Here is a 128,435-nt window from a genome sequence, read left to right as displayed (position 1 = left end):
AAAGAAAAAAGAAAAAAGAAAAAGGAAAAAAAAGGCGGGGCGCACTGAGCTTTCTTTGCCTCGGGTACTTACAATCCACTGCTGATTACACATTCAGCTTCTCCGCCCAGAGCGAAGCGAAAGAGCCATCTGTAAGATTCTTGAGGTAAATGGACAGATCTTCTTCACCTTTTTATCCCTAGCACCTGGAATAAAGACTGGTATACAGTGCAAATTCAGATAACCTATTTACAATACTGGTAAATAAGCTTTTACACTATAAAAGACCATATATTAAGTGTGTTCAAAATTAAACGTTCTCATCTCCATGCTATATTTTCTGAATGTATATGTTTTCCTCTTTGCATATGGTATTGTCTGGTTATAAACTTATTCCCTGAAACCTATTTTAATATTAATGTAATTCTTTATTTGTCCATGTTGAATAAAAAAGAAACTGATCTAAGTAAGTAAATACCTCTACTTTATCTGCTATCAACATAGCTAGAACCTGTTAAAATTATTTTCTATTAATAACATGACAGTATCATCACTTAATGATTTATACACAAAATACAAGATTAGTTAATTTTCACTTCTGGTAGCTCATAAAGCATGTCACCATCATAGCATATCTTTGGGTCATAAAAAGGGAGAAGGCAGGAAGGAAGAAAAAAAAGAATGAAGCAAGGTGAAAATCTAATATCTTTTTTTTCTATCTCACCATGTACTGAGAGAGTGCTATGTTCAATTTTATAGACAAGATAACTGAGACTGGGAAAGATTAAGTAACTTGTTCAAGGTCACCTATCTGGTTGGTAGCAGAGCTTCTCAAGTAAGTCTGACATGAAAATCTTGTGAGCTTTCTACCAAACCATTTTATAGTACTCCAAATATATGACTACTTGGTACAAGATAATTTAAATTCTACTCAAAAGAAAATTTACTATAAGCCAAAAACATATATTCTCTTATAGCTATGCATCTTCACCATACATACTTGAGAAAACTATGTTGCAGAAAAACTCTTTCACTTTGCCTTGTGGTCAGCAGATCACACATATTCATTCTGTGAATATTAATGTCTTTATCTAACTTAAAGGACTTTGTTCTTTTGTTTTCTGTTCCATCCTCCTTTATTTCAATTAAAGAAGCAAACTGGTATTTGGTATCAAATTAAACTAATAATTTCAACCCCTAGAATTTTTAGCCCCAGTTTATGAGCCAGTGTGGGCTTTGCAGTCCACACATTTCTTAGAAAACTATATGAGAAGTCTATAGAATATTCTGTTTTTGTGATTTTTGTTACAAAATTAGAATAGTACTCTTCAAATCAGTTTCATTTTTCAAGAAAAATTTAAAGGCTGACAGGTATAGAGTCATGATTTTCCTTCTTTCACACCAAATAATTACACATTTTCTTATTATTCTTTTTGAAAGGTGGCATATTTTATTATTCCATCAACAGCAATTCCCTTATAAATGTTTGAAGAAATGTCTTTGGAAAATACTAATATTTGAGAAAGTGATTTCTGAAAAAAGTTTTTTCAAGCATGGCCATTTTTAATTAACAGAACTTATAAATCCCCCAGTTCCTCCTTTATTAAGGAACTTTTTAGAAACTTGGTATGTAGTATGACTCTCTGGGAGGAACATTATATGAAGCATAATTCCAAATGATGATGATGATGATGATTAGAAGTAGTAGCACCAGCACTAGTAGACATTGCTACTAACATCTTAAAAGCATAATTGCATAACTTGAGTGAGCAGCAGGTAAGTGCAGGAATTAATATTCTCTCTCTCTCTCTCTCTCTCTCCTCCTCCTCCTCCTCCTCCTCCTAAAAGCACTACCATCAACAAATAAAAGTACTCCCTTGTGAAATAATTAAACAATCTTAACGATAAAAGGCCAAAATAAAATTATAATTATGGCAGAATACTAATAAAAATGCACCACTCACTGAAAATCAGCTTTTATCAATCTTACCTAAAATGTATTATATGCTTTGGAAAACATAAAGAGTTCTAATAATTGGCATCTGACTTTAAGGAGCTTAGCCACAGGGAAAGGTAGCATATACACATTCATAAATACATCTTAGTGTTAAATAGGATAGGAGTCAGGGGATTGAGAAATTCTTGGGGACAAATATAGTCAGTAAAATTTTACAGAAATGTAAGGTTTAACTAGACTTTAAAGAATGTGTGGGAATTACATGGATGGAGAGGTGGTAGAATGTTCCAACTAGGGAGATGGCATATGTTAATGATGAAGTGATGACAATGTGAAATTCTGTTTTGGAGATGAATCTGAGTGGAGTAGAAACTATTTGTGAGAGTAGGAACAAGATGGGAAATAAAATGAGCACAGAAGTCAGAGCTAGGTCTTTAGACTTTACCTTATTGAAGAAATGTTTGCAAACAGTCTAAGGAAATTAGCCTAGGATGAGTATGCAGTGTTATTTGAAATGTGACAAGAATGAGGGAAGAAGAAACAAAAGAGAAGTAAGGTAAACAAGATCACTATGAGCACTTGTGCAGACTTCACACTGGACAGTTCTGGTGTTTCATTATATAACTACAAACTGTACGTCTGTGCACAGCAACTTTGATGAAGAGTGAATGGTAGCATAGTGGAGAACAGAGAGTGAAGCAAATTAGACAGGAAAAGATTTGAATTAATGCAGCCAATAAGAAATCTGCTCAGCAAGGTCAAATAATTTCTATCTCTCTGTCTCTCTCTCCCTCTCCCCTAGCCCCCACACAATCCATGCATGTTTGAAGTTCAAACAGAAGGCTATGGCAGAATGATTAAGGAGAAGATATACTTAAAAAGGTTTCTGAAAAGGTTGGTACAGAAGGCCCAGATTGAGATTATATTTTCCTTTGAGTCTCAAAGACAGTTATGATCATTCCATTATCATTTTCTTAGGGAACTACCTCAGACAGACAGGTTCCTAGCGAAACATGGAAAAAAATATAGATAAGTCAGGTGCTTCTGATATACCAATTCCTGTCTGGGAAGGTTGAAAAATGCTTTTCCTAGATCCTGAGTCTAAGAAGTTGTATCTGTTACAATATTGAATTTAAATATATGGTATTTTAGTATTTTAGAGCCAATAAAAATAACTTCCAATGAATCCTCTAGCATCTATTTTACTCAATAAAATACTCATAAAGTTGGTGATATCTTATTAGCCTTATGTTTTGGGTTGGTTAACTTTATGATATATTCAATTATATAACTTCTACATTACCAATTTAGGTTATATTTTAAAGAAATAAATATTTACATGACATTTTTATAACAATTACAATACTATGCTTGAATTTAAAGACTATATAGACTGGTAAGACTACATAGACTATACAATTGGAAAGAGAACACACAAATTTATTATGCAAAGCTAGTGTAAGCTACCAAGAATTATGGGATCTCAGAGTACAGAGTAAGTTACCAATGAGAGGCAAGTCTTTATAGAAAAATGTAGTGGTCCTGGACCCTGAAAGCCAAGCAGTGGTACCTATAAAACAGTTCAATTTAAATGTGTACCATAGTGTACAACCAAAAGCACCAAACAATTCATAGAATATTTTTAGTACAATTTATTTATGAGTTCTATTTAATTCCTAACCAAATTATCATTTTGGACTATCATATGCCTTAATGATAATTATCTAAACTTTTAAAGTAATGAATGCATAGTATGATAGGAATTCTGAAAAATACTAGGAAAGTATATAGACAAAATACTGAAGTACAGATAAAATATGATCTCACTGAAGATAAATATTAGTAGCAACTATCATGTGTCTTTCCTCTTATGAGTTCATGGCAAGTTTGAATATTTAACATAGTCTTTATATGAATCCATCTCATACTTCTTGATTAAGTTTTTAATTAGAATTCTGCTTCCTAGTTTCCATTACTGGAAATTTATTTATTTTTAATTTCTCCTTTGAGCACATCATAATTTATCCACACTCTCTACATACATGGCAAAAATAGATACGATTACCTGCTTTTTATAGTAGAATAGTAAATTCTTCTATTTTAAATAAAATTTCTGAAATTAAGAGTTTTTGGTACTTACAACTTGTTTTCAAACATAAACTGTGGAACACTCATACATGTCTTTTACTATTGGTAAAAAAACTTCTTAGGTATGAATTTTCCTCCTTTTTATAAGTTATGTTTAAAGATGAAGTAATTTTTCTTGATTGTAGGTACCCACCTGCCATACCAGGTAACATATGAGATGTTCTTTTCCAGATTATTATTTTCTTTTTAGGTTTTTGAGACAGCAATTCATCCTGCAATCATTTTATAGTCAGGAGTGGGATGTGATTCTGAGAAAATGCTGCCATGCAATTTCTATGTCAGGAATTTATTAACCATGTTAAGCATAGAATGATCTGTTCTGGAACAAATGTCTGCGACTTTTTTCCCACATTGTTGCTTCTCTGGAGCTCATGGGCAATGCTGGATTCTTTTAATCATGTAAAATAGTCACAAACAGGATTTTGAAAGAGTTAAACTTCCCAGTAATTGGACATTTTACTTTATTTGTGAGTCAATATATTTTTTTTAAGAATTAGAGAAAGGGACTAAAAAACAGAGGCATACCCCAGGAAACTTTTCCTAATGGCTCAGGCTTGTGGAAGCTTTCTATATCTATAATGCTGGTGGCTCAAATCTCCACAAAGAAGCACAAGGACTGGCAAGGACTGGATCATAACTATTCCTTTAAACTTTACCTTTTAAATTTGCTTATACATAAAATTTTTATTTGAAAACTAACGTGCATGTGATATAAATTCAACAAGTTTCATTGATCTTCTTTCTTGAGTCCATTATCAGTTTCCTGTGCATCCTTCTAGTAATATTATTTATACATAGAAATATATTTAGTCTGTTTCTTCATAAATAGAAATCTCATGTTTCCATTATTATGCAGATATTTTTTGTCTTCCACCTTTAAAATTTATCTTAATAGTATGTCTTGGAAATCATCTTATATCAGTGTGTGTATATATTTACATGTTGTTATATTTTATTACTATATGCATTTTCTTTATCTAGATATACTACAGGTTATGTATTTATTCCTTTGTAGACAAACATACAAGTTTTCTTGGTCTTTTAATATTCAAACAGTCTTCCAATGAATATCTTTTCAGATATATAAAATAATAGCTGTAAGATAATTTTTGCAAATGCTGTACCAAAGGAAGACTAAGACACAATTCACGACTGATTGATCTGATGCCAAGATGAAAAGTCTTTTGAGGTTTATCCCAGGACTACAGAAACTGAGTTTAGCAAAACTAGTAACATCATTTAAATGATCAGAAAATTTTGCTTGAAGCGAAAGAGCCAGCTGGATGCTTGGGTCTTTGGGTAAAAGAGAAAAAAGCCTTGGATGTAGTTCAAGTGCTATGTACCTTGGGAGCTATCCAGAGTGCTGAAGATCCACAGCACGAAGCAGTCTGTCCCAGTGGATCAGAAATCTAAATCGCCTGATTTTATGTCTCTTCTTCCTTGACTACTGCCCTTGAGATTTTTAGTACTACTAAAATTAGCTATTACCCATCAGCTTCTTTTTTTCCCCTGTCCTTAACTCACCTTATTTTTCAATTTGCCTCAACCCCAATCCATTATGCCTCTTTTCTCAACCAATTCCAGTTGTGAGCTGCTCTCACCATTATTAGTATTCCAAGAAAATTAATTTAAAAATTGCAGCAAACTTGAATTTGACTATTTCCTGAAAATGATCTCAGTTTACACATATGCATAAATATACCAATAATATATCAAATACTTTGTTTCATCTGAATGATTCAATATATCTGGCAGCTGAAACGTATATCAGAAGATAAAATACTTGAATACATGAAATTTTCTATTGCTTATTTTTGCTTTCCTTCATAATATAAAACCCCCTACTAGAGCTGAATGACTTTTCTATTCATATAAATCATAATTGTTTGCATATTTCTTCTAAAGCAGAGATGTCAATTTTTGTTCTACCTGTTGAAGGCATGATAATGAATAACCTAGAAAACCCAATGTATTCTGTTTAATTAGTTTTTATCTGTACAACTTGATACATTGAGGAGTTATGTGAGAATATTAGAATACCTAGAGTTTTCCACCTAGTAAAATGTCAGAGAAGACATTTTTTATATTTTAAATTATATACCTGGGAATCCTCTCAATAAAGTATTCTGGCTACAGAAGACAGGACAAGAGGAGGGTCTGATATATTTGTCTCATGTAGAGTGGAGGGCTTAGGTGGAGAGAAGGGTAGAGAGAAAGAGTGGTGGTGGAGACAGAGAGAGAAAGGAAATATGAGAATTGACTTAAATAAGAGGAAGTTATTGGCTCATATGCCTGAACAGTCTAAGGCAACTACATCCTCCCAATTTCAAATCCAACGAAATATTTTTCCTCAGTTATTCCAATTAAGATCTAAGAAAAACTCTAGTTCTGACTATCTTTACTTTATTAGTCACATTGTTTATCTTGAAATAATTAGGGTGCCCGAGACATTTGATTTGTTGACGGCTTTAGGCCTAGGTCATGCTCATACCTTAAAATTGGTGGGAAAGGTAGATTAATCCTCTTACAGAAATTTCAGGGGAGTCTTGTCAGATGACAGAGGATCAATAACAAAAACAAAAGGAAAAATAAAACAAAAAATCAAGTATACACAACAGAGTAGAAGGTAGGAAATACAAGGAGGAAAACCAAGGAAGGATATTTAACTATATTATTGACAATAAGAATTAATATTTATTAATGTTTTTATGTGCACTACATTAATTTGTCCTAGCAAGAACATTGCAATGTTATCACTTCATATAAATGAAAACATTATATATTTGGTTTTCAATTTTTCTTCCCATCTCTCAATTAAAAAAATTCACTCAAATGGGTAATAGTTGCTCTTCCTCTATTCATAGAAACTTATAAAGCTTTTGCTTGGGGATTAACATTATACTTACCTAAAATATATATGAATACATAGCTTATCCCAAACTTACCAAAGAAACTCTTTCAGGATGTAGAAAACATAAGTAGTGATACTTCTTCCCCACAGAGTGCCCCTTGACTGTTCTCCACAGATGAGATGGTGGGAGACTGGATAAGCAAAACTGGCACATTTTATCATTCACCTGAATCTATCTGTGTCTACTCTTGATCATTAATGACCAGAGTAACAATCTCTATTGAATTCACTTTCAGAATGTGCAACATTTTGTTTATATTGTTTCAAAGGCCTTTTCCCCTTCAGCTTGCTGTTGGAACACAGCAAGAGTCAGTCATTCTATTGGCTCTTTAGGCTGTCAGTGCAAACAGGAAGCCACTTCATATTCTTTGTTCTCTGTTCCCATTGATTTCTTTTCCTATAGCACTATTCTCATTTTGTTCTTGGCACTATTATCTTCTTACCTTAGTTTCATACTTCATCTAACAAACACTTAGGTATGATATTTCAGAAAATTCTTATTCTAGCTTCATATTACAGCAGTATATTTGTGAGGTTGCTGATGGCAATTTTTAAAATATAGGTTTTCCACTTTCTGGTATAATAATGCTTAGCATCTACATACACCAACATCTTATTTTGTATGGTGACTTTCAAGTAAGCAACATCCATAACAAAAATATCCAAAAAAACCCCTCAAACTATTGATTTTATCCACTTGATAAAAACGGAAAAAAATACCCATAAAACTTGTTGTTAGTAATTAGAATTCTTGTCTATTTTATTTGGAATGTATTCTTGTTTTTAAAGGTGGACACAATATCTTTATTTTACATTTATGTGGTGCTGAGAATCGAACCCAGTGCCTCACGCATGCTAGGCGAGCACACTCCCACTTGAGCCACATCCCCAGCCCTGGAATATATTCTTAAACAAACAGAATCCATATAAAAGATGGTCAGCACATGTATCTAGAACATGACAAGAATATCATGTTGAGATATGTTTTGTAGGTCATTGACAAACAAGGGAGATGCTACATGGCAATTAAAATTTTTTTTTTTTGTCTATAACTTAAACATAAATTAGAGAAGATTGTGGATTTTTCAGTAACTCACATTCAAAATGCTGGAAATATAAAATAGATGAGATGACTAATTTGTAGGATATAAGAAGTCTGGAAGAGAAGAAACTTCAAGAATTCTACTGAAGAGTAATGGAAAAGTTAAGAAGGTGTTTTAAAATACATCTTATTATATTTTAATTATTTCAATTGTGTTAATCCTAAATCCCCCACTATATTGTAATTTCTTTGCATGTCAGAACCATGGACTTTTTTTTTTAGCATGTGGTGGTTCTTGTAATTTGGAGATAAAATTTAATAAATTTTGAATACTAGGATACTGGAAAAATAATATAGACCCCCCACTAAACAAAACAAAACAAAAAAACAAAAGAAATGTAAAATATCCATACCTGTGTCCCACTGGAGAACCATATGACAGACTCATCTATAACTTCTCAAGTTATTTGTGTGATTATAACAGCATAATATTTATTAACAACCGTTCTTTATTGGAATCTCCAAAATTAATCTTGTATTTTCCATCTTCACCCAAATCCTGTCTCACACCATGGTAATACTATGTGTCAGAAGATAAATTGGTATAGATTCTGTGTTTAACTTTCAGATGAAATGACAGGAATAGGGAGGTAATAGATAGATTTTCTAAAAGCAAGGGCTATGGTGCTAGGTTCCCTGACTTAGGGTCTGGATCTATTAAATATTAGCTGTTTGAACATGAACAACTTAACTGCTCTGAGCCTTTACATGATATATCATAATGGGGCTTATTTTGAGAATAGAATGGGTCAAAACAGCAAAGTGAAGGTCTGGCATCTATTAAATATCAAATAATGGTAAACAATGATTATAGGTGAGGGGAAAGGGGAAAGCTTGAAATCAACAGAATTATCAAAATAAAAACTGGAGACCAAGGTAAAGAGGCAGAGGGAATAGGGATGAGGAAGACTGCAAAGATAAGGAATTTGATGAGATACTTTGTTGAATGGTGGAATCCATAGAATGTGGGGGTCTCCACACCGGAAAGGGGATAAAGGAGAGGAAAGGTGGATGCTTGTGAGCTATGTTCTCTTTATTTTGAGAGAGTGGGAGTGCATTATCATGCCTTTTTAAGACTTGGTAGTTCATTTCTTTTTAGCACTGAATAATGTTCTCTTGTCTGGATGTACCACAGATTCTCCTATGGACTGGAATTTTGGTTTCCTTGGGTTTTGATGATGGTGAATACAGCTGCTATTAACATTGGAGTTAAGGCCATATAAAAACCTATACATGGTTTTTATATGGCCTTAACTCTTTTGTGTAAATGTAATACTAATGTACTCTACATTTTAAAAGCAAAGTTATACTTTAAGGATACGAAATTTATTATAAAAGCTAGGACAATATGAATAGTGAAAGGGGTATTGTTAATGATTATGAAGAGCATTGCAATTTGGGAATATTCCATGCAAATAAAAAATGCATTATCACCCTACTTATAATTTACCTGGTACTCTATACAATTATTAGGACAACTGAATTTCAGTTTCTATGAGCATTCCAGACAATCAATAAATTTCAGAATTGATGAGGACCTTAGATTTTATCAAGTTGAATTAACAAAGTTTACAGGTAATTTACCTAAGCTTATAGAGAAATCTAGGCTCATGTAAGAATAATGACTTGCTCATAGTCACAAAATTCTTTATATAACTTAGGTGATTGACTCCAAGTATTTTTCTACTATAACAATTCTATAAATACTATGAAAGACTAGAATCTTCTCATTAAAAGTCAAAATTTCTTGCTTTTAGATAAGTGACATTCCCATATCATGGATAAAGTGTAATGTTTTTTTATAAGCAAGTCATAAAGATCACCCCAGAACAGAGTTTGATTGCATATTTCAGCATAAAAATAGGAAAGCTGGGTTGCTATGATAAGGATCCATTCATGGATTAATGAAGCTTACCTTGTGTCATTTGCACATGAAAATTACTCAGTGGTTCAAAAGTCCTATCTAAAAAGTGCAAATAACAGATTCATAGGTTTCCTATAGGGAAACATATATAAATGATATGATATTCTCAAAATATCATAAGCATTTACAAGCTAGGAGTCATTGAGACCTGGAATTCATTTGGAATCAAAGAAGGACATTGAAGCATGAGACACCTAGAGTATGATTGGGTCATTGTGGGCCCTGGTGGTTAGAGTAAGGAATCAAAAATTTTGGTGGGTCTGAATACTGCAATTTTAAGTGGATTAATTGGTGTAGGACTTTTAAAAGAGCATATAGTGGCAGTATAGGATAGAAGATATAAATTAGAGGAGAAGATGGAGAGTTCCAGAAATTCCCCAAGTCCTATCATTTGATTTTATGGGAAAAGGTGTGTGTTCTAGAACCATATTTCATGGATTAAAATATGAATCCATTGCTTATTGACTTCATAATGAAAAAGTTAGTTAGCCATCTTGTATCTTGTTGTCTTCATCATTAAAGTGGTGATAGTAATTGGATTTCCCCTTCAACTTTTTTGAATAAATGAGATAATGTTTGCAGCATGTTTGTATGCCTAAATTATAGTAACTATAATTGACATATTAGTAATAGTTCATAAATATTAGGTATCATTATTATTACTTTAATACCAGTCTCAGGGCAAGTAATGCACCAGGGACCAGAACTGCTTTCCCAATCTAATGGCCTTCAATGCCACATCATTTCCTTCAGTATTTTTAAAATAAGAACACTGTGCATAAATGAGTTCAAGGGCTGTTTTCCCTTCTCCTCCTCCTCCTCCTCCTTCCTCCTCCTTCNCTACCTTTCAAACTTCTATGTATTTCAAAGAAAAAGAAATAGGAACTGCTTTGTCTTGAACAACCTCAGTTGGAGAAATATCAGCATACTCGGTTTCCTCCATCTGCCCCTTGTTGACCTCAGGTGAATTACTGGACAAAAAATTACTTCATTCTCTGTGTCTTCCTTAAAGACACAGAATCCTTAAAGGGAATAAATGAAGATCGGCAAGGTATTTACAGGCCTTAGATGACTGTCTGCTCTTCTGTTGCTTTGAACAAGCCCGTGCTCCCCCTTCTTCATTTCCCCAGGTTGTGAAGATGAGTTCTGTTTGTTTTTGCTTTTGATTTGAAAGCGGGAACTCTTATAGGTATATCAGTAAAGCTCTATGAAGTTTTGGAATCTTGCTGGATGACGAAGTGACAAACTCTGCTCTTCAGATGAAGTGAACACATTACTCCTTCCATATAAATCCATATATGTATGGGAAAATAATCCTTTTATCCCAGCTCTTGAGAAAGGTAATGGGAAACGAATGCTTTTCCCCTAGTAAACCACAGAGACTGAACAGGAAAATGGTAACATGCCGTTCCATCCAAACTGTAAAATGAGGCCATGAAACTTTACCTAAAGTGGATGCAGCTGTTTCTTCCCTGTCCAACTAGTCTTTTTTTTTTTTTTTTCCTGTAGAAATTTTGCTTTCTTTACTTGAAGTTCCTTAAGACCTAACTGTAAAGGAAAACAAATCTTTGTCCAGATTTGTTTTTAAATGGGAATTTCAAGGGAATTATTTGAAGCCCAGATAAAATGTGAGAATCTCTGAAACTCAAAATTGGTACAGTGGTTAAAAATTCTGCCGCTGGAGTCAAACAGACCTATGTAATGTACAGATTAAATAAGTAGCTGTTTAGCTGACGGAGTGAACTTTTTCTCTAATCTCAGTTTTCTTGTAAGATAGAAATACTGAAAGAACCCACCTCCTGAGTACTAAAATGAGAATATGCATGGGCAACAGCACAGTGCCTGGTTCAAATAAGAACCAAGGATAGCCAGGACTACTCTCCAGTTGTAGCTCGTCATAAACATAATGAGCACATATCTTCGGGAGGCCAAAAGCTGGGAGCCTTGGAGTGGAAGAGTATGGTATCAGAAATAAACTAAGACTTTGAGAGACACCATTTGTAGATACCTACTCTGCTCTGAGGGGTCAGAACATAAATTTCCTTCCTAAATCCCCATAATCCCCACAATGCCTCAGCAATATCACTATTCAGTTCTGTCCTTACACTCTGCTTGTCTGCTGTGAGTTTGAGAATTAGTAAACTGCAGTAGTGACTTAGAGGTGCTGGAACCTTCAGAGTGCGCCCTCTAGAAGGAGATTCTAGAAAAAAAAGAAAAGAAAAGAAACCCAGAAACCAAGTAGGATCAGGCTTATTAAAAACTATAAACTGATCATGGAGGATTCATGAAAAAATCATGTAGGATTCATGAAAAAATCCTTTTTTAAAAAAACAAGTCTCATACAGCAGCTAGCTCTTTGCTTTGAACTTAAAAAGGTATCTGGTACTTGCTCAATGAATAAACTTTAAAAATAGATGAATGTGTTGTCATTATCCCCAACTAATTTTTGACTGTCTACTCAATGTTGAGTTACAAAAGTTTTTTAAGAGGAAAAAGGTAAATAAATAAAGAACCTCTGGGAAAGCTGACTGTGTAATTGGGGTGTGGGGAAAACTATACAGACACCTGGGCATAAATATGCCAGAGTTAGGCACAAGGTAGTATGGCCACTGCAGATTAAGGTAAGCTCTCCCGTGAGCAGGTGTGGTCAGCAAATGAATAGTGCCATATTAGTTTATGCTTAATTATCAAAGGGAATGCAATGCAGATGAAGTTCCCAGCTGTGATGAGGATCATTTATTTAATCCTTAGGCTTATTGTCGAAACTTCAACTCTAGCTTTTTAAGAGCTCATGAAGGCTTTACGTCTTAGTTTTTGGACTTAGACTTAGTACATTTATTCAATCCACCTGTGTGGATTCCCATGATGTACTTAGGTGACCATTAAAAATATTTGTGGGACTGAACATTTGAAGCGCTGGCTCGATAGTTATAAGCCCTCTGCACAGTCCTCCAGAGCTTGCATTCTGTGGTGCATCAGGTCAGTCATCAAGGAGGGAAAGCTCACGGAGCAGCCCTCCTACTTCATTCATGCATGCTGCTGCTGCTACTGGTGCTTCTTCTTCTTCTTCTTCCTCTTCTTCTTCTTCACTTTTCATGGGTTGCTAAATTGAGTAAGGAAAGACTTTTCTCTGTATTTGCCACGCATCAGCTAAGAGATGCACAAAGTGTAATATTTACTCATGCCTACGATATTCTTTGACAGCAACTAGTAGACAGGACAACTTCCTTGATGTCCAAATTCAAATACCTTGGTATCCATATCATACTGAGAATAATTCCTTCGACAAACTTATAGATTATCATATATAAATGTCAAATGATTAAACTATTGAACTCAAAAAGATGGGGGAAAACGTGGCATTAAAATAATAAAACTAAACAGGAGAAAAGGCTTGCAAAGCATGACATGGATTAATTTTTTAAATGCATTGAGATAAATGGAAATTATCAGCAAGAGAAAAGTGGAACCATCTGGAAATAAGGAACTGAGAGACATTAGCTCAGTACAAGAAGGATGCCTAGAGTGAAGAGGGAATGAAGCATGAATATAGAGAATCGGCAGAATAGGAAGAGACAAATTAGAGGAAGGTAAGATAGAAAACATGTATGAGAGCAGTCACAGAGTTTCATAGGAAGATTAAAGCAGTAGGTTGAAACAATTGAGCTTTGGCAACTGGAAAACAGTCTCTGATAATAACAGGCATGACAAGCATGAATCTGGAATGAATATCTGTTCACAGAGTATTTGTGACTCGTTGATGCAGCAATTTCACAAGAGATTTGAAAAACCATCTGAAAGGAAATTGGGGGTATTGTACACATAGGCTTTTTATGGCTTATCATGATTATTTACTTTTTCCTATAACATCTAAACGTATGCTAAACTATAGCCATGATCTTCCTTCAAAATTCTGTGTAAATTGTTTTATTCTATATAAAAATCACATCAGATCAGAAATGTGTGGAAGGGATGCTTCTCAGCATTCAGTTTTATGTCCCTGAAGCTAATTCCACTTCCATGCCAAGTAGATGTTGGAAATTTTCCGTTGACTATTACACAAATTTCAAAAAGCCAAACCATTGAGTCAGAGGATAGTTTATGGCCCATTAACAATACATTTGCTTCTCAGAACTGTAAACACGGCCTTATGGATCTTAATGTAATTGTTTAGGATGAGTGTGTTGGCAAGAACTGTTGGAGTCTGTTAACACAGTCTGGAAAGTAATGTGTTTTAAGCAAATCTGCAAAATGTTACCAACTCATTAAGCTAAGAGCTTTATGGCTCAGTGTTCTAAAGCAATTCTGCGAAACACTCTGAACAAGGCTGTATATCCATTTCTGATTCTGCCATAATTTATGTGTATATAAAAGGGGCTACTTTCCTTGTTGCATTATGCTGTTTTATCATATTGTTGACTTTTTCAAAACAGTCTTATTTCATTCGGTTACATAACTAAAAGAGTGCAGAAAAACATTTATATATACCCTATGGAACAGATCTGGCTGTATTTAAATGTAGTATAGAAAATGCAAAGGTTCTTTCAAAACTATGTTGCATAGACACAGTATTACTACCACTAGATTTCCACTCTACTGTTTCTCTAAAAAATCACTTGTGATTGAGAGGATTCTGGGTATGATATAGTATATCCTTGTGCTCACTGAAACAACACTTCTATAGCATCCCAATGGATAGACTAAAATTCTATATGCTTATGTGAGGTAGACTTGATTTCATTAAAATGTTTTCAGTGACAAAGGAAAGAAACACAATTCAAACAAAGGAACTAGATCTCAAGACTGAAATATTCAATGGTTTCTCATTTGTAGCTTCAGAGGTTCTAAGGTCTCAAGTTGTGTCACCGTCTCTCCTCCCCTTTGGGCTGTGTATGTGGTGTTTGGGATTGAACTCAGGCTTTCATGTCTCTACCACTGGGCCATAACCTCAGATTTCCCACCATCCCTCAATCCTGTCTTTTATTTTTTAATTTTCCAGGTGGCTTTGCTCTCAGTTTGCTTTTTCCTTGTAGTACTGCTCAGGCTCCAGGATCACCTCTTAACAGCTCCATAGCACAAAGAAAAATGGTGTTTCTAACAGTTCAAGCCAAAGTTATGGAAAAAAAGTATGTCAGACTGACTTGCAGCACGACTTTGCCTCTGCACCAAATACTGGGCCAGGAAAAGAAGAATACATGGAATGTTCAGGTCAGGTCATACACCCACCTAGTAGGGTCCACTAACTGGGATGATTTGATAATTTAACTGATATGGTCTAGATTATGTTCATTATTTTACCTCCCTTTATCTTCAACAACAGATTGACACATAATTATTTCTCCCACTTGTCTAGTCAATATTCTCCCTTACAACTTCACCAATACTGCTTTAATCCAAATTGTCTTTAATGCTTTTCCTGGGACAGTAGCTAGAGACATTTCATTGTTCAGTCTTTACCTATCTAAAATTTTGTATATTGTTGCCAATTAAATCAATTTTATATCCACATTTCATTCCTTACCACCCCATACTGACCTATTCTTACTCCTCTTTAAGATCTATGCATTCTTTTTTGTATCTCAAATTGTACCTTTTCCAATTTGAGATCAATATTGTTTTCATCCTATAATTTTCTCTACACTCATCATATAGTCAGTCTTTACATTAGTTCTTTGATGCCTGTGTCCTCTGCTAGATTGAATGGCAAGAACAATAACCTATTCATCTTTATATTTGCAAAAGTACTGAGCATAACATCTTGTCCCATATTAGCTTTCAATAAATGTTAGGCAAAAATAATTACTGAAATGCTGAATAATCCAATATAAACAGTAATTGATTTAAGAATGTAATCTTGGCCAAAGTACTCAAGGAAAGACAAACAGATCACTATATAAGATTTCATAACTCTAAGTAGGAGCCAGAGGTCAGCATCGGTATCTAGTCCACATTAGGAGACAACTCTTCATGGACATCTTGCATTTCTGGATATTTTATAAGTGTGACACTGCTTGTATTTATTCTGATCTATTTTTTGAAAGGTTGTTTCAATGAATATATAGTCTTATAAGACAGAAAAATGCTGCCCTCTTGAGCAAAATATATGAATCCTTATGGTATATTATAAATGGTTCCAGTTTCCTAAGCTTAGGGATTTTCTTCTGCACTGCATATCAGAGTATCAACTGACTTGATCCTCTTTACAATATCCTCAGGGACTTGGGACTTAAGCAACTAATATGAGGAAATGCTGACACTTTGGCTACTACTATTGTTGAGAGTAACAAAGCCTTTGTTTCTGACTCAGGTGTCTCTTATGCCTTCAGCTATTAATCATGAAACTGTGGAGGGTTAACTTATGAACCTAAAAGTATGGTAAAATTTCAGAATCTTCACAGATCTTAATAGTTTATGCCATAAATAGGCTTTAGAAGTATATATGTACTTACAGGGCTTTGGCTTTTACAGTGGTATATTTCATGTCAAGTTAAAACTGGTAAGATTCCAATCTTGGTCTTGTATGATCCTACCTGTTACTTTAGTTATCTAGGATTGATGTAATATTTTGCCTATAAAATCTGTATAGTAAGAATTAATAAATTGACCCAAAATAGCTACATTAATTGATTAATTATTATGTGATAAGTTCATTAAATGAATGTGTTCATTTTATCAGTAATTAACATCACCATGTACACTGTAATATAAAGAAAAAAACTCTGGGTCTGTTTCCTGAATTGTCATGCTTACGTTACTTCATACTTAATTGGGTTTTTATTTCTAGAAGTATGTTATCTTTTGATCCTTTATGCTTCCTTCTGTATCCACTGCTTTTACCATAATCTTCACCCCAATTAACGATATAATCTAAATCCTCTCCTTTCTTCCTGCTTTATGATATCGCCACCATTGGCTTTATGTACTGAACAAAGAGTGAGTTTTCAAAATGGAAATCTGAAGAAATAACTTTCTAAGAAAATATATCATTGACTCCCATTGGCCTCTCAATAAAGCCCATACTCCTAAACTACAGCTGCATTTAACAGAGACCCCAAATGACAATGGATTATATAAAACAGAATGGTATCACTTTCTTAGATACCATTTTGATAGACTATGAATATAGATATGGTGCTCTGCCCAGAAATGTTATTGAGAGAACTAGGTTCTTCATGCCTCATTGCTTCACCATCCCTAACACTTGTCTCTCATTGAAAATGTGCATGGGGCATTATACCATGATTGTATTACACAAAGCAGGATGGAGGAAAGAGATAAAGGGATGGATGTACCTTTCTTGTAAATGCATATCTAGAAAGTTTTCCAGATCTCTTCTGTTAATGTTCTATTGGTCATAAATTAATCATATGGTCACACTTAGCTGCAAAGGAGTCTTTGAAAAAAGACTTCTTTCTGGTATCCCATATGCCCAGCTGAAAACTGGAGTTTAATTCTTACAGAACAAAAGGAGAATGGGTGGTACGTAACAATAGCAGCATCAGCCACCCTTTACTAGCAGGGCCATTCATGAATTGGCTCCTGCTTTGTTCTCTAGCTCCATCAGATAATACCACCCCACTGTGGAAACATTATCAGAACACATCTTACATTGTAAGGTTGTTATTTTTTATTCATTAGTGTTTAAGTTTGACTTCTTCAACTAGATTGTGAGCTTCTTAATAATAATATTTTACTTAAACACTTAAATTCAATATCAAATAAAACGTTTGCATATAATAGTTGTAGAAAAGTTACTGAATGCTGGATGTGGTGACACATTCCTGTAATCCCAGCAGCTTGGGAGGCTGAGAAAGGAGTTCAAAGTCAGCCTGCCTCTAAATAAAATACAAGAAAGGACTGGGGATGTGGCTCAGTGGGTCAAGTGCCTCTGAGTTCAATCCCAGTACAGAAAAAAAAAGTTACTGAATGGAAATACTATATTTGTTAACATTAATATCCATCTTTTATGTATGAAATAGGTAATTTCAGAATTAGTTCAGTTGTATGTTTTCAGATCAGCTAGTTTTCCTTTGTCTTCCTATTCTCCATGAAAATAAAGTGTGGAAGGTTTTTGAGATCCCTTCTATTCCTGAATTTCTGAGATTGTATAAAATATAACCATGTGAAAATTTAGTTAGAAAAGCAATAATAGTTTTTATTACTGAGTTCTTCCCAAGGGGCTGGACACATCTGTTTCTCTGGCCTTTTAACCAGTTTTATTTTTTAATTAACAGTTTTATACTCTCCTTCAAACTTAATCCTCTTCACTTTATTTATGGAAGCAGGAAATATATTAATATAAAAAAGACTTTCATAGGGACCACTCTTAACTGGATGATGATACAAAGGGCTTTTTCTAATCTTTGCTGAGAAATTATGCTCTCAGAATTAATCCTTTAAATATTCTTACAAACAATCATTGAGTTATAACTATAAAAATGGCTATACAACTTTAAAAATAAATGCTTGAGTATAAGATCTCATTCAAAATGGTAGTGGTGCAGGGAGGGACCCTTAAACACAAGAGAAATTATAAATATTCCATTTTTATTCAAACATATTTTACTTGATATACTCACTGTTCATTTGTTTTCTTCCTCATCTTTGCAGAAATATCAAATCAAAAAAGTGAAATTCCTACCTCTAATTGAAACACACACACACATATATGTCCACACACAATTGGGTGTATGAAACTCAGAGATAAGAGGATAAATGAAATTTTATATCTTAGAAAACAAAGTTGGACCTTATTAAACTTTAAGGAAAACATCTTGTGTGAAAAAGAGTGCAGGTTTGTTTACATGGCCCTGAGGCTATGAAGAAAACTATCTTTTCCTTTTTATATAGGTTCTTGCAATTGTAAAAATCACCCATGGCATGTAATATATTGACTTTTGCAGCTTGCATACACCTAATCTTGCCAATACAGTTATTTGAAATCAAATTGATTTTCCTTGAAAAGCTTAATTGCAATCCTAAAACTGCTCAGCAGACTCACAGCCCAATTGATTCCTGTCTCCCAAAAGGCATCTTTTGGTCACAGACCTCCAGAATGTTAATTGTTTTGGTGGATAACCAAAGCTCTAAGGACCAAAAGGTTGTGGATTGACTTGATGCCTGACTCAGTTACTCATTTATAATATATTTACTTCATACATATTATACTCATTTATAATATATTTCTACCAAATGATATTATACAACAACCACAGATGCCCTGAGGTTCAATTCAGAATGTTTTCCTTAATTAATTAGCCTCAGTATTTATTTTAACATGAAATGACTTTTTTTTTTTTTTCCATCAAAGCTTTTGAAAGCTGAGAGCAGAGGTGAAAAAGGTGTTCAATAGTGATGATACATATCAAATGTAAGGCTCAGGAGCAAAACTGACAATAAAATTTTTGAGTGGAATTTGGGAGATGTTTGAAATTTTCTCACTTCTGGACATCCCTCTGAGGGGACTGGGAAAGAGCACAGCATAATCCCCAATCAGTTTAGAACATTGAAGTCATATTCTGATCTTTGCACAAATAATGTTGAGTTTTGTATCATTAAAAAAGGAAGTTGCCAAGATATTGTGTATTAAAATGAAGAATATAGTTTCTATGATACAGTTTTAAAAAAAGGAAAAGTATGATTCTCAATACCACCCCCACCATGAGACACACACACACACACACACACACAATAGAAAACAAACTGACAGTGGATTTTTAATTATGCCAATTAGAACTAAGATTCTCTCCCTCTCTCAAAGTTAAAAATATGAGAAAAAGGACATCTATTTTTATTTTTTATTTTTTTTACCATTTATGCCAACCTCAAAATAAATGGCAGCCAGTGAGTTGATTTATGAGATAAAGGTATGCTGGTTTATCATATTAAACACATAATCTGCATATATTTTACATTAATCTATTTTTGCTTATCAATCACAAATAGAAAAATGACTTCATTTCATTTTTCAATTAATCATAAAATGAAATTATCAAATAAAGTCCAAATACCTGAACAGTAAATCTAAGGCCCTTGTTTTCCTTCCAACTCTGCCCTTATTAACTACTTGTTTTGATAATGCTCTGCCAAATAGAAACCATTGACTCATCCATGGTTCTTTTGCTTGTTCACTTTTGTATCTTTTGATAATGTTGATCTGCTGTCCTGGAAAACATATTTTTCCCTCAATTTCAAGAGCCAAAGTTTAAGTATATTTCAAATTGTCTTCAAATGTCTCTTCCTTCTCTGTCACAAGTCCACATAGGGAAGGGAAATAACATCAGTTAAGTTTTGAAAAACATTATTCTTCCTATTGTGTGGAGGCCTTAAGCACAGAAACAAGAAAGTGATGAAGCTGTTGTATAGTCAAAGAGAAAATGGTGACTTGGATGAAGGAAAAATCAGTGGGCAAAGAAGAAAGCAGACTATATTCATACTGTGGAGTGAAATCCACTGATATTGTTCATAAATTCATGCAAGCACATGAATATAAGGGAGGAATAATGGATACTTAATTTTTAATAATGTAATTTGTGTTTGCCTGAGCCCCCCAAAAATGACTAGAAAAAAAGAACATATTTTCAGGTAAAATCAAGAAATAATTTTAGGCATATATTGTAATGTGTATTAGTGATCCAAGTTGATGGAACTCAAGATAGTAGGCTTAGTCTGGAGCTTAGAGCAGAGAGTCAAGGCCAGGATTATAAAGACAATAAGACAAGAATGCTTAAAAAAAAAAACAACACGTAAGAATAGAGGCAATCATCTATTGAGGTATGTAGAGAAGAGAGGACTTTGAAAGGACCAGTAAGGTAAAAAAGAAGAGTTTGTTTTGCTGAAGCAGGAGGAACTGCTGAATAGTGTCTAATGCTTTGGCAAAGCTATGAACATATGGAAAAGTATTTACGAATGTCGGTAACATGGAGCTGATCTGGATTTTTGATAAGGGAATTTTCAGGGAATGTTGGGAGTGAAAGCACGATTGTCATGGGTAGAAGTATGAATTAAAGATCAGGAAATGTAGGAACAGTTAAGAGGAATAACTACAGAAAAACATCAACAAATAGGGCAGAAATGAGTAGACTATGTCTATGGAAGACATTTCTTTTTTCAATTTGGAAGCACATGGTGTGCCTTAATGGAAATTATCCACTAAGGTGGGGAAAACCAACTATGCAAGAGGGAGGGAAAGACTCAAATTAGTGGAGGTTTCAGGAGGACTTTAAGAACCAAACCCAGAGAACAGTGAGAAGGGACTATCTTTGATAAGAGGGAGACAGATATTTTATTATGAAAAATACGACATATGGGGTGCAGGTAGAGTACAGATTCAGCACCAAAAATGTGTGAGACTGGAAATCTGATCCCTCTATCTTATCATTGAAATGGTAGTTAAAGTCCTCTAGTGTGGGAGTTGTAGGAAAGGGATCTGAAAAAAAAAAAAAAGAGAGAAATTTTGAAAGCTGACTCTCCATGTGGGAAAGTGAGCTCATTGCACAAACAGATGATTTCATGGAATACTATTCCATGCCCAATTGAGATTTGAAATAGAAAACTGTCAGTTTCACTCTGTGAATTTCTTCATTCTCATTCTCATTTGCCTTTATTTGAAAAGACACAAAAGAAGTCAGATTACTTTGAATTATAGTTAATTATGTACATATCTTATTTTTGTATATAACAAGGCAGAGGAAGCAATAAAGGAAACAATAAATATTCACATCTGAAATCCCCACAGCACCAAGCACATTGTAATCCCTAAATAAACTTATCCATTTTTCTTGTTACATTTGTAAATTGGTTAAGGTTATTTATTTAAGAAAGTAAAATGTCATTATTAATCATGATAAAATTAATATAAACAAGGGTACTGGGTTTTTATCAGACATGATAATGCACATTTTTTTGACATTCCTTTTCTAAGAAGCTTAGAGAATATGTCATACTTAGTGTTTCAAAATAACATCAAGGTATTGAATTTCAAGAGTGACTGTGAAGACAAACAAAGGGTGCTGAATATTTCAGCCAGGAATCCATTGGAATGTAACCGCTAAGGCACTAGGTAGTAAATGCTGAGTGGGGTGTTGAGTTTCTCATTGCAAATGTCAAACTGAATTTTAAAATAGCTGAAATGGTGATGCCTGCTTGAAAAACAAAGTGACTTGGTGCTAATCTTGACATAAAAATGTCTGTTTGCATATTAGCAGGAATCCTAACATTTAAAATCTTTACCATAAATTTTCAAGTTGCTATTCAAAATTAACTTTCAGCTAAAATATTGGCATAATTCAAAGTAAGCATAATGGGCTTTGGAAAACATGTTTTCCAGGTTTATTGATTTGAAACTAAAATATGTATGCTTCTCTCTTTACATCACAAAACAACACATAACTATGACCTGTCACTTTGGGAAACAAAGCCTGGCAGTTGTTACTGTTTTCCTTTTAATTGGCCTTAAAACAACCCAAATGAGCATCTTCTCAAAGACTCATTCACCTGACAGCTTGTCTTTATATGGAACAAAAAAGTTAAAATAAGAGTCAAAATGAATATGAACAGAAAAAAACTGCTGAGAAGTATTTGGGGATTTGACTTTCTTTTCCCCTCTTCATGCTCAGAGAGAAACAAGACACATTAATCAATTAACTTTGATCCTGTTAAAGAAAGCTTTAAAAAGAGAGTTCTAGGCTTATGAAAGTATATTATATTATTATTACAGCATTCTGCTTATGCACTTATCAATCACATTCTTATAATGGCATACAAACCAAAATACCATCATGTATTCAATTTGTATTTATTGGGTACATATTGTGTGACTGGAAAGATTTTAGGGACTGTAAACAAGAAGAACCAAAGGGTTCTATAAAGAGGATGACTGACAATGTTTAGACTGGTGGTCAGTGAAGGCCTTGCTGAAGAGATGATATATGAGCTACAATATGAACAATGAAAAGGAGCAGTCCATGCAGAGGCCCCCATGAGATTGTTCCAAGTAGAAGCAGTGGAGTTTGCCTTTTTATATATAGAAATTTTTCTACATATAGAGATTTCAGGGTTCCACTCTTTAGTTTGAGCACCATGAGAATTCCTAGAAGCTATCAGTTCATAACTAGCACAATCTTCTAATTAGACATATGTTATTTGGGTTGGATGATGAAAACGAATCAATGAACAATGTGATGATGTTGAAGCCATTATCCAAAATTACATGAATAAAAGTTCTTGCAAAGGCAAGTATGTAATAGATAACTGGAGTTTAGGAATAATGGTAAGAAACACACTTCTCTTTCAGTTGCATTTTCTTTTCACAACAGTGTGAAATACCATGGTGACCTTTATTATTTCTAATCCATTAAGAGTTAGGTTAATTGACTTGCTCAAATTTGAACAGATAAAATCGAAGAATCTGACCTAAAACTTATAACTTTCAGCTCCAAATTTAAATGGCTTAACTATTACAGGAATTTAAAATGACCATGTGCACACATAGGCACACACACAAAAATACTAACATAGGATTTAATTTATAAGTTAATTTACTGTATCTCCTAGGAACTTTATGCCTACAATACATATTGATACCACTAGATGACAGTTATATTTCAGAATGAAATATTGATCTAAAATAAGATATTTGGGGCAATTATAGAAACAATTTCAAGATATATTTCCTTTCTAGAAAAATGTAATATAGCAACATAGGATTGCAGCTGATTCTAGGTAATGAAATTGAAATGAAGGGACATCATGATGGATCTTAATCCCACTCTACAAGGAATCACAGTGTGCCTGCTCTATGATGAGCTCTTCTCTTCCCTAGACTTTCTAAAAAAAATAGAAAAAAAATTTAAATTAATTTTGGTAATTGAAGAGATATTAATCAGTTTCTCCTGTCAACAAATATTTTCTCATGGGATCACTAGCACCCATTTAAGGTTTAATTTTAGATATTGCTGTATTCTCTGATGTGTGGAAATTTGAAGAGCAGCCCTCAGTACCCTGAAGAGAACACTGTGTGCCAGGTACTAGAACATAGTATCATTGCAGAACAGTTCTAATCTTCTCTTTACTGAATACAACCTAAGGTGAACCATTTCCAGGAACTAACAAACAAGATGGGACGAGGGAAGATTTTAGTTCAAGGTATGTTTCATCTATAAAAGTACTGAATAGAGAATATTTTTTTCTTTTTTTTGATAGACTATTATTGGTTCTTTTTAGTTATATATGGCAGTAAAGTCTATTTTGACATAATTATATAAACATGGGCTATATCTTGTTCTAATTCAGACCCCAGTACTTTTCCTTTCCCTTCCCTCTCCCCACCCTCTGCTCCCTTCCCTCGATTAATCTTTCTGCCATTTACCCATAGTTATTTTTAAAATTAATTTCTTGTGGAGGGGGGTGGATAGAGAAGATTTTTAAGGAGTACTCCTGGGAAATAAATCTCTGTCAAGAAAGGACATATTTCTACCTATCAGAGAGAACATTCGGCCTTTAGTACAATATGTCAAAACACGCTGTACTGTCATGTATACCTAAAAAGAACAAATAAAAGAAAAAAAAAGAAAGTACATGTTTCATTTTGCCATTTCTCTCCTCAGATTTCAAATCAGACAATAGCTTTTAGTTTCTCTTTGCTCTAAGCTTGTACTTTGAGTTAAAGTAGTAGTCATTAAATTTACTAAAATTCATCTAGGTTTTCCTTTTTACAAACCACAGGTGATGATATCACCAGACGTTTCAAGTAAAGGGTGCTAATAAGATTTTTATTTGGAGACATTATGTCCTAGAGATGAGAATGGATTTGAATTAGCATGGTTAGTTTCCTTCTATCATAGAGGATGCTCTTTTATATATTCTCTTGCATAGATCTTTTTAAAAAATCTTCATCAGAATTCTTTATCCTTTCTTCAGTTTGAGGGCCATAATAGAAGTTGAGAGTCTTTTCCCTGATGTATAAAAAAGACCCTCAGGATAAAGTCAAACTGCTGTACCAAGTCACCTTGGCAGGCTCGCAAGAGCTTGCTTCAGAAGAGCAGAGTTTGTATTTTGTCCCCCATCAGGATACTACTAAAGGGAACTTTGTGTGTAAATCCACAAAGATGTTCATTGATAAACTGTTATTTCCATTTAGAAATCAAGTAAGACTACAAAACCTGTGTGACCTTTAATCCCTTCGGTGGCAACAGCAGGCTTTACAAAGAGCTTCTCTCCCTAAGGGAAGAAATGGTGTTCAGGGTGAGACTGTAGAGGTTTAATTGGCACTTTCTGTGGTAGCCACATCAATGTTTGAGGTTTTTGTTTTTGTTTTTTTTTGCAATGAAATTTACTTGTTACATGACATTTAACTCTGGACTTAATCAGCAACTAATTATTGATTTTATCAAGGAAATTTTCTATAAGATGGGAAAGAAGCTTTGGCTTTAATGTTATACTTTTCTTCTTGCAGAATCATCCTATTGATTGAAAACTGCCTGTGGGGAGATTGTTCACTCAGACAGTGATGTCAGTGAGGATGAGAGGTTGGGGCTGAACTTTAATTGAGAAACCTTATAAAAGTCACTAAACACCATCTCATCACAGATAGTGTGATTCATGTGAATACATATGTAAGTAGTGCATTGCTCTTTCTCTTATCAGACATGAACCATGGACTCTCCAGAGAAATGTTCTGTAAAGTCCTTAGTGGCCTAAGTTAGTGCTTCTCAAGCATTTCCTTCTTCAAAAGGTGTTGGTCCTGGAATTGAATTTAAAATGCTAATTAAGAGATAATAGCTTTCTTCCTAAGATTCAGTTATACCTTAATCCTAGGAGCAGACCAAGAACAAGGTTCCAATGCCCCCGGGCTCTATAACAAGACACCAGAGAGTGAATAGCTCATAAGCAACAGAAATTATTTCTCACAGTACTCAAAGTTGAGGAGTTCAAGATCAGTGCACCATCAAATTCATCATACATTGGGGCCCATCACCCTCCATGGATGATGATTCTTTCTTGTTATATTTACATGTGGTAGAAGGGATGAGCGAGACCCTCAGGCATGTTTTCTTGTACTGGGGATTGAATCCAAGGACAGTCTACCACTGAGTCTATTATTTTGAGACAGGGTCTTGCTAAGTTTCCCAGGCTACCCTGGAACTTGTAGTTTTTCTGCCTTGTCCTTTTGAGTTTCTGGGCTTGCAGGTATGTGGCACTACACCCAGTATGGGTCTTTTCTAAGAGATAATCCCCAATTATGAAAGCTTTATTCTTATGACATAATCACTTGCCAAAGATCCAGTCTCCTAATATCATTACCTAGGGGGTTAGGATTTCAACATATGAATATTGACGGGACAAAAACAGAACCATAGCTGGAATTTTCCCTCTCTTCCTATCTCTACTTACTAATTGGGAAATAATCAGGGAAATTCTCTCTGACTTTGGGTTTGCTTAGGGTGATAAAGAATGGAGCTTTCCATGAGTGACAAGGACAGTCTGTGTAATTCCTAGGCTCGATGCAGAGCAGTAATAGGATTTCATTAGTAAGGACATTTCTCAAGGAATATTCAGGTTGATGGAAAGACTTGTGTTGTGGATAGCTGGCTCAAACTTTATATTCACTTATTTAAGTGTCATTTTATTTAGAATACTTTTAGTGATTAAGCAGAGTTCATTTTAAACATTATTTTCACTAAAATAACTGTACAAAGTTGGAAACGTGCATGTCAGACTTCTAATATATCAATTCAATAATCTCTTTCTTCTAAACTTTCGTTAGACTTACTATTTATCTATACAGCAATTAAAACATAGAAATCTATGGTATTCTCCGATAATTTTACTTTTTCTCAAATGTTGGTGTCATAGATGATTTAAATCCAACAATGTTCAATATACTTTTGGGGATGTAGGAGGTGTTTATTTGTTGTAATGTACTGATTGATATACATATATTTTAAATTCCCATACCTACAATTCAAGTTTATATTAAAGTTATTTATTGTGTGCTTATACTGAGTTAATTGACAATGATGCAAAGAATTATTCTTAAGTTAGGATACTATAGATTAGACTGTGTAACACAAATGCCCTTGATCTCAGGAATTAGACAACAAATGATTAGTTGTTGCTCATGGTATCTATTACAACTTGGTTAGAAGCTCTGTTCCTACATCACATATCCTTACCTGAGGACAGACTAATGGATTACCCAAATATTAATATGACAGAAGGAAAAAGGACTCTGACCCAGAAGTATCAAGAGAAGTCTTTGTGAAATAGCAAAAAAAAAAAAAAAAAAAAAAAAAGCCTAACTTGAGAGGTAAGAGGTGAGAAAAGAAGGCAGGGATAGGATTTTGCTATGAAGTGGATAAAAATGGGGTATTAATTGGGGGGGGGGTAAAAATAGTGTTAAAAAATAAATAGTGGAGTGTAATTCAGGAGTGAGGGAGGAAAGAAGAGGAGAGAGAAGCAATAATCCATGTGCAGGAAAAAAAAAAGATAGAGAAGAAGAAGTTCAGAAATAAAGATCCTGAGAAGACGAGGGTGTCTGAAATCAGAAAATAAGTGGTTTGAGGGACAGTACATAATTATAAAAAGGAAGGGGAGCATCAGTGTAAATGGAGGCTTATCAAAAGGTTTGTGGAGAGGAGAGAATACTGGTTGCGATTGCTTTTTTTAAAAGTATGAAGTCAGATCATCAGCTGAGTGAAGGAGGAAAGGGGAAGTGGGTAGTTTTAGGAGAGAATTCAACACGTGAGATAGTCAATTTGAAACATGCTAAAACAAAAATAAGAAAATATGGAAAGACGACTACATTGTATTGCATGACCTCTTTGCATTTGTGACATTAGATTGGCCTGACTGATTTTAAATTACTCTCCAGGAAAATTCAGTTGTTTGGGTGCAGACATGAAATAGGATAATATGTAGATTTAACTAGAGTTGGGGCTTTGCCACAAAAGTAAGATGGGGTAAGGGATATGTTAAACAAACAACTGTAACAGTGATTATAATGACAGATAATGAGCCCTACATTGGGTACATAGAAAAGTGAGGATATGACAAGGCAGAGGATAGTACTTAACAGAGAAAATGCAGTAACTTGTGGCATTAAATATTTTACACTTGGGGGCAGACAGGGATATAAATAATTAATTCTAAAACACTGTTAACATATTCTATCCTTAGGCAAGTTTAGAGTCTCAAGGGAATAATTAATTCTCTCTGGGGGCAGGGGTTGGGGAATATATATAATATACTTACTGCTCTCTAAGAATTATGCCAAATCTTTAGAGCAGAGGTGGCCTTTTTACTACCGAGGCTGTAAATAACCTCTAGAATTTGGAGAGCCAGTCACAGTCTGTTGAGAGCACAATCATATTTTTCTACAATTCTCCTTTATTACTAGAAACAGATTATTGTAATCTGGGCACCTGTAGATGCACTTAAACCTCACCAAGCTCTCAAGTGACAATTGAGATGAAAAAATAAGGCCCTATTAAACTTGAGATCTAGGGGACAACAGAGAGAAAACATTAAGGATGGAATTTGGAATCCTTTAAGAAATAGAAATATCATGATGATTAAGAAAGAGTCTGGGAGGGGCTGGGTTGTGGCTAAGTGGAGGAGTGCTCAAATAGCACATGTGAGGCTCTGGGTTCGATCCTCAGTACCACATAAGAATAAATAAATAAATAAATAAATAAATAAATAAATAAATATATAAAGAGTCTGGGAGAAAAAATGGTTGTTACTGGAAATAAGAGATATGATGCAATAATGAAGCATGTTGTGGGATCAGGTCAGATGGAAATATGATTTGATATGCCAGGACTAGAACTAAAGACCAGGAGCCAGGAAAAGAGGAATAATAGCTGACACCATGCTCATTAAGATGTGTCTCTGACTAAGGACCTTAACGTTTGCCTGTGACACAGATGATAACACGCCCATAGTCTGCTTTAATGGAGGTATCTGACTTCTTCCCTCACCATTTTCCTAGTCAGCCCAGACTCCTCACCTTCCTGACATATTTGGGTCTATATCCACCCTCTGCTTTTGCTTACTGTTCTCTTCATCTGAAATATTCTCTTTTTCCTTGACATATATTCAAATCTTACCCATTTTACAAAGTAACTTTTCCATAAAACCCCATTGCAGACCAAATTGTTGAAATATGACATAACAAATTCTTCTTCCAAGTAAGGGAGGAATACTTGCCATTGTATTAGCCTTTAATTTCTCCTGTGGCTAGTTCGGTCTTCCCAGGTGGACTTCCTGGCAATAGCACCATCACAGAAAGAACATTGTACTTGGAATCTCAAATTCCAGCTTCTCCTTCTTAGCTTGTTATTATTCTTATCCAGCTACTTATTATTAGCTTCATAGTGAAGTACAAGACATTTTTATAATCTGTTTTTCTCATCAATGAAATAAGGGTTGCAGTCCTCAACCTCCAAATTTGTGAGGTGGATTATGTGATATGAGAGAGTTTTTAATGTGGAAAACAAAATCTAACTAGTTGTGATGGTTTACCTTACATTGCAAATTGGTTAGGGTGTGGTACCCAGATATTTGGTCAAACTTTATTCTTAATATATGTTTCAAAATGATATTAATATGTGAATAGGTGACTCTGAGTCAATGTGATTGCCTTTTGTAATGTTGAGTAGGCCTCATCCAATCAGTTGAAGTCCTGGATAGAAAGCCTGGTTTCCCAGAGAGGGAATTCTGCCAGAAGACTGCTTTTGGACTCAAACTGTAACTCTTCCCTTGGTCTCCTAAAACAAAACACCCTTTTAGTTCTGTTTCTCTGGAGAACCATGCTGATAAGCTAATCTAAGCAGAAAGTGATTTATTACAGTATATTAGATAGAATAAAGAAGGTCTAGGAAATCAGAGGATTTTATTTTGGAGGCTGCACAGCCAGGAACAATGAAGACTTAAGAAAATCCCAAGTATAACACAAATGCCTAACTGCCAAGCAACCTGAAAATGGCGTTTTTAGCTTTCTGGTTTTTTTTACAGGAAGGCATGTACAAAGAGGGTTCTCATGGGGCTGAAACAGCTGATCTGAGCTGTCTGCTCTAGGTGACATATGAAAGTTACTGGCATTGAGTCTGACAGGAGAAATATACCATGTGACTTCAGAATTGTGAACTTCTTGAGGACAGAGACACTTGTCCTTCTTTGCAACCTTCTGAAGTTCCAAACTTCCCATTTCCAGGTCACAGATTCTTTGGTAATCTATCTTTATTTCCATGTTCTTCCTATTTCCTTCAATACTCTCTACATATATAAAAACTTAATTTCTTCCAAATTTCTCATTTATTCTTGTACTTATATTTTAGCCACTGTTCAAGAAGTGGGCTCCACTGCATTGTTTTATAAAGATAATATTTTTATCAAATATTAGATCTACTTATTTTTAAATTTTGGGGTCCACTGATTTAAAGTGTGGAACAGACCGATAATGGTCGTTTTCACAGCATGCTATATCATAGAGACAAATATTGGTTATCTTGGTAATCAGAAAAGAATAAAAGAAAATAAATGTGTGTTTTGATTACTAAGTTAACTGAAATTCAAGACAGAGTTATGGCTATGTTTAACAGAGCTGTCCCCTCCACTGCATGCTGAACAGAAACTTAATATTTTATACATAAATTAATTTTTATTTTTATCATGGCTCCATTTAGGTAAATTCTTCCCACTTAACAGATGAGTGACTGAAGCACTTGTATGTTAAGTAATCTGCCCAAGGCCCTCCCAGGGACAGGCCAATAGTGGGATCTCTTAACTCTTGCGTTCTAACATTTACTCCTGACTGAACAGCATTGTTATTGGAGGATTTTTGTTTTTTGATTCCTATATATATGCCTTTGCTTTGATTGGCAAAATTAGAATTGGTAGAACATAACTTCTTAAAGATTCCTATTTATACAATCCATACATGAACAGTGTTCACTTGATCAGTTTCTTTTTTTTTTTTTTGCTATTCATCTTAATTTACTTTAGCTTTTTTTTTCCCCATGTCTATTCAAATTTGAACAAATAAACATGGTCCCGAATAAAGAGAGCCCTCTGACACCAATACCTCTGAGAATATTCATGTACATATCAGGTGAAATAAAGGTTGCGGGAAGAGCAATGTATCATCCAAATGTATATAGCAGAGTACACCTGTGAGACAATCATAGAAATTTCCTTTATGTTGGAAGAAGAATTTCATTTAAAACCATTTTGAACCAGTTGTTGTGGTGCACACCTATAATCTTAGCTACTGTAGAGGCTGAGGCAGGAGGATTGTAAATTTAGGGGATTTAGCAAGACCCTGTCTCAAAATGAGTAAATAAAAAGGGTTGGAGTTATGGCTCAGTGATAAAGCAATTGCCTAGCAGGTGCAAAGCTTGGCTTGAACCCCAGTACTGAAACCAATCAATCAATCAATATAAAATTAGTTTGATCTTGGGAGTGGGGATGTGTTTCAGGAAAATTAAAAGTATTCTTGGAATTACATAAGATTTTCTTAAGGAAAAATTTCATAATGAAACGTGTATGGATCTAAATATAGGTATTAAATACATGTCATATACCCAATCTCATATTTGGCACTATGCAATTTATAAAAGACCCAAAATCTCAATAATGATTATGAACTGGAACAAAATTACACCAATGAAGTGTAATATGATTTTTTTTTCTCTGAAACGGTGTTATATTTTTCAGGCTCGAATAGTACTGAACTTCAAAATGATAGCCCATATGGCTAAAAATGAGGAGAGACCATTTAAATTACTCTTCATTCTCTTTGTCTTAGGAGATTAATTTTCTGTCATTTTCTTTGAGAAGTTTACCTTCTCTAACATTTCTAACAGAAGGAGCTTAACAATGAGAAGGGCAAAAGCCTTCCAGGATGGCACTACAGAATTTCCATCTGTAAAGTATAGAGTTGTTTGAATTGGTTGGCCACTGTGCTTTATGAAAAGATGGATGAGAATGAGGAAGTACAGCAATTTGAAACTTTTGAGTCTATTGCTTCTGATATTGTATGTTACCTGGAAATGGAAGTTGTGGAAGTGCATTATCAAGAGAGAGACTTCAAAGTAGAATATGAAAGAGAAGAGTTAATTTCCAGAGGGAGTTCTAATCATTTATTAGGCCTGCCAGAGTGGACTTAGATAATATGCAGGTATGCTCAATAATATATTGGATGTTTGCCAATCCTTCAAGCTGAATTTTCTTATCTTTGGAAGAAAAAGTCTTTTGTGTATAAGGTACTGTTCTTTCTGGAATCTATAAACCCATTTTATCTATTATCTCTGCTGCATCAGCAAGAGACTATTAATTGTAGAATACAGATAATGATAATTCTAAGAGAGAAGATTTAAAAAAGGATAATTGAATGGAATTTTATTTTTTAACAAAAATAATGGGATATTTTGAAGTTCATTTATGGAGATTTCACATGTTCCATGCTATAATGTTGAACTTTTACATAGTTCTTTAAATGTATCAAATTTATACTCCTAGGAAAAACAGTAGGAAAAAAATCGATCTGCCCCATTTTTCCTGGGGTAAAGAGGTCAGGTGTCTTGCCCAAGAGCTAAATACAATAAATCCAAATAGTTTGGAACTTCTGGCTTACTGTTATTGATCCAAACACTTGTTTTCCTATTTGTGCATTGTTATACTTCAATTACAGTAGTTAGGGCTTCCTGGAAACCAGCCTAATGAATTTTATAGGTGTTGGCAATCTGAATAGTTATCCCTGAAAGAGCAAATACAAGGGACATCATGTGGGCATGGAAATAAATGAGTCAGATGTTCTTTTCAGGATTAAATCATGATACTTGGAGCATGAAAACTAAAAAGGAATTCCCATCTTGATTTCTATTTTTTCTCCACTCCCTTTTCCCCAATCTTCTGTAGACCCTTATGTTGGTACAATTTTATTCTGAAGAGTTTTTTCCTGAGCTAACTAAGATCACAAATTGGATCCAAATAATTTCCACATTCTGGTCTTTACCTAGTCTCTCCTTGAAACCAAACTTTCTTCAATCTATCCCCTCAGGATATTGCTGTGTAGCTGGTGGTCTAATTTGCTCAAAGTGGAAATGGGTTAAACCACTCGAGTCACATTGTTTTTCCTTGGACCTGTGTGTATATTAATTCTCTAGTTGCTGTACCTGTTACACATATCTGGACTGAAATGGGAATTTTACTTTTCATATTGTTTTCGCTGTACACAAATTAAAGAAAAAGACAGACTGCGAATCTGCATGTAGGTGGAACTGATGGGAAACTACTCATATCTTGAGAGTGATTCTCTCCCCAGTTACATTATATACTAGAAGTTAGAGTATACTCTTCATTCTGTTATGATTAATCTTATTATTTTTATGAACTAATACAATTTTACCAAAAATAAAATTATTAAATATTTAATTGAATGCTATTAAATTAACTTTATATTTTCATTTCACATATGTATTCAAACATATGTTCATATTTACATAATTTTAATTCATGATTTTTATTATTCTGAATGTTTTACTATCTATTACATTATTTCTGATATAAGTGAGCATGTTGTCAATGACACACATGTATGAGGAAATTGATATAAAGGATTTTTTTTGCATATTCAGGACTTTTAATGACATACACATAGCTAGTATTTAGTTAAAAATGTTTTTTAAAGTAAATGTTATTTTAGGATGAAAAATTAAATCTCCAGTTTAACAATGGGCCTTTGATTCCTTCTAGCATGACTATTGTTTGTATACACTGGCTAGAATTCATCTGTTGTAGTAGATGCAGAGTTACTGGGTTATATGGGGAGAAAGGAAAACAAGATAGGAATGTTTAGAAGCATGATGATGTACATTAGAAAATGTCAATCAGGCTACAACTGAGTTTAATGGGTGGAACAATCTCTAAACCAATGGATTTGAAAAGGTTTCACCCATATATAAATTTTAAAAATGTTGCTTGAATATATATTTCTCAATGAGTTCTTTTTCCTCCCTATCTTTCCAAGAATTGTTTCACAATAAGTCATGACCAATCATGTTGACATTTTATGTGTAAACAGATAGATAAATGGATACTTGGGAACAGCAGATATAAACTAGGACAGTCTTGCCAAAACTAAGGAACATGGTGATCCTTTTAGATGTGTGGAAATCTTTCCACATCCCAACAGAGGAAGAAAACACAACCAATCTCACCTTCAGCTTAATCTGAAATATGTTCTGCCCTCATAACACTTATGTTTAAACTGGCTCTATGTCAAAATATCTTTATGTCAATGCCCAACCCTGGTAAGTGAATATTTATTAAAATTTTCTGAGGAATACTGAAAAGTCCTGAGTGACACTGGTATACATATTAAGACAGTGGGTAAGAGAATGGGCTTTCATGTGGGATGTGTTTGAACATTCATTTCTCCCCTTACAATTAAGCAAATTTCTCATATTAAACTCTCTGAATGTCAGTTTTCTCATTTATATAATAGGGGTGGCAATAATGGTACCTGACTCAGAGTTGCTATGCTGATCAAATAAGGCAGGAAAGGACTTAGCAGAGTGTCTGGTGCATAATCAACATGTTCTTATTGAGATGGACAATGGCTGTGGGTCCCTGAGAGCCCCTCTTATTAAAGAATGTATTCAGAAGGCAAGACTCTTACTGTTCTTTACCTAGGACATTTCCCAGAGTTGCCTGTGCAGTGAATAACTAGAGGGGGAGTCAGGTCTCCTTTTGGAACATAGAGTATGCTTACTTTTTGCTTGTTCTAAAATGCAAGTTCCTTCAAGTGTTCCTTAGCTGCAATGAGCACCCATATCTTCAGCATTCATTTGGACCCTCTTCCTCACCACCATGGACCTTGGGGGCAAAGAGACCAACACAAATCTGCTGATACTCATGCTATGTGCACTGTGAATGATATTATTTTGTCTCTGGTCCATAAATTTTGAGTCTCCTGATAGTATTTCTGATGCAGCAATGGGCCAACTTATTAGTTTTAAAGTAGGTAAAATAAATTCCAAACTCAATAGTTTGGTGAAAAGACTAGGAAGCTGAAAGAGAGAGGGTTTTCTGTTAAAAAGGACAAGCACCCCATAGCTTTGGTTCAGGTATTAGAGGACTCCCTGGGACCTGGGATCCTCATGTAAGACATGCCCAAGGATGAGAGGGGCATAATAAGGATACTCCCCCCGCCCCAACTTTTTGGTATTTATTTCAAAGACATTACTGTTGGTATTCATAGAGAGATTTCTGTGTTTACAATAGGATATTTCTGTGTTTTACATAGAATATTCTCTGTGTTTTACAATTACAAATTTATTTTTAAATTCAGGAAACTTCATCAAGTTAATGATCAAATAAGCTCTGGTACACAAAGTAAAATTCTAAAAATAATATTTTTATGCTTGGAAATACCTTTTAAATAAAAGGTATTATAATTATATATCTTAATTTTTAAATTTTATTTATTCTAATTTGTTATATATAATAGCAGAATGCAATTAAATTAATATTACACAAATAGAGCACAATTTTTCATATCTCTGGTTGTATACAAAGTATATTCACATCATTTATGGTTTTGTACATGTGCTTAAAATAATGATGTCCATCTCATTCCATGGTCTCTCCTACCCCCATCCCTCTCTCTTCCTCTCCCTCCCCTTTGCCCTATCTAAAGTTCATATATTCTTCCCATGCTCTCCTCATCCCCATTATGAATCATCAACCTTATATCAGAGAAAACATTTACCATTTTTTGGAGGGGATTGGCTTCCTTCGCTTAGCACGATATTCTCCAACTCCATTCATTTACCTGGAAATGCCATTATTTTATTCTCGTTTAATGCTGAGTAATATTCCACTATGTATACATACCACATTTTCTTTATCCATTTATCTACTGAAGAGTTTCTAGGTTGGTTCCACAATTTAACTATTGTGAACTATGTTGCTATAAACATTAATGTGGCTGTGTCCCTGGAGTATGTTGTTTTTAAGTCCTTTGGGAATAAACCGAGGAATGGGATGGCTGGGTCAAATGGTGGTTCCATTCTCAGTTTTCCAAGGAATCTCCATACTCCTAACTATTGATGGGCCAGATGGTGAGAGGTAAGGATGCAACAAGCTGCTCAAATAGCATTTGGTTATTGTTCGCTCCCCTCCAGGCAAGAGGAGAAAGGATATTACCATAATTATGGGGCAATAAACCCTGGAGGCCAAACTGAAAGGCAATGTATCTGTGGTAATATTGGTTGGAATCCACACTGCTTAAAAAAAATGTGTCAACAGTTATGACCTTGCTATTTGACATAAACCATTGGATGGACTGAAATTTTTGGAAGTTTGTTTTATTCTGTTGCAAATGATCTACTGCATGAAACCTAAATTCCATGCAAACTCTTTCAGTGCTGACACAGCTGCAGTTTTGTACCTCATCCTCCTATGGTCCAAGTTGGCTGGGAGTGAAGACAGAGTGCTTGGCTCAGGGTGACCAAAGCAACTGAGAACTCTGAGGCAGATGTCACAGTGTGGTGTGCAGGTGTAAAACAGGGTCCCTCAGCCCAGGTTAACAGATGCTGGGAGATGTGCAGGGAAGGAAGCAGTGCTATACTCTACTGAAACAAATATCTGAGATAAGTCAATTTTAAAGAGAAAATATTTATTTTGGCTCACAGTTCTAGAGGTTTCAGAATAGAATTGGGCAGACCCATTACTTTTAGGTCTCTGGTGGTGGGAAGGGGGTTAGTATATCATAGTGAAAGTGTGTCCCATAGCAAGACCTTTCAATTTATGCCCAGGACATGAAAGATATACACATATCTTTCATAGATATAGATATATAGATATAGATATAGATGGATGTGGGGGAGGGAGAAAGAGAGAAAAAAAGAGATTGGTGTACCCCCCATTCTTATTTAGGGACATGCCCCCAAAGACCTAACACCTTCTAGTAGCTCCACTTAGAATTTCTGCCACCTCCCTTAGTGCAAAGCTGGGACAAAGGCTAAACTTTGGCTCTTGGAGGACATTTAATATCCAAACTGTAGCACGGACTGTGGAATGGAGATGAGGGAGGAAAGGAGCCTCCCCACTTACGTCTCCTGTGAAATAGTCTCCTCTGCTACCCTGCATACTATACACTCCTTGTAAGGAAGTAGAAGAGTCTCCTGGCACCTATTGCATAACCACTAACCATGTATTTGTTAAGTTCTTGTTATAGTTTGCATCAGGGAAAATGATGATCAAATTCATCAGATAAAGCTTTGGTTAGACTTACAGTTGCTAAAGGAAGTTAAAAGGATATTGCAAGTGGGGCCCTTTGGCCTAGTGTACTTTTTTTTTTCCTGTGGCTCCCATAACTGAACATATAAGGGAATGATGGGTTAGATGCCAGAACTTCTCTACTCTATGTGCCAGAAAGGTTCTCTTCCTCAGGGACTGTTTTATGTACTATCTCCTTCAGGGTCCCCTAAGAGAAAAAAGACAACAAACAAACAACAAAAAATTCTTGGAGGAGATAACAACAAAAGTCGGCTTTAAAGTCTCAATACTACCAAGGACTCCAAGAGGCCATTTTTTCCAGTAAAACAGTGCTAGGTGCCTGATACAGCTGCCATATTCACTCCTTTTGAAATGTAGCTATTGGCCTGGTGTTGAATGTGAATGCCTTACTCATGCAGGACTTGTACTTTCTGGATTTTCATCTCTACTTTAGGGCAGGTCCACTTGAAGGGTAACAATGGGGTTAGGAATCAATAGACCTCACTGGGTAAGTGGCAATGGATTATTCAATAGTAAGGCCAAGATGGCCAGAGTGTCATCTGTTTTCCCTCCCTCCACCACCTGAAGTAAAGCAACTCAAACAATGGGGACCTTGCACAGGTTCCTCTGAGTGATTTGACCTGGTGAACAAATACTTCATCTTTGACACATCATGGTACCCACTGGGACCTGCCACTGTTTATCCTAAGGCTAAAAACTAAAAGCAGACATGGTCAATCCTTTTTGTGGGCAAACACAAGATCATCTTTGTAGATCTCTGCTCAGTCCTCCCTTTGATGAATATTGATACATTTTCCATTGACTATTCTATTTCTGACTCTTTCCTAATTAGATCTTCCTGGTCAACAAATACAATGAGATAGTTTGATCACTGAATGTTACTGTCCTCAGAAATTGTTCATTTCTTTTTGGTTGCCTTCTGGGTAATGATTAGGAAGAAAAGATTATAGGCCTCAACATTAAAAAATTCAGGATTCTTCCTGTTCATTCAAGCTTCTCTCTTTCCTCTAGCTGCAGGCAAACCCATTGTGTGTTCTGCATCTCTCTGGCTTTCCACATTACCTCACAGGAACTGGAGCAAAATTAACAGATCATGCTGATACATATGTGGCTGGCTGTGCTCTGAGTAATAAAATCGTTTATCTCTGAGCTACAAGATTTGTGTATTCTATGAGAATCCACAATACAGTAACATTAATTTATTAGCTTGTTAGGGGGGTAAAAATCAAATCCCAGACATAGTGGTGATAATTATTTGCAACTCTATGTCTGAATCTTATTCTCAGGAAGTATTAAAGTTAATGAAAGCTGCTTTTATTTTGGAATCCTACTTTTTTTTCCAAAGGCAATAATTGAATGTTATGCATATTGAAAAGAGTCTTTCATGCAAGTTGGTTGTTATCTTTTCTAATTTACAAATTTTATGATTGTGAAAGTGAGATGTTGATGTTAGGGAAAACTATTCTATTACTATCTACTCAAAATTCATGAAAAAATATTCAGTCAAGTAGTACATTCACAATTGAGGATGCTTAAATTAAGACATGGAGATACTATAATAGAATGAAGATTTAGTAATATCTGGAATTTTGAGTAGACATATTTCTTAAGACTTCTTTCTAAAAGGAACTGCTCTTCTTACAGCTAATATTGAACAGTTACATATGTGCCTTTGAAAGAAAATAAATACTAGACAAGTTGAGGTCTTGAAAAATGTCTGAAGTGCTTCCTTATTGCTGTTCTGGCAGTGTGGTCTTACTGTCCTGCTGTTCACCACCCACTGGTCAATCAAATACAGGCAATCAGCAAAGAGGAGACTCAGTAACCAACAGGAGAGATGACATGCAGTTTAAACGGCCATCACATGAGCTGCCTAAGAAAGGCACAACTCTGAGAAAACACACATTTTATATTTGTATTCCTATCTGGACCCTGTGATTTATCGTCTTCATCAGAAAATATCACTTAAAGGGCAAGATTCAATTAGAGAGACAGATTTTGTTTTTTATTTGAAATACATACATAAAAATTATTTGATTAGGAATATGGTATAACTCTATCTCTACAATTTCCTGAGTATCTACAAACAAGTGATGCTAAAGATATGCCTTATGCCATGGAGGAATACAAATTTGTTGTTCTGATTCTGGGGTGAAGCCTTTGTTTTCTTATTGATACTGCTTTGCTCTCCTTGTAATTAGTGGACTATAAACCTGATTTAGTAACCCATACATGAAGTACAGAATAGAAAAGGGAACTTTGAGTTCTGAATCCAGTAATCACTTTGACCTACCAATGAATGATAGCCTTACACTTCTAGTTATAAACCTGATAGATTATATACATACATGCATGCATGAATTTACACACATAAACTCTCATATCACTTCTTTTATTTCCATGTTGTTTGATGAGCTTTTATTTGTACCTAATTTTTAATTTGTTATTCTTATATATCTGTTTTGAACTTCTGAAGGCATATATTTTAAAGGTTACTGCATTCTCTGACTTCTTAATTTTGTAATTTTTTTCTCTTGTGCAGTACCTATTAAGTGAAAACTACTATGAAGCTTTATGGGAAATAAAGAAAGGAATAATATAATCATTAGAATCCAGGATTTTATAATCAGAAAACAGAAATTAATACATGAACATTATGCCAGGTCTAAGATTATATATATATATATATATATATATATATATATANAATATACCCTGTTCATGGATAGGCAGAACTAACATCATCAAAATGGCGATATTACCAAAAGTTTTTTTTCTTTTGAGATATAATTTACATATTATAAAGCTCACTATTTAAAAATTTTTTTTAGTTGTAGTTGGATACAATACCATTATTTTATTTATTTATTTTTTATGTAGTGCTGACTATTGAACCCAACACTTCACATGTGCGAGGTGAACATTCTCCTACTGAGCCACAACCCCAGTCCCTAAAACTCACTGTTTTGAAGTTTATAATTCAGTTGTTTTATAGGACTGCGTGTATTTTGGTGTATGTAACTTCCTGTTTGTACTGAGAAACTCAGGGTTGGCCGAGAGTGAGATCTTAGGACCTTCTTGGGTCATTTGTAATCATGTGCACAGTTCCAGACACATGCACAGACTCCATCAACCCTCAAGCCCTAGCTTCAAACAACTTTCTTTACAAACCTTCACGTTTCTACTTCCATTTTCATACATAACTATTTTATGCATGTGGCATTTGAGAATCCTAGGGATGTACTAGAACTTTCCAAAGCCTCTTAGGACATCACATTCCCCAACATTTTAAGTTTATTTGTTAGCCTATTTTTTTGCCCCAGTTGTTATCTACTGCTTTAGGCATTCCTGATGTTTACCACTGACTGTAATTTTTTAAATTAATGTAACCAGAGAAAGATCTGTTTTCACTAAGCAAACTCCAATCAGGTCAAATAAATCCAGATTTGTGACTGGGTTTTTTCCAGGAAGTCATCAAAAAGGTCAAATAATTACAATTCCTTGGGAATGTGGTTAAAGCAGATATAATCTAAATCTTTCTGGGTTCCCTTGGAGGGTGTCTAGTCTTCTGAATCTCCTGCAAGTGCCACTTTTGCTTTTCAAGTCTATTGCAAAGGTGAGATGGATGGGTGAGAATAAGGCAAGTTAAAATGCTGCACAGCATACTGTTTTGTTTTGTTTTGTTTTTTAACCAAGATTCAGCCAGCTTCTCATTTGTTGGAAATCTTTGTTTAATTTCAGAGTCTTGAAAAATCTGGTTCTGATCATTTTGCTTTGTACTCATTGCTTCTGTGAAGAATAAAATTTTCAGATATCCTTACTCCACTATATTACTGACATCATGAACTTATACTTGCTATTTTATTTTTTTACACACTGTAATATTTTAAATTTCCTATTGAAACAATAGCAAAAACTGATTTCATGGTCTACTCAAGGGTTGCATTCTACATATTTAAAAGTCAAGGCACCTAGTTTACCTAAGGGTATTTACACAGTTTCAGTAACAAGCAGCATACACTTTTGTGGAGCACAAGCTTGAATGCAATAACTTTAGATGGGGCTTGAAAGTATTCAGTAGCATGCAGAGAAACAAAAATTGAGACTACGTTGGATGCTATAGGGTAATTTAGCCTCTCGCCTAGAATGTATACCTGGATTATTGTGAAGCAGGAAGCCAAAATAAATTTTGATTCAAATTGTCTATTTGAGCTACCTCACGTTTCTACTTCCATTTTCATACATAACTATTTTATGAGTTGAAGTGTGTGCTACTCCCAAATTCATATGTTGAAATCCCAACTACCAGTACTTCAGAATGTGAGAAGAGAGGGCCTTTTCAGAGGTAATTAAGGTAAAATGAGGTCCTATATGTGGGCCTCAATCTAGTATGATTAGAGTCCTTATAAGAAGAGAAAACCAGGACACAGCCAATACAGAGTTGAAAAACCACGTGGAGACAAAGGGACATGGTCATCTGCAGGCCAAGGAGAAAGGCCTCAAAAGAAACAAAACCTGTTGACACCTTCATCTTTGACCTCAACCCTCCAGAACTGTGGGAAAACAAATTTCTGTTGTTTAAGCCACCTAGTCTCTGATATTTTGCTACGGGATCCCTATTAGACAAATACAGCTATTGTAAGAGAGAGAGAGAGAGAGAGAGAGAGAGAGAGAGAGAGAGAGAGAGAGAGAACACACTTTGCTCAGGCCTCTTTTCCACTTGTTTTTTCCCATTTAATCAAAATGACATTGTTTTCAATTAAGCTTAACATATGAGAGACATAAAGCCCTAACTACCTCCCCACTCCCCTGCAGACATCAACAACATGTTGGTATACATTTTGGAAATAATGTGTTTTAAAATAAATTATTCTTTTATCTGCCAACTGGAGTTTTTGTATGAATTTTGAATAATTTTCAAATCCTGAGCAAAACATCAAGACTACAAGGTCTGTTGAGACAAATGTGTTTTCTTTGTTCGCCTTTCCCTATCCCATGAAACTCAGCATCCACCCTATTTTTGTGTTAGGTTAAGCTACAGACTTTACTCTGGAAGCAGATAGTTGTAGAATTGTGATTCCATTTTTTCTGCTTGATCAGTCCTTTTAAGTTGATGACCCTTAGCATCTTCAATTTTAAGTTGAATTAGGTGTACTTAGAGGGAATCATTTTCCTGGTTTGATCTGCTCAGGTGGTTTTAACCCTATTTGAGTGGTGAGGCTGTTCATTTGGGTCCAAATCATGTGCTCCACCAGATGAATGAAGGCTTACTCACTTTTACTTTGACTTGTAACCTGCTGGGTTACTCCAATTGAGTTCAGTATGAATGCTCAACATCTTCAAGGTTTCAAGGTCCATAAATCTCAACCACAGTACAAGGAACCACATCTTCTTCTATGTTCTCACCAGCCCGATAACCTCATGTGGAGACTGTTTTAAAAAAAATTATTTCAAAAAGGAAACATATAAACAATAATTATCTTTTAAAATAGTTTCGTTAGCTGTTTGTTTAGGTTATTTTGGTGGGAAGAACAAATTGTTTTCCTGTTACATTCAGATGCTTTTTTTCCCCCTTCTTCATGTCATTTTGATTTATGGGATTTTTTTTTTCATTCTTAATAGCTCAGACAAGTTACAAGCATGGATGTAAAAAGTTGGCAGTGTTTAGAGGGCATCGTTTTCACATGTGTTCAGATACTCTGCAAATGAACTACATCATGAAATTGGAGATAAGCATGTCAGAAATTACTAAGCTTTTCTTAAACACTCTAAAACTTTACATACTAATTTATAACATTTGTACTTAGCATGTGTGAGCTGTTGGTTTAGGAACTGACATTTACTGTTGTGGGTGACTATGACTCTTATGCCCCCCAAAAGATAAATGAACTTGGTTTGAAATATCTCCTGTAAAATAAATTTCAATTAAAAAAACAAGCTACAATTAAAATCAATAACAATAACATCTGGATATCTGAGATGTTATTGCTCTTTACTATCACAGCAACAATTACAGATAATATAGGTAGAATGGAGTTTAAATGGTTTTCTACTGATATTTTAAAAAATAGAAAGTGGTCTTAATGAATCATTAAGACTTAAAAAATAAAAAGGCATACGGAAGAGAACTTCCATAGAACAACTTCTATTATTTTGCTTATTTACTTTTTGATTTCACTTTGATCAGTTGTCCTAGAGGACTCCATTCTCTTTGAAAACCTCTAAGCAACAAGGACTTCATGGTGGTTCATTAGGATACATGTAAACTCCCTGGGTGGGATGGGGGTGTGGTAGGGGAAGAGGAGTGAGGCGCTGCCACACTGTTGAGCTTCACAGTGGCTGCACATCAAATTCTGAAGATTCACAGACAAATCAGCAAGGGAACTGGGCACATTTTTTAGGAGCTATGGTTCTCAAGGGTTTAGTGTCCTTTTTTTTTTTTTACCTAGAAGTTTGCAAAGCTAGAATAAATAATCTCAGATTTTGTTGTTCTACATTTTCTGGGCTTCCCATTCAAAACTTACATAAGCTTTCATGCTCCAACTAGCCTGGGTGCACCCCCATGGCCAACAGCTTTCATGGGGAGAACAGGAGGAATTTCTTTTATTCCCTTTGTAATAAGAAACCATTGCTATTTAAAAAAATTAAGTCCGTGCAATAACTTCCAATCTATATTACTAGCGAATGGCTTTTTTAGCTTTGGCTCAGACACATGCATCTGATGACCCAGTAGAAACTACTACTTAAAAAAAAGTCTTTAAAATACTGTGTCCAAAGCCAGGGTTCACTTCCTTATCACCCTTCAAAACTCACTCTCTCTCTTTCTTTCACTCTCACTCTTCCATCACCTGTGGCTATTTTAGTGAGTGGCATCTTAGTGTGGGCAGCATGCTTGATTGCCTCCTCCTTCCCCTATTCCACTAACTACATTCATTCAAATCACCAGGTCTAGGGATTCTTCCTAAGTATCTTTCTTGGTACACCACTGATAACAAAGTACCTAGGAAACTTTAATTGCCCTTTATCTGGGCACTCTGTCTTCTGTTTCTCCTTTCTGCAATTTGTTCTCTGAATTACAAAATCTGTTTTTATTTCGCTTCTACTTTAAATCATTACACTTTTTATTTCTCTAAGAACAAATTAAAACTTCTTTATCCAGTGCAGGAAACTTCTTCACTCATGCTGTTCTCCTTGACTTCTCTTTCTTGGGGCTACAAGACACTGACTTGCCTTGAAACCAACTCCTGCTAGTTTTCTACTGACCTATCTGGCTTCATCTCTCACCTCTGCTCTTTCCTATGATGTTGTTACCACTTTGAGTTGATGTGACATCACTGTTTCAAGGCTTTTGTACAAGTGTTTCATTTTGCCAAGCCATCATTTACCTTCCTATCACCTGGTTAATCTTCATTATTTTTCATCATTCACCTTAAAGTTTACTTCTTCCAATAACCCTTCCCTAACCACCTCCTCTCTTTCCCAGTAAGTTTAAGCTGGTGACTCTTTTTGATTTTCTCCTACCTGCTGGATTCTGCCAACAAAGCTCCCATCTCTGGAGCAGACTTGCCTGATAACTTGTGTGTCTCTCTTTTAATTTTCATCTCTTACAGATGCAAATCTATAAAACAGGATTTTTCTTTTTTTCTTTTTGCATGGTAGTTATAAAGATGAATTGCCTGATGTGGATAAAGATGAATTGCCTGATGCGGAATATGGAATATAGCAACAATTTAAAACATGGTAGATATAACTACTACCAATACTTCTGTGACATGCTGTTTCATTCAGAGTGGACATGGAGACTGCCTTTTCCATTAAATAATGCAAAAGGATTTGGAAACAGGGTAGAAAGTAGGAATAAAGAAATTAACTGAAATAAATTAAAAGGTTGGTCATGGCTTCTTAAATTGCTTCTTAGACACACTTCATTACCAGTTGCTAGAATTCAGTACAGCAAAAAATCTCCACTGGGATGCCTCATTTGGAGATGTGGGCTTCCCAGCCCGGCCTGATATGGTTGTCTGACTTTCATGTCAATGCCTGTCCCCACCCTGTTTGGAAACAAGTCACTGCACATTCTCTGGCTCCCTAACTCTGTCAGAGGGAATGACGGATGGGGTATTGGAGCAACCCACATACACTCACAAAGAGCAAGGCTGAGCAATACGACAGCAAGTAATTAAAAACAACCTCACTCCCTTGGAAACTGCCCCCACCTCCTGCCACCCTGGCCTCTACTATCTTGGCACTGTTGGTCTACAGTTTTCTGGCTGTGCTTTCTGCCAGCTCACTTTAGCTGGCATGGGCACACTACACATTTGGCAGTCTTTGTCCTCATTACTGAACTCCTCTGTGGAGCTGCCAGGCTTTGGTCAAAGGCTGCAGGGCCACTTTGAAGTCCTTCCAAACATTTGCGCCTATGGTTGGGAAGTTGGCTTGTTACAATGTGTATTTTCTCCACTTTTTTTTTTCCCTGACATGATATATGCTAGTTGATTTCTAATTTTATTTCAGAGTAGAGGTAAAGAAAATAGGAAACGTTTTGACCTGCCAGAGAAGGGATACTAACTCTCCATCTGTTCCTATATCACACATTCATGCATATTTCCCAAAGAAACAAGTTAGTTATCTATAAAACAGATATAATTTTATATAGAGTAACTTCCTGAAATATTTAGGTAGAGATGATTAAAACCAAACCAAAAAAAAAATACTGTTATACATGGAATTTCCTAGTTGCAAGTTGGTTTGCAAATGTTGTTTTCCATAGGATCTTAGTTAGTTGTTTGGAAAATAAAGCACCAACTATTCTGTTTAAATAACAAAATCTGCCTGATTCTCTACTGCTAGCTTAGTCCCATATATCAACCCTTTAGGACTGATGGGGATAGAACATCCTCTCATGGCATCGCTCTTGGAATTTGACAGACAGAAAATGAAGCAGTACTCTCCATGGCGTCTAGCTAACTGCTCTCCTTTTTTCCATTTCCTTTCTAGTTTAGGAACTCAGGACACAGCATGATTCTCTAAAAGCAGCAATGTTTAGAAAATACCTGACATCAACATTGTCAAGCCTCTCTCAGCCACACCCAACACCCAACCAATCACACAAAGTAACAGACCTGGGGCTTAGTATAATTCTCTCTCTCCACTCTTAGCAATTCCTTTTCTTCTCTGAAGGATGAAGACTGGGTTGTGTTTGCCAACCTAATCATCAATGAAGTGTCTCAAACTTCTTTACAGATATTATCAGGTCAATTCTGAAAAGATTTTAGATGGTCTTTTCTATGAACCAAAGCAATTTTGAGATATCCAATTTCCTTATGAATCATGGATCAAATTGAGGATAGATTTCTAGTCTATTCATTTTCACATTCACAGTTTGTACTTTAGGCCTGATTTTCACAGCATGGGGGAGGATTTGTACACAATTGAGGCATTTTGGAAGAGCTGCAATATAGTTGTTTTTTTTTTTAAGAAATAGTACCAATAAAAGAGGATACTTAGAAAATGACTTTATCAATATTATTCTCTCCTGTTACCACAGAACCCTGCATATTTCTCTGTTATTTTAAAAATAAATTTTGTTTTATAATTTTCTGGCATAAATAGAATTATGAACTCCTTAAGGATGCTACTTTTAAAATTTCTGTTTCTACAATGCACACAGTATGTACATAATAAATTATTATTTTAAAAAATGGCTGAACAGTACAATGGCACAGAGCTCCAAATAAGATCCAAATGACATGAAACTACAAACACTCCCAAATCAAATCAAAACAAAAACCATTCATGTTTTTCTTATGTACCTCATTCTGCAAATATTATTGTGGAGCATATTTGTTTTAAGAATGTTTACTAGAATTTCATTTCCTGTTTTCAATAGATCTTTCTCATTACTTACAAGAAGTAGCCCTTGACTTTCAGCACACTGAGTCCTCTTTGTTTAATCCTTTGGCATCTCCTTGAGAATCCCTCCTTTTAGGAATAATTGCTAAATCCCAAACTGTAGAGAAGATAAAAGAAAATACAAAAGATTGACTGGGGTATATAATAATTTATAGGATGACTATTTCTAAGATTGGTTGTGATAAAAAAAATGAATTTTGAGGAAACCAGCTTAATTATATTATTTTACAGATTTAGCAACTGACATCATTACAGCCTAGTATTGGCATTAAGCTCCATTCACCCTTTAGAGCTGGCTGCAAACAAGAAATGCACAGATGAGTTTATCCTAAGAACTGCATCTGGCCCTGGTAGAAATCTCTTTAACAGTAACTGGCATGTAGCTGGGGCTGGAACAGCAGATGTTGCTTTGCAGTTTGGGACTCTTCTCTAAAATCCACTGAAAACATGGACCTCGTAGCAATTTGGCCAACTCAAATAGAATCTGAAAGCTCTGGTTCTCTCGTAGGCCAGCCCTTGCATCTCTAACAAGACAGAAGTCTGTGGGAATGTGTTGGTCTTGGCCTTTGAGGTTTTCAAACAAAACAAAATTGACACACAAAGCTTATTTCTCTGCAAATGTAGGTAGTGGATGGAAACGTGGATAGACTGTCTCATCATCATCTCTGAATGTAAAAACTGAGTCAGAAAAAACTAATATTCAAATTTTCTGCACACCTTCTGTTTTCTTCTCAGGATATGAACCACCAGAGTAGCATTCTATTCACCGGGTTTACCTTTGCTTGTTAAGTAGTATATGTGGTTCTGAAGTGTTAACTTCACGGTGGGAGAGCTGTGAGATTAGTATTAAGGGAAAGAATGACAGGAGGCTTCCAGACAGCCCTGCCTACCAATGTGTCTGGCAAACTTCCACACACCTTTGCCGGTGGGCTCTTAGGGAGTTTATGTAGAGGAATAGGTATCAGGCTGCAAAGCACACCCCTAGCCCATCACTAGAGTGACATCACTAGGTTGTTCTCCTCAAATTTAATGTTTTATTTTGGCAAAGAAGACAAAACTAAATGAAAACAAATTGATAGATCTTGACTAGCATACACAACATCTCAAACTTACTCAGCCAACTCTTCAAAATACTCTTCCCACTTAAGTCCTCTGGAACTTTTGTCTAAAATATTTTCAAAGTATTTTAATATATATTATTACTTATCTTTTCAGAATTCCTTCAAATTATTATTACTCTCCTTTTATAAATAAGATCACTATTGATCAAAGACGTTAAGTAATTTTCTTAAGACCACAAAGAAACTAAGTATAGAATCAGAATAATAACTAGGTATAAAATCAGAATAATAATTAGGTATAGAATCAGAATATGACAATAATCTGTTGTTTGTGTAACTTCCTACTCTTCATTTTCCTCACTAAAAATAAATAACTTTCTTATATTACATGAAATATTACAGACATGTATGACAGATTTCTAATATTCTTTGAGATGACAGATTTTAACTTGTTAAAAGTAACTCAAAGATTTCTAGTTATATAAGTTATTTGTTTTACAACTTTTGCTATCTCTTCAGCCCAAGTTCTCTCTTTGCCTGTAAACTATTATGCATTTGTCAGTTCTTCCCATTCAACAATACCTTTTTCCTCCTAGGGGCAGATAAGAGTGGGATTTTTGCAATTAGCATGGATCACTGAATAATGAAAAGGGTGGCAAAGATCTCATTCATTTCAATAGGTTCCTCTCTTCTTATAGATGATAATCTCTGTTGTAGAGTCTGATAAGGCAGATGATGACAACACAGGTGGAAAAAATAATAACTCATAAATTTCAATGATGTATCGTGACATTCTGACTCTTTCCTCTGCCCACCCCACTAAATTAGAAGTTAGGATAGAATGGAACATGAAGGACCCCTGAACTAAGGATGACCAGGAACTGTTCAAGGATCAGGGATCCAGAAAAAATATTAATCAAGTATCAATTCTTACCCATGTAGGTAACTCAATGGTCTCTAAGTGCCAGAAAAGTTCCCTCTGACCAGTATTCATGTCTCCTCATAACTTCTTCATATTTCCATGTTAGTACCCCACCACCTTTTCTAAACATGACTTGGTCATCTCTTCAGGGCCTGATCACAAAGTTAAATCTCCTGAGTACTATTTATCCTACTAATTAACTCTACTTCTATGGAAGTGCAAAAGTAGAAGTTGCTCCTGAACACCTGAAAAACATAATATTCTTTCCATTTTGTTCCAGCTGTAAATGGAGCCCACCACATAAATGGATAGAATAGTGAACTGTGAACATAAATTATAACTCTCTACCTCACTTCTACTTAATGTCTGATTACTTATCAAAATCTGCTACTATCATTAAATTCTGTGGAGGTGGAGGCAATATTTCTCTTGCTTTCTTTTTTATCCCTGGTGCATAGCTCAATGCCCATCAGAGAGAATGAAAGAATAAATAAGTAAATAAATGACCAAGGAAAAAAAAACAAAAGTAATGTTCTCTGGGAGAATCCTTAGAGATTTTTCATTTATTAATTTATTCAAAACTATATATCTTTTTACTCAGAAAAATAATTTTTCTTTCTGTGAAGATCACAATTTTGTGACCAAGCATTGGCTTTCATAGTGTATATATAGAGGTTTCTTCCTCCAAAAGACCCAAGGCCAATCTTGCATAAACAACAATCTGTCAGCCTGCTGATGGCTTTTGATCAGTTCCAGCTACACCATTGGGCTTCTTATTTCAGTAAAATATGCCTTTACTAAATCATTGTGACAAGCCCACAGTGAGGGTGTTTGCTGCTAACAAAGGACCAGACTCCAAGACAAAGAGGGATTGTACAGAGCAGAGGAGAACATTTGCATCCCAGGATCAAAGCCAATAGACTGTAACCATGCAATCATCTAATCCACTGGGCAGGACAGAGGTCACCTCCAGAGAGGAAATTTTCCATCCCTGCCAACTACAGGATAGAGGAGTTGCTAAAGTACATGAGAACAAGATCCTAGGAGTAAAACCAATTTGGAAATTGGGCAATGGCTCTGGAATACTGATTACCACATACCAAATTGAGCTGACCAGAATTCATTTTCTTATTTATTTGTGCATGTTTTCTTTTTCCCGAAAATATCTAAGGTTAGTTTTCCAGAAAATATTTTTATCATGGGGGCAGTTAAGAAACACATAGGTTAGTTTAGGAAGACCAAAGCAAGGATCATTTGAAATGGGCATATTAGGTTCTTGATGTGTTTTTGCACTTTTGTTTGAATCTTAACATATTTTATATTTTAGGAATTCACAACACTTCAGAGTGAAGCCACACTGAAAACTTAATGCTGTCTTCTAACAAGAACTGGCTTTCATATGTTTCATATCTTTATACTTATGCCTAGTATTAGCCCAAGATTATATATGAGTTTCAATATTTCAGTGAAGGAGAAACTAATTTAGAGTTCTGATTTTAAAACTGCATGTTCTTCAAAATAATAAGGATAAGAAGACAATTATGTTTATTAAGGAAACTTTGGGAAATATTTTAAAACAGGCATTAAATTTATTGAATCAATATTGAATATATGGTGATGCTAACACAATATGGGAAGGGGAGGGAAGAATACAAGTTCACTGTATTAGACAAAGGGGAATGAAGGGAGGGATTGAGGATAGAAATAGGAAAGACAGTGGAATGAATCGGACATAACTTTCCTATGTTCATAGTGAAACTGTTTGATCAGTGAAACTCCACATTGTGTTCAACCACATGAATGGAATCCTAGTTAGAATAAGTTATACTCCATGTATGTATAATATGTCAAAATATGCTCTACTATAATGTATATTTTAAAAGAACAAATAAAAGTAAGTAAGTAAAAAGGAAAAATATTGAATAGTGTTTATTGTACTTCGAATCAATCTTTTATCTTTTATTAGCTTATTCAATTCACAAAGATGAAACACCTACTTTGTAGTATGTGTCAGACTATAGGACAGATTTTATGTGGGAAATTAGTGTCATATAATATCCACCAACATCTTCTGGATTACATGAAGCCTTAAAAATAAACCCAAATATTATGAAAAATTAAACATATAAATGTATAGAGAAAAATAAGCCAAATTCTCATAAACGTCAAATAGATGTTAACAGTTTTCAAGATTTCATCCTCTTTGTTTTATCTACTCTTCCTCCAATTTTTTGAAGTTTTTAAAGCAAATAACTACATCATATCATTTTACCACTACATACTTGACTACATACTTGTAGAAATATGTAAAATTTATTATGTAACTTAAAATCTATTTTTATGCTTAATAAACAATAAATCATTTGTTTCACCTTATAGTCTATTATTTAAGTTCCTCCACATATTTACTCTTGAATATTATATGAATTTGAAAATTTTGGGAAAAAGTAATTTAAAATAAAAGCAATGATGCTTTTACCAACATGAAATTACTAAACTTATTTTAAAAAGTTTTTGGTACTGGGGATTAAACCCAGGCCACTTAACCACTAAGTAACATCACTACCCCTTTTCTATATTTCTATTATTTAGAGACAGGGTCTCACTGAATGGCTTAGGGCCTTGCTAAGTTACTGAGGCTGGTTTTGAACTCATGATCCTCCTGCCTTAGCCTCCAAAGCTGCTGGGATTACAGGCATGTGTTGTTGCACCAGGCTAAATTTACATTTAAAAAGTCTTATTCACTTGAAAAAAACCTTAAATTTACTTTAAAAGCATTTTATAGTGTGTTATAGTACTCAGAATCAGGTGTCTTTTTTAAAAGTTTTAATATTTGGCTAATTAAATGCTATAATTATATCATTATCCAGAGTATTTCTCCTTTCTTTCTCTTCTTTGTCTCAAATAAAGCCACGTTTGATCGCATAAACCTTTGAATGTTCTCTACTGATGTCCTCTAGTGTTTAACTTTTGAGGGTGAAGTTTCTGGAAGACTCTTTCCACCCTATCTCCCTGTCCATTTATGCTTCTATTGGAATAATAGACCATGTCAACAAAACTTGGTTTGGGAATATTAAGGAATGCTAAGCCTGAGTCAAGAATCACTAAAACAACTTGCCTGGATATTTTTAGTGTCCTTTTTGTTAGGTACAAGCTTAAACGCAGGCTTTGTTTGCATCTCCTGACATTAGAGAAATTCTGTCCAAATTAACTGCTATTCTTCAAATCAATCTGAAATCTTTTGAAGAATAAACTAGCAACATCAAAATGTTTATTATTAATAGTTTATTACAAAACACAGTGTTTGCTTCTAAGAAGCTTAGAGTCATATGGAGATTTTTATACCTACTTCATTAAGATTCATGTAGCTTTGAAAAAAATCCTCTCTACCAAGGTTGGAAATCATTGGAAAAGGGTAATTTTGTTTTTTAGCTCTGCATTTCTGAACTTTGATAGGCTTTGAAGTGAAAGGAGGAAAATTAATCCTTATTAAAATTTAGACCACTTTTTGTAATAAAGAGATGTACACTTGTTTAGTATATTGATGCAGCTTATTTTTATGGTTTGTTAGGCCATATCAATAGTTGGCTCCTACCAAATTTATTACTCATTCATTCAATATTTATTGTTTCTATTTTGTCCAATAATATAAAGTGTATCAATGAGTAATCTAAATAAGTCAAAATGCTTGATCTCAAGTAGCTTATCATTAACTATGGAAAACAATGAGGTAATGACTATGAAAGAACAGAAGCAGGCTAACCTGGACAGAATGTCTAGTTTCTCAATGTCTTGCTTCATCGTTGGTATTATCCTGACTTCACATTGCTAAATGATTTGTGGAACTCTGTCTGGGTATGTTCCTTAGAGGGTGTCTGACACTTATTTTTAGTCTTGCCTTTTCCTTCCTTGTCCTGGCTTCCTGTTCTATCTCTGCAAGCCATTTCCACCTACGGTCTAGACACAAACCACTTGAAGTTGCTTCTAGTTCTATGATTTACATGTTTGTGAAAGAATGAGGAAGAACCAGAAGGAGAGGCATATGTCTCATATAAAAGTTGAAGTCTAGATATAGTTCAGAAATTTTCCTGGAGCAAGTCTGTAAAACTATCTCAATCAAATGAGAAACCCTTTTAAACATTCTAAATAAAAACATAAAAATAATTCATAGCATTAAAGCCCTGGGTAAAATGGATTTAAAATGGATGAGAGAATTCCAGCATCTGGAAAGCCTTGCCCATTCAGGTGTGGTGGTGCATGGCTATAGTACCAGTGACTCAAAAAGCTGAGGCAGGAGGATACCGAGATCATGGCCAATATTGGTAACTTAGTGATACCCTGTCTCAAAATTAAAATTAAAAAAGCCTGGGGATATAACTCAGTGGCATGGTGCCCAGTGGTTCAATTTCTAGAACCATAAACAACAAAGAGAGAGAGAGAGAGAGAGAGAGAGAGAGAGAGATGGCAGGGACTTGTTCATCTGTCTGCATCAATGAAAAAGTGAAGACTCAGTTAGGCATGTCTTGGTTCCCAATTAGCTTTAACCTAAGGGCTTAAAATTTAAGCAACTAATTTTTACCATTAAAAATTATTAAGATTTCTGTTCATCACTGCTGTGGATTTATGACCTTCTACTAAATGTGATTTGCTTTCCTTCTACAGTTCCTCTTTTGTCTTTTCTTACTATGTATATTGAAGAGAATGAAAATAGTAAGTGTAAAATTTCATTAGTTTCCTACATGAATGTGATAAATTACATTTATTGATTTCTGTATGTTGAACCACCCTTGCATCCCTAGGATGAATCCCACTTGATCATGGTACACTATCATTTTGATATATTTTTGTATTTGATTTGCCAGAATTTTATTGAGAATTTTTGCATTTATGTCATTGAAAATATTGAAGTTTTCTTTCTTTTTTTTTTCTTTCTTTTTTTTTTTTTTGATGTGTCTTTGCCTGGTTTTGGAATCAGGGAGATATTGGCCTCATAGAATGAGTTTGGAAGTTCTCTCTCTTTTTCTATTTCCTGAAATAAATTGAAGAATATTTGTATTAGTTCTTCTTTAAAGGTCCTGTAGAACTCAGCTGTGTTTCCGTCTAGTTCTGGGCTTTTCTTGGTTGGTAGGCTTCCAATGGTGTCTTCTATTTCATCACTTGATATTGGTCTGTTTAAATTGTGTATATCATCCTGATTCAATATGGGCAAGTCATATGACTTAAGAAATTTGTCAATGCCTTCAATATTTTCTATTTTATTGGAATATAAGTTTTCAAAATAATTTCTAATTATCTTCTGTATTTCTATAATGTCTATTGTGATATTACCTTTTTTATCATGTATTGCCGCAGTCTGGCTGGGCACAATCAGGAGCCACTTGTCAAAAGAAACTAACTTTATTTTTAGAACCACACACGCCAAACAAAACAGCATCTCAGGAAAAACCCTCAGAGCCTCAACTGCCACCACCGGCCTTCCACAAGCCTCTCTCTCCCACACAAGCTTCTCTCCACCTCCCACAATCCTCCTGCTCTTGAGGCCGATTGGCTGGGTCACGTGGGCGGAGCCAAAAAAGTCCCCCAATGAGCAGCTCCGTGGTCTGAAAGGGCAGGGAAACAGCCCAATGAGCATCACCACAGAGGAGCCAATCAGCTAGATGTTGCTGGGGCCGCTGTGAGCCAATCATCAGCCGGCAGCTGGAAGTTTGCTGGCAGCTGGAAGTTTGCTGGGGCCCCTTCGGCTGTGGCTCTCAACAATGTATGTTAGTGATTTGACTTTTCTTTCCTTCTCTTTGTTAGTCTAGCTAAAGGTCTGTCAATTTTGTTTATTTTTTTCAAAGAACTATTTATTTTGTCAATTTTTTCAATTGTTTCTTTTGTTTCAGCTCTAATTTTAATCATTTCCTGTCTTCTACTGCTTTTGGTCAAAAGCACTATACATATTTAATGCAATTCCAATCAAAATTCCAAAACAGCATTCCTCATAGAAATAGAAAAAGTGGTCATGAAATTTGTCTGGAAAAATAAGAGACCCAGAATAGCTAAAGCAATACTTAGCAGGAAATTTGAGCAGGTGGTATCACTCACTATACCAGACCTTACACTATAGGAGAGTAATAGTAACAAAACAGCCTGGTACTGGCAATAGTAAAAAAACAGACTGGTAGACCAATGGTACAGAATAGAAGACACAGAATCTAATTCACAAAATTACAATTATCTTATATTTGACAAAGGTGCCAAAAACATACATTGGAGAAAAGTTAGCCTCTTCAACAAATGGTGCTGGGAAAACTGGAAATCCATATGCAACAAAATACAATTAAACCCCTCTCTCTCTCTCTCACAATGTACAAAACTCAACTCAAAATGGATCAAGGACTTAGGAATTAAACCAGAAACACTGCAGCTAACAGAAGGAAAAGTAGGCCGAAATCTCTATTGGATTAGGCCCCAACTTCCTTAATAAGACTCCTATAGTGCAAGAATTAAAGTCAAGAATCAATAAATGGGATGGACTCAAACTAAAAAGTTTCTTCTTAGCAAAAGAAATAAACAGTGAGGTGAATAGAGAGCCTGCATCTTGGGAGCAAATTTTTACCCCTCACACATCAGATAATCTCTACAGTATATAAAGAACTCAAAAAGCTAAATACCACAAAAACAAATAACCCAATCAATAAATGGGCCAAGGACCTGAACAGACACTTCTTAGAAGATGATATATAATGAATCAACAAATATATGAAAAAATGTTCATCATCTCTAGCAATTAGACAAATGCAAATCAAAACTATTCTAAGATTTCATCTCATTCCAGTCAGAATGTCAGCTATTAAGAATACAAATAACAATAAGTGTTGGCAAGGATGTGGGGGGAAAAGGTATACTCATACAATGCTGGTGGGACCTCAAATTGGTGTAGCCAATATGGAGAGTAGTATGGAGATTCCTTGGAAAACTGGAAATGGAACCACCATTTGACCTAGCTATCTCTCTATTCTGTCTATACTCAAAGGACTTAAAAACAGCATACTACAGGGACACAGCCACATCAATATTTACAGCAGCACAATTCACAATAGCTAATCTGAGGAACCAACCTAAATGCCCTTCAGTAGATAAATGGATGAAAAAAATGTGGTATATATACACAATGGAATATTACTCAGCAATAAAAAAGAATAAAATCATGTCATTTGCAGGTAAATGTATGTACTGGGAGAAGATAATGCTAAGTGAAGTTAGCCAATCCCTCAAAACCAAATGCCAAATGTTTTCTCTGATATAAGGAGGTTGATACATTGTGGGGTAGGGAGGGGGAGCATGAGAGGAATAGATAGGGAAAAGGTGTGGGAAGAGAAGAGAGGGGGCATGGGGTTAGAATTGATGGTGAAATAGGTGGACATCATTATTCAAATACATGTATGAAGACACAAATGATGTGAATATACTTTGTATACAACCAGAGGTATGAAAAATTGTGCTCTATATGTGTAATATGAACTGGAATGTATTCCACTGTCATATATAACAAATTTGAATAAAAATACTAAAATTGAAAGACTGAAATAGACAGTGTTTTCTGAGATTTACTTATTATTTTGGAAAAACAACGTTTGGCAAAGAACTCCTTAAAAACAACCCCCAAATTTACCTTTTCAAGGCTTTCAAAACCCTACCAATAATTTCTTTCAATGTTAGAAAGGAATGAAATATACAAAGAAATATTAAATAATGATCTTTTTCTTAAAATATTAACAGTACAAAATTCTCTTTAAAATATAAACAAAGCTATCATTTTGAATACATAAGAAAAACCCTCATTATTTTGTTATGTATAGAATATAAACATTTCAACTCTTTTTTTTCATACTCTAACATAAAGTAACAATAAACACATACCATACTTTGAGAAATGGCAATAAGATGTGAGTTGAGGAAACATATGTCATATAGTTTAACCTTCAGTGCTATTAATGCAGAGTGTGTTTTCTCACATAATGCTGAACAATCCTGAGAGCTTGCTTTGATATTAGAGTCTTAAAGACTATATAGATAAAGGTGATAACAAATAAACATAGAATGGTGAGTAAAATGTTCTTAAATTAACCATTACATTGATGGATGGATTCTATTTTTTTTTTTTCTGAGAACATTCATAATACTCCTTCCATACAAATAGTAAAGGAAAAGAATTCTATAGCTCTATACGAGAGATACTTAAATTTCAACATGTATCAGTATGTCTGAGTGGCTGATTAAAACCCAGACCACTGGACCTCATGTTCAGTTTTTAATTCAGTAGCTGAGCCTGCTCCTCTGAGAACCCCACTTCAAGAACTACTACTGGGTAGTAGATGATACCTAAATGTCACTTAGTTCATTTCTCTTTCCCTGAATTGGTGGCAAACAATTCAAGATTCCCAAGTCAGGACCACTGACCCCAACAGACTTAATATATTATTAATGTTCTAATTTCAAACACAGCTCAAATAAAGTGGAGGGACTGGAATGTGGGTCAGGAAACCTAAAGGGTAGTGTGAAGAACTGAATTAGAATTGTCTTCCCATGGTTACAGGAATAGGCAAAGGATTGGCAACAGTATCACCTCTACCTACAAAGCCCTTCAGGCAAATTGTTCCTGTGATGTTTGGTAGGGACTGCAGTTTTCTCAGCATTTTTTTTTTGTTTTAAATATTTATTTATTTATTTATTTTAGTTTTAGGCGGACACAACATCTTTGTTTGTATGTGGTGCTGAGGATCGAACCCGGGCCGCACGCACGCCAGGCGAGCGCGCTACCACTTGAGCCACATCCCCAGCCCCTTCTCAGCATTTTTAAATTTAAGCAGGAAGAAGATTTCCATTCGAGATGGAGGCCGGAGAAAGGGAAGAGTAGGGGTAGTAGTAGGTGGGTGCTGCCCAACTTCATTTCATTCAGCTCTGTCACCTGGCCTTTAGTAGAATGGCATGAACTAACTTTTGCATTTGTTATATCTTGAAACACTGAAGAACATTGGGAAGATGATTTCATCTACTTAAGTCTTAATTTTCTAATTTGTAAAGCAGGAATGAGAGGAATATCTTCATTGAAGGATGTTTGGAGAATAAATGAGATAATAAATGTATCTGTACTCTAAATCCATCATAAGCCCAAGAGATGAAAAATAAGAAAGATGTCTCTATGTTGACCTTTCCAAATATACCCAGATATTAATATTTCAGTAGCTAAAACACAGCCAAAATTCTCATTAATAGCCTTCTTTTTGATAAAGCAGGCATTCTAAATTACAAGAATAACATATCCATCTCTACCCTGTCCCAGGCATGAACTGTAATAAAGTCATTTTCATTAAAAAATTCAAAAATGTGCCTTTTAGTCATTTTTGTTGTTGTTGTTTTTCATGAATGTCTTTGACTCAATATCAAGTCAAGCGCAGGATGACAAATATCTTATTTCTTTATTACTTGACCTTGATGTTGATTATTCACTACTTGAAATCCTAGTTTTATACCATTCACCCCTGAGCTTGCTCCTTTCTCTATGACCATGTTTCATGATCTCTCCCACTTTCTCTTGTACCACCACCTTTAAATGTAAGATTCTATACTACTTTTGTCCTTGGATAGCTTCAGTTCTTGTTCTCCCTGCTGTATATCTCTTATGGACCACAAGTTTGTGTCCTTCAAAATTCATAGGTTCAAGCCCTAACCCCCAGTGTGGTTGCACCTGAAGACAGGACTTCTAAGGAAGTAATTAAGGGTAAATGAGGTCACAATGGTGTGGCCCTGAGCCAACAGGATTAATATCCCTTGTTAGAGACACCAGAGGGCTCATTTTCCTTCTGTGTGCATGCACAGGGGAAAGGCCACAGCATATGGTGAAAAGGCAGCTCTCTATGAAATTGAAAGGGAGCCTCCCAAGAAAGCCAATTTTCCAGGACTTGTATCTTGAACTACCCAACTTCCAGAACATGTAGAAAATAAATTCGTGCAGTTTAAGCCATTTATCTGTGACACTGAATATTATGGCATCCCACAGCTCTAACTCCCATACCTATGCTAGTAAGGAGCAAACTCAGGCCTCTGGCCTTAGCTCCTCAGCTTCAATTAGGTGTTTAACCAAGTGTTTACAAGTCCTGGGTGACCAACAAGCAGCACACATTCAGAGTCTATTTTTCTGTCCCCTTGAAACTGTACCTTTGCAAGTGTTACTAAACTGTGTGACTCATTCTATCCTCTAAGCAAGAAAGTAGAGAATTGCTTTTTTTTTATAGATCAGAATGTCTGTTCTAAGATCCTCGAAAGCGAAATCCTTCTTTGTAGCTATTTGTCTCTAAAATGGGATTCAAAACTAGGCAAGTCATAGGCATTTAAAAGTAAATAAATGAGTATGTGGGAACACTCATTTTGTCCACTTTAATATGATTTTTGAATCAGGCAGAATGATTCACATGCCAATCTCTGATGACCATGGAAGCAGATATGGAAGAAGGGAGTATTTTTCTCTCACTTAATCTCTCTCTGGTAAACTTCTAGGGACATTCAAGTTCCACTAGTCTCATAACTGTAAGTTTCAAATTTATAACTTTGTCTCTAGTGTTTAGTCCCACATTTCCCCTTTGGGCTTGCCAACTGACCCTAATTCCCTACTTTAAGTCTTAAACTCTCTAAGGACTTTAATATATGGAGTCCAAACTATAGTTTTTCTGTGCTTGGCATCTTGTGAAAATTCTTCCACGTTAGCTGTGTTGTTTGAGACTCAGGTTAGCACCCAGAACAGATTCACTTCAATCCTTTCTGAGGGTGGGGTGAGAGAATTATATACATATTCCAATAGTAATAATTATGGGTTATGATTATTTACCAAATGTTGCTATGGGCTAGGGATCAGAGTTAAGTATTTTACATACGAAATCTCATCCAATTTATTTTCACATTAATTCTATTAGGGATGCACTGATAATCCCCATTTTGCCCAAGAGGAAATTAAATCTTAGGGAAATTACATATCTTATTCAAGATTATAAAGCTAATAAGTGATAGAACATGGATTGGAACCAAATCAACGTCTTACACAACATCTTTTCAAACAGAACTTGAAGTTGCCAATTCTCAACTTAATAGATAAAATCTGAACATCAGATGTGTGATGTGAATACAGATTCCGGTTCAGCCTGTCAAAGCTGTGTAAGTTGCTTGTGTAGTAGAGCTCCTAGGTTGACTATTCAACTGCTCTCTGGTGTCATTAAAATGGACACAAAGGCAAAAACCAGGAGCAGGAGGAGTCTTAGTCCCACAAACCAATATGAATACAAAGTTTATTCTTTCAGAGAAACAGGATTAGAGGGAGCTGTTTCTGTAGCACATCAGAAGTGATTTAAGAAGTTTAATCACCCTTGGGCAGGGATAGTGCTTCCCTTAATGTTTTTCAAGAGGAACGTCATAGGCTGAGTCTTCTGTCCTAAGTGCAGCTGTGGAGCATATAAAATAATTTGCCTGCCATAAAAAGCAGTGGTTTGTAATTGCAAATGTAATGGATTAACCAAATGCCACACATGTGACTCTTAAGGAGTCCATTTAAAATAATAACCTATTTAGGAATAATCACTTAAAGTGTGTCCTCTCTAAGCTGTTCCTGGAGGCAGGACACTTAAATTAGTTTAACAAGGGTGTTGTAAAAAGAAAATTTACAAACTGCTTGCTTTATCTCTTTCTTTTATAGTTGGTTGTTCTTGCAAATGTATCAGTACTGTTAGGTTAATTTCGTTCTTTTGTCCTAATGTATTTAATAGGAAGAAATGAAATTGTGCTTTAAAGAGACACACATTTTTCTCTGGTCAAACTTGGTAGTGACTTTGCAGGGTCATTTCAGTAAAGGTAGGACCAGAATCTCAAAGGAGGTCAAAGGAATGTCAGGGGGTGCCATGGAGAAAGGAGTTGAGAAGTCCCTAAGGAGAATCTTTTCCTTCCTCTAAGAAGACATTTATTTGATGCCCTGTTGTCATAAGACTTCACTCTATTGATGGCTCCTTTTCCTGTGTTCTTCTCTGACATCATCCTCATGATATCTTATCAAAATAAAGAACATTAAAGCTGGACAAGAAGTTGCTATGTGTGTGTATGTATGTGGCTGAGTAAAGACTTTAGAGAAACTAAAGCATATAATATAAATGATTTTGAGAATTTATAAAACAACTTCTATCATATTTTATTTATATTATACCTTACAAATAAAAGTTATATGCAAATATTCAGTAGCACATGAACTTGTCTCCCTCAGTAGAGCATATGGAGAATGATCAAGAAAAATGTTCCTGTCAGACTATTCAAAGAGGTTGAAAAGTTTTATTTTATCATTAAAATATTAAACTTAAATTTAAGACCCATTAGATTATATTTTAAGCATTTTTATTTAATAATTAAGGGTCCTGAAATTGACATCAGAATTTTTGCAGGAATTCTTAGCCTGGAATTCATAGACTTTTCCTTTGCCCCACTTTACTAACCTCTAAAATTTATTATTATGTCAGTTATTAAAATGGGGAAAAAGCCACAGATGTATTAGTGCTTTCTGCAGTTTTGTCAACAGTAGAAATTACCAAGATTTTCATAGCATATACTGTATGACAGCTATTAAAATATTGTTACAATTATTATTACTTTAAAAGTACCGTAGTTATTGAATGTACTTGATCTTCTAACTGATAAAGAAGCACATATATTACTATTTGGATGAACCATATAAATTGCCCATATTTGCATTTTTTTTTTTTACTTAAAAATGAGTTTTGTGTGGTTAAGCCTAATTTATTATCATTTTTCATTAAAATAACTTGATACATATATTTCAGTATATATTCTTATATTTTATGTGCTTGCTTTCATGTTTTAAAATCATTTTTTTCTGAAAAGGATTCCATTGGCTTTCTAAGCTGCCAAAGTGATTCATGACATGAAAGAAGTTAAGAGGATCAATGTTTGTAGCCAGGCCTGGGGTTGCCTGCCTATAATCTCAGAGACTTGGAAGGCTGAGGCAGGAGGATAGCTAGCCTCAGTAACTTAGTGAGATTCTGTATCAAAAGAAAAAGAAAAAAAAAAAAAAAGGACTGGGGATATAGTTCAGAGGTAAAGCATATGGTGGCTCAGTAATCCCCTTAATAAAAAGAAGAATGTCAGTGGTGAGAAGTTTGGTAAATTTTTGATAAATTTTGTCACGTCGTACCTCTGAGACATTAAACAAGTTGTTTAACTTTTCTGTGTCTCAGTTTTCTTGAGTGAGGAAAAATGAAGAATATATAGTGAGTTTCTCATAGAACTAAGGGAGATACTTCATGCTCAGGGATAGAACTCAATAAACATATTACTCCTTTTTCAATGCCTAATCATATTTACTGTTTTAGTCTTTTTGGAAGATTTCAATAAAGGTGTTGTATGTGTGTTTAAATGACTTCAGAGGGATTTTTTTAGGGGGGTGGTGTTGAATTTTGTTTACCAAACATATAATGCTAAAATCTTACCCCCTCCTACCTCAGAATGTGACCTTATTTGGACATAGAGGTTAACAAATTAAAAGAAAATCATCATGGGAGGCCCTAATCCAATATGATTGGTCTGCTTATGAAAAGGGGCAATGGGAAGAAATGTGGACACAAAGACAGACAGACAGGGACGATGTGAAAACACATAGGGAGATGGGAAGACAGGATGGGAGTAATGCATCTACAAGCCAAAGGATGTCTGAGATTAATGACAAGCCAGAGGTGAGACAACATATTACTATATTTTTAAGCAACACAGCTTTTGGTACTCTATTATGGCAGCCTTAGAAATGAAAAAAAAATATATATATATTTTAAATTTCTCTACCTTCATGTATGTCTTCTATACCTTTGAAACACTATGTTTTCTATTTTCTATTTATATACATACACATATATACATCTCCATACACTATATGTATATATGTATACACACATTTTGTTATTTGCTTATGAATCCTTAGTCTCATCTTTTTTTTAACTTAGCTTAAACTAGAAATTAACATAAAAAACAGCTCATGAATAACCATGGTTTTCAGAATCATTATAAGAAGGAAATATTTCATGTACAATGGGAAATGAATTATCCTAATAGCCATTAAAAAGCAGCTTATACCGAAGGAATTTTACTCCTCAATGGTTAGAGATTTGTTATGAAACATTGCACATTTAAAATGAAGCCTACAATCACTTTCTGTATAGAATGATGTCACTGAAAGAACTTGCAAATAAAGAATAAACTTTTCTCAGTTCTAAAATTATATCACTGTGATAAAATAGGTGCTTCTTTCAGACAGTGCTATATTCTTGCCACTGTCCTGAAGGTCAGAGGGGTTGCAGGAAATTACTTGTCACCTGTGAAGATCCTTAAATAGAAGCACTAAAACCTGCAAAAAAACTTGACAAGAATTCTTCAAAGAAAGTTTTTAAGAGAACAATAATTCTCCATGTCTAAGATTTGCATGTGTCTGAAAACCATTTTGCTGGTTTTTAAAACATGGACATAAGCACCAAGTTTGAATAACACACAATCAATTGTGTCTGATGCCCGATAACCTTAGCTAGAGGTGAGGAAAAGCCTTTATTTCTTGGGGCAGGATCTGAGTGTTTTTGAATAGTGTAAACAAAGTCTGCTACATATAATATCATTTCTTTTATTTGGTACTTATGTAAAGTGAGAAAAAAGTTACATTTTTTTCTTTTATAATATTTTTTTAAAGAGAGAGAGAGAGACACAGAGAGATTTTTTTTAATATTTATTTTTTAGTTATTGGCGGACACAACATCTTTGTATGTGGTGCTGAGGATTGAACCCAGGCCTCACGCATGCCAGGCGAGCGTGCTACCGCTTGAGCCACATCCCCAGCCCTTTGAGCCATATCCCCAGCCCACATTTTTTTCTTTCTTTTGCTGGGACACAATGCTTTCTTTCTATTTGTACTTATTTTGATGATGTTTGAATATAAATTAAGAAACATACAACACATTAAAATATATAATATCATTTATACCTACATTGTCCATTCAGGCAATAAAAAATGTCCCACCTCTAGTATTCCACATGTTGGGTGCTATGGTCATGGTGAAAACTCATAAAAGCATAGAGAAAAGTTCATAATATTCTGAGAAAAGATGGTGATTTCAATCTTCAATGGATTAAGAAATCTTTTTAAAACTATGCAAGAATGGTAAGTTCACACAGCTGCTTCCTTAAAAATTCTAAAGAACATTTCACTTTCTCATAAAGGACTACTTCCCTAGGAATTGCCCTCCTGTCCTAAACAATTATGGTCTCCGGAAAAAAGTGAAATGATTATTTCAAGTGTTGAGTTCTTAGACAGCAGGAGTATGTGATTCCTGAGAGAGGGAAGACTACCACTGCTCATGTTATGGAGTTGGAAGCTTTCAGAGTGCAGGGCAGGGAGACAGAAGTCCTACAGCACAGAGCGCTTGCAGAAGGGAAGAGGAAGAATTTCAGAGTAGAGAAGGGATTGGTGGCTGTAAGGCCTGTGGATAAGTACACATGAGGGATGGGAGAGAGGAGCTACTCGGTGAAGCAGCTCTGGAGCACTACAGAGAAGGTCCTCTCCAGCCCTTGGCTGAAGCTATTTCTGCCCAGGGTGAGGTGGAGTACCTTGAGGCAGGGGAAAGAACCACCTGGGAACAGTGGGCCAAACCTTCCCCAAAGTCATACATGGAACAGTCAAGGAAAGGCAGCAGAACACAACAGACACTAGTATGGCAATATGTAAATCAATGGATGTGTAACTGATGTAATTCTGCAATCTGTATATGGGGTAAAAATGGGAGTTCATAACCCACTTGAATCAAAGTGTGAAATATGATATATCAAGAAATTTGTAATGTTTTGAACAACCAACAATAAAAAATTAAAAAAAAAAGAAAATGAGCATTGTGAAACTCCCATACAGTGCTTTTCAATAAAATTATAATGCAATCCAAAAAAAAAAAAAAAAGAGAAGACCCCCAGAATAAAGACTGCTCTGAACCCTGATTGTCAAAGTTTACCAAGAAGCCTTAAAAGAATCAAAATGATTCTAAGTAACTCAACCATGTCCCCAAACAAAATCCAACACTTTTTAGAGGAATTCAGTAGCTTACAGTACTCAAAATGGAAAATTCATATCTAGTATTCAGCTGCTAAACATTACAGAGAAGCAGAAAAATTGTACTCACCCAGAGGAAAAAGGCGTCAATCAATGTCAAATGACAGAGATTATGAAACTGTCAAATTTCTTTAAACAGTGATTACAAATATCATGAATATCAATATCACAATCACAATGAGGTCTACCCAGCTGCCACCCTATTTTAAATATTTTCTTCTCCACTGTACTCCCTATCCATTGCTCCTGGCCTACTTTCCCTGGTCTGTTTTTCTCATAGCACTTCTGTTCCTAGTATTGTATATAAAAGTAATTTTTAATTTAGCATTACATATAAAAGTATTTAAAATCAGTTAAATCTATCCATTTATTTGTTTAATTTACCATCTATTTTCCCCACCAGAATGTAAGCTCTCTGGGAGCTGGGATCTTCACCTGCCTTATTTACTGGCTTAACCTTACAGCCAAAAATAGTGCCTGGCATACAGTAGGAAAGCAACAAGTTTGTTAAAGAAAAAGCAATGATTTATCTTTTTTTTATTCATGGAATTGTGCTAAGTTTTTGGAAATCACAAAGGAATTGGAAAGCATCAGGCCTGGCCATATGCTCTTTGGTGCCAACATAATGCTATTTAGTTACATAAGCCCTTGGCTACACAAACTTTTTCTTTGAAAATATAAATTGAAAATCAGTTCATGGAGATCTCTTTTTTTCCCCACTATGAGCTAAAAATCACTTGAACTGCCTGTGTAATAAAGGATTTGGAGAAATAATGTTGGTTCACAGGTCAAAATATTACAGAAATACTAATGCAATATAAGTGGTTCTCAGTGAGAATTGGTTTTAAACTATTTCCTCAGTTTATAACCTATTTACCAAAAGATTTTATACTTGCACTAAAAATATACATGCAATAGGACAGTTTCAATATAGATTAGTGAAGAAAATACATGATACCAATTTGAAGAAAGAAAATGATATTTATGGCAAAAAAATCAGAAGGGGAAATTTTGAGCATGAGTTTTATTTAAGCTTGATAAAGGAAGCATAAGTATGAGATTACTCTTATTAAAAACAAAACAACACAAATTTACGATATTTTCTATAGAGGTAGATGTTTAAATTCCTGGCACTGAATTTCAAGTGAAATTTGTCATATTTGTACATGCACTTGATCAATCTCTTCCCCTTGTACCTTTCTTTTACTTCTTTTCCTCCTTCTGACCATCCATTTGCTCTATGCTAATGATATCCTTTCTATCATTATTAATAAAAGTGGAAGTCATTGTGGTACATTTGTACATGGATTTTGCATAATTTGGTAGATTTTGTTCCCCAGTACTTCTTCATGTCCTCCCCTCATCCCTCCCTCAGTCCCCTTCCTATTCTCTATTGGTCTCCCTTTTATTTATTTATTTTTTAATTTTTTTTTATTACTTGCTCAAAACATTACAATGATCTTGACATATCATACATTTGATACAAAAGGGGTGTGTAATCTTATTTTCCCACGTGTACAGATTGCAGGATCACATTGGTTATACAGCCTTATAGGGCCATAATAGTGTCTATTGTATTCTGCTGCCCTTCCTATTCCCCCTCCCTTCCCCTCCCCTCCCATCACCTCTTTCTACCCAATCTACTGTGACATATTTCTCTCTCTCTCTTTTTTTCTCCCCACTCACACCATCTTATATGTAATTTTGCATAACAATGAGGGTCTCCTACCATCTTCCCTGCAATTCCCCTTCTCTCTCCCATTCCCACGCACTTCTCATCCTTATTTAATGGTAATCTTCGTCTCATGCTCTTCCTCCCTGCTCTGTTTTGAGTCGCCCCCCCTTATATCAAAGAAGACATTCTGCATTTTTTTTTAGGGATTGGCTAGCTTCACTTAGCATAATCTGCTTATTTTATTCTTCTTTTTCTCTTCTTCCAGATATGAGAGAAAACATTCATCTCTTGACTTTCTGAATCTGACTTATTCACTTAGCATGTTGTCCTCCAGTGAATGGCCATTTACCAGCTAATGACATAATTTCATTCTTCTTTATGCCTGAGTAATTCCTTTATCCATTCACCTCAATTTTGAAGAATAAACTAAAGTCCTTAATCTGCCACAGCTAGACAAAAATTCCATCATATCATTTTCAGTTAACCATAGGAGATCAAAAATGTGTGTTTGCCTATGCTCCTCTAAAATGACAACAAATGTTTCTAATTTATTCAAATAGTAGGAAAGAGATAATAACTGATGAAAGTAGTCAACAAATTAAAAAATGTAAATAAGATGAAGGAAGAGTAACTGGCTTCACCAAGTTGAAGTGCTTACAGAGGTTGGAGGCCCCAATTACAATGGGAGGGAGTGTGCACTGGGTTTTCATAAATGAAAGCATTTGCTTGAATGTGTATTTGTAGCAAATTCTTAGTTCCTACCCTTCCATTTGGTCTATATTAGCATCTAGGCAGTTGCTTTTATCCCTGTGCAGGAGAAAATAAAACAGATCCTGAACTCAAAGTCAGAAGGTAGAGCAGAAGATACAGCATGCAGCTGTACAGTGGGAAATTATGTGAATATTTGTCTTCTTAAAAAAAGAATTAACAGTTTCCTTTCCACATTAATTTGCTAAACAATGACAGCCAGGCATAACCCCAGCCACCACCACCATGGGAGGAAATGTGGAAATTCTTGATGTTTATTGTCTTAATGAAAAATGTGATTCTACACAGAACTTGCAATCATCTTTTACTGCCACACTCTTTCTAATTCATCAAACAGCTGAGAAAAGCCTCTATTATGAAAGGCAGATACTAAAACACAAAATATATTAAAATGGAGAGAAAAATAATAGCAACAAAATTATGAGAAATAGTTGTTTGATTAAAAAAAGTAAGATGCAAGTTGTTATATTAGAAAGACATGGTCCAAGAATAAGCAAGAATTCATAGATGTTAATGAAAAACATATAAAATAGGTAAAAATAAAAAAATATAAAACTCTTTTCAGATATATTTTAAAAAGAGCTAGAAGATACAAATTTTCCAGTACTAGTAATGAGAGAATTGCCATCACTAAACATTCCAGAGATGATAGAATGATAGTAAGAAAGCACAGTGAATAATTTGATGCCAATAAGTTGAAAGAACTTTGATGAAATAGACATATTTCTTGATAGAAACAAGCTTTGGAAGCTCAACTCAAGACATATAAAGAAAACATCAAACCAGAATAGCTCTATTAGAGAAGCTAAATTAGTTTAAAATATTCACACAAAGAAATTTGACTAGATGACTTCACAGGTAAATTATATTGCAAATTTAAGAAAGAGATAATACCAATTATATATAAACTCTTCCACAAAATTGAAGAGGAAGGTATTATTTACAACTCATTGTAAGAGGTCAGTATTATTTCAATAGCGAAACCAAGCCCTCAAATATTTTTTAAGAGGAAATTATAGATCTATAGGTAGATAGATGCAAATATACAAAACAAAATTTTAGTCACTTGGTATATCTACACACAAAAAGATAATATTTCAAGGCCAAGAAAGTTTAATACCAGAAAAGTCAGGTTTTTTTTTTTAACATTTGAAAGTCAGTCATGATAGCTCACTATATTAACAGACATAAGAAGAAAACTACATGATTATCTCAGTGCTGAAATTTCAAAATTCTACATCACAACTGATCATTCTCAATAAAATTCACAACAAATGGGGAATTTGTCAATCTGAAACAAAAGTATTTAAGAAAAAACTACAATTATCCGCATATTTCATGGTGAAATGACTGGATGTTTTCCCCTTAGTACTAAGAAGAGGGCAAGAGGTCTGCTTTGAAATTACCTCTATTCAGGATGGTGCAGGTGGTTCTATCCAGGGCAATGAGGCAAGATAAAGAACTAGTCTATTTTAGAATAGAAAACATACAACTGTCTCTATTCATATTGATTGTGCAGGTAGAAATTCCTATGGAATCTTTAAACACTCAACTAGATCAAGCAAGACAAAAAAACACATGATCAGGATAGAAAATCAGTTCTATTTCTAGCAATATATTTAAATTAAAAACACTATTTATAATAGCATCAAAATTATTAAATACTTGCAGATAAATCTGATAATATGTTTAAACCATAGTTTCCTTAAAAACTATAAAGAAAATATAAATAAATGAAAAAATATAATGTGTATGAGCCAGAAAAATTCAATATTGTATTCTTCTCAATTTGATTTATAGATTTAATGTAATCTCTGTCAAAAATCCCAGGAGACTTTTTTTCCTGTAAAAATTAATAAATAAATTCTAGATTTCATACAAAAATGCAAAAGAATTAGAAGTGCCAAAACAGTCTGCAAAAGAATGATGAAGTTGGAGGATTTAAACTACCTAATCTCAAGATTTATTATAAAGCTACAGTTAATCATGATATTGTGGTACTGGCATAAAGATAGACGAATGTGTCAGTGGACTATGGTAAAGACTTCAGAAATTGAGCTATGTATAAATCATCAAATAATTTTCATCAAAGGTGCAAAGAAACAATCTTTTAAATTTTGTTAACACGATGGAGAATTTTCATATGCAAATAAAATGAATTGGATTCATATCTTTCATATAAAAGTTAAACACAATAGGACATAGAGCTAAATGTAAAACCTAAAACTATAAGACTTCTAAAAACAAAGAACAAAAGAGGAGAGAATGTTTATGAGCTTGGGTTTGGAAAAGCATAAAAACATGGTCAGTGAGAGGAAAAAAAAATAATACTTGGCATTCATCAAACTTAAGAATTTCTGCCTTTTAAAGATATGGTTCAGAGAATGAAGATGCAAGGCACAGACTGAGAGAAGAAACTGTTTGAAAATCTCATATTTTATGGGACTCATACCCACAATCTGTTAAAAAAACAACAACTCAAATCTCATTTATGAGAAAATAAGCAAACTGGCCAAAGATTTGAACACTTTTAAAAGAAGTAAATGGGCACTTGAGAAATATATATTAGTCATTAGAAAGATACAAATAAAAATTTCAATGAGGTATCACTGCAAACCTTTTTGAATTACCAAAATTAAGACAGACCACAGAGGGTTGGTAAAGATAGTGAACAACAACTTTAGAAAACAGTTGAGCAGTTGCTTGGAACTTTAAACCTGCTCCTACCAAATGACCCATTCATTCCTTTCCTATTTCAGATATTTGAGGACTTTGAATGTTTGCTTTATATATATTATTTGTTAGGAAAGTACCAGGGCATGTTCTTCATCATATTAAGAACATAATCCAGAAGATAAGAAAAAGGTCCAGGATATAGAGGTCACAGATTTTATAATAAAAGGTAAAAATAAGGGAGCATCAGTTTTTTTAAAAAATCTGTTATTGATTTTATTTTTTTAAATACAAACAGCAATGGAATGCATTATAATTCTTATTACACATATATAGCACAATTTTTCATATCTCTGTATATAAAGTATGTTCACTCCGATTTATGCCTTTATACATGTACTTTGTTTTTTTGCATTACAATTCTTAATACACATATATACTACAATTTTTCATATCTCTGTTTGTATATAAAGTATGTCAACATCCAGAGCATCAGTTTTTCAAAGAGCAATCCGGGTAGACTAGAGTAGAAATATGGTTTCTAGAATAAAATATTGCATCTGATATATGATAGGTTTAACATTGTGAACATTTTATTGAGACAATTGAAAGGTACTACAAAAAAGAAAGGAACAAAATGAAACCAATGGAAAAAATATGTCACTGATGACAAAAGTTTAAAACTTATTGATAAAAGAAAGACATAATTCACTAATTACTTTAATAATGAATTATTATTTTAATAGTAATAGAAGCACTAAATAATAATTTTACTAATAATTGCTATATATAGGAAAGATTAGATGGGGAAGAAATGTTCAAAGGTGCTAAATAGTTTATTATAATGAGTATTTGTTGCAAACTGAGAGTTTAGTTTTACATAATCCTTAGTGTTTTCAGTTGAAGCAGAGTCCTGCAAAGAAGATTAAAGTGACATTTAGCTACTATTGAACACCTTCAAACTCACTTTAATTAAGAAGGCAAGTCTCAGAACAAACTATGTCACACCTCATTTTACTCAATACATAAATAAGCCTTTATCAGCAAGCAGGTACATAAACAGTTATGATTCAAGAACTTCTTGTCCCTTTAGGTGTTTTGACTGCATGAAGAGTTAGGCAAAGAATGTTTTTGAAGCAAAATCCAGTTAACCTTACAATTGACCACTGACAATCAGAATCTTTTCATATTAGTCTGTTCTCAGGATCTCTAGGGATTGAGCCTATGATTAACTATAAGGCTATAGACTCTAGGCTTCTTTAGATTATTTTCTTATTATGGTGGAGAAATCAATAAATGATCTCAGCAAATTCACATATCTTGAATACTGCCTATTTTTACCAATGAGAACTTGTGCAAATTTTTGTTTATAAGCCACTATTTCACCTATAAAAACCTATTTATTACATTTATAATTCTAATTATCAAATCCTATGATGTGGTGAGGCAGCAGGGACAAGATAAAAGCATTTTAGGTAACAGCCCCTAAAGAGTTGGTATCCTTATTAGACTGTGTCCAAGATGTGGTTAGAGTAACTCATCACATAGAGGATAGAGCTAAATCTCTATGGAGAAGGAAGATATTATAGATAGCATAGTAAAAGCCAATGGATAAACGTGTAAAGTGAGTGAAAAGAACCAGAGATAGAGCATATTATTTGGAAATTTGGATGCAAATACCAGAAATAAGCAAAAAGAGTTGAAAGTAGTTACCCTGGAGACTGAGGAATGGGGTGATACGTGACAGAATGGCATAAGGAACCCCCACTGATTTTTCTTTGAAGTCTTTTGGTGATGTTGAAATAACTTAAAGCCATACACGTGTATTTCTTTGCTAAGCATAAAATTAATTTGAATAAGATAAAAGGTTAAAAATAAAAGCCAGGATGGAAATCATCTTTTGGGGAATTGAGAAGCACTTTTGCTCCCTTAACTGGGAGGAAGGGATAAAAGCTTCTTGGGTCCCTTGTTTCAGAAAAACATTTTGATTGTTCCTGGAATCCACTGATGTATGCAGAGACTTTGCTTTTCTCTTTTGAATACAAGATAAAAGATAGATATGATAATAATGAAATTAAAATCACACACTAAATGGAATATAGATGAAGTACCGAATGAAATAAGCTTCGCTTCAAATCACCAAAACTCCACAAAGGATTCAGGATCTTGGTTTGAATTTAAATAAAGTAGTTAGAAAATTCTTTATTACAAATGATAAGGCTGAGTGATTATCTTTAGGAAGAGATCTAAAGGGGCAGAATTCATCTGGGTTCAGTACAACCATAGTTATAGAACACCCATTGTGTGTCAGGCATCCTGCCATAGTGGGAGAAGGAGACACAGCTTTTCTTCTCAAGGTGGTTACATCTGTCAGGGAAAAACAGACAACACAGCCCCTCTGTTGATGAAGATCATCAAGATGTAGATCACTATAGTTCTCCACACATGACTTTGTACTCTTGCCTGCTTAGGGATAGTTTCCTGTGCTAGGAATCAATGGACACTCTTCTACTTATGCATGTTCTTCAAGACTTCAGTCAAATTCACAGCCCAAGCTGTGAAGCTTTCCCAACTTCTTTGACTGATGTAGATTCCCTTCCCCTCTCCCTCTGCTCACAGTTGTTCACACTTCCGTTTCCATACTCATCCAACCAAGCTGTAATTTTTCACCTTCCCAGAATATCTTCCTCCAACAGATTGCACATTATTTTTTTGCGAATAAGGATTAACATTAATTATCATTGTTAAATACTAACATAATGCTAAGTATATAGGTGGTCAGTTAACATTTGCTGAATAATTTGTGGGAAATTTATTCTGGGGGTGCTGGTGAAGACTTCTTAGATGACTTGACCTTGAAACAAATTTTCAGCATAAGAAGGAAGGCATTTACAGTCAGAGAAGTTAAACATATATTTCAGATAAAAGGAAGAGTGAGTTCAAAGATGGGATGACTGAAACACCATAGAATATTCAGAAAACTATGACTCAAAATGGCTAATGGGAGTTAACTGGAAATAAAGAAAAAGTCTTATGCTACATTTGTGTGGACTTGATCCTTTAGGTGATGGGTAACTAGTTAGGTTTAAGCAAAAAAGAAATAAGATCTTATTCACCAATAAGAGACTTTATTTTTAAACCAAACTACATATATACACATTCACTGTATAAAACTCAAAACATATAAAATGTATAAGAATGAAAAATATAGAAAGTACAAGTTTTTAGAGGTGTCCTAAAACTCCACCACTTTGAGATACACCATTAACACTGGGTAGCTATTTTTTCATTGTTTTTCTTGTACTCAAATGTGTGTAAAATGTCTACATTTTACAGAAATTGAGTCTTATATTTTTATTATATCTTTTTATTTTTGCTTTTTTATTATATTTTTTTATTTTTGCTTTTCATATTTTAACTAATTTACTCTTGCCCTTTTTCTTCCCTTAGGCCTATATAACTAAAATATGGTTACATGTTATTAATCATGTATTCATAGATTTGTTTGCTATTGTTTGAAAAAATTAATCTTAGACTTTTTATTTTTATCTTTTGACTTTAAAATATATTTTGAAAAATCCATCCAAGTTACTGGCATAGAAACAACTCAGTCTTTCAAGTGACTGCATTGTGTCTTGCAATATGAATGTACCACAGTTTACTCAAGCATTTCCCTGTCGATAGACATTTGATGTGCTTCCAGTTTTGTTTGTTTGTTTTGGTTTTGGGAGGCTGGGGATTGAACTCGGGGCCTTCAGCATGCTGGGAAAGGGCTCTACCACTGAGCTACATCCCTAACCCTTAAAAAAAAAAGTATTATGAGACAGGACTTCGCTGAGTTGCCTAAGTTGTCCCTGAAGTTGTAATCCTCCAGCCTCAACCTCCTGAGTCACTGGGATTAGAGGCCTGTACCATCATGACCAGCCCATTTCCAGTTTTTGATACTATATATTATGGTATATTAAACATCTTTGTAAATTCATTCTTATTGATTGGTGTTATTTCACAGACTAAACTCTAAATTCTCAAAACACAAATAACTTGAATTGTAAATTTATTAACTTTAATAGGCAATTTCCAGAAATCTTTCTAGAAATGGTTGTAGTAATTCATATTGTAACTCAAATGTATATGCTTATAGCCAGTAGGTATTATCATTCATTTCAAATTTTGCTAATATGATAAAACAATGACATTTTACCTTTTCTTCAGTTTGCTTTTTTTCCCCCTGATTGCTATTAGGATTGAGCACCATTTTATATATGTATTGATCATTAAGATTGCTCATCTGTTAACTGCCTATTAATATAGTTTTTCCATAATTCTATATAGTTGGTTTTAGTCAATCTGTAAAAATTTTTTCTAAAACACAGATATTAAAAATCTTTGTGTTTTAGAATAATTATGACAACTGGAAGGTGGATTGAGAGTGGGCATCACTGGAGACAGATAAATTGCTTAGAAAATTATTGAAAAAAATCTCAGAGATTGGTTGTGAGCACTCAAACCAAGGAACTGGCCATACTCATAGAGAGAAAGAAGATGTGATATAGAACTCTCCATTAGATGTGTCCTAACGAGAGGGTACTCATTACACAGACCTTGGCCTCCCACATTTCAGCTTATACTTCATTTCCCAAAGAAGGTACATCATGTGCACTATGAGAGAAAAACCATGATTCCAATCTGAATTGGTGAAAACTCCCCTTTCCAGCCCAAGTCTTGATTGTGATCAAAGCAAAGAATCTTTCTAGGTTCCTTGAGAATAGTTACACACATTTATGTCTCTGTCCCACTGAAAGACACCCAACTGTTCTTTGAATATCAGATTTTAAAAATGCATGAGTTTTGTAGGCATGATGGCACATTTTTTGTAATCCCAAACTCAGGAGACTAAGGCAGGAGGATTGCAGGTTTGAGGCCAGCCTCAGTAACTTAGTGAGACCCTGTCTTAAATAAGTAAAAAGGGCTGGGGATATAGCTGAATGGTTTAGTGCCCCTGGGTCCAATTCCTGATACAAAACACACAAAAAATCATGCATTTTCAGTTGACATTTCTATGAAGTATGTTTTCATTAATTTTACTTTTTTAAAATGGATCATTTATTTTGTGATAAGCTCTAATAATCAGGAATTTGATTTCTTAATCATAATGTTCCATTTTATTATCATGTCCCAGATGAGCTTCCTGAAAGAACTGCTCAGTGGTCTCAGGCTTCTTTCTACTGAAGCCCTGGGCACTCAGGTCAGCTGATTCTCTGATCATTGTAATTGTATTGCCAGCCTTACTGGATAGTGAAAAGCTGTAACTAGAAGTCATTAACTCACATTTCTATCTACCATTTGATGTATGATCCACTTAGAAATCTCTAAATAACATTAATATAGATAATGATGATGTTTAGAAGAATAATATTGAGGTTTTGGAACTGGTGGCTATATTCAGTGAGCAATATTTTGGTAATAAATGAATATGTTTAAAACTATTTTTGAGCACTGTAAAAAAAGGAGCTGTTAAAATTCAAAGACTGATTTATTCAGGTGCTTTGATAGCAAGGAAATCAGCGTGATAAATGGCTTGAAAATTCTAAGGAAATAACCACTTACTGATGTGTTAGCAATACATACAAATTATTTTATGTAGATTCCTAAGGGTAAATTTTACTATTATAATTCTGGGCATGATGTATCCCCATTACTTTTGTTATATTTTATTCTAAAAGAAGATTCTATAGTATTTCTTAAGCAGTCAATATGGTTTTCATGTAATCTTACTAATCATAAAATGCTTAATTTTCTTAAGTACTTACTCTGCCCACTTAATTGTTTAATTCTCATAATTCCCCCAGGAGAAGTATTGTACTTTCTGTTGAGGAAGCAGCACAAAATGAATATGTTGCCTAGAGTCACAAGACTGTAAGGAGTAGAGCTAGGATTTGCACCCAGGCATGCTTTCTTCTGGCCATTTGCACTTGTCCACAGCACTAGGACATATGGTAGTAGTTAGGCCATTTCTGCTATGCATCCTTCTTTCTTAAATCAGCACTGGGCATTCAGGTAAGGAATATACTCACAAAGGCACTACCAAATCCATAATAAACACAGCGGTATATAATCTGAATTTTTCAATGTAACTGATTCTAAAATAAAATTGCCATTTCCCTTGAAAATTCACAGAAGTAGGAAAGTGCTGTGCAATGGTTTATCCCAGTGATATTCACAGATAATCATGATTCACAATAAGAATTCAAGTAGATATTAGTCCCTTTCTACTTATGGCTCTTTCTCCAAGAATATTTTTTAGAGAATACAATTACTAATATTAACAATTATGATTTGCTGATTTTTCCAGTTTCATTTGTGATTGAACATTTTCTACACAGACATCCTGTGAGACAGATGATACAAACATCAACATCCATATCTTAGCAGGTGTGGCATGGAGGTACTAGTGTTATTTTCAGTGAACTCTAACTTGAAAGTGGTGGGGATATGTTTACAACATGTCTTTTGACTGGAACATTGTTGATTAGTGAAAAGAACAGCCATTTAATAAAGATTTTTTGCTGAAGTAAACAAATAAATCCTCTTTGCAACAGTACCAACTTAGTGCCCAAACACCACTTGTGCCCTGAAGTTCATCATTGTTTTACACTGGGTGGCCCAGAAAAGAATAACAGAAAACCAGTCAAGATTCATTGAGCACATTTATTGTTCAGTGACAAAGCTGAAATCACTTTGTTCTAACAACTGACTTTCCACTGAACTCTGAAAAATGTAAGCAATTACTTGATTCATGCTCTTTAAAAGAACAAATGCTTGCTTAGTTTATTTTAACCTTCAGATTTGATCTGTCACCCTAAGAATGCTAATACCCCTAAGCAATTATGGCATTTATCATTTGTTGCTCTATTGTATGTTTCTCTAAACTCCAGATAAAAAAATAATAAATTTCTGTTGAGTACTCCTGTATATACCTATTTGGTAGCAGCTACAACAGAAAGTGGTACTCAGTATTGATGGGGTCTGACTAAGAAAAGTAATTTTGGACTTCTTCCCTTTCTAGTTTTCATCCTAAAGCTCAGCACAAAATAAAACCCAGGTGGACCAGGAGGGAGTTGAATGTACTTCAGATATATGGTGAATTTCTGGTAGATGTAATTTGAGTAGTTTCTTGATGTCATTCTTCCTTGAAAACCAAAAAAAATTAACTAGTTTTAAATTTAGGTAATTTATTGTTTCTTCTTACCGGTTTTGTTAGGTAATAAATTGCTTTTTTGGGGGGAAATAAAACTTAAGTTCCCACCTAATATTATATTTAAACATTTTTCTTGATATTATTTAAGGCACTGCTTAAATATACAATGAATATCTTTTCAATAACAACATGGTGAAACAAAGATGAATTGAAGAAGTTAATTCAGCCTTTCCCTGGAGGAACTTGTAATTTGTTTTACAAATGAATACCACAGAATATAAGAAATCAGGAAAATATAAATCAATCTCTCTTGAATATAAACAACCAAGGAAAGCTTCATTATCAGACCAGGAAAGGAAGAATGATTAAATTTCATTTTTTCCTAAAATTATCAAATTCATAAAATTAAAACCTGAACTGGGAATATGAGGGTTGGGGGGTGTAAAATGGGGGTGTTATTAACCAATGAGTATAAAGTTTCAATTAAATAAGATGAATATACTAGATATCTACAGCACCACATTTATTTGCAATCAAATAACGTATTGTACACTTAAACTTGCTAAGAGGTTAGATCTTATGTTCTTGCCATGATAAAACAATGAAAAGATTGCTTTCTACATGCATACTTAAGTGACAGTATGGAGATTTGTCATATAGAATTATGAGCTATAAAGCAGTTAAAGCTGAGAGGTTATCTATCTCAAATAATGCCATCAACTCTAGAATGTTTAATGTAAAGGTCTAATCCCTGCCTATTTTTAAGATAAGCAATATGAGTTTTCTGAAAAGGCCATTCCTTAACAAAACAATGCCATACATTTGTGAGGAAATGGTGTCTTTCCTTTATCTATTAAAGAGGAAGGAAATCTATCTAATCTTTCCAAAATTATATCAAATTATTAAAGAAAAGCTAAAATAAAAGGGGAAGAAAGTTCAGCCTAATTGCCAGTGGAATCTGTTGTCGAATTCATCAGTAGTCTATCCTTCATTCTAAAACTTCTCACAATCTCTGTGTACAATTGCTGTGTTAATAGTAGTTACTAGCATTTTCCATTGAGTTAATAGTTTATTGTATAATAGATTCTTGTACATAGAGTTAAAGGTAGAAGAAAGTTCAGTAAACAATATAAACCAGTCTCACTATTACAGGTTTTCTCTGTAAGGTGATAATGCTTTGAAGGAACCTAAAATAGAAGAGTTGTACCAATTTAATGCTAGTATTTGTATACATTTTCATTTGCTTGGGAATTCTAGGCTTACAGTTACTCAGCAGGAAATTGGACAGCAATTAGATGGAATAACTTGTAACAAGCAGGCCTAACTCTGAAACTTATGTATACAAAATAAATCAAATTCCTCTTCCACATATTATATACTCAAATATCTGAGGGCAGCAAGTGTGTTTCTAGGTATTATGTATTCTGTCACCCTAAGAATGCTAATACCCCTAAGCAATTATGGCATTTATCATTTGTTGCTCTATTGTATGTTTCTCTAAACTCCAGATAAAAAAATAATAAATTTCTGTTGAGTACTCCTGTATATACCTATAAGGGTCATAAGACTCTTAACCTAATCAGTACATTTATTCACTTAAATGGATTAACTGAGTGGTAACTGTAGGTAGGTAGGGTATGGCCGTAGGACTTGGGTTACTGGGGCCATTAGCCAAATAACTCAACAGGAAATTCCCTATTTCTCAGCTTTCAAAATTATCCTGGAAAGGCCTTTAACATCAGAGTGAAATATTTTTGTTATGTCATTCTGAATATTAAGAAAAGTAGAAATTAATGAATATAGCTTCAGATCACATTATTTCTTTAGCAATAAAAATCACATAGTTGAGTTTTACTAACTCTGCACTCAACTAATCCTGTAATTCTATTCCACAAAATCTGCCTCTAAACCTATTCTCTCTATTTTCCTCAGATTCAATTTATGTCTTTGGATTGTACTTCAGGGTCTACAGTAATCCCTGTCATGCTTCATATTATTAGGTTTTTCTTATTTTATATTTTCTTGTATCCTTTTAGATTAAGATTTTGACATCACTGTGTTTGATGCCCATTTCTGGTTGCATATCATTGATGTATTTGTAAAGCATGACCTTAATATTTATCTCATCTAAGTTATTGATATAAATGTTAAATAAGACATGATAAGGTACAGTGTCATGTCATATACCATTCTTAGATTTCCTCAGATTAATATCAATTAATTAATTGATTAAACAGAATCTTTACTTACATGTAAATTAGTAGCTGCAGGAATCATTGTATGCATTTTTAGAGATCATTTTTTAAAAATAATAAGTTTGGGTTCACAACAAAATTAAAAGGAAGATAGAGATTTCCCATATATTCCCTGTTATGGTTTAGATATGAGGTGCCCAAAAGTTCATAGACTAGATAATGTGAGAAAATTTGGAGATGAAACTATTGGGTCATAAGACTCTTAACCTAATCAGTACATTTATTCACTTAAATGGATTAACTGAGTGGTAACTGTAGGTAGGTAGGGTATGGCCGTAGGACTTGGGTTACTGGGGCCATGCCTTTGGGATATATGTTTTGTTCCTGATGAGCACAGCACTCTCTCTGCTTCCTGGTGGGAGTGTTCTGAATCACTTTCCTCCCCACACTCTTAAGCTATGATGTTCTGCCTCACTCTAGACCCAGAGCAACAGAACTGGCTGTCTATGGACTGAGACATCTGAATCCAAAATAAACTTTTCCTCCTCTTAAATTGTTCTTGTCAGATATTTTGATCACAGTGGTGAAAAAGCTGACTAAAATACCCTGTGCCCAAACATGCATAGCACTTTCAACCTCACCATTATCAACACCCCAAGCAGAGTTTGTTATCATTGATGGACCTACAAGGACACTTCATCATTACCAAAAGTCCATAGTTTATATTAAGGATCACTTTTGATGTAGTACATTCAATAGGTTTAGACAAATATATAATGATATGTATACTTGACTAATATGTTTTTTAAATATTCTTGACAATACATTATGTACTTTCTTATGCCTTGGTGAATTCCACATTCATCCTATCTACCATATTTTCCTGATTTGTAAATCAGGTTACTCCTTGAAAAATATAGGCCTTTATAAAAAAAATATTTAATTATGAAGACAGATAAAAGCAAAAAAAAAATTTACCCATACTAATTTAAGTTACCTTTCATAAAATTTGTTCATTTCTTTTCCATTGGAGACCTCAAGTCTTTATTGATTTTAGAGTTCAAATTTATTTTGTCTTATACACTGACAAAAGATCTAAAGATTCCATTTTTAAGGTTGGGTAACAATTTTGATTATCACCAGTTACCTAATAAATGAGGATTAATGAGCTTCTGGTTATTAAAGATCATGTATCTTTTTAATATAATAGTACTAATTATAATTGTAGTAATAAATTTCCTCATTTCTTCTCCTAGATTAAATTTTCTTTTTCTGGTCATGATAACAGCTTATCTCTTCTTACTCAATTATTTTCTCATTTATTAGTAATAATTTGGATGATGATGATCTACAGTGTTAGATATGTTGTTAATAAATAACTGGATCTGGGTGTTCATTAATACTTCTCATAGTCTCTCTGAGGACTGTAGCTCAGAGAGAGTGATTGTCCCGAGCACAGTTTTGAAAGTACATCAGGGTTTTGTGGGTCTCATTATCATTTCTGTAGTAGTTCATTTTTTGCACTCAAAATTCGGCTATCACAGTGTTTTGATATCCTATGCAGCAATAGCATATGTAATTAATTTCTAAGAATTTATACTTACTATAACTGAAGATATAATCCAAATATTTAAAGGAGGGATCCATATATTCTATCTGACATTTAACAATATTGAGTTATTGAGTTGAAATTAATGAAAGTGTTCTGATCAGTTTTTTTAATGTTGATAATTATATTATTAAATCAGGTATAGTAAACATGATAAATACTCTTAATCATTAACATAATACTAATTTTCCAAAAATAAAATATTATGGTGAACTTTCTTTTAAATTTTCTAAATTATTTCATCTACCATACTACCAAATTCAGAATGAACAGCTTTCAGTACTAGATGTTTGTAATATAGTGTATCCCTTGTATCAGTCTCATAAATGGCCAGTATAATTGAAATTACAATGCAATCATAATTTCCAGCAAGAGTTGTATGTTTCTAAACTAGGTCTTGTCTTGTGATTAACCCTGGGTCAGTCTTCCAGGATTGGAGCCTAATAAATAATTCAGAAAGATAATTATCTGTCTCTATATATGATAATGGGCTCCAAAAGGGGAGACAAGAAAAACAGAAAGAATGGAAGGGATACAATCAATGTCTAAGGCATTGGTCCTAATTGAAAGCAATTTTGCTCCTTAGGAAATATTTTTATTGTAAAATTTTGAGTAGAGGTGTAACTGGCATCTAATGGGTTAAGACCAGAGTTGCTACTAAATCCCACTGTGTACAGGCATCATTGATTTAGAACTAGTTTTAGATTTTAAACTACACTATTAATTTAATTGTAAGGGCCTGGTATAATGTAGATCTACTAAATCAAGGGACTGCCCATAGGATTATACAGCAAGCAGTCTTTCATTTGTTTCTACACTTGTAAACAGCCTGGTGAGTAGAGATTGTTCTTTATTGGACAATAACATTCTGAGAACCACAAAAACTCATAAGCAAATGATAAATACACCCCTCCATAATATCTTCATAATGCAATTAATGTCAAGAAAAATGGATAACATGTTTTGTAAAATGAAATGGATAACTGATTAAATATTAGGTTGACCACATAATGCATTAAAATGTGCTTGTACATATGTGTTTATGCATATTTTTTCAGATATGGATTGTTTTTCCAATTTTTAGAGAAACCTTCTGTAAAATCATTTCTTAATGTGTCTACCAAATTACATCCTCAAACATATTGAGAAAGATTTGGAAACTGCCATGAAAAAAATAAGTTTTACATCACTCAACATTTTTGAGAATAAGGTAATTGTTTCAATGTATCTGTTCTCTCTTCTTATTTCATATTCAAGTTTGTGTCATCTGTTTTTGGAAAAGAATAACTATTCAGTGTTGACACAGTGAATACTATAAATTAAATAGAAAACTAAATACATAAATATGGAAAGTGCATCCATTTTGTAAACCTTGGATCTTACTTTTTCAAAGATACTCTAATGGGACAGCTTCTGCAATAGTTTTTTTTTTTTTTTTTTTTTTTTTTTACTGCATATGGGTTGAGCACCTAATACCTGCAAAGTCTTGAAGCCCAAGGAATGTTAAGGTGAATAAAGGCATGGAGGGCTGAAATAAGAGAAGAAAAGAATCTTTTATTTTTGAAATGAAGGCTGAAGGGGTTTCAGAAAGGTAGATTGAACCTAAGAGAAAACCAAAGGAGAAAAGTTAATTTCTTTGCTCATGGTACCGTATATTTTAAGAGGGAAATAAGTAAAACCTATATTAATTGTCTTAGTGGAGTTTTGGATTCATATTTCTATAGTGCTATAGTTTTATAACATAAATATGTATATTATAGCCCAGTAATAAGGGGATGAAAAGCTCATTGTTTAAAGACATTAAGGAATCAGAGTTATGCTGAAAAATATGATTTTACAAATTCATTCATTCATTCAACTAATGTTTGTTAGGAACATAACGTATGCTCTGTAAGTGACACAGAATGCCAAGGAAGATGTCAACGAAAACTTAACAAACACTTCCAGGGACTAGAGTGATGATATTAAAGAGGATCTTTGCTTCTTCTTGCAGAAATGGATCAGAGCACATTGATTTACATTTTAATATAGGAGACCTAAGTTAGGACCTCCCTAGGACCCTTCATGTTAAAAGACACTGTGCCAGTAGTGAAGATGTAGTCTCTTAGTCTCAAATCCCTTCTCCTCTGTTTTGGGCTTCTGGAACTCAGTTTGCTGCTCTTTCATTTGTTAAACAATGTGTAAGGGGCACTGGAGGGAGTCCCAGGAGGCTGGAGGACAAAGGATAGATTTGTACATACCAGCTTCCTGCTGACCCTCTCTCTTCTTCCCAGGGCTAGTGAGCATCTCTCCAGCCACTGTCTTTACCTGGCAGTTTCCCACCACCTTAAAGACTCAGCCACATGGTGTCCCCTTAGAGGTGCTAGCACTAGCTGGCGGTGTTTGGAGGCCTGACCTCCACAGGGTTCTTCCACCAAACATCGACGTTTTCAAAATTCCTACATCTTTTCTTTGTTCCCTCAGACCTGGAGTTGGTTGCTGCTTCCTGCAGTTTCTATTTTCACGGCACTTTGCTTTGTCTGTCAGTGAGGTTTTCCTATGAGATCTGTAGGAGAGCTTCCTCCTAAGGGGTCAGTGACAATTTCTCTCATTTTTGTTGGTATGATTGTGAGTACAGTACACGTATAAACTGTTAAACATACATCCATATATTAAATATAAGTGGCCCCTTAATGTTCCACTACAGTGTAGTTTCTCCATAAATAATTATACTTCTTTTTCTTTAATGCTGCCCTGCTACACTTTCAGTTAACTTGAATTCACAGTGAACATGTTTTTTTTTGTTGTTGTTGTTTGTGTTCTTCTGAGAAGGCTTCCAAATTCTGAAACATTTCTTTGTCTACATCTTGATCTCAAGACAGAGTTGACAGGACATCTGATGTATGTGTGAGCTGGTGACAGATAGCATGGAATTCCGAAATCAAGGGCTCCATGCAATCTTATGATGTATTTATCACATTTCCCACAACTGTGAATTATCCCAGGGTACCATAAAGTATAAGAACATAAACATTACTGGTAAATAGAGTTTATGAGTCCTGCTGTGTGCCCTCAGTCAGCTATTGACACTTTTCTCAGTTGTTTAGTTACATGAAAAGAGTTTCTTTCTAATTATCTGACAGATGTATATCAATAAATCAAGTCCTTGGGCAATAACTGTGTAGATAAATTGATTCCCATAAATATTACAGCATGTTATAGGTACATATTCTAGTTATTTATTTTTAAGGTCGATTTGGAATTCCCTATAATAAAGTATGTTTTGATTCTCCTGGTAAGCCTAGAAGCTCAACAAACTACTTTAAAATGTAAGGATTACAGGCCCAAAACCTTCACAGACATTTCCTGAAATCTTATTTTCAACACAAAAGTAAAATAAATCTTTCTGGTTGATATTAAAGATGGAATATAGTAATTTCTTTTCTGAATGAAACTCAAAAAATATTAGTCTTTTCATGTGAATTTAGTGAAAACCGTCAAAATTGAAAAAATGCTTAGTTTCTTTACTGAAATATAATAATTATAGTTATTGTTCTCTGGGTCTAGGGCTGTGGCATTTAGCCAAGGACTACTTTTTGATAATTGTGTTTTGGATTTTGAAAGAAATCTCATTATTTCTTTTGACTTCTACACTAGAACTTATTATTTTTTCTTCTGTAAGTCCAAACTAACTTTTATGTGAATTTTTACAGAGGAGGAAGCAGAAACCACTAAATAGTAATGACTTAATAGTAATTCTTTTTTTTTTTTGAGAGAGAGAGAGAGAAAGAGAGAGAGAGAGAGAGAGAGAGAGAGAGAGAGAGAGAGAGAGGAATTTTTTAGTATTTATTTTTTAGTTTTTTCGGCGGACACAACATCTTTGTATGTGGTGCTGAAGATCGAACCTGGGCCGCACGCATGCCAGGCAAGCGTGCTACTGCTTGAGCCACATCCCCAGCCCTAATAGTAATTCTTATAAATATCAAGACTAATAGCCATGAATCAACTTGGTTGGTTTTAGTGAGGTCCAGTATTCACCAGCTCAGTTGGTGGTGACTTGCTTTGCTCCTCAGAGTCCATAATGTTCATTTTTTCAGTGAGCATTTCTATAGCAGCTTCCAGTTTAAACCACTTTCTCCCTCAGAGGATGAAATGCAGGGTAGGTTCTTTGCTATGTTCTTTCACATGGAGGAAAAGGAGCAAGGAAATCCTAGCTGTGTGGCAGAAGGAACTTTTAGAGAACCAAGCACACTTTGTGGATGGACTAGAGAACACAAATGTCAACCTTCACCCACTTCACAGATCTGCTTGGGAATACTCTTCTGTAACATGAGGTCACATGTTTTTAATGACTTCTGGATAACAGCAATAACCAGAGACTCAGTTAAGAATTCACTATGTGCCAGGCATTCTTTTTGAAGGAAGGAGCAAGGAATAAAGGACTATAAGGCAGAGCAAGAATAAGGAAAGAGAACTCAGAATGTGTCAGTTACAGATTTACTGAGTATTTTTTAAGGCAAAGAAAAAATGTTAGTAATATTACTTAAATTGGCTTATACAAATACTCTGGTAAAATTTAGGAGAAGCCAGTAACTTTGTCAAATAATCTATAAATAAAATTATTCTCAATTATTTATTTTTTCTCATATGATGTATGTGTCTGAGACAGGAAATCATGTGTTTCAATAAAAATGATTTATGACAAAGATGTTATCCAAACCCATACAAATAAGTTGAAATATAAAATACCTTTCACATATTATAAAGAAAAATGGGTCTTTAGCTGTTTTGAATAATTGAGATGATAAAATGTCCAAATAATCCATTTACTGTTTTGCTCAAATTTTATGTATGAGATACCTCTATGTGACATTGTGCTTTTGGAACAAAATGAGCATATCTTTTCTGAACTCACATAATCCTCAGATTCAATAATTCAGCACTAGGTTTGTAATATTAATTTGAAAATTAAACATTTATTTTGGAAGACAACAAACACTACCACTTATAGAGTTAAATTTAGGTTAAAAACATTTAAAGGATTAACATATTTGCTGTTATGCCAGTTGACTAAAATTTCTGTCTCTACCTGATGATTTTGTTACTATAGAGGCACTTTGATCATGGAACTTGAAAATCTCCTGTTAACAAGTCTTCTTTGTCTAAGATGCTAGTTTCTAGATTTTACTTCCTCATTAAATTACTATAGTCCATGTTGGTTCCTCACCATTTAAACTTGAAGAAGCAGTGTATCATTTCCCACTCATCTTTTCATTTTGCAGAAAACTAAAAAGCACAATATCTTTGTTCAATTATATATACAGAGTAATTTTTTTGGTAATCTTATCAATTTTCCTCTATTACTGAAAGATGTTGAACATGTGGCTCATTATTAATATATGCTTCTGTGCAGAAATCCCAGAGATCAATTTAATTACACTGCTGCAGTTATTTTCCTTCCAGAACATTTGAGTTACAGTTTAGATTATGCAAGTACTAAGAATGTTAAAATTTTAAAATTTTATATATATATATATATATGTGTGTGTGTGTGTGTGTGTGTGTGTGTGTGTGTATGATTATATATATGTATAATGTTAAAATAATGGACTTGGCTGGCCTTGCCCCATGGTTCATGGCAAGTAGTTTATAAAACATTGAAATTTTCTGAGTGATTTGATCTGATAATTCTAGATCTGATAATTCCTGTTAATGAATTGGCATGGGGGATAGCTCCATAGTTATATTAACATGATTATTGTTAGTTATGGATGATTCAGGGTAAGGGGATAGGCATTCCAGAAAGACCAACTAAGTGGTTTTAATAATTAGGACTTTGGGCCATGATATCTCAATTTCTAGTAATAAGAAGAGAGCTGGAGATAAGAGTTCATTTAAACTTGAAGAAGCAGTGTATCATATCCTAATTCAATCAAGTGTACCTACTTAAAGACACTCAATGAGAACCCTGGACATTGAAGTTTGAGTGAGTTTTCCTGGCCTGCAACACTTCCAGCATTGTTATTCATTAGAAGAATAATGCTTCTAGAGCATAAGGAAGCTTCATGTATGTATGAAGTCCTCACCCACTGTGTCTCTCACTTTGTCCAATTTGAATTGATATCTTTTTGCAGTAATAAGCCTATAGATAACATAATGTTTTCTTGAGTGCTCTGAGATACTCTAGCAAGCTATTAAAGCTGAGGGGGTAGTGGGAACTCCTGAATCTGTAGCTATCATTTTAGATGGCTTAGACCCCTACATTTGAGGGCTTGTGTCTAAAGCAAGGGAATCTTCAGGAGGACTATAACCTTAATTTCAAGTTTGACAAGCTCACTGCAAGATGTCAGAAGGAGAGCTCATCACCATCTCTAGCAGTCAGAGAAATGCAAATCAAAACCACCCTAAGATACCATCTCACTCCAGTTAGATTGGCAGCCATTAGGAAGTCAAACAACAACAAGTGCTGGCGAGGATGTGGGGAAAAGGGTACACNAGAAGATGGGAGGGGAGTGGAGGGGGGATAGTAGAGGATAGGAAAGGCAGCAGAACACAACAGACTAGTATGGCAATATGTAAATCAATGGATGTGTAACTGATGTGATTCTGCAATCTGTATATGGGGTAAAAATGGGAGCTCATAACCCACTTGAATCAAAGTGTGAAATATGATATATCAAGAACTATGTAATGTTTTGAACAGCCAACAATAAAAAAATTAAAAAATAAAAAAAAAAAGAAGGAGAGCTCATATTTCAAATTAATTCAACATACTTTGATAGATATTTGGGTTGTTTCTAAAAATCACCATATGATTCTCCTTCCTATTCCCCTCAAGTACAAGTGACACTGGCCTGAGAATAGCTCATTTTAATTAAGCATTGAGTCAACTCCATTTCTCTCCAAATATTAACCTTTCTGTGACTTAAAAAAGGTTGATATGAAGATTATCACCTTCTTTAGTGAATGAGTCTTAGGAAAGCTAAGTAGATTGTGGCTTCTTTTTAAATCTGAGCTGCTCATTTTCATGTTTTAGCTTCAGGGTAGGTGTTACCTTGAGAAATAATAACCTGAACTATGCTAGACGAGTGCTGTATATCACTTTTCTCAGTGTGGAGAGGAAAGCCAAGATACCTTAAGAGCTAAGTAAGGCAGGGTTGGACTGTCACATTCTGTCTACTCTGTGGATAATGGACCTTTATTCACTTTTTAATTTTAATTGTTTTTTATTATTTTTCTCCAATACCAAGTGTTCTACCCCCTTCTATGAACATCTTAACTTCTCTATAGGGGGCACTTCCCTGCTAGAGGTAGACTTAGAGGTTGCAGCATCTATAATCACAGTTACTTTCATTGCTGTGGTGCACTGAGAAAGGCACATGTCACTTACATCTGCCAATTGGGAGCTTTAATTCAATAGGTGACATAAAGTTATGGGGATAGTTAAAAGTCAGGCAGCTTTATGTTGGCCAAACTGTTCCTCTTCCTCAGAGTCTGAGTTACTAAAGCATTTTCATTAAACCTAACCTTTTCCCTTTTGGTAAGCAGTCAGGGTTTGTTGACCACAGCCAAGAATCCTGACTCACTATGTCTTCAAAAAGTGACTTATAATTGGGCTTAAAGATAAGGTAGTTCCTTAAAATAGAATATACTCTGCTAATAGAATTATGTTCATAAGGGCCAAACTGGCAGTAGAAGGAATTGGAGTTTTAGTAAAGTAAGGAGTACTTCAGACATTTAGAAAAATATCTAAATGACCTTGTCAATACTCTGGCTCATGGTATAGTATAGAAAAGAGTCAGAAATGACACAGAGTCAAAGCCTGAGAAGAGAGTATAGGGGGAAATATTGCAATGATTATATTCTAAGATATTTTAGCCTAAAGAGGAAAAAGTAAGGGATAAGACAAAGTACATGTAAGTTATTATTTTACAGTTTGAAAAATACTTACTAAAGATCTAATACATCTACCTCTATAAAATTATCATTCTTCTCACCAGAAAATAGAGAATGAGGTCAGAAATAGGAAATTGCTTCCCCTCAAATATTCTATTTAGAAACAATTATTAAAGAGGAGAGGGTGGTTGAAATTTCTAAGGAATATACATAGAAGAATTTTTTTTTCCACTCTGGGATTGTATAGGTGTAAAAACCTAAGTCAGGAAACTTTGACCATTCTTAATTCTATATAATAATCAAACACTGTCACAATTAAAAAGTTCTCAAAGGAATATACGAATTACTATACAGAACTTTACCATTTGATATGTGACTTAGAAAGAGTGACATCATCAACACTTTGGATTTTATTAGATATATATGCAGAATGTCAGGTCCTGCTACAGCTTGACTGATGTGGGATCTGCAAGTCAACAGATGCCTAAGTAACTTGTATAAAAAATATCAGTATAGAGCATACAGCAAATATTTTATTGAGTTCAAATCTCTCGATTTCTAAGCTACTCTTTACAAGTCAATAAGTCACCAATGGAACATAATTAATCTTCAGTCCACTAGCATTTATTTACTGTAGTGAAGGTCTAGGCTGAAGGAATTAATTAAATGGACAAATTATATTCTGGGTTGAAACTATTTGTCATTCAAATTAATCTTCAGCCTCAAATCTAGACAATAAAAATATTTTAAGCAAAGCCTTTTTGTGCTCAAATTATAGAAAGTAAGAAGAATAAATACTAGAATGCCTTAATGTTAAACATAAGGACTGTATTTAGGCACAAAAATTGAATTTGATGTAATGATACAAGGTAGATACTATGTTTAAAACCACACTTTTAACAATTCTAATTTGAAAACTTTTAAATGCACACAAGTTTCCCAGACCCTTCATGATATGCCCTTGTATAATTTCCTTACAATTTGTTATGTATGATACAAGAATAGTGAGTCAAAGGATCATGACAGAGTTTCAGTATGAGTTATGAAAATGAATGAAGAAATTTTACGGGAAATTTGAGACAATGTTCAAATAATAAAGTACAAGGACTTAAGAATGCCAAAGGGGTAGAAAGCTTGACTCCTCTTCAATAGTTCCTGAAACTATCCAGAGCAGTCAGAAGAAAGAAGAAAATTCAAGGGATACAAATACAAAAAGATGAAGTTAAATTATTTCAGTGTGCTGAAGACATGATCCTATATCTAGAAAACCCAATAGTTCCACCAGAAGACTTCTAGATCTGATAAACAAATTCAGCAAAGCAGCAAGATCCAAGACCAACATACAAAAATTAATAGCTTTCCTATACTCTAATGATGAACCTGCTGACAAAGAAAAGTCAGAAAAACTATCCCATTCACAAACACCTCAAAAAAAAAATGAAATCAAATACGTAGGAATTAATCTAACCATGCAGGTAAAAGACCTCTAGAATGAAAACTATAGAGCACTGAAGAAAGAAATTGAAGAAGTTAGAAGATGGAAAGATGTCTTTGGGCAGGCAGAATTAACATTGTCAAAACAGCCACACTACCAAAAGCATTATGCAGATTCAATGAAATCACCATCAAAATATCAATGACATACTACACAGAACTAGAGAGAAAAAAAACTTCTAAAATTAATTTTGAAAAATTAGAGAGCCAGAGTAGCTGACACAATACTGAGCAAGAAGAACAATGCTGAAAGCATCACAATAGCTTATCTCAAATTATACTAGAGAGCTATAATAAAAAGAACACCATGGTATTAATGTTAACATGGACACAAAGACCAATAGACTAGAAGACAGAGACAAACCTACATACACATAGTCATCTGATAGTGGACAAAGGCATAATAAATATATATTGGAGAACAGATAGCTTTTTAAACAAATGGTGCAGGGAAACCTGGATATCTATATGTTAAAGAATGAAACTAGGGCTGAGGTGGTGGCTCAGTGGTAGAGTGCTCACCTACCACACACGAGGCCCTGGGTTCAATCCTCAGCAACACACACACACACACACATACACACACACACACACACACTCAAAGAATAAAATAAAATAAAGCTATTATGAACAACTACAACTAAAAAATAAATATTTTTTTAAAAAGAATGAAACTAGATCTCTATCTCTCACCTTACCCCAAAATCAAATCAAAATGAATCAAAGACATAGTAACTTTGCAACTATTAGAAGAAATATAGGCTCAACATTCCCATATTGATATAGGCACAAACTTCCTTAACAAGATACATAAAGCTCAAGAAATAAAACCATGAATCATAGTGGGGAAAGCATAAAATTAAAAAAAAATCTTCTGCATAGCACAGAAAATGATTAAGAACATGAAGGAAGTTCCTACAAAATAGGAGACATTTTTGTCAGTTACGCATCCACAGGGGATTAATTTACAGACTGTATAAAGAACTAAAAAAATACCAAAAACAATCTAATCAATAAATGGGCAAAAGAACTAAATTGATTTTTTTTCAAAAGAAGAAACACAAGAGGCCAATAAATATATGAAAAAATGTTTAATCTCTTTACCAATCAGGAAAGTTAAAATCAAAATTACATTGATATTTCATCTTACTCCAGTAAGAATGGAAATCATCAAGAATAAAAATAATAATAAATGCTGGTTGATATTGTGGGGGGAAAATTACACTCCTACATGTTTGGTGGGACTGCAAATTAATACAACCATTTTAAGAAGCATTGTGGAGATTCTTCAAAAGACTAGGAATGGAACTACTATATGACCCAACTATCCCACTTCTTGGTATTTCTCAAAAGAACTAAAATCAGTATACTATAGTGATAAAGGCACATCAATATTTACAGCAATGAAATTCATAATATCTAAATTATGGATCTAGGTCAGGTGCCCATCAACAGATGACTAGATAAAGAAAATGTGGTGTATATACACAATGGAGTCTTGCTCAGCTATAAAGAAGCAAGAAATTATAACTTTTGTTAGTAAATGGATGGAACTGGAGAATATAAGAAAAATAAATCAAGACTCAGGACTGGGGTTGTGGCTCAGTGGTAGAGTGCATGTCTAGCACTTATGAGGCACTGGGTTCCATCTTTAGCATCACATAAAAAATAAATAAATATGTCCTTCTACCACCAAAAATATTTTAAAATAATAAATAAAAAATGGACTCAGAAGTGGAAGGTTGAATATTTTCTCTCATATGGAATCTAGAGCAAAGTGGGAAAAAAGAGGGGCCCCATGAAAACAGAAGGGAGATCAGTAGAGAAAGGGAGATGAAGGGGAAGGAAGAGGGATGGTAAAAAGTAGGAACTGTGGAATGAAATTGATCAAATTATGCTATGTACACATATGAATATACCACAGTGAATTCAGCCTATTATGGTTTGGATGTGAGGTGTCCCCAAAAAGCTTATGTGTGAGACAATGCAAAAAGGTTTAGAGGTAAAATGATTGGGTTATGAGAGCCTTAACACAATCAATGAATTAATCCTCTGGTGGGATTAATAGATGGTAACTGTAGGCAGGTAGGGTGTCTCTGGAGGAGGTGGTTCATTTGGGGTATATATTTTGTATGGCAAATAGAGACTCATGTGAGCTGCTTCTCTCTGGTACACTTCTCCTCCATAATGTCCTGCCTTACCTTGAGCCCATTGGAATGGAGTTAGTTGTTTATGGACTGAAACCTCTGAAACCATGAGCCCCAGAATAAACCTTTTCTCCTTAAAATGGTTCTTATCATGTCTTTTAGTCACAGCAATTAAAAAGCTGATTAAAACACCATCTTTATGTATATTTATAAAGCACCTATTCAAAAAAACAATAAATTAATAGAAGATCAGTAAAGGAAGGGCAACAGGGGGCACAAAAAGGGGAGGGAAAGAGGAAGTGCTGAGGCTAAAATGGAGTAAATTACAATTTGTGAATATATGATTATGTCAAGATGAACCCAACTATAATGCCCTAATAAAAACACTTAAAAATTACAAAGTGATGTTTTCTAAGATAAGTTAATGTCATGAAAAGATATTCACAAAATAAGATTTTGAGAATAATCCAGATTAACTAAAATAAAATAAATAAAAGGAAACAATATCAGAAAAATATCCCAAACCAAGAGAAAGTTACAAATATCAAGGCATAGGAAGGAGAAAGGTTGCCAGTCTGATTTAACTCAACCAGTCTACCATAAAACATCTTATAATCAAACTCTCAAGTGGGAAAGATAAGGAATTTCCAGACTGCAAAATAAAAGAAAGAGATAATATACAAGAGTGTTCCCATTTTCCAGAAAGCATAGTTGTCACGATAAATCCTATAGGATAGGATACAATGGCATGAGATTTTCAGAGTACAGAAGGAAAAAAAATTGCCAACCAAGAATATTATTAAGTTATGATTTAGAAATGAAGAAGAGATAAAGACATCCCAGACATACAAAAGCTGAGAGAATATATCTCCATGAGACCTGTCCTACAAGAAATACCAAAAGAGATAATTTCCAAGTGGACAAAAAGATGTCAATGTATAGGAAGAAAAGATGGGAAGGTATAAAACTCAATGGTAAGAGTACATAGATAAATTCAGCATGCTATAATATTTTTGGTTTATATCATGGTTTTAAAACCATTTACATCTTTAGTATGAAAATTAAAAATGCAACACTTAAAAATAATAATGACTACATTAATTTATTAAGAAATAAGCAATATAGAATGAGGTAAAATGGAATATTAAAAGTTCAAAAGATGGAAAGGATTGGAATGCAATTGTGGAGTGTTCTATTTTTTTTTAATCTTGTTTCTATTCTTTAAAATTTAAATTGGTATCAGTTCAATATAATTTGTTATAATGAAAATATAAACAAAAGTTGAGCAAAGGAAAATTAGCCTCTTCCTTTCTTGAGTTGGGATATTGGTCTTCTCCCACCTTCAAACTCAGACTGAAATTAAATCATTAGGTCTCCTAGGTCTACAGGTTGTCCACTGAAGATCTTGGGTGTTCTCAGCTCCCATAGCCATATGACCTAATTGCTTATAATAAATTCATGTGTGTACATATATGTGATTAATATTTGTTTTATAAGTGCTTTTTTGTTTTATAAATATTTATGTATAATTTTTACATATTCACTATATATTATAAATTTATCAGATATATTTGATAGAATTTGCAAGTATCGAATAAACAAATAATGAGAGTCAAAAAAGGAAAATATATTTTTGTAAGCTTCATAGTAATCACAAATCAAAAAAAAAAATCTATGGCAGACAAACCAAATACAATAATGAAACAAAGCTACCATAGTAAATCATTATATCACAAAACTAGAGTAAAAAAGAGTGAGAAACAAAGAAACAATAATAAAATTAGAAAAAAAGTTACAAAATGATTTTAGTAAGACCTCATCCATACATAATTACTTTTTAGTGTCAGTGGATTTAATTCTCCAATTAAAAGACATATAGTGGATACTGAGTGGATAAAAATGAAGACCCAGATACATACTGCTTATAAGGAACTCACTTGACTTCTGAAGACACTGAAAGTGAAGGGATGGAATAAGATATTCCATGTAAATGGAATCAAAAAAAAAAAAAAAAAAAAAAAACCAAACAGGAGTGGCTATACCACTATCAGAAGAAATGTACTTTAAATTTTTAAAAAGACATTATGTAATGATAAAGGGTCAATTCAGAAAAAGGAAATCATTCTATGTTTACACACACACACAGTGTTGATGTACTCAAATCATAAAGCAAATATTAATGACATAAAGGAGGTAGATTCCCATGTAATAATAATTGGGGACTTTAATTCCCCACTTTTAGGAGTGGAGAGATCATCCAGACAAAAAATCAACATGGAAACAATAGAGTAAAACTTAGACCAAAAGCATGGAAGACACATCTACACATTCAACAGTTGCTGAATACACATTCTTCTCATCAGCACAGGGAATATTCTCTAGGATAGATCACATGATAGGCCACAAAGCAACAAATTTTTAAAAACGAAAGTGTATCAAGTAACTTTTCTGACTATAATGCAATAAAACTTGAAACAAATAATAAGAAAAACTTTGGAAATTTTACTAATACATGGAAATTACTTTTTTAAATAAATTTTTTAGTTGTATGTGGACACAATACCCTTATTTCGTTTATTTATTTATTTTTATGTGGTGCTGAGGATTGAACCCAGTGCCTCACATGTGTTAGGCAAGCCCTCTACTACTGAACTATATACCCCCAGCCCAAGTAACTTAGTTTTGAGCAACCAATGAATCAAGGGGGAAAAAAATCAAGATGAAATTGGTTCTGTCATATTTAACACAACATTTTGGATATTACAATGTTATCTTCTTGTTATAATCCTATCACAATTGAGACAAAATATCATCTTTTTATTATTTTGTAACTTTGTAAAGATTTCTAGAATGCAAAAGTGATCAATAAACAATTGATGAATTAAAAAAATATCCTAAACAAATGAAAATGGAGACACAACATATGAAAGCCCACAACATATCAAAGTACAGCAAAGGAAGTACTAAGAGGAAATTTATAGCAATCAATGCCTACGCCAAAGAAAGAAAAGCTCTCAAACAAAAAACCTAGTGCTGCATCTTAATAAAAAGTAATGTCATCCCAAAATTAGAAGGAAATAAATAATAAGTATCAAAGGAGAAATAATGAAATAGAAATTTAAAAAACTAAAAGGTCAACAACAGCAACAAAATGATCTGGTTCTATAAGAATATAGACACTAAGATGAAGAAAAAGGATACATATATATGTATATATGTGTGTGTGTATATATATATATATATATATATATACACACTAAATATATATAAAAATACAATTAAATAATAAAATCAGAAACAAAAAGGGATACATTAAAACTGACACCACAGAAGTATATAGGATCATTAGACATTAGTATGAACGATTACAAGACAATGGTTTTGACACCATAGAAGTAATGAACAAATTCCTTGACACATGCAGCTTGTCAAAATTGCATCATTTAAAAAAAAGACCAATAACAAGTAACAAAATTAAATCAGTTATTTAAACACACACACACACAAACACTACCATCAGCAAAATGCCCAGGACCAGATTGCTTCCCTGCTGAGTTCAACAATTTGAAGATGGACTAATGGCAACTGTCCTTAAGTTATTGCAAAAATTAGAAAAGAAAAATTTCAGACCCATTCTATGAAAAAAGAATCACTGTGATCCCAGCAGGGCATGGTGACGCTTGCTTGTAATCCCAGCAGCTCTGGAGTCTGAGGCAGGAGTTTCGCCAGTTCAAAGCCAGCCTCAGGGGCTGGAGTTGTGGCTCAGTGGTAGATGGTTGTCCTAGAACGTTTGAGGTATTGGGTTTGATCCTCAGCAGCACATAAAATTAAGTAAGTAAAATAAAGGTATTGTGAAAAAGATTTTTTAACAAAACAAAACAAAAAAAAGCCAGCCTCAGTAACTTAGAGAACCCTGTCTCTAAGAACACAAAAAAGAGGCTGGGGATGTGGCTCAGTGATTAAGTGCTCCTAGGTTCAATCCCCAGTACAAAAAAAAATTAAATAAATAAATAAAAGGATTTGAACTGAACTGGAAAATAAGTCAAACTTTCACTGTTGCAGATAACAAAATCTGTGCAATATAGAAAACCCTAAAGTTTCTCCCCAAATTTATTAGAATAAGCATATTTATCAAATTTGCAGGACACAAAAGCAACAAATAAAAAAAAATCAGCAATGTTTACAATAGCAAGTTATCTGACATTCATAGTAGTTACAAAACATGTAACTACTATAAATGAATTTAACCAAAGAGATGAAAATTTTTGCAATAAAAATTATAAAACACCAGGCATGGTGGTGCATGCCTGTAATCCCAGTGGCTCTAGAGGCTGAGGCAGAAGGATGAAAAGTTCAAAGCCAGCCTCAGCAAAAGTGAGGTGCTAAGCAACTTAGTGAGACCCTATCTCTAAATAAAGTACAAAATAGGGCTGGGGATGTGGCTCAGTGCTTAAGTGTCCTAGAGTTGAATCCCAGGTACCATAAATAAATAAATAAAAACAATTATGAAAGAAAATGAAGCAGACATAAAAAATGGAAAATAAACCCATGTTGATGTCTGGGAAAAACTAATAGATAAAATGTTTATACTAACAAATCAATGTACAGATTAAATTCAATCCTATCAAAACATCAATGGCATTTTTAATGGAATTAGGGAAAATTCAAATTTATATGGAACCATGTTGAGAGCCATCCATGGACTATGTGTGGACCAAACTGGCATCATACCCAGTGAATAGGAAAATCTGGTATATGAAACTTCCAGTGGCAATACATGTGAATACATGTGAATTTCTATTCAGCTTTGCCAGGTCCCTCACAGCACCTGAGATGGGGTGACCTGCTGTAGACACACAGCCTCTCAGAGATGAGTGTAGCCCACCACGATGCCAATCACCCTGTTGACTGCAAGACATCATGAAGCAAGACTCCACTCCTGAAACCTTATCCCTGCCTTTGATGGTCTTCCTTAAATAAAGAATCAGACCATTTTTTTTTAACTGTTCTGTTCCAGCTCCTACTAGCACTGGAAGAATCTATCAGATGCTCCCTTATAATTTTGACTCTGTCTTTTATCTCTTCACTAATTACTTCAGACTTTATTTTCTCAGGTGGCTTATCCCCTCCTGCACAGGAACTTGAAAGACTATAAAAATCAACCTGAATTTAAAAATGGGCAACAGACTTAAATAGACATTTATCAAATGAGTCACATGGCTGATGGGTATGTGAAAACTGCTCAATATCTCTAATTATCAGGGAAAGGTAAATCAAAATCACAATGAAATACCACATGACCCCATTAAGAATGGACTTTTATCGCAAATTTAATGATAACAAGATCTAGTGAAGATATGAAGAACAGGAAAATCTTGCACGCTGTTGCCGGGAATGTACATGAGGAGAGCAACTATTTGAAGCAATATCAAAGTTTCATCAAAAGTTAAAAAAAATTCAGAAATCCATTTCTAGTTACATATTCAAAGGAAGTGAAATCCGTATGTAGGAGAGACAGCTGCATTCCTATATTCATTGCAGCACTATTCATGTAGCCAAGAATTAAAATCAACCTAAGTGTCCAACAACTGGTGAACAGATTAAGAAGATGTGGTATGCATACACAGTGGAATACTCTTCAGCCATTTTCAGAAACATGGATGGAACTGAAATTAATCATGTTCAGTGAAATAAGCCAAGAATAGGAACACAATTACACATGGTATCCATCAAATATGGAATCTAATAAAGTTGATTGTATAGAAGTTGAGAGTAGAATGGAGGTTACCAGAGGCAGGGGAGAGGAGGAAGAAGAGGAATGGAGAAAGACTGATCCATATACAGTATACAGTAACAGGGTAACAGGATCAAGCAGTTCTAGTGTGCTATTGTATGGTAGGGTAACTATAGACAACAATAAGGTACTGTATGTTCAAAAAACTAAATGAAAGGATTCTGAAAATTTTTAGCATAAAAATGACAAATGTTTGAGGAGACTAATAAGTTTAATCTGACTTAAACGTTACACAATGTACATATGTATTGAAACATCATGTTATCCCATCAATATGTATAATTTTTATTTTTACATACCAATTATAAATGTAATTAAAAAATAAAAAGAATAAAAAACTACTTTCTTGTCTTAAGTATGTCCTGAGTTTAAGACCCCTTTAACCTGAAGCCAATATATTGAAGAGAGACTTGGATACACATACATACAAGTGCAGTCTAATTATTTTGTTCATTTAAATATCTGGAAGTTAAATATCACAATCACACAATGAAAATTCATGGCTCAAAAAATTGTCATGCAGATTATGTAAATAGACTGAAGTTGTTATTAAAACTTTAGGCTTTTATCCATCTATGTGGTTAAAAGTGGGCGAATTTTAAATGCTTAACATAATTTAACTCATTTAATCTTCAACAATTTTGAGATAGTTGCTGTTATTATTCTCATTGCACAGCAGGGCACAGAATTTAAAAACTTGCACAAGATCACACAGGTGATGACAGGCATGCTAGCTCCTGAGACTGATCGCTCAATCACTTCTCTCTATTGCCTATACTAAAAAGACTTCTATCATATACATATTTTTTTTTTCACTGTTAGAACTGAACACACAATTGAAGGAAGGGAAAGAATTTTGGGTAAGGAATTGCTGCCTTGGTTAAAATTTTTTCTACATTCTCTCCATAATTTTCCCTCATCAAAGCGGAGAATGTGCAAATTTTTATGCAATAATGAAAACAGATCGTTTTATGTGGATATCATCTTAGGAATGAATACCATTTTAATGGCAGTGTTGTTGCCCTTAAGAGTTGGACACATAGTAATTTGTTCCTTTTTGTAAACTGAGGAGTAAAATCTGACTCTGAGTTTTGTCTTTGATGAAAGGCACTAGTTACCTTCAGAGAATTTCCAAAGGGAGCCTCACTTTTCATATCTGCTATATTTATGACCATAATCCTTACCTTCCAAGGATATCATTGTCCAGTCAGAGCAATGAGCCTTCTTCGTCTCCTAAACCAACACAGTAATGATCTTCCTCATCTATTCTTTCTGAAGTTATAAGCCATGATCCAATAGTCATTTTCCTTTACCCTGGTTCTGTAGCAGATTTGCCATAAATCTTTGGAGTAAATATTTTCTTTCTGCCTATGTGTTTTCTCAAATGCAAATGAGATCATGCTTTCTTCCTTTTCTCCATCTCAGAAGGAGATTGTTCATAAAAACCTGTGAGCTTTTTGTGAAAACATATCGCACAAACTTCCAACATTATTGAATTTTTCACTAAGTTAATTTTAGTTTAAAGGGGAAAGTCATGGACATGAGCAAATAAGCTGAGGGTTCAAGAGTAATTTGGTAAAAGTCTTGAAAAACGAAAGTCCTCAGTTCTGAGTTTAAACTTTTAATGGGAATAAGTGGAATATTTGGCAGGGGCATTGGAGACCCACCAGCAGAACTGTGTGCAGGATACCCCTACAATCAGATGTTTAAGCTCAGGAATCTAGAGTAGAGGTGGAAGGGTGACTCTAACAGATGAAAAAACTTGGGATAAAGTGGTGGTGGAAAGAAATGAGAGAAGAAGTCAATTCCCAAGATTTAATGGCAACTTTAGAAATTACATCTATTTCAGAGAAGCCTAGTTATATTTACTCGCTCCATAATCAGGATGTTTGGCTAAGACCTTAGAAGGCAACATTTGCCTGTTATTCTTCTGTCAGATCTAATGGAATAAGAGATTTTCAAGGTCTGCTTTTCATCGAGTTTTGACAAGCTTTTCATTCTTACTTTCAGTACATGATTTGCAACCATCTTCTCCTTTTAATTTCAACTCCTTACAGGCAAGATTTATACCTCCTCATAATATATATTAATAGCCAACATCCTGGAACTCTAATCTATTTAACAAATGATCATCAGAATAGTTTTTCTTGAATCATAATCTCAGTGGCATGGATCTTCATCTTAAATCTTATAATGATTTCTTGTTTAGGCACACATAACCCACTATGGGCTGTTTCTAACTTACTTCATCATCTCCCACATATTTTCAATCTCAGATCTAAGACTTAGGTTTTTTTAAAAAAAAATTTATAGATACAATACCTTTATTTTATTTACTCATTTTTATGTGGTGCTGAGGATTGAACACAGTTCCTCACCCATGCCAGGCAAGTGCTCTACCACTGAGCCACAACCCAGCCCACCAAGATCTAGGTATCTTGAATTGTTCCCCATGGCCTGATTAGGATTGCATGCTATTGTGGCTCTGGCATATACCCTAGCATGTTTCCCTGATTTTTAAAAAAAAAAAAAAAAAGAAAGAAAGAAAACTATTTGTGAGGTTTTAGACATGTTTCATCTGTTCTCTCCAAAATAATTTTCCTGACCAGCCAATATGAAAATAAGCCTTCCATTATAACACTTAGTTATATCATTTATGTGTCCTTTTTATATAACTTTGTAAAGTACAATTCATTAATTTATTAAATTTCCCCATTAATTTAGCCATTCATCAAACATTCACCAAGCCTATAGTATGTGCCAGGCTCAAGGTGGGAATTTATATAGAGAGAGACCTAAGACCCAGTAATTGCTCTTCTTAAGCAACTCACAGACTATTGAGAACACAAATATGTAAGCAATCAATTAAAATTCACTGTGAAAATTTTGGCAGAAAAAAAATGATGCATCAAGTGCTAAGTAAGCAGAATAGAAGGAAGGCCTGAATTGAATATAGCAGCTAAATCTATCAAAACCTCAATATCAAAATAATATTCATAATAAAGTGAAATGCTGTAGTACATATTGCTAGAGACCAGAATATACTGCCCCAAAATATAAGGGATTATGATCTGAAGGTTATTATGAAATAGCAGGTACAGGAGTAGCCTCATTCTCCCAAAATCAGGACATATGTTTACAAAGGGATCCGTCTCTACCACCTTTTTACCAAGGAGAACAAAGTTTAATGACTGAAGACATTTCAGGCTCAGCCTGGAGATGATACAGAGGAATCTGCAGAAACAGGCTTCATTCTCCATCCTTTATCTGTTATTTGTATTTCCATAAGTTGCTATCCCTAGAGACACAAAGTTCTTCTCTTCTGTCTTGTTATTTCTCTAAAAATGTATGTTGTTTGTGGAAAAAAACTGTATTAGCTGGAATTTAAAGGCACCTCTTTGAGGACTACAGTTCCCTGGGTATTGTCCATTTACATATGAAACACGCATGTTAATAAACTTACTTGTTTTTCTTACTAATCTGTCTTATGTTATAGGGGGCCATTCCCATCAAAAGCTTCTGGCAGTTGAAGAAGAAATTATCTTCTTCCCTTACAACATTTTAAAGCACATTCATATTCTCTCAAATACAATTATCACAACTTTCAGATGTGGGAACTGAGACCCACAGAAAATTTATTATCTGACTAAGGTCACAGAGCTAGTAATTAGCATAGCTAATTATCATAACAAACAGTTCTGCTGGAAAAAATAGTGTCAGGACAGCAGGATGAGAAGGGGTGGGGAGTGATAAGTAGAAGAAAAAGATTTCTTACCCTATTAGAAAATTATTTGAGTTTGGAAACCAAGTCTAACACAAGTTTGATTCTCTCATGAGTGCTATTCTTTGGATCTGAAATGTCCCCCAAATTCTCATGTGTTAAAGACTTGGTCTATAGCCCATGGCACTATTGGGAAGTGTTGGAACACTTAGGAGGTGAGACCTAGTGGGAGATCATCAGGTAACGGGGATTGAACAGGGCTGCAGGACCACAGTGTCTTCCTCTATCTTGCTTCCTAACTACAAGGTAAAGTTTTTCTTTTACCTCAAGCTTCTGCCATAATGTGTCACTGTAGATACAAAGCACCAGGGCCAACCAGCCATGGACTGAAAACTCTGAAACTGTGAGTCAACATGAAATTTAAACTTTATGTAAGTAGATCATCTCAAGTAATTATTATAGTGATGGAAAGCTGACCAACACACAGAATAATGTCTTTAATAATATTTTTTAAAAATATGTTTTAGTATAAAAAAATTTATACTACACTAGGTTAAAGTCTTTGTAATTTAAGACAACTTCCATGCATGAAACAAAGTGTGGGTAAAAGAGGTCAGGGGATGGATGTGATTTATTATCCTACTTAGTGATAAAGGCTAGGAGGGGAGTCAATCGACCAGGAGGACTGAATGAAACTTGCCTACTCTGTGACAGGCAGCTCTAGAAAACAGCTGTTCTCAGCACACAGCCTTCATTGCTAACCTGTTTCATCAGAGTACACACTGGCTCCTAAGAGGAGGGGCAAGACAGTGACACTCTTTCCTCTCCCAACTTGCTTATCAGATCTTCCTCTTCCTCTGGGAAGGAGAAAGAAAAGAAGCAGAAAAAGGCAAAAAGTGTTGCTCAAATTGGTTCTCTCCACCTAGAAATTCAGGCAAAGGCAAAGGATTTTTATCCCAATGAAAACTGTTTGGTTTGTCTATGGTTTTTCTCATGCATGGTAGCCTATAAGACAAGACAGATCTTTTCAGCGCTACTCCTGTTCTTGAGATAAAAAGCTTTTACAGTTGCAACTTTTAAATGTTTAACTTTCACTTGAAGGTATTATTGACATTTTGTGAGGACTGTGGTTTGGATTCAAGGAGGAAGTAAAGCTCAACCATGATTCCTGGTCACAAAGTATAGTAGGAAAAAGTGACAAAGCCACTGAATTTTAAAGCTCCTAGAATCGGCCTTCTTAAAAATCACCAAGAGATGAGTTTTGAAGTTTCAGGAAAGAAGCCTCCAAATGTATGCACTTGACTATCTTGGTGTTTTTATATGACCTTATTTTATAATTCCAGAAACCTTGCCAAAATATGCATTTAGGTTTTTTTAAATATGGTTGCTACTTAAAATAAATTTTATCACAATAGATGTCTTGTACATTCTTGGGTTTCAGATTTAAAAGCTACATCAAAAATATCCTATATTTTCTGATGCATGAGAACTGTGTTGATAAAACGAGTCTAGTACATAAACCATGGGATTTTATGGCTATAATAGAATTATTCTGAAAAACTTGTATAGTAATATCATACCCACTTTTTTTTTTTTACAAATATGTTGAGACAGCAAAGTGGTGAATTTGTTGATTGTAATACATACATATGAAATGTTGTTAGTTGTGTTGGCAGAGTTAGGCAATGTATGTAGCTCTATTCTCCAATTCCTTGTTCTTACCATTATAATATCAGTTTCTGAAATAATGGATAGAAATTGAGGTGTGAGAAAATGATATCAATTACTCCATGAGAATGAGTATATTTAAGGACTGAGAAAATGGAAAAAAATAAAGACAGTCAGCTTATTATAAAATATGTGGTCTTTTCAAAGCATAATCACATAAAAGTGCCTTAACATTTACAATTTTCTGTCTTTTTCACATTCTTTCAAAAATTCCCAATTTCAGTATGTCTAATGTAATTAAATTTAAAATTTAAATTTTGGGAGGTGGAAGTGACCTCTCACCCAAACTTTTCCTTTAAGAGATGAGACAGAATTTTAAGCAATTTATTAAATTGTGAAGACCAGAAAGACAGTACATACTGGAGTCAAGAAGGGCAACAGGTTTCTAATTTATAGTTCTTTTTGATATTTTGTGCTACTTACATTCCTTTAATGAATTTGCAGAGATAGTTCCGCCTCTCCTTGACCATGCTCTGTGTAGTAAGTTTAATTCAGTTCTCTCAATTAGTCATCTCAAAATAACCTCCCCTTCTCTTCACCGTTTTTGAAAGTCAAAACAACAACAACAACAACAACAACAAAAAAAACATGAAGAAGGGATTACTTTGCTTTTCTGGGCTTCTTCTCTTTCAACCTTCCCTCCATCTTTCTGGTATTGCCTGCACTGTTTGTCAGTGTTTTAAAACTTGGGATAAGATCATTTTCCTTATTTTGTAAAAAGCTCAAAGAAAAAACATGCTATATTTTCTTTGTCATCTTCATGATTCTTTCCTTTCCTTCTTTTCCTTCCTCCTCTGCTTTCTCCTTAATTAAGTTCAAGGCAAGATGGATGCCTTTGTTCTCAGTCCATTGTCCTGAAAATGAAAGCTAAGCTAAGGTCACAAGTGCTCTTTTTAAACCACAGACCTAGTTGTAGATACTGAACATATTGAGAAATAACCCCCTAAAGTTTTCTATTTCTCATTAACTTTTAAAAGGCTTGCTGACTACATGTGCTCATTACACTGAGTTGTAAATGATGTTTGAAGAGAATGATTCCGGCCCACTCAGTGCACAAAGAGAATACAAACAAGCATTTTGCAATTGCTTTTCCAAGGTGATACATGCTATAATATTGAGCTGAGTTACTGCTATGAAAGTTTGAAGTCCCAGAAGTCTCAAACTACTGAAAAACAAACATGAAATGAAAATATATAATTTGTTTCATGTCGACTCTCACCTCCCACTGACTTATTAAATAGAGGCAAAAGTTTTCTTCTCTAAGATAAAGTACCACATGAGAAACTCTGACTTCTTACTCCTTCCCCCAAATTATCTTCGTTTTTTCGGTTTTAACTCTTCCTCACTCCTGTTTTGTTGTTTTAACTGTTTATTATATTTTCAATAACATAACTCTTCTTGTTATCACTGTAAGCCATAGTTGTAGCTGAATAATGCAAGCATTTGAGTACATAGCCCAGATGCCACCAATGGTCACTTCTAGGCACAAACTCACTTTATGTTGCCATTTATAATGAACACTGTTATAAAATAAATAGGTAAATAAGCAAATATATAAGAACATTGCAGAGTTTTAAAACTTGGGTAAGATCATTTTCCTTATTCTGTAAAATGCTCAAAGAAAAACCATGCTATATTTTCTTTGCAAAAGTGTTTGGGTGATTGGAAGAGTAGTGGCCTAGACAGTCATAATTATAACTATTTCTTATGGTTTTCTGAAAAGAGGATCTGCCATATCAAAAAGGCCAGAAATTCCATTGAAGGTCTTCTTGGAAGTAGGAGACTATATTATGAAACTACACCAAAAATAGAAATGCAATTTTGTTGAGACAAAACCAAAACTAACACCCCCCCCACCGAAAAAAAAAAAGAAAAAAACAACAACGCAAGCATCATAAGCAGTGTTCATGTTTAACTGGACTCTGTGAGATAAGCAGCATTAATATTCTCCTAAATATCTTAATCTTATAGCATTAAGGACAAAACTGTGTTGGATTATAGTGGAACATAAATGACTCCAGAGAGCACATTTTCATATTGATTACCTAGAAATATCAGATCTCCACATGTAAATAAGGCTTATATTCAGAAAAATTTCATTTTCAGAAAAAATCAGCACTATGTAAAATATGTAACAGGTTTTTTTTGTTTTGTTTTGTTTTGTTTTGTTTGTCTACTAACCTGAGGAAGATCTAAGAAGTTATAGGGCAAACAAAATAGTAATGTCTAGCTGACCCTCTGCTAACGAAATTCTGAAAACCAAATTTGCTCAGCAGAGTCCCTGGGCCACATGCCCTCCTGCTGTCTCAGTAGGAGCTATCACTCCTGGACCCCTGTCCAGTTCCCATAGACTTTCATTGGTCAACAGGAGATGGTTGAGATGGGGAAGTGCTGTGGCTCACCCAGATTTATCCTCCATTTCTAAGATTACTGATATTCCTTTGTTGCATGGCCACTGTGCATCTGTCTGCCATTATCAGTAGTAATTGTCCTGGCTCATGTGTCTTTGCTGTACTGGGTTATATCATCCCTCTCTACTGATGGCTTTTTTCCCTTCAAGTGTTCAGGCTCCCACTTTGTTTCCAATCTCTAATCCCCCAAATTTGCGCAACACCTGGAAAGATGTATCCAGGAAGTGTACTGTGTTCTCCCATGCCCAGTTACTTATGTTCTATATTCTGCTTCCTCCTCCTGTTTAGGCAGAGCTTGACAAATCACTCTATTACTGAGCTATATCCCCAGTCCTCAAAAAATAGCCTTTTAAATCAATAAATTTAATAAATAAAATTAGACAATTTGGGAGTAGAGTTAGTACCTGCAGTAAATTAATTGTTAATTTCCTTTCAAGAAGGAAGAACTTTATGCTGCCCCTCCTTATATTTTCCCTCCACCTTTGGAATCAAGTTGCCAAACCTGTTCAGATTTACCATGTTAAAATTTGCAGATTTGACTCCTTGCTCTTTGGTGTATCTTTGAGCTACTAAAATATACTAGATTGTTGCATATGATTTTTAGAAAATCAGAGCCCTAAACAAAGTATTAGCAAGATGTAGCCTCTACAGTATACTGAATCAGTTAATCTAAAACCCCTGCTTTGCTATTTACTACTGGATGTGTAACTTTGGGCAAAAAAGTACCCCCATGGTAATTGTGAGAATTAATTGAGATATTGCACAAAAAGCACTGATAAAAATCTTTGAAACAACACCCAGTTAGAGGACATCATGGGAAAGTAAAACTCATTTATAATAGTAACAAAGAAGATTAAATACCTAAGAATAAACTCAATAATATATAAAACATATATGAACAAAACTAAAATTCTGAAAATCACAAAGGTAAACTTGAACAAATGGAAGGTAACTGTTATTCTTGGATATGGCGTCTTACTATCTTAAGGTGACCCTAAATTAATTTACAAATTGCATAAAACCCAAGAAAATAACAAAAAAGCTTTAATTTGGAGTTAAGTGTAATGTTTAAAATCCATACAGAAAAACTAATGTGAAACTAGCCAGCAAAAGTTTAAATATAAAGAATATGGCAGAAAAGCTGTCCTTATTAGACATTAAAATATAATGTAAGTCCTACATACTTAAAACAATATGGCACTGTCTCGTGAATAGACAAACATGTTCACAGACTAAAATAGAACTCATCAAGTACACATGCAAAGTCTGTGTGTGATGAACTGGCAACTCAATTCACAGGAACAAAAATGCTTCCTTTTTTCTGGGTGCATGTGTGTATGTTTTGGTGTGTGCATGTATGTTACTGGCATTGAGCCCAAAGTTTTTCTCATGCTTGGCAATTGCTCTACCGTTGAGCTATATCCCCAGTCCTGAAAAATAGCCTTTTAAATAAATAAATTTAATAAATAAAATTAGATGTATCTCTCTTACCAAAGACTAAACTTGCAAATGAATTAGGAATCTAAATGTAAAAATGAAATCCAACAAGTATTAGAAAAAAACATGGATGAATTTCCCTTTAACCTACAGTGAAAATCTTTCAAATTATTTTTACTGAAAATTTGGAGGAAACAGAAGAAAATATTGACAAATTAACAAATTTGAGTGTATAAAAATAAAAATTGGGGCTGGGGTTGTAGCTCAGGGGTAGAGTGTTTACCTCATATGCGTGAGGCACTGGGTTTGATTCTCAGCACTGCATATAAATTAATGAATAAAATAAAGGTCCATAAACAACTAAAAAATAATTTAAAAGATTTGCTGCATGACAAAAAAAAAACCCATATCATAAATAGTCCAAAGAGATGATAATCTAATTTGCAACATGTGCCACAACAAAAGATTAATGTCTCAAATATAATTTGCAAATATATATTTTGTTTATTAAGCACATGAAAACTCATATATGGAGTAATATACATTAAAAAAATACAGAGGTACTATTTACCATCAATAAGTTTACCAAAAAATGAAAATATAGCAAGGTAATTTTTTAGGAAAATTTGAGAAAATTTTGCTCTCATGAATGGGAACACAACTAGTACCAGTCTTCTGGAAAGAAATTTGGCAATAACACTTTGCATGTTTTATATTTACCTTTTGACCTAACAATCTTACTTCCAAGAATTTATCCTAAAGACACACTTCAGTCATGAAAATGTACAAGGTTATTTGTTGCAGCAGTAAATGTTTGTAATTGTAAAGTATACATACATCATGTGGTTTTCTGAAGACATTTGTTGGAAAGTAGTTGTACATTCAAAAAATGGAGTACAATGTGGCTATGAAAATGAATGAGGAATATCTCTGAAATAATAAGGAATAATTTCTAGAATTTTATTTAGTAAAAGTTTAAGAAGCAAAAGAGTATATGTTCTATATGTAATAGGCAACTTTGTGTTAAAAAAATAAAAGAGGAGAAAGAACAATGAGGAACCATATGAAAAACTACATATACCTGCTCATTTGTGGGAAAAGACACACAGGAACAATAAACCAGACACTAAGGAGACTGGTTACCAAGAGGAAATGGGTGAGAATGGTGAAAAGAATGTGTGGCCAGAGGGGCTGAGAAGGACTGAGACTTCTGTAAGTACATCTTTATGAAGACTAGTGACTTTTAAAAACTTGTTAACAATGAAAAGTATTTTAAATGTAGAATTTCTAATTCTAATGTTCTTTTTGCTAGCTAGAAATGAATTAACAGAAATTCTCTACTGTGTAGGTAGCATATTGCACAAAATTTAAACTTTTGGTGTGTAATTTCCTGTGAACAAAAATTAAAATATTTTTCCTGTGGCCATTTTTTTTTAAGGAAAAATTACCTTTGACATCTTCTTGTGTCTTTTAAAACTGCAGTAAAAATGTAAGAAAATGGTGTTACAGATTTTGTCAAAAACACCCTAACATTTACTTAATTGGTCTTTTTTGTCTGAAGAGGAGGAGCTTGTTAAAGGCTGCCACATAAAGTCACCTCGACAGCTTAATCAGATCCAACTCCTGTGTCTGACTACAAAGTACTTGTAATGTCAGGCTCTCTTTTTATTTTTAGTGTTGTTCCCTGTCATCACCTCCCACACAGTCTTTGCCCTTCTAGTCTTACCTCTCATAAGAGGTTAAGAAAAAGGGGGGGGGGAGTTGCTGATCAGCCAGCAGGAACTGTCAAAGCATCAGTCATTCTAGCCTTCCTCCCAAGAAACAAAACAAATTATTCTCCCAGCCAGGCTCCACACTGCCCTCTGGGCTCAGGTCTAAAACCGTTTGAACTCTCCCATATGGCTCTCAACATGTGATTGTGCCGTTCCATCAGGAAGCCACTCAAAGGACATTTTCTCAGTTTGATTTATATTTTCCTTTTATCTCTAATATGCTCCCAGGAATACAAAGTATTTCTTTGTCCTATTATGTTTTTCCTGCTTGCCCAGTTTCCTTCTTATTTTATTTTATTTTTTTGCTAATTTACATAGTCTGTTCATTTACTAGATTGAAGGCCAGGAAATATGCCAGGCATTTTTGTTTGTTCTAGATTTTATAGTGCTATATCAAGCATCCCGTTTTTTATTTGAAGTTGTATGACCTGTGTATAAGTGTGTGTAGCAAACAAATTTCCAAAGATTTAGACTCCATTAACCAACCAAGACTTTGTATTTAAAACACAAGAATTATCCTATAAATAGCTTTCAGAAAGAGGCCATTTATGAATATATAATATTCCAGTGATTGAGGTACATTGTACTAAAATGAGGTCGTCATTATTTGAAAACCTAGGGCCACAATGGTATGTGAAACTGGTATACAGTTCACCTTGTTCTTTCTGGTGATATGAATATTGTAACTTAAACAAAACACAGAATGCAGTCAAAACCATTGTTGTTAAAAAATTTGCTGTTGAGTCATGTTGACAAATGAGCAGGATTAGACCTTAGACACAGAATGTAGAGCTTGGAATTTCATGTTTAAAAAGCTCAAGAATAGATTTTCAGAAGTCTCAGGGAATGAGAAAAATGTTCTGATCAACAATAAAGATTAAAAAAGAAAAACAGGTATATGAAGAAAGCAAAACTATACTTTCTCGGAGGAGAAAATGGACTTGTGCTTAGTTTGGATTTCTGATTTTCTATTTCTTGCTCATTTTCTTCCCATCAACGTGCTGACATTTGATGCAGCTTCATAGTGAAAGTAACTCTTTCAAATGGTATTTGGATTTCCTAAGAAGGACCCTTAATGCATTGTGAGAGATCATTTATTTTCAAGGGAAGGAAGGCTCTTCTGCTCTGTTGCCAGTTATTGACTAATCTCAACTCAGAATATCTCCAACTTCTCTCAAACAATTTAACAATATATTGTACAAGGATTAACTGGTTTTTTTGCACACAGACTCAGAGATCCTGTGGTTTCTGCTTTACCTTAGTGATGCTGAAATCTAGAAGGTGGTCAAAAACAGTGTGGGGGAGAGCGTGGTGAAGATTCATTTAAAATATAACAACATGGAAGATGTCCTGGGACATATGACTATTTCACACACATACTTACCTAATAAATATACACACACATATACATACATACATTCATATATAATAGTAATCAACTTTTACAACTCTTATCTGATTAACAAGGTCATGTTCAATTGAAGCATAATGTAAAAGTCACTTTACTTTCTCTCATAGATCTTAAAGTTCTTTACAGAGACAGAATTGGTGAACATGTGATAGTCCATTGACATCATCATTAATAATATAATAACTCCTTTTCAATTTTCAAGTAAAGCCAAATATTTTACTTGCTATATGTTCCTTACCCTTAATTAGACTAACTTAACTTTAAGTCATCTAAAAGACTTGAGAACCTACATGTGATTTAGATTGGTTTACTCATTCACTTATGGATACTAGAATATTAATTTCATTTCTATCATATCCTAGGTCCTGAAGAAATAAAAGGGTAAAAGGTAGATATGGTTTGTACTTTTGTAAATGTAGAGTTTTAGTCTGAAATGACAAATTAAATTCTGGTAAATTACTAGTAGTATCTTTTGGTTGTTTATCTTCAAGGAAAAAAATAACGTTTTTATTTAAAAGATTAATATAAACCTTTTATAAGTAAGGCACAAAGCATACATGCATTAGTAATTCAGGGAGTATCCTGTTCCTATAGTACTTATGTCATTCATTACTGTACAGTTGTCTCTCCATTGTACTTTTGTTTAGAAAATTGGCACACATGGCCAAAATCAAGGAAAGTCACATTATCTTGAAAATTCCTTAGGAAGTGCTATGTTAGAAATCAACATGCCATTGCTTAATAAATTTGTCAAACTATCCCAGCCCTGGCCTTGCAGAAAATCACTGTTTGGAATTAAAACCCAATGAAGTAATTGGTTGGCTCTGCAGTATTGGTACCCTCGCCCAAAGTGCATCTTTAAAACTTGGTATCCCATTTAGCCTAGATGATTTTGTTTGATGAGAGGTAGGAACTGAAACTGTGTGTGAAAATAATGGAATCACATTTGCCATCTCTTATCTATCCTAGGACATTCGGTTGTTGGCTCACTCTTAAAATTCTCAATCTCTCTCTTTGCCCTATTCTCTTTAAAATTATAATGCTGATTTTGGGGAAAAAAAACTTTAAACAAGACTGAGACAACTTAACTATGCATCTCAAGCTGTTTACTGTTCTGGGGTAGCATATCATTTTGAATCCTACCAAATCATTTTTCAAGTTATACTACAGTAGCCACCAAGTTTACCCTAACCACTTAATCAGGGTAGAGTGAAGCTTTGTTTAAACTTTCCTCAGTGAGTAAATATAAATTATGAGCTATTAGTTATTTTAAGTTATACTATAGTGATCCTCCATGTACAAAAGACAAAATAGATTTAGCAAAATCATTATCGTTCTTGATTATCAGTATTCATTTTGCATTGATTTCAACATACCTATCTGCTTGCCTATATCATCTATCTCCTTCCTTTATGGTCTTCTGGGAAACCAGAGAGCCAAAATTTGACAGTATTTGTACAAAATGAAAATAAGTAGATTTCAAACAAGGATCTGAGGTGTTCTGTGAATGTATTGTGTATTAAATATAAACATGGTGAGCTACAGTTTAGTTGCTCTGAATATGTTTACTGTAATACTCAGGTGAAACTGCCATAGAACTAAAGTGTAACTGTCCAATACAATTCAAATGTTTAAACCAGTTTTGAGTAGAGATGATCTACAGTGAATAAAAATTATCTACAGGTCAAGAAACTTATTCTTTGGCTCCCAGGAGTTGTGCACAGGTTTGTGTGAACATTTATGAACAATTCAGTTAAAAAGCTACTAATGCTTTCCTGGCTTTCATTCAATATAATTTCTCTATAGTTATAGCAGCATAATCTGCATTAAGTAAAAGTAATTAAAACCAATGATTTCAGGAGAAGGGGAACATTTATATAACCTATTTATTTAGTAGCATATTTATTTATAAGTCTTAAGAATTGTGCATTGTTTTAGTTTTTGAAGATATGAAGATGGAAATTTATGTTCATACCTTCAAGGAATCAGCACATGGCAGAAAAAAACAAAGAAATCAAGGCAACATCATAATTCTATGTTTGGAAGCAATATTCTGTTCTAAACGTAATATTAGATAAAACAAACATGAGAATAACCTTTCCTCATGTTTAATCTTTGTGATCTAGAAACTGGATAGAAATACACAGCCATGAAAAGAACTGAAGTTATGATCTTAATGGACAACACATCCATAAGAAGGAACAATTCAAAGGGTGTTTAGCCCCTGCAGAGGAGACTAAACCTCTTTTACAATACCAGGTACTGAACCCTGGCCATTGATGGGGAAAGTGGTCCCTGCCCATAAAAAGAGTATAAACACATCTGCTGCAGACAATTTCCTGGGTGTTTTTAGATTTCTTAACACACCAGCTTACAGTTTAGAAGGACATCAACATATCCTGTTCATCTGGAATTGATCCAAACTACCTGGTGGTAACAGACAAGATTTGCAACATTTAACATATGATCTGGGAAGAAGCCCTAGTCATCAATATACAACTGAGTAAGTTCTCAGGGCCTGGGTAGATTCAATCAAAGGTTGAGGAAGGAGAGAGAAAATCTTTCATTCATATGAACCAGCCATCCAAAATTCCAAAGAAAAATCCATTCCCCTAGTCAACAACCAAAATAATAATTTGATTCTGATGGCATGAAAATAACATTGGAGTCTCAAAAAGACATTAAAATAAGTTATGCTGAGAAATATAAAAGAGATAAAGAGATAATATCTATTGAAACAAATACAAAATTATTAAATTTAAAAAAGGCTAGATGTGTTGGGATAGGACAAAGCTCAATTGGCACAACCTAAGGAGCAAACTAGTGAGCAGGATCAGGATGTCACCAGGACCCTCATTCAGTTCACTGGTTACTCAGTCCTGCAAGGAGAGAATAGAGGAGGAGCCATGGGAGATTGACTGAGAAATTTCTGAAGTTTGCAGAAAGGAAAAAAAGGAGTAGTGGAAAAGTTGTATTTGCAGATATGACAGCCAAATATTTTCCAAAATTGAAGACATGAGTACTAAGGTCAAAAGCCCACTTTAAATGCCAAGCAGAATAGCATTAAATTCATCCCAAGATTCTTAATAGTGAAATTGTAGAGTATCAAGGATACAGAAAACACTACGATAAAAAGAGAGAAAAATGAGCTGAATAGCTGTTTTCAGTAACACCAAATGCCAGAAAATGACGGGACACCAGCTTCAAAATGCTGAGGAAAGATAACTGTCAGCATATAATTTCATATAAGCCAAAAGACTATTAAAGAGTTTGAGCAACTGAGGACATTTTCTTACACAAGAAGACAAAGGGAGTTTATATCCACAGACCATCACAGCAAAGCATTTATTCAGGCAAAAGAGAAGCAGCAGCAACAACAACAGAAAGGAAATGTTAGTTGCAAGAAACAGGAAGAAAAGAAAATGGGCTAAAATCACCCTGAGAAACAATTTTTAGTTTTTTAAAGGAAATTTCTTGAGCTGAGATTTCTAATCCAGTAGCCACTAGCTATATGTGGCTATTTAATTTAAAATTAACTAAAATTAAATGAAATAAAAATATCTCTGCCGTATTAGTCACCTTTTAAGTTCTCAGTAGCCATTATGTGGACAGAGCAGAAAGAGAATATTTCCATCATTATTCTTTCAGGCACCACTAGTGAGAGTTTAGGCCACTGCAGGAACCTGTGTGTTTTACATTCTTAAAGCACCTAGGAAGGATATAAAATCATAAATAGATGATATAAACACTGACTTGAAGGTATCTGCTTAGGTCACTTTAAAAAATCCTGTTTAATGTACATTTTAATCATATATATTTTTCTCAGCCCTATATTTTGTGGGGCCATCAGTAGAAGGAATAAACTAGTTTCAAATGTCATACACAAATCACTTCATGCTGGGTAAGGTCTTAGGAAACAGTCTCACTTATAAAAATCTTTAAAGGAATACCTTTAAAACAGTAAACTTGCAGTCATCTTTTTATTCATCATGCTAAAAGCAGCAATATGTGAACAGGGGTGAAGGAAACAATAAATCCTATTGATTTCATATTCATTTAGGCTTACTTTTCTATGGTAATTGAAGGTTTTATAAGACAAAAATATCTTTGTTTTGAAACTTCAATATAGCTTCTATCATAAATTTATGTTATCCAGCCTTGGATAAGTAGAGGTGGGACTAATTGGCTGCTTTCTAATAGATTAATTAGTCTTCATTTTTTCATAATGTGCATGAAATTTTCTGTTGGTTCATTAATTTACTTACCCATTTATTTCATTTTATTTATTCACTTGCACAAAAATTAAGTTGAATGCCTGCTACATTCAAGGCACTGTGCTAAGTCTGGGAATTTATTATAATCAAGACATAATCCTTGCTTTCAAGGAATTTATTACTTATAGCAAGAAACATACTTTAGATTAAATTACATGAAATATCTACATTTGTAGCTAAAAAATGAGTGAATATTGGCAATTTCATGTGTTGAATTTAAGGCATAGACAATTTTAATTTAGAGTGATAAATCTGTAATAACTGCAAAGTATGCTTCTGCTAACACACTAAATACAGGACCCAAGGTCATCCCGAGGACTTCTTGGAATAAATGAGGTCTATGTTGAGCTCTGTAGGGAGTATGAGAGTTAGGTGTAAGGCAACAGTATCCTCGGTGGAAAAGTGAACCTGCTAGTCAGAGACTGTTACAAGTCAATCTGCTCTGACTTACATGTAAAGTTTTGAGATTCATCTATTAATACTTATTAAATACTTAGTTCATTAATAAGTGGGAAGCCAGTAACCTGAGGTTTCTATGAGTTTCTACATAACAGACTACAACTTAACTTGGTATTGAACAATCCTGAACCTAATTTAGGAGTATATATATTTTTGTAATAAATACCTAGGTTTCAGCCAATCACAATTTTCTGAGATGTAGTAAATCACAAGTAACCAACTGATCAGACAATTCCAAATAAGGCAAATACCTCATCACACCATGCCTAATAAGTCAGATGTCTATTGGCAGTAGCCAATCAGGTGATTTTTCTACTTTGTTTCCACATCTGGTCTATAAAGTTCACTCACACTATGGGGCAAAGCTCTCTAACTCTCTTCTGGTTCAGCCCAATTTATGAGTCATTCTTTTTTTTTTTAAGAGAGAGAGAGAAAGAGAGAGAGAATATGAATCTTTTTTTGTAGATGGACACAACACAATGCCTTTATTTTTTTTTTTTTATGTGGTGCTGAGAATCAAACCCGGTCCTGCCCGTCCTAGGCGAGCGCTCTACTGCTGAGCCACAGTTCCAGCCCCATGAGTCATTCTTTGCTCAAATAAAGTGTTTTTCTTTTAACCTATATAGAACAGTGATGAAAGTCGTTATGGCTGGATATGAGGTGTACTCCAAAAGCTCCTGCTAATGCAGGAATATTCAGGGGTAAAATAGATTATGAGAGCTATAACCTAAGCAATCCATCCCACTTTGAATGGACTGAGTAGTAACTGCAGGCAGGTAAGATATGGCTGGAAAAGGTGAGTCTGCTTCTTTGCTTCCTTGCTGTTGCCATGAGGGGAGCTGCTTTCCTCAGTTGGGCCCTTACTCCATGATGTGCTGCTTCACCTTGGGCCCAGAGCAAGACAGTCAGCCATCTATGGAAGGAGACCTCTGAGACCATGAGCTCCAAATAAACTTTTCCTCCTCTAAGTTATTCTTGTTGGGTATTTTGGTCACTGCACTGAAAAGCTGACTAAAGAAGAGGGTTTGGTGTTAAGTTTACTAGACGCTAAGGGATAGTAACTTAGAAGAAGGGATAACGAAAGGCAGGAGAGAACAAAGAAAAAATGAGAATAAGAGTGAGAGAAAACTACAGAGTCTTTGGTATGAGATAAGGGTTTGAGGGTCCATCACATTGAAGATTGTAACTTTGAGCAATTTACTTGCTCTATCTGAATCTTCATTCTGCACCTTTAGCAATGCAATGACAATTGGAATCCTTATACGCTGTTGGTGGGAACGGAAAACAGTGTAAAAATTCATAAAAAGAATTTAAAATAGAACAATACCATATGATCCAACAAAACATGGATGAGCCTGGAGAGCATTATGTGAAGTAAAATAGCACTTGCAGAAGGACAAGTATTGTGTGATTCCATCTGCATAAGGTATCTAAAATACCCAAACTTGTAGAAGCAGAGACTAAAATGGTGGGTGCCAGAACTAAGAGGGAGGGAGAAATGAAGAGTTGCTATATTTAATTGGTAGAAAGTTTCAGTTATACAATAAGTTCTTGAGAGCTGCTTATAGTTCATAGCATTAGTAAAATTAGTTGAGTGTGTGACATTTGGTTAAAAGGGTGGATTTCATACTACCATAAAAAGGCAATGATAATAGGTACAGTATTATTGAAGTGACATAATAAAAAAAAAACAAATACATGCAAAGCTGCTAAAACCTTGACTAATGAGGTTTAATAGATTCTCAATACACAGCAGTCATTTGGTAATATTATGTAAGTTCTTACTGTTAAGAGGAAGAGACAACACCTTACCACATTTATAAGCAAAAAGTAACAAACAAATATGTAAACAGAATGTATTGAGGATACATTCTAAATGATACATAAAGTTGTTTACAGGCTTTTTAATTTTTTTTTTTTTAAATTCCAGGCTCAGGCTCTAGCTCAGTGGCAGAATACTTGCCTAGCATGTGTGGTGTACTGAGTTTGATCTTCAGCACCATATTAAAAATAATAATAAATTAATTAAATAAAGGCATGCTATCTACAACTATAATTTTTTTAGAAAAATCTTAGTTAACTTTCACTTCTACTAATATTCAAGTTTCAAAACAAATAAATTATAAACAGGGAATATCTTCTACCCTTAAAATCTACAGTCACATCTCTCCTACCTCTGCTCACTGTTAACACTTTATTTTTTCCTTTTCCAGGGATTTTTTTTTAGCAATAATGCAAAAATGAGGGTTTTACTTATGTTTTCACATAAATGTACCATACTTTACACGAAGTTCTGCCTTTTTAGTTAATATATGATGAATCTCTTTACATATTGTATATATATGTAAAGTGATATATAAAGTCTCTTTCTTTTTTCATTTCTTTTTCTTTTTTTTTAAACGTATCAGAGTGGTATTTCCATTGCCTGAGTGGAAAATAATTTCATAAATTGAACAATATGGAATTGCTGATACTTAATTAAGACCTAAAGAAATGACAGTTTCAAATAATTTATCATATTTAACTAATTCCTTTTTGAAGGACATTTTACATTTCATAAATAAGTTTTATTATAATCTAGTCATTAATTGTTGTCTATGACTATTTTGTGCAGCAGTGTTAGATAGATGTGACACAGATCACACAACCAGCAGACCTAAAAGTATTTACTATCTGAAAAAAATACTTAAGTTATTTTCTTAAAGAACTTAATTGTTTCCTATTTGAAAAATCTGATGATACCATAAAGGCCTGGCTTTACATAACTGTACAGTTCACCTTCTGCTAATGGAGACAATTGCTAACAGCTATAACATCACTTTTCATACTTATGTGAAAACTTGGAATTGAAAAGATTAATTCTGAACAAAAATCATTGATGTTAATGAAAGTTTTGTCAGCATTTTGTCTTTGGGCACAACCTTCTCAAAGAAATAGTAATTAACATAGGTGCTGACAGTTTTTCAGCAAATTTGTGTCTACCAGTTCTCATGTGGTTAGTGATATTACTATTGTTCCCATGGAAGTTAGTAAGTGCTAAAAATAGTTTATGTATATTACATTTTCTTCATTAACTTTCTACAAAATGAAAATTTAGTACTTAATTTTTTATTTAACATGCATTTTCTTTTTTATAGTTCATGTACAGAAAGAGCTTCTTGGAAAATTATTCTCAATAGGCTATCAATATTATTACTATCAATAACAAATACAATTTTACATTTACACTACATAATAGTAAATGGCCAAAATACAAAATAACCACTTTCAGATTATTCTCTCAACACTATATACCATGACTTTCAGCTTCTGTTTCACACAAACATTTTATTTACACCTGTCCTTTGATTTTCCTGGTTTCTCACCTCATAATATATAGGCAGGGGCAGCTGCTTTCAGTACTTCCCACAAGACCAAGACATGAAGGGGTTAGCTAGCTGTCCCTAGCTGCTCTTGTTCCTAACATTCTTTGTTTTATTACTGGAAAGTCAGTATGTAGTCCTTGAAAGGAAAATGTTGGCTACCTTGTCCTGAAAAGTTTCAGAATAGAGAAAAAGATTATATATCAAAGTTAGAATTATATACATTGCAAGTTGATGATATCCATATTCTCCTCTAACTATGATGTAAGGATAGACTCCACACAATTGTCATGAGAATTCTAGTCATTTGTTGGTGACTTTATAGATGGTTCCCCTTGGAAGGCAGTTCAGCCCTGTTTGCTCCAGTCAGCTGTGCAGGTTAGTGCAGAGTGTAACATAGCCCAGAGCCTCACAGTCCTGCTTCACCAGCTGCAGTCTGTATATTCACATAGCTCTCAAAGAAGATACTTCAAGTGAGGAAATCCTTTTATCCAGGCATCAAATTTACCTTGACAACTAAAGAAGCAGGAGTGATAAAAACGATGGCTGAGCAATTTAATGTAGTGTGTAATTTTGAGAGGGATGGAAAAGATGCTCTTTCCTTTCTGAGAAAAGGTATGTGCAACACTAGCCAATTAAGAGAAGTATTAAAATTCCATTCATATTCACATTTCTTTAAAGCACTGAGCTGATGCATAAAACATCTATATTGGCCAACTTCTACATAGGGACAATAAGCCAATGATCTCTGAATTCTACCTCCATTCCCCAAAGGAAGAAACGGATGCCAAGAAAATTTAAGTGACCTGGCCAAAGGATATGATGAATGAATGCACACTCTAGGATCACAAGATACCTTCTTCCTGTATTTGATTGAAAAATTAATGCCAATTTCTTGTAGCAGGCATGTACAGCTTTGACATTTATAAATATATTTTAATGCATTCATACTTCCTGAATAAGACTGCTTCTGAAATTATATGTTCTATAAATTAATCCCCCTCTTTTAAAATACTACATTAACCCCACACTGTGAGGAAATTGCAGCCCCTCCTAAATAGAACATTGTGCCAAGGCTTAAAAGAAAAGGCAAGTGGGTTTTCTCAAAAGCATCTTGATCACATTCTTGCAAACGTGGCCCTTCTAAATATACCTCAGCAAGGACAGTGCACTGATTATGCAAATGAATTCACTGTTTTCTAGGTCACAGCAGGCTGACTTCTACATAGAATATGCCAAGAGGAATATCAGGGGGTTCTTGTTGCCAGAATGTAAATGGCTTCTACTGACAAAAATTGACTGGAAATGAAAGATGTTATGTAACTCTAATTTTCCCACTCACTTAAAAGAGCCATGATCTGAGACTGTTCTGCTACTCCAGAAAAGATGGTTGTGTTGGTTGACTGCCTAGCTAGATGAGTTAGAAAGTTATGAGCTAAAATTTGTTCTTCCTGTTCTATTATTAACTCTGTGTAGTCTTATAAACTCTTTGGGTCTCAGATTCCTAATGTGAATAATTGTGTTCCCTTTTAAATGGAGGTAGGGAAATATATTTAACTATGATAGTGAATGCCTTGCTCACATATCTAGAGAGAACTTGATCAAAGAATAGTGGCTGTTTAATTTCCTCAGAAGCAAAACAAACACTAGCATTGTTATTATTTTTTATAATAATAATTGAGGTCCTCAGGGGGGCTGATCATTCAGAGGATTTTTGAATATGTGGATTCCCATTTATACTAAAAAGAAAACATGGTTTAGTTGTCATGAAATAAACACTATGCATAGACTAGGAATAAGTCAGAACCAGTTTCTGGTTCTTAATTGTGTAAGACCCTGTGCATGCTCTGAACCTAGCTGAGCCTCAAATAATTCCATCAAAACCCATTATTTCATGAAAGAAGTTTGCTGCTATAGTTAATTAAAAAACAAAAGACTTTTTTTGTGATGGTGTCAAGTATAGTTGTTGGAAGTACCGATATCATATTAACATATTTTTGTTGTTCTTCTTTTCTGTCCTTCAGCCTCATTTCCTTGGGAGAAGATTTCAAAGAAAAAAAATTGATCCTCTTTCTAGGGAATCTTGCATTTAAAACACAATCAAAATATTCCAAACAAATGTGAAGGTGTAAGATGAACAAATTCTGAATATCCAATATATAACATGATGATTATTGCTAAAAGGAATGTGTTTTTAAATTATACTATTTCCCAAAAGTAACACCGCTGTTCATTTTATATGGTACTTAACAATTTACTTTGTGGTTTCACTGATAGTACATTTGATACTTAATATTCAGTGACAATCTGCTTTCAGTATTATCAATATTCTGTGCATGTGGCTGGACACCTGGAACTGCAAAGTTCTTCCTTATATATTTTTCCATAGAAGTTAGGTTCCCTGTCTGCCTGCTGACCATGCTTTAGCATAACTAAACAATTTGAGTAAGCATCTACAGAATTTGCTCTAGAAGTTTATAGAGCTGCCCTTGATCTTTCAGGTTATGCAGTTTACACTTATTAAAGTGAACATTGACTTGGGCAATAAACTGTTTTAAAAAACTCTGGCCTCTAAAGCTGTGTGATCCTGAGCAAGATATTTTGCTTTTTGGAAACTCAAGTTTCCTAATTGTTAGTGGTGATCATTACATCGAATGCATCTGGCCACTATGGAGATAAAATGAGATCACAGTTTAAGTAGAGCTATCTACTCAATGCCTGGCATGAAGGGATAACTCAATCATTGCTAACTCCCTTTTTCCTTGATTCTTATTTTTCTTTTAGCTGATTCAATATTTTCTTTAGGAACCTTATTAGTCTTCCTTTTGACTGTACCAGAATTCTACCTTTACTCACCTGAAGGAATCAGACTAACTAATTTGGAAGGTGCAGTGGAAGAGCATTGAACTCAGAAGCTTTAGTTTACTCCTGTGGGCTCTGTGGGCAATTGCACAGTCTTGGGAAAGTTATATTTGTGCACAACTATTTCCTCCCATGTGAAATGAGGATACTCATATTTATCCTACTGTTTCAGAGATAATTTGTTAGTCTCAGAAACAAAATTATGTGAAAACATTTTAAAATTTTTGAAATAAAATTGAAATGGAAAAAAATACAATTGTGATGTTTATGGTTTTGTCCATCTGAAACATGTCCTAGAAAATAAAAGATTTCCCCTTAAAATAATGTAACAAAGTAAGAGAGTAACTGTGTGGTTTGCTTTCCAATCTGATAATCTGGTAATTTTTTTTTTCACAAAGACCCCTGGCATTGTAAATTTTTGGTGGGGAAATGATAAACTGATTCAAGTTTCTTTAGGATGCTCCTTGAAGGAACATTTATTATTTGAATCAGGAATTTTCTCACAGTTTGTCAGATCTGTAGTATTTGGGGAAATAATTATATGTCTTTTCATCTTCTGAGTAGTTTGCACATAAATGAAATACCATCAAGGGACGTTTTTGTTCTAACTACAGAAGTGGCACATTTCCTCTCCAAGTACTAGATCCAAATTAACAGCAAAGAATTCACATCTCCAAGTTTGATCTGTAGACCTGAGAACCTCTGCAAGAGCTCATCTCCAGACTCATTGAATAACAACAGTTTTGACCCTGCCTGAAATATATAAAGTTTGAAATCAGCTGTAGATGAAAACTGTGAGGAAAACAACAGACCCTTGTTCAGATAGGATGCAACAATTTTCCATTCAAGGTGAATCACTGACACATCTCTTTAGGAAAAAGAACTCTGAAAAGTATTGTGGCTGAACCCATTACAATTCAACAAAAGTTGCACTTTGGCTCATTTTTCACTTCAAAGTGTGCATGTGTATGTGTTTTTCTCCCCTTTCTATCCACTCATTTTCCCATCTGCGAATTCCTTTTTACCAGAAGGAACTTTGGCAGAACAAAGGTGTCAAAAGAAATTCAAGCAGGAAGATACAATATTAGCTGAACACATAATGGGAGTTAGCAGCATGACTCAGGAAAAGATATTTCAGTTATTAAATCCCAGAAACTTTGAGAAAAAGAAAGATGCACTAAGGTAAAAGAATGAAAACAAGATTACACAGTTAATAAATTATATGATTTCTTGGTCAATTTTAGTTGTCACTTAGGAGCTGAGTTCATTGAAAATGCTTGTATTTACAAGTGACCTTTAAGCCAAAGGACATGGAATAAGAAGAGTATAGCAGGCATTCCTGCTTCTATAAAGCCTAGTGTTGCCCTTAAAGAACATAAATGAAAAGATGCTGACTGACTACCTACTTTGTGCCGAGTGCCACCAAATAAGAGACTGCATTAGAGACTCTGGTGAAATTAATATGTTCACCTTTCTAGCAGATTCATTTCTTTTGAGGTAGAAATACTTTCCTACATAATTCTACTCCATGAGTCCCTGATAAGTCTGCTTCTCGCCATCTTCTCTAATCAGAAATAAAAAATCAGGAATTAGGCAGAAGTAATGGTCAGGTCCTTCTTATGGTTAGGCTAGTGGAGGAAGACTTTGGAATGTACTTTGGGTATGTGGGAGTTGGGATGTTGGCAAGGAGACGCATTTCTAGCAAAATCAAGTCAGTCATGCTAGCAGGAAGGATGCAAATCTCTTATGCAGTCCTGGTTAAATTTTTCTGGTAAGGTTGTCTGATCTTTACAAACTATTCTTGTTGTTTTTCATTTGGTTTTCCTTGGGGAAGATCAAGTAACAGCTAAGTTTGGGTAACTTTTGACTTTCTTTTTTTCTCCTCTCCCTAGGCCCAGAGGAGCAGTCAGTCTTCCATTTAGGCAGAGAGTAGGAAATTTACAAGATATAAGGGAAACATTGATACAAGACAATTTCTGAAGGGAGGAACTGTAACTTTGCAAAGGTGTACAATTGTGGAGAAAGAAGCATAGAAGAGTTGTGAATATTGAAAGAAGCAAAGTTTCTTTCTATCATATGTTAGTTAGTAGTTAATAATGAGCAGTAAGATTCATGGCAAGGTCACAGATTTTCTTTAAGTTAATTTTAGAGTCTTTAAAACTACTCCCAAGCCAGATGAGTAAGTAACTTATAGCAGATAACTTGTAGAAAAACATTAGGTACAAAGTCCTGGATAATAAAAGATAGAAACAAAAAGAGCAAATTGGGGACTGGGGCTAAAGCTCAGTGGTAGAGGGCTTGCCTAGCACATGTGAGGCCCTTGGTTCAATCCTCAGCACCCCATAAAAATAAATAAATAGAAAAAAACAAATAAAGGTATTGTATTAAAAAAAACAATTCTTTTTAAAAATAAGAACTAATTGGGGAAATATATCAAGAAAGATTAATGTGACTAACACTTGACAAGGTCCACAGAGGTCAGGGTAAAGCTAGGAGTTATGGCCAGAGGTGCCACCTTATATCTTGGAAGGGAAATTTCTTTAGTAGAGCAGGAATAAGCCACTGATTCCTGTACCCACATTGACGTAAAATTGACTTGTAGATGAAGCCCCCCTGAATAGGATGACCACCATGACAGTCTGGAAAGGACCAACTAGGGTAAAAAACTCCACAGCTCTACATAAAGAAGGAATTGAACACCAGACTGGGGGAGGGGGAGTGCAGAAGATGAGCCTCAGTCCTTAAGGCAAACATCAAACAGGAATAAATGTGGAAACAGCAGGGTTTCCTTTGTTGTTTTCTACTGGGAGATGGCCCACTTGCTCTTGGGAGTGCTCTTTGCTTGAGCCTTACTTTATTTTCACTTATAATAAAGTTCCCTTGCTTGGATTTGGGTGTCTGACTTTAAATTTTCTTTCATCACAACACAAGAAATGAGGCTTGGAGCTTCAGCTCCCCACTCTTCTATGACATTTATTCTAGAGTTGGACTTTGGGAAGTACAAATAAGGGATGGAATAGAAAATGAAACAAAACTCAAATTAGACTCTGAAGGCTAAGAATTGTCCAGTCAACTCCAGAGTCCTTCTGTGAGACTCCAGTTTTGTAAGGCACAAAGATACAGAGTAGTTAGTGGTAAAGAAAAAATTTGAAAAAATAAAATAAGGAAACTTGTACAAGTATAAAATAAATCTGCAATAATGATTTGAACTAATTTCTAAACAAGGGAAGTGATGGGTATTGAGCGCTGAGCAAATAAGGTTAAGGGGGTAGTTCTATAGACTGTACCCACTATGCTGACAAAAAGCAATTTACCTGAGGCTACTCTGGTTCTGCCTGAGTCAACTAAATCAACTGAATGTGCTACATTCCTCAGCAAACAACCTGTTACCGACAGGAGAAATGCAGGTCCAGTCCCTCTCTGCCTGTAAGAACACAAGTTGCCCCGAAGCGGTAACATTTGTTACTTCTATACAGACCAGATTCCAGGACTCAGAAAGATAGGATAATTAGAAGCAAAGCCCAGTAACCATAAAATCTGAAAGAACAAGTATCAATTAGAACTGGTCAGTGTGGGCAAAGGCAACTAGAAATTGCCTTTGGATCTTTTTTTTTAATATATTTTTAATTTGTTGTAATTAGTTATACATGACAGTAGAATGCATTTTGACACATTATATATAAATAGAGTTTAATTTCTTATTCATCTGGCTGTACATGGTGCAGAATTACACATGTCACGTAACCATATATGCACATGCTATTACAATAGTAAAATTCCTCTCCATGGGGTAAGACCATGCACAGTGAGGATTTAAAAGTTTGATGCAATCCTACTGTTAGTCAAAAGCCAAGAGATGGACCCGGACAGGACTCTGGAAACGTCCCTAAACAACTGGAGGAAAAGGGGCACATCATCTCTCTCCTGAGAGGACCCATTGTCTCCCTTTATCCCTGGATAGTGTCCCATTTTGCCTTGTCCTTTAAATAAACTCCTTATTGCTGCTATGTGTGACTCAACTGAAATCCTTTCTGTGAGGTTGTCAAGAATCAGTTGTGGATCTCCACATTTTCCTTAGCTTTGCAGGTGGTAATAGGAAACAATACAATAAGGTTCAAAAAAGAATTTTAAAACTGAGACATGGTCAGAAATGCTGAAATGAACTTGCTAATAGAAGCAAAACTGTTTAATATCCTACTGGGCAATACATTGTAATATTTGCTTTATTGTTTCAGCCAGGAGAAATTGAATTTTATTACTACTGGACAAAATTCATTGCATAGTTATGAATAGGAATCTTTCATATTTCCATGGAGAGGAATCACTTGCAACTTAACTCTTAAAATTTAATCTCTAAACCTATAGAATAACCTAGTCAATAGAAAATTAAAATTGCATCCTCCTAGAAAATAAGATTATGCTTGGAAAATCTACTGGATAACAATCAGCATGTCACTGAAAAATCACAATGGTACCTTTTGCCCATTTCTAAATCTGGATTTTGCCCTAATCTTAGACTAAAGGGACAACCTATTTTTTGTGTTGTCTCTGTATGGTTTTGATGTCAGTTTAAAAAATGCTTAATCTTCATAAAGATTCAGAAACTATGTTCACATTGGAAAGTAATTTTAGTTTTGGAACTATCCAAAATTGGGAAAGAAATGATTCCTGTTCTCCAGGCACTAGCAGGCATCTGAAAGTAACTTTACTTCTTTGCCTCTCCTTCTCCTTAGACAGTAATTAACATATTCTGTGGAACAAAATAGAATACCTCTTTTTGTGGTATTATAAGGAACAGATTGTTTAGAAAATTTAATAGAGCATTCCTACTGGTTGCTTTTTAAATGAAACACTTGAGTTCTATGGATCTATAATTTCTATCTTCCCACCTGAAGGCAAACTCTTTCTATGTTTTTGGAATGATGGAATATGGAGTAGATCCAAAGCTTGATGTCAACTTGGGTGGGCACCGAGATCCTGAGCCCTAATATAAGAGGGTAAGAGATGAAACTGAGCCAAACCTGGAGGGAAGTGAATCAGTACAGCAACTAATGATGTATAAGGCAGTCCAAAACTTTTTGAAAATAATACTTGGCATAACCATGTCAGATGAAATTTAGGAAATAATCATTATTAAAAGTTTCAATAAAAAAAGGAAAGGATTCCATTTACAACTCATGCTGATGGTAGGTGGAGATCTGACCATCTGCAGACTCAGGGAGAAGAATCCAATTTCTTGAAAAGAAGGCTGTTAAGTTTGCTTACAAGTACTTGGTAGTTACTCCAGAGTGATCACTAATCAGGATAACTAAGGCCTATGGAAACTATGGAAAGGTAATATTGGTATGAGTCTGGAGTTTGGACAGTGCAGCTTTTTGGGAATAGTGTTTTTTCCCTAGTGAGTTTCTATTTATAGTTGGTTTAAGAAAAATGTGGCAGCAAGGATATAGGGGACAGAGAAGAGCCCGGTAAAAGCCCTAAAGACAAAATTGAGTTTCTTGAATCCTAGGAAAATATACAGGAAATACCATTTTATTAGAGTGTAGCTGAGACTTACATTAAGAAGATTTTAAGGAGAAGGAAGATGGCGGCGAGGGGAGTGCATTGCCCCCGTGTGCTGCTTCACTGTGTGGGAGTATGACAAGTCAGGACAGCTAAAGGATATCTTGTTAGGAATTTCCAGCAATAGTGGGGTGCTCCGGAACCTGGAGGAAGGATTTCCATCGCATGAGGATCGGCTACAGGGACTCAAACGCGAGAGGTTTGTCGCACGGAGGGCAGCACTGCTTATTCAGCAAATCGCCCTGCGGCTAGAGTCTGCAGCGCACGCTGGGAAACAAGGAGATAGCGATGCAGGGATACAGCGCTGCAGTTTCTGCCAGCCGTGCAAGCACCGTACTCAGGGCTGAATTCTGGGTTCGAGACGGGGGAAGGAAGCGGTCAATCTCGGTTCTCCACACCGGTCAGACCACAGAGGAGGCCAGCAGCCACCATGTTGGAAAGCTGACGTCACCATCCCTGTTTTTGACTGACCGCAGCTCATTCAGCCATAAAACAGGTAATTTCAGGCTGCAATTCGCCTGCGGCTTGCAGACAGATTGCTAGGGTTCAGTGCCTGGGTGCTTCTTAGAACCTGATCTTATCGGAGCGAACACCGAGCGTGGGGCGGCCGAGTTC

At 34.5% G+C, this 128,435-nt stretch overlaps 1 long non-coding RNA gene across 2 annotated transcripts; it reads left to right on the top strand.

The window, feature by feature from the left end:
- Positions 1–23,994: 23,994 nt before the first annotated feature.
- LOC125615820 lies at positions 23,995–122,626 on the top strand. 2 transcript variants are annotated; one of them, XR_007346419.1, is made up of 4 exons: positions 23,995–24,166; positions 25,476–25,635; positions 30,038–30,251; positions 121,421–122,626. It is a non-coding gene; the product is annotated as an uncharacterized LOC125615820 (long non-coding RNA). The 2 variants fall into 2 exon arrangements; XR_007346418.1 differs by lacking the exon at positions 25,476–25,635 and having other exon boundaries at positions 24,003–24,166.
- Positions 122,627–128,435: the final 5,809 nt, after the last annotated feature.

The sequence above is a fragment of the Marmota marmota genome, unplaced genomic scaffold (assembly GCF_001458135.2).
Source record: "Marmota marmota marmota unplaced genomic scaffold, marMar, whole genome shotgun sequence".
Taxonomy (NCBI): domain Eukaryota; kingdom Metazoa; phylum Chordata; class Mammalia; order Rodentia; family Sciuridae; genus Marmota; species Marmota marmota.
Note: the sequence above shows the minus strand (reverse complement) of the source record. Positions and strands in the feature narration are given on the sequence as shown.